Source organism: Amphiura filiformis, chromosome 7 (genome assembly GCF_039555335.1).
Source record: "Amphiura filiformis chromosome 7, Afil_fr2py, whole genome shotgun sequence".
Classification (NCBI taxonomy): domain Eukaryota; kingdom Metazoa; phylum Echinodermata; class Ophiuroidea; order Amphilepidida; family Amphiuridae; genus Amphiura; species Amphiura filiformis.
This window is the reverse complement of record NC_092634.1, coordinates 49,390,604-49,534,782: the sequence shown is the minus strand read 5'-3', so window position 1 is coordinate 49,534,782 and position 144,179 is coordinate 49,390,604. Positions and strand designations below refer to the sequence as shown.

Genomic DNA, 144,179 nt, shown 5'->3' with positions numbered 1-144,179 from the left:
TCATGTTTTTGAATTGTACTTGTGAAAGAACACGCTTCCGTATCTTTTCTGTAACGGAATGGCCTAAAAGCCATGTTTCGACAGCCTGAAAGACGGAAAGTTCATTGGCCACTACGATATCTGATCTTTTCAATATGGTCAGAATCTGCTCTAGCGATAATGAAAGCCAGCCAGTGAGATTGCATGCTTTGTCAAAATCAAAGCAAATCAGATCGTAACACTTTTGTTGCAGAGCATGCATTCTCATTTGCTCAGCGAATGTTACCCATCCCAAAGCTGCATCAACATCACGTTTGTTATGAAGCATTTCTACCATATACTTCGTACAGATATCCTTTAGACCTTGTACATTATACTTATCAGCTAAAGTTACTACAGGAACTACAGTCTCTATTGTTACAGATACGGAGCCACTGTAGAAATAACTCAAAAACGTCTCAAATGCTTCTTCACAGCTTGGTGTTTCTTCTAGCTTAACTTCGCTATTTTTGCCTTCCTTCCAAGTGCCACCATAGAACATGCGCTGGAAGTAGGGACTTGACGCGGCTAAGATGGTCTTATGGGTTGAGTAGCGTTTATCTCCAACTATCAAGGTAACATCAGAGAAGCTGCCACTCTCGAAGTGTTGTGATAGAGTTTCCAGGAAAGCCTTTTTGCCATCAAGTGATGACTTTTCGACAACCGGTGTGTTTTCAAGAATTTCACCGAATTCCATGAGTTCTGCTTCTTCAGCCATAATGTTGCCTGTAACAATGAGCAAATGACGGTAAAGAAAATGAGACTTCTAAAGTCCAGGCAATACTATATAACTCATACAAAGATTCTTGTCATTTGATTGGTCAATTACTATAATTGATTATTCTTGTTATTTATAGAAAAAAGACTATTGCACTTCGCGCCAGTGCAATAGTCCTTTTTCCATTGCACTCACGCGCAGCTACCATGGCAACGCTGACAAACGCGGCGTATATCGCGAACGGAGACTACCCCGACTCGCCAATTATAGGTATGGGTGTCGCTTCTAAAATAAATACAGTTTGTAATATTTTTTAATTAATTTTTTTTTCTGGTGATTTATAAAATTAAGTGGAAGAAATAGCATTTTTATATGAGTTATATAAAACAAATATTGAATGTTTTTATTCATACAATGGAAAGAATATTTTCATTCGGTGAAATATGAACTGTTCCATTCAACTCGGCAAAGCCTCGTTGAATGGAAAAGTCCATATTTCACCACATGGAAATATTCTTACCATTGAACTCAAGTATACTGCACGGTCGGAAATTGTATTTTTTAGTACTTTATTTCCTGAACCGAACAAGATTGTATAATAAAAGAGCTTTCATGCACTTTTTGAATTTCGAAAATTGACTGCTTCGTTCGTGAAATTTTAGACTTTTAAGATGACAATACATTTTGAGTCCTGTCCGCGGATTCATAGCAGTCAATGAGCTGTACCTGAGCATTTGAAAACTCGTGTCTTGCAGCAAAACACATAATGCAAGGCCAGTTTTGAGACACGTGTCTAGTTAGACACAAGGCCATGTCTCCATAAAAGACATGTTAAAATGACACGTCTCTATGAAAGACACTTCAGTTTCGTATTTTTGAAACCAGTTTTGAAATATTACTTGCTGGAAGGACATGTCTTTGCGTCTTAGATTGTGTTTTCATTGTTTCTCTTTTCTTTGATTTCTATTGTTGAAGATGGGGCTATTTCCAAGACATGTTTTAAATATGCTGCCAAGACACCAGTTTTAGCGGTATTTTGAGATGTGATTTTCCAATTGTTGTACAGGACAGAGGAGTCAATTTTAGCTGATGTGGAAGACGCTCTCGGAAGAATCAGTTGCTGCGTCTGTCACAACGGAAAATCACATGCAAGATGTCAGACTATAGTCTAGCCTTATGATAAAGGGGGATATGAAGAGTGACTAAACTGGTTATTTATCATGTTAATCCTCATACTCTCAATAATGTTAAGAACGATGGTTTCTCTATAATTCATGAAATGCAGAAAAAAGTCATAGTTATAATTAAAAGAAAATATATAAACGTCTAAGATCAATTATGATATTCTTGGATATTTTACTCATGCTTAAAACGATTTTTCCCTTCCAAATATTCGATTTGTTAAATATCCTGTGCATAGTTCGCCTCGTCCAAATTGCTTCAACTAGCCTGACCCTATGCAGCTGAAGTTGATGGTGTCAATCATATGGTTGATGTTGTTGTTGTTCGTGAGATGACACCAACAAAAAGAGGATTTTTATGACAACATTTGATTTAAGTTGTTTTGTTTTTGCAATAAATCCAACAGGTTGACCGTTTGGCCCAACTTGCTCTTTTTTGAAAGACGATTTTCGAATTGCATATGGGAAGGGAGTGTGTTATTCACCTGAACAAGTATGCCCATGTTGTGTTAAGACCGGCATCACATAACGTAAAATAATTAAACTTTTAATAAAATGATAATTCTATCAATACAACAACAAACTTACCGTTGAGAACGTTCCAAAAAATTAGTATTCCTTGTTTTAAAGTGCTCTAAAAATATTCAGCTCTCGGACTGGGATGTTTAATTTCGCTCAATTTTAGCTGAGATAGACCTTACGCAGAATTTGCCCAAACGATTTCTCTTGAAGAAGCTGAAATTAATACTTCTGTTTTGAGTTCAATGGTTTTACTGATAAAATTCTTATAGTTCAAAGGTTCAGCATGTGATATTGCTACGCTGTTTTATTGCGTGCAATCCGTCGTTAACGGGACTTTTAGTTAATTTCAGCAACATTTATATTGTATAATCATGCAAGATTCCAAAGTTCACCCTTCTGTACTTCATCATGCTATTGACATTATTAAAGGAGTATTTCGTGATCCTAGCATCCTCTTTTTATGACATTTTTCAGTAGATATCCACGAAAAAGCTTATTTCCAAAATTTCAGTTGATTCCGATTTTGCGTTTGCGAGTTATGCATGATTATGTGTATTACACTGCTCCATAGACAATGTGTTGTAATTTCGTTCTGGTGCACCAGAACGAAATTCAAATTTGGCGATATTTTTGCTAAACGAATTAATCTGCAAGAAATATTTGGTACATAAACATTATGTAGCCAGAGGTATCCAGTGGTGTAAAAATCTCAACTTTTTTTGGAAAAGTGGGGGGATGAGGCTGTGGATCACGAAATGCCCCTTTAAGCTTAAAAAGTACTGTCTGACACAAATACCGTTTTATATATCTCAATCACTTGTTGAACCTATTATAGTATTGATCCCAGAGTTGAACTTGAGATATTAGTTTATCTCAAGAACAAATAAGACTCATATACCTCGGTAATCATGCGATAATCATAATCGAAAGACTTTGATGGACGTTAAATATTTTAAATATCTAAGATAAAGCTGTCGTTTATAACATGTAAAATGTTTATATTGAACGGTACTTTCTCTCGTATATTTAACAATGGAAAAGTTACACTCGGCAAAAACTAAAAGCACAAACTCGTGGTTCCGGCTGTCGCAAAGTGACGGTATTTCCCGGTATCTCCAATGCATTCCCAGAATGGTAGAACCCCGGCATTTGCTGAAGCAACGCCTTATTTCGATGGACATAGGTGATGTCTGCTTCGCACTTGTTATTCGATAATAATTCGAAGGGTGTCGCGGTCCGCGATCTGTGTCAGTTCAACAATGGGTGTGGTGGGAAGTAGGACGTTGCTTCTTTCCATTAAGCTGAAAGATATTAAATTACTCAAAACACTTGTCTTGAGGCATCTTGTAGATGGATACAGACAAAGAAATGATTTTATCAGGAGCTCCCAATATTGGTCTTTACATACATACGAATTGTCCATAGGAAACGCATGATGTATTATGGAGATCGAGAAGTTAGTGCAAGAAGGCTCCATCTGCAATAGCTGCCAGGTGTCATTATATTTAGATATGTACATTATAGAATGCAGAAATTGCCAACTGTCTATAGGGCAGCTATTGCAGGTAGGACCATCTTGCACTAACCCCTGGACTGATTGAAGAAAACAGGTGAAGTCTAAACAGTGGTTGGAATGCCTTCGTAAGAGGTGCGCTACAATCGTGGCAACAAAACCGGCTCTATACATGCTACGGCAAGCCTGATAAAAACATCGGGAGAAACCTAACCATTCAAGTCAATATACCGACATTGCGCCGACATTGAGCGGATAACTACTCATACTGCAGTTACTGTCCGTTTTCCTATACATAATACACAGTGCTCTTTCCGATTGACGCGTGACCTCTACAAATAGCCTACGTTAAAAGTATGGGGATATGCCTAGTTAACGTCGCTGTGTGAAAAATAACCGGCCAATATTAAAAGTACTCTTCTAAAATTCTAGACAATATAGTTTTGTAACATGTCCTAAATTTTTAGCTAATTTAGATGTTTGGAAATATTCGCACTTTGGTGTTTTAGGAAGGATATGTAAACGACAGATAACACCAAAAATATGAAGAAATTATTTCCAAACCGTGTTAAGTCTGCAAACCACCATGTTTCTCATTTTCAATAAGCACGTATTGTCTCATTTCGTAAACAAAGACCACACACAATTGTTCTCTAGCGCTCGCTTTATAATCGTTCACCCAACTGAAACTATAATCCCAGCGCATTGCTCCATTGTACGTGTAAAAGCAGAAACATATGATGTGTGTATTTAACCAGAGAAGATATGATTTAATCAGTTGAGCTGTTTTCAATGAGTGTTATCTTGGTTTAATAGCTTTTAATGGGGTTTAAGTCCTGCAAAGGTCGAATTGAATTCTACTGTAGACATGACTGCATCATGTTTTGTCCATTATGGTGCAGTGGAAGAATAGCTATTCCATGTTCCTAATCAATAAGGCAGTAATTTTGTAACACAACGGACATATTAATCATTGGATTCACTTTTGACTGGGAATAGGTAGGCTATACGTTATCACATCTTATCGTAGGTGCATCTTCAGGCCGACTAATGATCTGGCGGCAAAGAACATGGTGCTGCCACAGGCAGTTGATTTTGAGTCTGTTTTTAAAAACGGAGTAACGTGGCACACTGGTTAAGGTATTTGCCTTTGGTGCTACAGATCCCGGGTTCAAATCTCCGCAGATGAAAACAAATCCGTGCGGATCTCCCCGCGGCTCATCTGGAAAAGGCGGGACAGAAAACCCACGATAAAATACCTTGGTTCCAGGGACAGACTTAGGTTTCAGTTTTCTACTGGTCCTTCGGGCCAGTGAAATGGCAAATCTAGTGGCCCTGCAATAAATTTACTGGCCCAGCTTTTTCAATATGTTCTACTGCAAAACAAAACACCAATCTTTTTGTCAGTGCTTTTGGGGAAATTTTTTTAATCATTTGTCATTATACAATGCATGTGTATCAATCATATCGCAAATATCAAAAAATCCAAATTATTTGATATTCCTCGTTTTCTGATGTGCTCTCACAAAAAATATGTGGAAACATCACTATCCTTAGAGTCAAGCAAACCTTAACATTTTAATTTGTTTTGTACTGAATGTAGGCTACTCAATGTAGAGAGTGCAGTCACTAACACAAGTTTAGTCAGTAGTCCTGCCTTTTTTAGTTCCAAAAGTTTCAAACTAGGCGGTATTTGCAGTATCGCTATCATCATCAGATATAATTATGTAGCGCATGGAAGAGCTAAGTAGTACATAGGCCTATTACCATCGTAAAAAGCGGCCGTATATTTCCAACTTGCTAGCAACTCAAGAATAAGAATATATTAAAATATTATACAAAAAAAATCATTGAATAAAAAAAAGATATAAATTTCAAGTGACAGGCAGAGCAGACAACTGTAAATATGACCATCACTGATATCTTGTCTCGTAAGTGTTATATCAGGCTCAAAAATCTAGTGGCCCGCCGGGCCAGCATTGTTGGAAGTTTACTGGCCCGATGCAAAATCCACTGGCCCCGGGCCACTGGGCCACTGCTTAAATCCGTCCCTGCTTGGTTCTGATTGGGGTAATAAGCACGAATGTTAGCAACACTTGCGTGTCCCGATCAATGCCCGGACCAGTTATCTACGAAGACCCACTTCGTCACGTCACTTGTGCCTGGATGATGTTTTGTCAATCTACTAGATTTCAGTTAGTAATGCCTGGATATGCTTGGATAAAAAAACACCCGGAATTGTAGGCCAAGACGTTGAGTGAGGGTTGTTCTTTCTTGATACATATCGCTTCCTTTACTCCCCGTTCGTACCACTTGCACTCTCTGTCCAAAATCACTTCTTTGTTGTTACAGGTATGATTTGTGATGTCCAAATGCGTAAACACGGATGAATCCACTGAAATACATTTCTAAGACGTTTGGCCCAAAATAAGCTACCTGTGGCAACACCAACATGTCACTGGTCAAAGACCAATTGCCACAAGATCATCAGTCAGCCTGAAGATGCATCTAGGATAAGGTGCGATACCGTTATTTGTAGCCATTGAGTCTAGTTCATTAGATTTATGATTCTAAATAATTTGTTATTATAGATGAGGTGACAGACCACATAAATCTCTTTAAAACTGAACTTTTAAAAACCTTTGAAGTTTTGTGTGATATTATGTATATAGCGTGATGCATTTATAAACAAAATTGATACCATTTTTAGTATTATTTGCTTTGAAACCAAAGTTAATGAATAAAAATCATCTTCTCCCATGTAAACTATAGTGTTTTTTGCCTGACAGTTTTGATCACAGACCAACAGAGGGCGTATCAAATGTAAACACATGTCACCTCATCTATACCTGGATGAATGACAACCTTCACAAACGCCAACTTACAAAGACATTGACTACTATAATACATGTATCAACACATTTATTTATTTTGAGGCAGAAAAGCTCAAGAATAATTGTATACAATATTCACAACCTAATAAAAATACATGTTCTCCTTGTCAATTTTGCATATGAAAATTTGTATTTAACACGTTCACCAAAAGCAATGAAAATGAACAATTTACGAATAAAAGAGAGTAATCATACGAAATAAAGTTTGATATACATAGCCTGGAAAAAACCTACATGTTGTATGTAAACTTCAACGCTATAAACAATTTGCCATAAAGCAACGGGTGAGAGAGAACAATAAACAGTAATAAAGTCTCTCTAGAAACAAACGATGCATAACAGCAACAACAACAACGAAACTACAACAACAACAACAAAACAGTGCTATTAAATAATTTTCTGTTGTAGGGCTTGTATTATCATTTCGGAGTATACAGGACATACATTAATGTTGTCACGGAGATTTGGATGAAGTGACATTGGTATCAATTGTAACGCTTACTGTATGCTACATCGAGTTCGAATTACAGTTAATATTGATATGATAATAGATATTGTTTTCAGTGCCACTATTAGGGGTAATGCATTATACAACCCAGTAAAGTGAATAATTATTCCATTATTTTCATAACAAAATTTAACTGTATCTGCTTTAAAACAATTATTATTGTCTTATGTATTACACATTGGTATGTTACTTTTATGCAATATACCGATATAATAGTTACAAAATCGCATGACATGATCAAACCTTCATGATTGGAAAGCCACTTTCCAGAGTGGACAAATGAATTGTGTATCTCCAGAGTGATCGGTACAAATGCCAACGAAGCACATCACGTCCAAGCATTCATTCCCAATGATTTTAAGCTTTCTCAATTGAGAATGAATACATAACGTCATGAGGCTTACACTCAGGGTTGTCTATGGAACTGGATGTACTGCTACATTCAGGGAATTCCACAAGAATTTTGCCCTCTTTTCTAGGTATTTGTGTTACAAAGGAGCTATTCATGGCTACAAGTGTACGACCAACTTTGTCACGAACGATCAAAAGTAGTTTCAGACATATGTCCCCAGGCAAAGCGTTATACAAACGACGTGTTTCATAGTAGTCATCGTAACTTACTCTTGGAAGCATGATTTGATACTTTGAGCTACCAAACTTTCCAAAGTGCCATGTATAATATTTTGTATCAGGTGTCAATGTACATTTAGGTGTTAAGTTTGCACATCGTTTGTGCCCAGCTCCATTGAATGTGACTGTCTTTAACGGCCCGTACAACTCACTTGCCTTGTAGCATCGGTAATATTCCGCTGGTTGTTTATCTCCAGTAGGATAGTGGTCAGTAACAGCTACATATTTAAAAGCGTCATAAAGATATGGTGTCAGCAAGTTATTTTCTGTGCATACATCGTGGGACGCTAACTGGGACATTTCAACCTGGCATAACTGTTCTACAGTCATGTTTTTGAATTGTACCTGTGCAAGAACGCCTTTCACTTCATTTTCTGTTATTGGGTGACCCAAAAGCCATGTTTGGGCAACCTGAAATATGTCATATTCGTTAGACGCAACAATATCTGACCTTTTCAGTATAGTCAGAATTTGTTCGAACGATAATGATAGCCAGCCAGACATGTTACACGCTTTGTCAAAATTATAGGAAATCAGATCGTAACACTTTTGTTGCAGAGCATGCATTCTCATTTGTTCAGCGAATGCTACCCATCCTAAGGCTGCCTCAACATCATATTTATTGTTAAGCATATCTGCGATAAATGAACTACAAATTTCTTTGAGACCTTGGCAATCATACTTATCAGCTAGCGTTACAACAGGAATCACAGTCTTTTTAGTTACAGTCACGGAACCGCTGTAGAAATATCTCAAGAACGTCTCAAATGCTTCTTCACAACTCGGTATCTCTTCTAGCATGACCTCACTACCACTGCCTTCTTTCCAGGATCCACCATAGAACATGCGCTGGAAGTATGGACTGGACGCGGCTAAGATGGCCTTATGAGCAGAGTAACGTTTATTCCCTACTATTAACGTCACATCAGAGAAATCGCCACTCCTGAAGTGTTGAGATAGATTGTGCAAGAAAGTTGTTTTGCCATCCAGGGTTGACTCTTCCAGACTGAATATGGTTTCATCAGGTTCGTACAGTTTGGTGACATTCGTGGATGCAGCCATAGTGTTTCTGTAATGACATAGATAGATAATAATTATTCTGACAGTATTTACATTGAACATGTTGAACGTTCTGAAGGGTTCGTATTGGGCACATTAGGAGAGGACACATTAAGGTCTGTGCCCTTTTTATTGTGACAAACAGTTATTCTGGAAGCGAAAGGCGTTCAATTCGCTCTGCTTCCTTCACGGATTTTACACCACCCAATTAAACCTACGCCACTGCACCCAAATGATTAGTTCTTGTCCATAGGATCAAAAGACAGCTTAGGAACCGACAATGCAATTGAACTAAGGGGTAGTGCAATAATTATGTGTACACTGGGTGGTGAATTATAGGGGGGGGGGCAAAGACTTTTTTGGCAGCCCAAAAGGGGAGGCAAGCATTTTTTTGCAGATCGTTAGGGGGGTCATGGTCGAAAGGGGGGGGCAAGCAATTTTTGATACAGATATTTTGGGCACCGTTTCTATATTATGCCCTTAAAGGTGTAGAAAAACGTTAGGAACACGTTCAAATATGCAAAATTTCCTGCTCGCGCATAATACAGTCATGGACAAAAGTTTGAAATATTTTGATTTTTTGCATAACCCTGTTTTTAAGTACAGATTTCTTACCATCAATGATCCGTAAGCCATGCAAAATGGATCACGGGTGTCTGCCAAGGTCTTAGGTACCATTCCATATCACACAATACGTAATGTAGGACAATGGCTTCTTATGCCTGACCAATGAACCATCGGCCATCCTTCTTGCAGTTATTTTAGCGATATGATTCATACGGTTACATTGGCTTTTGCATTACGGTGTGAAGAAACCAGCTTTATTTTGTTGCATCTGTCTGTTGTATACGATATTTCTGATCATGGGGTACTAGTTGAGCGCAGATTTATACACCCGCGTCATCGACTTACGTAATCGCGGCTACAAACAGAAGGATATATGTGCCGCTTTAGGAATTACATAAGGTGCAGTCTCTAAAATTTTGAAGATACGTCGGGAGACCGGAACTACTACACCTAGACCAAGGTCAGGTCATCCCCAAAAGAGCGATCTCTCCTAAGACTTTGCCGCAATGGCCGCATGAAGTCTGCATCTCGGCTACGAACAGAATGGCTGAGATCCATAAAAGCGTTTGTTACCACGAAACTTGTGAACAATAGACTGATTAGTGCAGGTTTTCGCGCAAGACGACCAATAAGAAAGCCGATAGCTCTGCAAAGACATCGGCATGCGCGCTTGCTTTGGTCACAGAATCATAGGGATTTGACAGTAGGCCACTGACGTAATGTGATCTTCAGTGAAGAGGCCCGGTTCCTCCACTACAGACAAGATTACTGATTCAAGGTCCGAAGACAGGTTGGTCAAGCTCTGTTTGAGGATTGTATCCTTCCTAGAGTCCAGAGATATGGTGGTGGAATCACAGTTGGGGAGCATTTCACAGTAGGTCGAAATCACAACTCTACATGCTAGAAGGACACAAGAACCAGGACGACCAATACCTGTATGTTCTTGATACAGTTATGCTTGTGTTTGCAAGAAGAGACTTCGGGAACAATTTCGTGATCCAAGATGACAACACCACGGCGCACAGAACCGTACGCGTGAGGGAATTCCTTGAAAATGAGAATGTAGAACACCTGGACTGATCGGCTTTAAGCCCGGATATGAACCCTATAGAAAACTTATGGGCAGAAGTATCCCGCAGGATAGGTAACATGGAAAACCAACCAAACACCCTGCAGGAACTTAGACACGCCCTCATTGCTTGCTGGTGAGATATTCCACAAGGGACATGGCAAACTTGGACGAGGGAATGTCACGTCGCCTAAATGACCTTGAGCTGACAAAGGGTGGACACACCAAATATTGATATGTGTTTTCTCAAGCAAGATACTTATCTGAACAAATCACAGTGAGAGTTTAAGTTTTTGTTTAAACATTTAAGTTTTCTAGTGTCTTTAATCTCATTTTGTGATGCAAAGAGACCGCCAAAAAGTGTTGCGATTGTGTGATACTTCCATTGTAATGCGCTTCCTCAGGTAATGCTTTGTTTAATTTACAAACTGTGTGATGTAAACATCAAAGGACATTTGTATCTTTCAATTAAATTCAACTAAGCATTACTCCAGAACAATAAATCTGTTTCTAATATGTTTTCACGACGTTCGCTGACGTTGGATTTAGGTTGTCATTTACGTTGTAAACACATAAATCTGTGAACTCGTATTCGTGTTGTGGCAACGTTATTTTCGACGTTGATTTTTGGACGTTGATATATATAGCGTCATTATGATGTTGGAATGACGTTGTTTCGACGTTGATTCTATGTTTGGCAACGTTTGAATAATACAATAAATACGTAAGTTTGGGTATTGACACCATGGAATATAAATTCTTCCAATTCAAGGAGATGGTTGTCCAGCCAAAATTTCTCCATCGTGTCGTCTGACGATCCCCTTTAGGCGTGAAGCTCAGAGTAACGACTTCTATTCCCGAAGTTCTAAACTTTGATATTTTTTTATACGCTCTCCCTTTTTGGGATTGAGCATCATTGTTGCCGAATGTTAATATAATGTCATAATCACGTTGTCTCGACGTATAAAGCACGTGGTTTCATATGGACGTCGTTAGTACGCAAATTTATGACGTTGTTTCGACGTATAAAGCACGTTATTACAACCCCGAATAAATGTCATGGTCTGACCCCGATACAACGTAATCTACGGACTTCGTAATTACGTTAATTTATAAACTCGTATTCATGTTGTGACAACGTTATTTTCGGACGTTGATGTAACGTCATAGTGACGTTGTTTAACGTCGTAGTGACCTTATTTCGACGTTCACAACTTGACGTCGAAACAACGTTATAATGATGTTACATTAACGTTCGGGAATAACGTTGTCACAACACGAGTACGAGTTCACAGATTTACGTACTTACAACGTCCATATATTACGTTTATACGACTCCCGGACACGACTATATAAAACTTTTATACGACGTTGTAACAACGAAAAATTGTTAGCTGGGGAGGGGGACAAGCGATTTTTGGCAGACCATTTTTAAGAATTCACCACCCCGAGGGTACACATAATTATTGCACCACTCCTAATTAACACAATCGAATTAGCTGCCTATTGTAGGATACTTACATTTGTCAGATTATGTCATGATGAAGTCATAACATTTTACGAGAAATCGCAACCAATGCCTGCTAATTAATCATTGGCGAAGGCGTTCATTCTAATTTTGTTTGTGCATATTACATTTATTAATAAATTTCATGTGCTTATACGAGTACGAGCGTATTCTTTACTAGCTGGTCGATCTAGAAAGTACAAACAAATAAAAAAATACTCAAATTCTCGAATATGTTATGACTTCCTAGTTTGTGGCACTTGTTGTCCTCGCTTTTGTTATTTTTCAGTTGATATCGATGTTCACACTGGGCCATCAACGGCAGGAAAGTGCCATTTATAGGAATGGTCATTATAAGCATAATATAATAGCTTTACAGTTACACTGTCGAGCTGTCTCGATCAAGTCAGGGGTGGTGCAACAATTATGTGTACCCCGGGGTGATGAATTATAGGGGGAGGGGGAGGCATTTCTATATTAGGCCTACGCCCTAAAAAAGGTGTAGGAAAACATTAGGAACACATTCAAAATATGCAACATTTTCTGCTCGCTGCGCTCGCATTATGATAAGACAATATAAGGTTATAAATTCGGGTTTCCCAAGGCCAAGCAATTTTTGGAAGACCACTTTGAGAATTCTCCACCCCGGGGTTACACATCGGGGTACACATAATTATTGCACAACCCCTCAGTAGATCATGAGATACATCATGACATTCAATCACATTGTACTACCCAAAGCAAAGTACCACTATATATACATATCGTCATATAGGCCTACACATATCGTCATAGATTCTGAAAGAATAAACTGAAATAATATTTTGAAGTTTCAGTAACAAAATGAACATATTAAACGGCCTCAAATTTCAATGTGTGAAAGTCTACTCCACTTTACGCCTACTTACCAGTGGCTATATCGCTCCTACCACGCACCTGAATACGACTAAAAAATAATGTTTATGGTAGCAGTGCAGTGCATGTGTCTACTAACCAATTGATAACCACCAAAATGAGTGGTTTTACCACTGAGTGAGTGAACTTCGGCCTACAGTTGACCTCGTCAGGCGAAGATAATACTCATATTAAACAAGAACTTCCTTTAACAAGACTTATTATGGAAACTTTTAAAACTCCCTGGTATAAAACTTCTTGTTGGTGGAACTTTGGAAAGTGGAGTTAGTATTGATTCTTAATGTCTTTACCATTTTATACTGTGTAACCACTTGGAAATTACCTCTTGTGCAAAAATAAGTTTGTCCACAATAGAAAGCCACGAAACGCAGCCGGAGCTATCGCTTTTGCACATCAACAGGCCTAAACCGAAGATTTGTGCAACAATATTTATTTTTATAATTTTAAAGTAAATTTACCAAAACGTTGACATGGTCTCTATAATATATGGCGCTATGTGTTTTGGGTTTTATATATTGCTACATTAGTGCAACCATGCCATAACCAATGTTTTTTGGTATTCTTACACCTTAAATAATAAACTAAATTAGAATTGGTTCCATTTTTCTGAATGTCCCCCATGCTTCCCTCATATTTTTTGTTCGCTAGGAATAAAAGAAAGTCAATTGTCATATTGAATGAATAAAGAGTTTAACTTCGACACTACACTACAGCGTTTTCACTCGTTCGGCTTGCGTCTTAGCAGATGGTGATGATATCTTGTCTACACTCATAGAAATGACTTGTTCGCCTTGTTGGCGCAATTCAAAAGGAGTAAGTTTGGACAACTCAAAAATAGTGTAAAAGTTGCCAAAACAAAATTCATTTTAGTTATCCGAACTTAAAAATGCTGAAAAAGCTCAAAAGTTCCGTCAACTAATCAACTTTGTTGGCATTACTTAAAAAGTTGATGTAAGTCGTTGCGTCAACTTTTTAAGTAATGCCAACTTCTGAATTCAAGTTCAGGGAACTTAGAAAATAAACAAGGTTCAAAGAACCAATTAGTTGAGTGATTGTAACTCAACATGTAAGTTGAATTAACTCGTTCATATTAAGTTACTGGTACTTATTGTTTTGAGTTATTCCAATTTGGTACTTTGGTACTTAATTCACGTAATTGGATCATTTTCTGCACTATTAGCAGTATTCAAATATATATTTTTGTAATCAGTGCAAAATTTTGTATACTATAGCACACCTCTAGGAAATTATGCTAACCTACAATCTACGAAAAAAGTCCTTGGAACGCTTGGTACACTCTGTCGAAATCCCGTGCAGAATTTCATGATCATGGAAATGACGTACGTATATTTTGCCTGGAAACAAGCATGACATCTACAACAATGATTTACCCTTCCCCTCTCCCCATCAATCAATGTTGGAACACACTGGGAAACCGCTGAAGACATTGGCATTTCTCAACATTGAACGGGGGAGAGGGGGTGAGAGTTTTCCGTTATTTACACGCAAGCGTTCCAAGACATATTTCGTTGATAGTAGTTTCATTTTCTGAGTTGTAACAACTCAATAAAGTAAGTGCAAATGAGTGCGACCAACATAATGATATCGAGAGCTATCGAGTCAGCGTTACTCAAAATTGTATACGCGTTGGCAATGGCATTACTCGGAAAGTTGACGCAACGACTTACATCAACTTACTGAGTAATGCCAACGAACATTTCTATGAGTGTATGATTGGGATATTCATCACTGTGAGCGAAAAACAGTGTCGATTCGAAGTTAAACTCTTTATTCATAGTTATATCTACTACTTATGAATATCCACTCACATCAGTAGCGTAGCCAGCCAGGGGGGGGCAGGGGGGGGGGCAGAGTGCCGCCCTGAAAAAAAATGAAAGAAAAAGTGCCCTCTGACAAAAAAAGAAAGAGAAACTCTGGAGGGCAAAGGAAAGAAAAACAGCTGGAAAAAGGGCAAGGAGCCCCTTTGCTAGCTAAATTCAGGGCCAAAATAGTGTAAAATACAAATTTTTTCCGCGCTACGCGCGCACATTGTAACAATAAAGCCCTTTTTAAGCCGGATAATGGGCGAAAATAGTGTAAAATACCATTTTTTTCGCGCTACGCGCGCACATCATCCCAATAAGCCCCTTTCCGGGAAGCTCGAAGACATACAGTCTCTATGTATTGTATGATGCAACTGCAATTTTTTTCCGTCTGTGCCCCAAAAATTTTATTTTGCCCCCCCTGACCAAGAAAGCTGGCTACGCCCCTGACTCACATAAATGTCATATTGGTCTGCGGTGCTTAGTTTATAGTAGTCTGTGTTACAGACTGGAAAACTGATTACTACCCACGAGCTACCAACATGTGTAGGAGTGCAGCATGGTAAAAATTGAGTGAAATTGTTCAATATAGACCAGCAAGACCAGCAAGATCATAGAGCTTTGTGTTCAGTATATAGCTGAACTACTAATATCAGTACACTTCCTCAGGTGGAAACGGAGTTAGCTTACTCTAAGCTTACAATGATACAGCATAGTTTACTGTCAATATAATCAGATGTCATTAAACATGCTAGTTATTGAAGAAATAGAAATTCTGAAGTCTACAATCACCGCGACTGCATTCAAGAAGCTTCAAGATGACCAAACACGCAAAACAAAAATAGCGGAGGATCTTCTAATGTGAAAATGGGAAATGCTGATTGCACATAGAAAACTTATGTAGGTCATATTACGTGAGTATTCACTTGTGACCCCCTTTTCGATTTTGTGAGTCAAATGACACACTTGAAGTGAGTCAACCAACTCATTTAGTGGGTCAAATGTGTCATTTGACCCACTCAAGTTGGGTCAAGCCGTGACACAATGATCCACTAAGTGTGTCACATGCACATGACTCACTGTCCACTATATGAGTTGGTTGACTCACTCTAAGTGTGTCATTTGACCCACTTGACCCACTAAATGAGTTGGTCGACACACTTCAAATGTGTCATTTGACTCACATAAATCGTAAAGGGGGTCACCTGGCGGACAAAATGAATACTCACGTAGGTGAGCCACATATAAGTTTTGTGTGCATATTTAGAATTTACCTCAGACAATCATGGACAATATATGATGGAATATTATGTTGTCACAATTTGACTGTCGTTTGGTGAATCTCTGCCCCCCCCCCGCTCCCCAATTCAATGTTGGACAAAGCAATGTTGCCCACCCCCCTTTCTGACGTGCATACAAACATTTGCCCCTCCCCCTTTTGACGTGACAAAAAGTATTTGTCCCTCCCTCCTTAAGATTTTTGGGAACCCGAATGTTTCTAACGTTTTCTTACACCTTTTTAGAGCGTATATAGAAATAGTGCCCAAAATATCTATGCCAAAAATTGCTTGTCGACCCCCCTTCAACCTGCCAAAATTGCTTGACCCCCCCCCCCTATCGACCTGCCTGCTCCTCCCCTTTTTTCTGCCAAAAATCTTTGCCATCTCGTATAATTCACCACCCCGGGGGTACACATAATTATTGTACCACCACCCCTAATGGTATGACATGCATTTTTTTGCTTTGTGCCAACTATTTATTTCGCTGATTGTCGATATGGAGCTGTGAACAAAGAACAAAACCTCTTGGTTTGTTGTATTACAATGACTTGATTAATGACTACCAGTGCTTTGTACGAGTACTTCCTAGAAACTGAAATTACTACCGGTATTCTACGTATTATTACATTTTGAGCATTTTGAGTCAAACTGCGGGTAACCATGCAAGTAGTAGTTTAATTCAAAACAAACATAAAACAATGGTAAATTTATCCATTATTCACGTATGACTCATATTTAAACTAACTTTCAGAAAGGGACATCTATCATGTTAATTGAAACTTTTATGTGGAGTGGGGCTAAAAGGTTAAAACATTATGTTCTGGTAACAGGTGTGTATATATATATATAGTATTTCAATTTTTTTGTTATGATTTTTTTTCTTCAAGTCATTTTACCAAGTCATGTAAAATATATATGACCCTTTCGGGGATTACCTCACTTGTTTACCATCCATAGTAATAACCAAATTTTCATGCCAAGGTGTATAAAATGAATGCATTCATACGCGTATTGAGGTGAATAGAAAGGAGTCTTTAGCTGTGTGCATACATGCACACGGAACCAAAGTCTCGAAATTACCATAGGCTAAAGCTTGAGGTTTATAACCAGCATTATAAAAACATAAAATCAAAAGAAGAAAAAGAGAAAAAAAAAAGTATATTAAGAGTATATATGTATTTATGATAAACCATTGGTCTCAAGACTTCGTCATTTTATTCCGAAAGTTCGTTTTTATTTCTCCAAAAGATAGTCCGAAAAGGGCCCATCATAATAGCACGTTTATTTTGAAAACGTTCGGTAGCCTACTTGTTCAAAAGCTGAAGGTTTGATAAAGAATAGGCCTACATTTTGCGATTAAACTTTTTTGGACTATCGAACAATAGATTATTAGAGTAGGCCTATCGGAACATTGACCATATTTAAGTTTTACTATCGAACCTTGTGTTTATTTCGTACGTCGCCTGAATCATTAACACGATTCATGACGGTAAAATGCATGTATTTCCTGCAGGTATCACATTGATGCCCCCACCCCAATATTAAAGATCTTCCGGAGCCCCTGGGCCTACAGGTCGATGTCCAAGGGCGGCGGAAAGATTTTGAAAGTGGGGGGGCCAGTCCGGGTGATGCAAAAAATCTAAATAATGGCCGCGAAGCGGCCATCCCGTTGCGCTTGCGCGACGCAGGGGGGTGTCTGAGGGGGGATGTGCCCCCCTCAGAAGTGAAAAACTTTTGCAAACTGAAGGCCCAATTGAAGCCATTTGGTGGACCATTCTGGCACTATCATTGTGTACAATTTTAGTTTGAAAAATCCAAAAATGGGTTAAATGAAGGCCCAAATTGAATGCCATTCGTGGATAAGTTTTCACTATAATTGTATAAATTATTGCTTTTAGTGTTGGGTGTCCTAATACAGGGGAGTTGGAAAATTTTGCTAAATGAAGGTCCAATTGAAGCCATTTCGTGCATCATTTTTACACTTTTTTAAGCATGTTAAGGGTCTAGAATAGAGATTTGATTTTTATGTTCACCAGGACATGTTACACACAGCACATTATGGGTTAAAAGGGGGGGGGGCAGACACCCCGCACAAAAAAGGTGATTGGCCACTTGCCCCCCCCGGTTCCGCCGCCCCCTTGTCGATGTCATTACTACATACCATCCACTATAAACTATGATATTATTCCAAGATAGCTCAAGATAGTAGAATCTTAAGATATTCAAATCTATGTGAACATGGCTTCTACCGAGATTTTTGCAAGCATGAGTGCATGTTGTTCACTTTGGGTATCAGACTGGACTGAGGTTTTATTCAACGAGTTTGCATTGGGGTCACATATTGTTGACTATTATGCAGGCCTATGCTCTTACTTGTTACAAACTTGTTTACTTGCTCAAATTGAACTGAAATTTTCCAAAATAGTGTGAACTTTTGGGAACAATTCCTGTTTGCGCGTTCCATATAATATAGTACGTGGCCTTACTCGTTTCGTAATCGTATGCTGATGATTCCGTAAGCTTCCGTATCCAATCTTGTTCCTCACCTGACGACCTTGCAGAGGGAGATTCACAATACACATGACAACTCAGGTGTGACAACTCATATTATTATGGCGCGGATTTTCCTCTCTTTTCGGAACCAGATTCAGTACTGTGTTTGCTTCAGTTCCTGCTTTCTTAACCTAATCCCAGTACTAATTGGAACATCGGTACATCTACAATTTGAAGAGAATCCAGTTCGTGAAGGTCAGAACGAAACTTTTATCAGATGTCAAGTTACGAATCCACCATCGTCATATCATGTTGTTTCTATACTTCAGGACTCTACATTTCTTGTGATGAATGGAGAATTACTACCACATACAAAACAAATGGAATTTATTGTTAAGTCTGATGTCTATTCATTGCATATTTTTAATGTAAGTCGAACACACGCTGCAACTTACGTATGCCGAGTGTCTGAATATATTTCTGGATATTCAGCATGGCGAAATATAGCAACTGATTCAGCAAGTCTAACTGTTTTATATTTACCCAATCCGAATAAACCTATTTGTGATACATCTCAAGTACCTTGGGTAAATTCTGACTCATATTATTTCCGAGCTGTTTGCAGCGTGTCAGAGGAAGGTAATCCCCCGGTGACAATACTATGGGGAAAGTTTATTAACGAGAAGAGCATATCAGATATCGAGGGAGTAACATCAACCACTGGATTTTCATCAGATAGAGCGCCATACGCTGAATTTGAAACGATATTATCACGGCATGACGATGGCATGTTTATATGTTTTGTGACAAGCTCAGCATTTCCAGATTTTCATGTAAATTGTACTATTAAACCGTCAATACCTTACAATATTGCAGCCACAACAGTAGATGGATCAGTAGAAGACAGTACAACTGGAGAAGACAGCTCATCTACTGAACTACCGAGACATTTCGTTTCTTTTCATGCCAATAATATCGCCTCTCAATTGTCCAACTGTGACGGTTATGTTTTAAGGAATACCGTTGTTGGAATTTGTGTTTTGTTCTGTACAATAATAATTGTACTGATTTTAGTGATTGTATATTTACTGTGGTTGTTACAAAGAATTACTACAAAGAATAATAAAAGCAGTGAGTCTGCAGTGGAACCTTACATGGAGCTTCAAAGTCCTGCGCCGAAACAGTCCTATACAGGATTAAGAACTCGCAAAAACGGTAACCATGGAAACCATGGTGACAATACTAGTGATGGAAACCATGGAGACGATAGTGGTAACCATAGTAACGGTGAAATAAATAGAGCATTTGAGGGCAGTCAAGGGTTGCCAGGTGACGAGTATGAAATAGTTGGTGATCCTACCTCAACAGCAATATCAGAAGCTTGAAAGAGAGAAAACTGATTTAGCTATCAGGACTGATGCGTGTTTCTGCATGGAATACGTATTCTAACAACTCAAAAGTTATATCTGCCTTTAGGCCTATAGGCCTATGGGACTAACTAAGCAAATATCAAATAGTGGACCTTTTGCTGCATATTTTATAAGCATTATAATGCAGGTACGTGAACAGCATTGAGACACATTGCCTACACCACAGGACCTACAAAAATTATGTGATATCTTCAACATATTCGCTTAAAGGGGGACCCAGTTGACCAGGCAAACTTTCAAGGACAACCCAATTAAGTAGGCTTAAAATATAATCAAGTCAATGTTCACCTCTATACCACCAAACTTTGTACAGCTCCCAATTTAATGTGTTTTCCAGATATTTATAGCGGCCTTTAAGATCAATGCAATTTTTTTGCCAACGTTCACTACCATCATGGCCATTCTCAAGATGCTGTGACCTACCAAATCGCAACAGTTTAAAATAGTTGCTAACCTTAACTTGATTGGTACCAACAACAATAGCAAAGAACAGTTATGCATTTCGCAAAATAATGGGTGATGGGCCTAAATGGCGAGATGTGTATGGGCGAGTTGTGCTTCAGGCAGTGCTTGGGTGAGTTGTGAAGCAAGTTGTAGGGTGGGTTGCCAGGGGTGGGTTGTCATGGTTGGAGGAGTAGTGGACAAGTTGTAGGGGGGGGTTGTAGCTACTGTATAGTGGAGTTGCTGTTGTAGTCACTTGTGAACAAAAGAGCATGATCATCCATTGCTTAAAAAATACATCGTAAAAGTTTTTAAAACTTGAACAGGAACATGATGTTATCATGGTTATCGGAGGTGTGAGGAGAGTTGTAGTTTATTAAATGAATCTGATCTGAAGTGCAGTCATTGCCTACCTGCAAGAAATAGATGCAGTGAAAATAAATAGCAGCTGTATGTTTTAGTGAGTGCCTAACAGCAGGGGGGTGTGTTATTTTGCAAATTTCAACTTTTTAATATGAATTGCAGTTCAAAATATGGTATCAACATTGGAAATCAAGACTATGAAAGAATTTTATTCAAAAATGATTTCTAACCCCCCTGTACATGCCCCTTGAAAATTTTGAAACAAGGTTTCCGAATTCGGCAGGCTTGTGTAGCAGACGACATTAATGGAAGTTGAAATGGCTGTAAACACTTGATTAAAGTGCTTTTCGCTAAAACTATGGGTTGTGTATGTGGTCTTCTTGATTAGCTAGTGTGAAATTAGTTCCATATGATGACATTTGAGCAATTTTGGACATTTAGGCCTATAGGTTGGTGTGGTGTAAAAAGTGAGTAGGCCTATCTTCGTGATCTTAGAAGCAGCAAGTGGAGCTAAAACACTTTAAAATGAAAAGATAGACTTTGTCATTACAGATCAAACAGCTCATAGTGAAGGTGTAGAAAGTCTTATTGATGAAAGGCTGGATTCTGGGTTTATGTCTGACCATCTTTTCTAGGTGTAGGCCCTAAGGTCCGTATGCACAAAAGTGGAATTGAGTTCCATCAGGAATGGTCTTTTACTCTTATTTACTTCATAGAGTAGCTAGCAAATTCTAAAGATTTACATGCAAAGTCCAAAAATAAGACAAAATAAATAGCTTAAGAAAATGTAAAGGAAAATGTCCCTTGTCCTGGGACCAGGTCTAACTTTAGACCCGGTCTAACTCATTTGTGCATACGGACCTAAGAGTCTTACCAAGCACGTAATTGGGAACAGAATAGGTAGACCCAAATAATACCCAAGAATAATTCTACTCAACTACTGCCTCATCGTCGAGCAGTTTGACTCAACAGGCACTTGGCTGCATACAAAGTTAATAAATCATGGAACAAGGAAAGTCCAGTGAATTGACATCCACATTTCCCAGTGAGCCTGAAGGACAAACGCTTTAATGACTTAACATATAGGATATAACTCTAGCTATCTAGAAGATCTTCAAAAGTAAGCCCGATATAAACACATACATGCATGCATTGTCAGTGCTTCTGGGATCTGGACTCCCTGAAACCATATAGTCTTACTATACAGGAGCTCTGATTAGTTTACATCATAATTATAGAGCCATATTTTTCACTAACTAAACTTCAACAGTTACAACCTACTCAAAACTGATAACAGCCTTTAATCAACTTATGATGACTAATTGCGCTATGATCCCAAGAACCTTCTTAACATCAACATTCTAGCATTCTCCTTTGTGTCAATGGACAGATTCCAGCAAATCAAGTACATGTATGATAATGACATTTGTGACAGGCCTACTCATTTAAAGTAGCAGAATCTTATATATGAAGCCACAAAGATAAAGATGATCGATCATGTCTTGTTCCGGGTTTCTGAAGCAGAAGGGAGACAGTTTTACCTTTGGGGAATGTGATCTTACAGCTGAGCATGCCATAGGCCTATCTTCCATGGATCCAGAGAAGCTTGACAAGCTGCGCCACCGATCCAAAACCTTGCAGCTGTATCTTAAAGATATGCAAGGGACACAAGTTTTTCACTTCTTAAATCAAGTGATGTTTGCAATTAAAAGATCATAGAAAACTGTGTGTGAAATATAATGCCGAAAACCTGAACCTCTATTTGAGGAATGTGATGTCTAAGGCAGACTGCGGCTGGATTAACGGACTTCAATGAAGCATTGCACTCTCTTCTAGACAAATAAAAAGTGATAATTATCCTCCAGCTGATAAAGCTGTTTATGGTATTGTCAACATATTGTATTAAACTCAGCATTTACAATACAAAATAATTATTAAACAGGCTCAAGAATCACAATTTCGTTCAGTTTCTATGATAATCTATTACATTAAGCATGTGCAAGGCTGCCGAATTCGGCAACCTTGTTACCAAATCTTCAGGGGCATGTACAGGGGGGTTAATCTACTTAAATTTATTTTTAATGATCATATTCTTGTTTAGTATAGTCGATACCATATTTTCAGCAGCAATTCATAAACTTTTTGAATTATCACACCCCCCTACTAACAGGCGTGCACCTAGACCTACATGCAGAATGTACGTGTGAATTGTGGGGAAAATGCTATTGCATTGGTCCAATTATATAGGCCTATAGTGTTTTTCTTGTTCAACATTAACTTTGGAGATGGATTTTTCAGGCAATACGATGTGTGGTGCAAGATGGTTACCCCGAACAGGCACAAGGTCCACAAACTGAGGTCCCTTATACACACAACAAAAGGCCACAATAAGAGTAAACGGCCGTGAGTATATATAGGCCTACAAGTAAATATATGTTGTAGATACTCATTTTATTTGGTAAGTTTTTTCGAATCTGTCTGTTTCCAAAGTAAAATGCAGGCCCGTACGCAGGATTTAATTGGGGGGTGGGGTGATTTTGAAAAAGTGGGGGGGCGATTTTGTGAAAAGTGGACTAAACATTTTTGTCCAAAATCCTGGGACTTTTTGTATATTTTTCCAAATTGGGGGGGGGGGCACCTTTGTTCCATAACCATTAGGGTATAGGACATTTTTGTTTTTGATATAGCCCCGAATGAAATGTATTTAATTATGTTTGTACTCACTCAGGTAGCATTGTGTGTGAATTTTACATCCGAACTAGAGGCTATTCTTTTTTTATGGGCATTTTAGTGTCTAAAATGGCCCAAAATGAGGGTTTTTCAACATTGCCGTTCATTTCTAATCGTCACCCCCATAGGCTTTACATGTAAAATAAAAAGGCACATAAAAATTTAATAGCCTCTAGTCCAGATGTAAAATTCACTCCAAATGCTTTTTGAGTGATTACAAAGATAATTAAATACTTTTCATTCGGGGGCTATGTGGAATTTTTTTTTATGTATTCCTTGTACAATGACATTTCACTATAAAATGTCCATGGGAAACAAAGGTGGGGGGGGCGTCACACACCTGCACCCCGGCCCCCCCTGCGTACGGGCCTGTTTCTATCATTAACCGTAATAGAGAGGCATAATAATGAATCTATATAAGTAGGCCTACTTGGTTGGCTCTCATCGTCTGCTGTAACTTTAACAGGTAACTGGCGCCCTCTATCTAATTGGCATAATTTTTTTAAACTAAGGTTCGTAAAAAGTAAAACAAGCAATGATGGTGGCAGTATAAGTCAAAGGTACCTGGACCCTCCACACTATAAGATATAAGGTTCTGAACAGGTTCTAAAGTTGTCCTCTCAGGAGAGCCCTTAGAGGGTTGTGTGCTGAGGCTTGTGGATCAACGTCTAGGGGCCGTGCCTGTGCGTAGCGCACTAGAAATCACTGCGCTTTTTTTTTTTCAAAAGACCCAAAATGGTTCCTAAACCGTAAATGGCCCACAAAATGTGAAACAGAACCGTTTTCGGTTCTTTAGAGAAAATAACCATTTTTAGAGGTTCAAGAGGGAGGGTTCTCCTGAGAAGATAAAAAGTTCTATCTAGAACCTTTATTTCTTAGAGTGCACATCATCCACTCCAGGTAAAGACTGAATTATTTTGTACAGGCATCAAATACTGCCCGCCGGCTGCTGCTGAGCGTTTGGATGAAAACCAAGCATTGGCTAAAAACCAATGCGATGTAATTAATTCAGCTATGAGTTGTCTTTCAAAATATTCAGACTAAATCCTATTGTTGAAGATCGAGTCTCTCAATGTCTGTAATAGAATAGTAAACTCAGTTGCATATTGAGATGAATTGATTTTATAATGAAAATAGACTGCATGTTGTTGTCTGATATGATAAGCTTCAATCTGCGTATTGAAAACCCAGCATGCGTATTGAAAACAAAGACTGACAAAAAGAAATTGAATTTTCTTGAGTTGCAAACGTTAAAGAGTAATGAGCATGCGCAGATTGTAAAAATGGGTCATTGCAGTCATTTTTTTTTATACATGTGATGTGCTTAGCCTATGTCGCTCGGCCTTTCTCGAACAAAATCGCCATACGTGGCAATACACTAAACCCACCTAAAATGACTGTACCAGTAGGCCTACATGCTCTCCATAGAAATGACTTGGTTCCTATTGAACACAAATGTAATTGATTTGAAGGTACTATTTGCTTTAAAAGTAAAAACAAAGGTAGGCCTAATTGTGTGTTTTTTGTAGGTACGGTAGAACTTTATGAAAATTATGATTGTATAGAGTGATTGTTATTTTTGTGATGTAAAACTATTTAAAAAATAAATAATATAAAAAAGTTCTCTCTTTTTTTTGTTTTGTTTTTGTTTTTTGTATAATACATTTTGTTTCAGTTACCGGTACTATAGGGCCTATATGCGTTGTCATTCATATCAAAAGGCTTGTATAGCCTAAGGAAGAAAACTATAAATAAAACTAAGCTTTTTAACGTACCTGTCCGGTGTATGGGCGTTTCATGCTTTTAGCCTATAAGTAAGCCTACGTTTATCATGCCAAGGTAAACCGAGCAGCATTTCTTTAAATTAAAGTTGGGGCTCTGCAAAAATAAAAGTTGTGGGATTTCCGAGACACAGTATGTATAACCGTGACTCGGTCGCTCTCCCTGTACATGGTGTCCATGAAAGAACTGTATCGTCGTGAATTGATTTTTTGTGTGTTTTGTGTTTTAACGTATAAACCAAACATAACTAAATAACCGATGTGGTTGAGGAATAATCAGCTATCACATACTTTTTGAAATTTGACAATTGACCGTTCCGTTTTTGCGAAAAAGAATTTCACGAAACTACCTCAATTTCAATCCGTCACGGAATCAACATCTATCAATGACAAATTAATGAATAGACGCCTCAAGATTATCAAAATCAAGGGTCTTTCGGACTTTGGTCAAATATAAGGGGTCTTTCGGAGCTGCGAAATCCAAACAGGGGGGTCTTTCCGGGGGAGCACGGTATGGTCATTTCTGGGGAATGTGCCGTGATTGGCACTCCGAATACAGATCATCGATTGATACGTGAATGCGTGGAAAGGAGGGAGTTTCGTAAAATTCTTATATTTTAAGAACGGTTTTAAGTTTCCGACGATACAGTTCTTTGAGACTTTTTTTTGCCAAAATATACAACCTTTTATTTATTATTTTCAAACTGCCAACTCATAAGAGTAGGCCTATCGTATCACAACCTTGTCATATACATCGTCATCATCATTTGATGAGTATGATTCATATAAATGTGGTTTGCTCACGAGCTCTTAACATGCTATAAGGGGTAGCGACCTTTTCAGACTAGCCCCTGTTGCAATAAAAAATTCTTATATTATGTACGCCTATTCCTTGGGTCATTATACGTATCATTATGTTATTTGCTTACGAAATTTTATATCTGGTAAGATTGTTGGGTCAATTGGTGGAAATCGGTAATGTACTGTGCATATGCACATTAAAAGGGCATTTCGTGAGCCACAGCCTCATCCCCCCACTTTTGAGATTTTTATATCACTGGAAACCTCTGGCTACATAATGTTTATGTACAAAATACGCTTTGTCTATGGAGCAGTGTAATACACATAATCATGCATAACTCACTAACGCAAAATCGGAATCAATTGAAATTTTGGGAATAGGTTTTTTTTTGGATATCTAATGAAAAATGACATAAATAGAGGATGCTAGGATTACGAAATACTTCTTTAAGAGAAATGTCACGAATTTGATTTGGTCCCCCATTTTCTATCGGTTTTTATAAGAATAATTTTGCACAATGACCTGGTCAGATGAAGAATAATTTTTTTCAAAAATAAACCCCATCATTTGTTGGTGACAGTATCTGTATAGGCCTATTCAATATGACATGTAGGCCTACTGGCCCATTGTATTTCGCACACAAAAAAGTGAAGATTCTCACGTAACATCGCATGATAGAAAAAATGTGTGATTGTGAATGGTATTAAATGTTATTCAACCATGTCAACGATGTTTATTACAAAATGAATTTATAGACGTTTTGTACGCTGGTACTTTACTTTACGTACAAAAACGTCTGGAATTCATTTTGTAATAAATAAACATCATTGAACAATTAACATTTAATACATTCACACATTTTTATTCATTTCGCTCACATGACAGTTGGTGTTACTTTTCAATAGGGGCTAACCTAAGAAGGTCCCTATGAAACCCCTTAACTTAGAAACAATGCCTATATACACGTAGGTATGTTTGATAGTCATGCGTGTTACTTAAAACTTTACTAATATATCCAAATATGATACAGTATATATTAGCTCATTTTGCGCAAAATGCGAAAAAGAAAAAAAAAATAGGTGAAGCCGGAGGTTCCTATCAGCAGACTAATCAAACAAGCTCTTCCTCAGACTCATTCTTCACATCCGCCAATTACAAACCACAGATAAAACATGCAAGTATCCACAAGCGTGAGTAAGAAACTGCAGATGTGGAATTGCCAGGCCGCTTTAAGAAAAATGCCATTCAAACACAAGCCATAATTTGCTGTTTCCTGCGCCAGGCATGACGGGATTACATCTGAATCAGTTTAACTCTCAATCTCCAACCCAAGTTCCATGTCGTGTGTATTACTAATTATTGTACATGACGTTAGCTCTTGATAGCCGAATGTAACACTATTCCCGCTGGTAACAAAAAACAGACTTTCACCTCAGCTTAAGGACAACTTTAGTAAAGTGTACTTCGCAAGTTGTTAAGACATGGTATATAGTGTATAGCACAAATTCGATTGACACGAAGTTACAAAGAATCTTTCGAAATGGCGAGCAGTGGGGTAACAGTGCTCCGTGAGATATCCCAAGCATTCTTAGAATGCGGAATATGCAGCGGCAACTTCAAAGAACCGCGAGATCTTGTCTGCCATCATACATTTTGTCTTCAATGTTTGACATTCCTATTCGAAGACCAACCACGAGATCGAGATTCTATATCTGTGACATGTCCATCTTGTAAGAAGCCTACACCGATTACAGAAGGAGGTATAAGGGCGTTGCCTCGGAATCCTATTCTTGAGTCACTTTTGGAGAAGATTACTTCGCATACGCAGAAATTATTACGTAATTCGTGCACTTCTCATGAAGGAAGAGATCTCGCTCTTTTCTGTCAAAAATGTGAGATCGCCATGTGTCACGAATGTGCATTTGAAAGCCATCCGAAACCTGAGCATGAATTTGTGCCACTCCCAACCGTGGTCAAAGAACATCGAGATTTCTGCAATGAACATTTAAGAGATATAGCTGATGAGATTGTACGAGATGAGAGGAATCTGAAGACTGCGAGAAGAAAGAGCGCCATTTTGCGCGAGAAGAAAGACCAAGTAGAAGCTGAGATTCATAAGGCAGCCGAGGATATGATGCAGTTGATAAAGATCAGAGAGCAAGAGTTGGGAGAAGAACTGGACTGTATACTCGAAACTCGTGAAGACGAACTCCACGTGTTTTGCAAGGCTTTAGAGAAGAAGCTTAGTGAAGATCGGAAGATCTTGGAAGAATTACACTATGTCCTAGAACGCGGTGAAGATACAGAGGTGGTTAAAAAGTATGGAGAGATTCGGAAGAAAGCGAAGAAAGGTCTTAAGATACCACTTGCTCCTGATGGTCTGCGCTTCGTCACTTTTAAGCGAGATGAAGATAAGATCACCAAGGACAATTTGGGATGTCTGAAAGAATCGATGATTCCATGGGTTGATAAGCATTCCGATGAGGTTACCAATGGTCATACACCTCCTTGCAGTCCGAAGGAAGGCAAAGGGAAGAAGGATAAATCTGAGAAAGAGGCAAATGAGAAGAAGTCAGGATCAACCAAACATGACAGGCACGAAGAACCGTCCAAGGGGAAAGATGGAAGAAAGGTGAGCGACAAATCAAATTCATAGTATCATAGTGACCGTAGCATACGTATCTTATGCATGATATAGGCAATGTTGTTTTTTGAGATACTTGTAATTAACGTAAGAATGTAAAAGAAAGTCAATTCGATCTTCTTGGGGCTGGCGGTGGCGAAACTACGTGTTCCGTTGCCGGAGTGCTCATATCAAAACCGGTGCATGGAGCAATTGTGATTATAATAAACTCAAAATATTAGTAAATAGATTGTTTAATGGTAGATCTCAATGTATATATATTTTTTAATCTGAAAAAATCTGACCACCACTACTATACCCAAAGCCGTATGTATAGCCAGGGTGCAGGTTGGGTGGGTGGGTGGGGGGGGGTCGACCCAACGCCAATCCGAATAAAAAGGTCCACTTTTTCTTTACAAAAACATTGAAAATTATCCCTTTTTTGAAGGAAAATTCACAAAATATGCACCCCAAAAATGAATCCTGCTGGCTACAGGTCTGCACCCACCCTTTAAATGCACGGACATCATTATTTATACTTAGATACGCATTGACGTGCTGACATGCAAGTTGATCGTTCAAACTATTTTAAGCATGAGTCGGAAGAAGGAAATGGACAAATTCTAGGGGCATGGCAGGAAAGTTGTCTTTCTGAATATACGAACCTGTTAAATATCAAATGCACAATTTGACATTGCAATGATGACTCATGAGCTTTTCCCTCGACAAGAGCAAATGCGGGTGGAATTGCAATTTGTAAGCATAGGACCTAGCCTATACCGTAAAAACTCGATAGTTAGCATACGGTATATCCTTAAACATGAAGAGCCCCATCCACAAAAGTGTTAAGGGTTTTGAGCAAATCATCGATACACATAATACGAACAAGTAAACCTGCAAATGTGTCTCAACCCCATTAGCATGATTAGCTCAGTTGTTAAAACGCTGGACTTTGGTACAAATTACAATTTCATGTTTTCAGAAGCGCTCGATAGTATAAACACATAACTATCGAGTTTTTACGGTACTGTTGTCAAAGTGTTCAAGAAAACATCATATTGCAAGCATTTGCAAGTATACCTCTACAAATTAATACAAGTAAAATCCCTGGCTATATGCAAGTTAACAAAAGGAATTTGGAACTGTTCTCTTTTTTTGAAATGTGTTTTTTGTTTTTGTTTTGTTTTTTGTTTTGTTTTTAGGAGGGAGGATCTTTATAACAATGAAACAGTTTCAATTGTAAGTTGGCCATTTTGGTGGTTAATTTATCTTCCAACATGTCTAAATTTGGGACCCAATTTCCGTATGGCATGCCAAATTTGTCTCACCCACCTCTTTGCATGGAAAAACTTCGCCCACTGATGAGTAAAAACGAAATCCCCACCCAAATCTCCATAGAGGTATACATTAAAATTGAAAATACAAACAATTCGCCACTTTGGAGGCAAAAAAAAACCACACAAAAAACAACCAACAAATAATGATCGCCCCACCTGCTGCTGGGGGGGGGGGGTCTTCAAAAAATTTGTACTGGGATGTACCACGCAGACTTTTAACTCAGACTTTCTCTGTAACTTATACGTTTTCCTGTTTTTGGCACCCATCAATATATCAATTTTTCACCAAAACACCCAAAAAGCACCCAAATTTGCTTTAATTGGGCGCTTTTGCTTTTGGGCGCATTGGTCTCCACTGAAAACCAAAATCGCTGAAATGGTACCCCAAAACCGTGGCACATCCCCGTATACCTTCACCTCTCCGGGGCTGCTGCAATGCTGCATCCAATATGGTCCAGATTAGTGCTGGGGTAGAAAATATACATATTTTGAGGTTTTCGCGCCATTCATGTTAATTATGCAAGTAATTTTTTTGCGTAATATTAGGTATGCTTGCCCTAAAATAGCGTGCCAAATAGTACTCTTTTCTGGTTGCTTATAATGTTCTCTCCGCCCACTTTTACCATGTTTACCTTCCTATCAGGGTTTTGCATCACACCAACTAGAGTTAGAAAAAGCTATGAAAACTTCATTAATGTAATGTATCACGCTTCGCTAAAACTATAAAAAAGTTACAGTAAATGACGAGTTTCCAACTGTCAAATAATGTGCCGAGGAAATGTCATCTTGACAGTTGCAAAATCACGAAGTTGACACTATCATGACAAAATATATGATTACTCATCATCAAGTCAGCGATAGTCATGCAAAGTTCTTTGCTTCTGAATAGATCATCATACAAAAGATTGAAACCAATTTTTTTGGGTATTTCTAAACCATCTGTATACTTTTTGCATGCCAGTGTTAAACGTGAATGAATTAAGCTTATAAAACAATGCGTACTTTAAAATGCACCATATTTTGTTCTTTCTGAAACTTTTTAAAGTTTCAGTTTCAGCTAAACTGAAACTGATCTAAACTGAAACTTTAATTCCCGTATGCTGTTCTCATAAAAAGAGGATGAATAAAAAGACGAATAAAAGTACTGTTTTCAATGTTATATACATCTGATCTCTAACAGCGAGGAGCTTCGTACGGGTGTCGACTGCTGACACAGACAAGTTCCAAATTTTCTTTAAAAATTTCAGAATTGTACATTTACATGATGAATTTTGGAATTAGCATGACAAATGCTTGAGTACAAACAAAGCTTATTGATTCAGTGGTTCCTTTTTATGTTGAATAACCTATTGGAGTGGACTCAAATGGTATACCTATGGTCTGTGTGGCTATATGAGACTTTTAGACACTTTAATGCGCCGCCTTTTTAAGTTAGAAGAGCCTGATAATGTAGGTCATGGATGTCGGAATAACATAATGTGATGATAAATGAACTTTAAGCCCACTCTCCTTGAACGTTATAACTTTCATATCCGGATGTCTAAGTCTACTTACCCCCTTAAAATAGCGACAGGAAATAGCCCTTGATATCCATGGTGACAGATACGACATTAACCCATTTTCTCTTCTTTTCATTTCATTTTTTGTGTTCATTGTGTAGCAACATCCAAGCGAATTGCCCCCGACGCCTCCACCAAGCCCCCGCACTTCAGGGGTGTTTTCAATGGGCCCCACCCCATTCATCAAAGTTCAACCAAACAGTCATCATGATGGCGTTGGTGGTAGTCATGGCAACAAGCAATCCAATAAGCAGACGCTATCGCCGAGTGCTGATATTTTCGGAGGGGGTCATCAACGTAACCATAAGGACTCTCATCGTGACAGCAGAAAGGGGATGAGAATCGTGGATCCGAATTCTAATCAAGATATTACTGAATTGATAATGGGGGATAAGAACAGAAATTCACAAAAATCGAAGAAAAGAGGACATCAAAGAGAACATGAACAGCAACAGCAACAACGGGATCATCAGCAGCAGCAACAGCAGCAGAAACAACAGCAGCAGCAGAAACAACAGAAGCAACTCTTGCCAACCGAAGGTTTATGAAATGATTTATACATAGACATTTAAAAGCATGGTTTTAAAGATGAGATCCGCCAACTGTGAGCTATAAAACGCTTAAAAGAAGAAATATCTTTAAAATGCGCTTAATTTGAACATTATTTTGACATAATTATAATAAGACTGACCATGCAAATTAAATGGCTATTGGCTAGCGGGAATCTGCCAAGGAGTTAATTGAATATAGTTCTGTAGGCCGTGCGGCTATAAAAATATTCAAAATACGTTGTTTTTTCTCTTTATATTTTGACACATATTATATTAGATTAAAGTGCATTATTTGATAAGTAAAAGAGCTTCATCATATACATATTATTCTCATCATTGTAAAATGTGAATTTTGAAGAACAAAGTTCCTGAACGTAACTTTCCAAAATTAATGCAAAGTTTCAGCATTATGTTTAGCCGTATCAACAATATTTATTTTCAATCCTGAAATGAAAGATGTCATGAGCGTGTTTTACCATATGCCATGACTGTTAACAAATTATTGCGTTATCATGTTTATGCTGCTTTTGATATACAATGTATATTTTTTATATACGTCGTACTAACTTTCTGCATGTCATTTTTCCGAGGCATATAATTTACAAAATGGAATATGTTCTAAATAAGTCTCCAAGGGACTCTATTTAGGGAACAAACCAAACGTTTAATGACGTCCTAAACGAAAATGCTTTCGTTAGGAGGCTGACCTACCTCCCTCCCCTCCCTCACATCCTTCCTCCCTCCCACCTCGTCCTCCCCTATCTCCCGCCCTCCCTGAAATGTAAATGTGAAATGTTAACAATAATAAGTTACAACCATACAAGATAACACTTATACCGATGTGTTCTATAGTTTGTTTTAGCAAACGTAATGGTACTTTTTGACCCCCCCTTGTGAAGGAACTTTCGTTTATCATGTTTATAGGACATCACCGAACGTTTGGTTTGGTACCTTAACAAAATATGGTTTAGCTCGGATAGCAACGTTGGACAGTATTTTTTGTGGACATGAGAGCACATCAGACATATCGAATTGCATTCTGAATACGAAGAATGTCCTTCTGATATCAAATAATTTTCATTTTTTGAAATTCGCGATATAACATTATAATACAAATTTTATGGCAAATTACAAAAAAATTGATTTGTAACAGTCTCGATATAAAATTTATAAATCTAATATGATATTTATTTAAAGTATATGTAGCTGGGAGGAAAAGCCGACAATCATTTGAAAATTTTGACTTTTCGTATTAAAGATATAGGCCTACATTTTACAATTTTAATAATTTGCCATAAAATGTCTTCTATATCTCCAATTTAAAAAAAATCAAAATTACTTGATATCAGAAGGACATTCTTCCTATTCAGAATGCAATTCGATATGTGCTCTATGTCTCACAAAAAATACGGTGCAAACGTTGCTATCCGATCCCTTAACCACTAAAGCTATCAGAGATCCTGCTAATATCTGTCCTAAAGTAAAGCAATACTATAATAGTATTATTCTGTCAAAAACTTGAACCTTTTTATTATTTAATAAAGGTAGACATATTCTGTCATCACCTCAAATTCAATGTTTCCGTCCGGAGTGTCATGAGTGTCAGATCAGACTTCCATTTCCACTGACTTTGACGTCATGCGTATCGAGAACTACTATACATTTTATACAAAAATATATATCCTTTTGCTCAGAATTTCCTTCTTCCGATTTGAAGTCTTTTGTCGATAATTTACTGAAAAGTCGTCTTATTTCTTACATTCTGTGTGCCGGCAATTTTCTTTTGTTTTCCGGAGTGCAGTCTTGTGATAACAATTAACAGAATTACAATGTGTATTCTTTCACTCATCTGGGAAAATGTTCAAATTGTATAAAATTGAATCTTGTCTTTAACCAGAAAACTCACTTAATATAAATTAACATAATTGTTTGTTGCTGATGCTTTTTGTACCAGATTTTTGATATTATCATCTTCGTTGATTAGTTGTTGTTGTTGTTGTTGATTTTGTTGCAATGGCAAAGAAACGTTTGTAATCAAGCTGTTTTTCCTCTCCCCCTCTGCTTTTCCCCGTATTTTTCTTTTATTTCAGACACTATTCGGCATGGCTGCTCGTCAAAATTATGCCAAGTAAAACTTGAAAGGACCGTACGCTTTAGGACCTATCTTGGGTAACGTTTGTGATTACAAATCATGAAAGTAGTGGTATTTTACGTTGCTTTTTTTTACAAGGGTCAAATGGTGGTTGGTAACGTTTGTGACATCATGTGTAATAGGGTCTTTGGGACCGATCACTTCTGCCTAAAGATTTTGTAAAACTTATTGGCTCCTGCTTATTTATGTTAGCTATTTATCAGCGAGCATACACTCTAAGATATGTGGTTGGTAACGTTTGTGACATCACGTGAAATAGGGTCTTTGGGAACGAACACTTCTGCCTAAAAATTTTTTAAACTTATTGGCTCGTGCTTATTTATGTTAGCTATTTATCAGCGAACAGTATGTAAGTGTTTGTCGGGTTATCACTTTCTCTTACTTACGTCTGGTAACGTTTGTGATATTTGATCGATAACTTTTGTGACATTTTGTGTATAGAAATCGTATGCTGACTTATGCATGGAAAGTTAAGATTGAACATTATGCATGTGAATTATTTCTTTCAGATTTACGAACATTTCTTTTAGTTTTACGACCATTTCGGTGAGCAATATCAAAATAATGTTTATATAGCCAAAAATAAAAATAAGAAAATGTTTTCTGGACAATAACCCTTTACCTTTAACTTTTCTGTTCAGAATAAAATAATGATGATATAATTGGTGAAGAAAATATCATTAAATTCATGTGGTATGAAAATAGTTATATTTAAATGTGAACGAACCAAAGTGACGTCACTGTACAGGATAACGTAATTTATGACAATGGATTTGTTGAAAGGCAAATGTGTTTAACTTGCTAATAATAAAATAATTTGTGCAAATCACAATCAGTCCTGTGTGATGTGATGTAAAACCAGACTATAATAGTTCTCTCATAAGGCTGAGTTCACATAGAAGTATACGGTATTCGCTATACGAAATACGGTCATTCGATCAGGCTGAGTTCATATAGGAGTATACTATGTGAACTCAGCCTGATCGAATGAGCGTATTTCGTATAGCGAATAGCGATTTTGTCAGGTTACCCATTTTCTTCGTCTTAACAAATGCTTGTAACTTTACTTCTTGAGGTCACATTGCATTCAATGAGGTGTCATAATGTGCAGAATTAGATATTTTAAAATTTGGACGGTATACGCTGCACTAAAATCGAACACGCGCGATTCCCACTATACTATACTATACGCAGGTATACGGCCTTTTCGAATAGCTCTTATGTGACCCGGTACTATGAAATTACCTTGCTCGATTTAATCTATACGCGTGCACCTGCAAAACGTGCATCGTAGGCCTATACCCGAATAGTATACTTCTATGCGATCGTAGCCTTATGTGACCCGGTACTATAAAATTGCCTTGCTCGATTGAACTATATACGCGTGCACCTGTAAAACGTGCACCGTATACCCGAATAGTATACTTCTATGTGAACGCAGCCTAATTATTGTGTGACCCGTTTTCACATGATGCCCGGTATATGCGCCGGCAACGGATGACACGTTGAGAAGAATTGGGTTTTGCAACTCAGAAAGTTAATAAGCCTGTCTACCTTCCCGAGCTCCTGACTTCGGCACTTTGCAAATAGTTAACAGATTTTAGTCACGTACCAGTCAAGAACTCGTGAACTCATGAAACTCCAAAACAATCAAGTGGTTTTAATTATAACGCGGTTGGGTTGTATCTAATTTACTGAAGAACCGCTTGAGTTTTTAGGAATTTTATATGAGTTCACGAGTTCCTTGTGACTAAAATCTGTTAACTATTTTCTTTATTTCTCAAGTGGACGTCAGGAACTCGGGAAGTTAGGTCTATAGGAACTCGGTTACTATAGTTCCTAACTTCCTGAGTTGCAAAGCCCAAGCGTTGACAGTTGAGATACCGGACGTGGACCATACATTAGATTATTGTGATAGTACTTGTGAAGGATGAATTTAAATTCAATAATTGCAGTCAGTGCTGTGCATTGTAAAATCCGAAAAATTGTTGTTTTTCAGTAATTTGCATTGATATGCACGTACCGGGGACATGCATTGGCCTGATTGACACCGTTGTCCCCATTTATTAATCTATGGTTGTCCCCTTGACAAATTATACCATGTACTATACATAGTGCACTCAGAACACTAGTCAACCGATGGCTATTGTTGTACAAGGCTCACTCAGTCATTTAATGAGGCAATACAAACGATCGAATTTGGTGTTGAAATGAGCAACATTTTCAGTTTCACCTTTTCACTGTAAAATTAATTTTCTCGTTTCATTTTTTCAGTAAATGTCGGGAAAAAACTATAATGTTTAGTACTGTATTTTTTTCAAACCCTCGATTTTCACAGGCTTCAATTTGTCCTGTGAGCTTTTTTTTTTGGGGGTCAACGTTTGTGCTTTTCAAAGTAACATAATTCGCTAATGAAAGATATTTCCCAACTGTCTAAATCACAAAGAAGTGGGAAATATCTTTCTTTAACGAACTATAATAGTTTGAAACGCTAACAAATGAATTCCGAAAAAAAGCTCGCGGGTGAAGTTAAGGCCTATAAAAACCAAAAATCTTACACTGAAAGAAACAATTTAACACCAGGATTTAAAAAAATGTGTATCCAAGCACTTTAACTGATATACTGAAGAAAAAAAATATTACTTTATATTTGTCAGAGAAAGTTAATTTCATAGCAAAAAGGCGTGTCTCTGTATTGTGCTGATTTTAACATCGACTTTTAGGACGACTATGCATAACAATAGAAGCTGTTGACTAGAGTTCTGAGTAAATGTCCCGTCTTTAAAAAATAAAAAATAAAAAGGGAAAAAATATAGCAGTACAGTGTCCCAGCTCACTCCGTGAAAAAAACAACAACAAAAAAACCAAAACAAAAAACCAACCAAAAAAAAACCAAAAACAAACAAACAAACAAACAAAAACAAAACTTCCAAGTACAGATTTCGACCCTGACCAAAATCAATACGAGCTAATACGGCTTAAGAGAATTTGACCAAGGAATTAATAAACAACAAGCCTCAAAATGACAATTGATGACAATGCCATAATGATATTGAGCTGGAATAATTCCCACTACATGTATAACATTGTTGCTCTAAGGTCACAAACCCATTCAGCAAAATAATAAGCATGCTTAGAGGTAGACCTAGTATAATGATAAGACAGCACATAAGTGTTTGTGATCGAATGCACTCAGTTTCCTGGTCAGCACCGTCCATTTTGGTATTTATGGTGATCACTGATGCAAAAGACAGATGATCCGATGATGATGAATTGCAATATGGCCGGACGTTTATTCTATCTTTTGCCACTTGTTCTAATAACTTTATATTTGCCAGCTTCATCTCTAGCCCAAAGTGTAACCGCTTCTTTCCAAACAAACCCTGTGGATGAAGATAGAACAACCATTCTAATATGCAATGTGAATAATCTCGGAACAAATAATGTCGTCATCGACAGAACAATTTACTCCAGAACAGAACCACTTGTATCAGGTACGCAAATTCTGCCATCCGTAGATGATAACTTCTTCCTTTCAATCAACGACAATGCAGATGGTTCTAAGACTTATTTCATGACAATTAGAGGCGTATACCACATAACAGATCCTGGTACGTACACGTGCAGGATTGAGTCGGCAGGAGGATCTATTATTACCAGCCAATCGGCCATTTTGTCAGTGAATTACAATCCAATATCGTCTGATCCAAGATGTTCCATTGCGGATTCAAATACGGACCTCACAAGGCTTTCTGGAGATGAAGTAGTTCTTGCTTGTACATCAGAAATTGGCTATCCACCTGTAGATATCAAATGGTCCCATTCAGGATGTAATAAAGACAGATATTTGCCTGGGCCTACAGTTACTTCTTTTGGATTTTATAACTCTGAATTAAAGATCGCCCTTTCAGATCAAGACAACGGTGGTATGTTTACTTGTACTTTGAGTCGCCCCGATGGTTCATACAGTAAAAGTTGTTCTGTAGGGCCTTTTGTGGTACTTGGAGGGGAGGTATGTAACATGGAGAGTACTGCCATGACAGCGCCATCACCGACTGATGTTGGCAAAGTGACTACTGACGGAATGGAGAGCAATGCCATGACAGCCCCATCCCTATCACCGACTGATGGTATAATGGCTACTGAAGGCAATGACTCTTGGACTCATGTCGCGAATAAACTACTGTGTATATGCGGTGTATTTTGCTATGTTTTGTGTTTTATGCTGTAACTTTTCCATATTGATTGATCTTGTGCATTTTGACTGACGGACGAATCAGTTTTTGATTGCAACTTTGCGTATACACATGGAGGATAAATAATAGTTAAGTAAGGAGCTGCAAGCATTTTGTCCTTTTTCGACAATTCCATAATTATGATGAGTTACGAAAACATGACTAAAGCCCTCTTTAAGGGATCTAAAGTGAGCGTTTATTGCGTTTCGGCAGTATTGTTTGTGGGATATGAGGGCACCGCAGACCTATCGAATTGCATTCTGAATAGGAAGCATGACTTTCTGATATCAAATAATTTTCATTTTTTGAAAATCACAATATAATACAAATTTTATGACAAATTATTTTTGATATATAGCAGTCCTCGAAGTAAATTATATAAATCTAATGATATATTCTTAAAGTGTATGTAGCAGGGAGGAAAAGCCGACGGTCAATTGAAAATTTTGACCTTTCATTTTGAAGATATGGATTTTTTCCCAAAAAGACCTTATTTTTGTTTGGTGTTTTGGGAAAAAATCCATATCTTCAATACGAAAGGTCAAAATTTTCAATTGATCGTCGGCTTTTTATCCCACCTACATACACTTTAAGTATAAATCATCAGATTTACAAAGTTTACTTCAAGTACTGTTAAATATCAAAAATATCAATTTTTAATGATTTGCCATAAAATGTGTATTAAATTGCGAATTTCAAAAATTTTCATTTTTTGAAAATCACAATATAATACAAATTTTATGACAAATTATTTTTGATATATAGCAGTCCTCGAAGTAAATTATATAAATCTAATGATATATTCTTAAAGTGTATGTAGCAGGGAGGAAAAGCCGACGGTCAATTGAAAATTTTGACCTTTCATTTTTGAAGATATGGATTTTTTCCCAAAAGACCTTATTTTTGTTTGGTGTTTTGGGAAAAAATCCATATCTTCAATACGAAAGGTCAAAATTTTCAATTGATCGTCGGCTTTTTATCCCACCTACATACACTTTAAGTATAAATCATCAGATTTACAAAGTTTACTTCAAGTACTGTTAAATATCAAAAATATCAATTTTTAATGATTTGCCATAAAATGTGTATTAAATTGCGAATTTCAAAAAATCAAAAATATTTGATATCAGAATGACATTCTTCGTATTCAGAATGCAATTCGATATGTCTGATGTGCTCTAATGTCCCAAAATAAATACTGTCCAAACGTTCATACCCCAGCCCTTAACATGATAAGACTGAAAGTTACCTAAGGGTCGATTCATACTCGATGTATTCGACGTCATCAAGTTTTCGTCATTCTACAAAAAGGTAAAACAATAAATGACACAGACAAACTTAAATAATTGGATAAAAACACCCCTCCAGCACGAGATAACAAGAACTGTCTTTAAAAAAGACAACGCCGCGGATGAAGATCAAGTTTCACAAACAATTTTCCCTGCTCTATCCTATTATAGTCAGGATTGTGCGTTTCCTCTTCAATTGATCATTTTGTTGAATGGAATGATAATGATAATAATGTTTGACATGATCAAATAATAAAATCAAATAAAGAAGTTAGAAAGTGGAATAATAACTTTTATTAGTATATGTGTTATGATTAATAAAATAATAGAGTAATAAAATAATTTATTCATTTGCCTATCCCTGCAGATCAAAATTAATATAGGGCCCCCAGGAGTAAATTTTAAGTGAAATTAAGATGTGCTTCCAGTTGCTACTGAAGATACATTTATATCTAATATCTACTATAAATACTCACACCCCGATTTTTACTTGTTGGGAGTTTTATTCACCCTTTGAAATCTACTTTAGAACGTTTCGTACTCACTCCCTGCTATCTACTCTACATATTTTTTATACTCATTCTTTGCTGTCTACTGTAGATATATTTACACGGACACCTTGCCATCTACTTAAGATTCTTTTATACGCACACCCTGCCATCTACTTTAGCTCGTTTTACACTCATACCCTGCTATCTTCTGAATATACTTTTATACTCACACTTTGCTATCTACTCTAGATAGTTTTATAATCACACCTACTATCTACTGAAGATACTTTTATTCCCACACACTGATATCTGCTATATATAGGCCTACTGTCATACTCATAACCTGATATCTACTGTTGATAGTTTTATTCATACTTTGCTATCTACTTTAGAAAGGTTTTTACTCACACACTATCTACTCTAGATAGTTTTATGTTCACACTTTGGACCAGCTATCTACTGTCGATAGTTTTATACTCAATAATTGCGAATAACATTGCGAATATTCGCAATAATTATTGCGAATATTCGCAATAATATTTCTAATTTTTTTTTTTTTTGGCACTAATATGCTTCCGTAACAGACAGAGGGCAATATTGAAAAAAAACACCTTTAATGATTTCATCGATAAGGATGTCACCTTAAATGTTGGGGCGGACCTGCAAAACAACCTTGTTTTACCTGTAGCCATGGTAGTGTGCATGGGCACAAAGAAAATTGCCTGACAGGTAAGACGAAAATCGGTGAGCCGTGCAAACTGTCAAATCATGATAAGTCGGGTATATTGAAAATCATTTGTCTTGCAAAAGGAAAAAAACAACATTTCATTGTAAATAGCTGCCATATTATTTTATTTTGGCAACTACTATACTATGTGATCTTAAATGAACATTGAGGGTAGAACTCAAGTACCAATTAAGTCATGCAATTGAAATTTTCCAATACACAAGACGAGTATTTTCAGGGCCTCTATCATATCATGTTGATTTTCACTGAAAATTTAGTTGAATTGCCCAATTTAATTTGTATTAAACTCAAAAATCACAGGAAAAATCCCACTTCAAATAACCTCCGTTTACAATCCGGGGGCTCAACCTTCATTTCGGGTGCGTGACTGCCAGCGCGAGCGAAATGGCGAAATTGGGTCTTGCGAACTTCATTGGGTCTTGGGAACTGAATTTCGCTCAAATTTGAAGTAGGTCTATGGTCAACAATTACAAAGAACTGAATAACGAAAGCTTTTAGGTTGGGATCTGCACTTTTTAGTGTTTCTTTTGAACTGGAAGTCTTAAGAAAACAGAAACATTATCAAACTTTGGGTCTGAGGAATTGCTGGAGAGGCATGAAATGTGGATATCTCATTTATACCGCCGCACATACGGTATACCATATATTGGCATGCGTCGTGTACATGTCAACAAACCTCATTTTCTACTGCAAATCTGCCACACAATACCCCCCCCCCCCATTTTTCAACACCCAGTGCCATTATAATGCATTGAAGCATTTAATTTTTCAATATTATGGCTGGATTCAGCATAGCCTCAACGCAAGAATCCCATTGTAGTCAACCAATCCGTTTTAAAAAGAATTTTTATTCAGTTTAGCTAACTTTGACTGGCCTCGTACGGGCTGACACACAAGGTCCCCCTATTTTTTGGGGAGAAACCTACACTGATATACCCCTATGGTCGTATACTTTGGTAGGCATAATGAGTGTACGTCTCTTTCATAATGAGTCGGGGGTGGGAGGGTTCAATTCCCGGCCGGAGTCGGTCACTCATACTGTCGTAGCAGTGCCGATAAATGACAAGTTCTCCTCATCAAGAAGGGATATCCTTTGGCTTTACTTAAGTGACCAGAATACATCCATCCATCTTCATTTCAACAATAAGCAAAATATTGCTTGCTCCATATTTGGATATCCAAAAGAGTCTTCTATAAGCATACACAATGCCTTTGAAGGGAAAAATGTTTCTAGAAACTTTACCAAAACTGTATTAAGACCGTTTTAACGTCACCACAAGGCAGCTTCGTAACTTCCCGGATATGCATGGTTCACTCCTCGATATGTTTATTGTTGTTATGCATATAAAATTTTAATAATGGTGGGGACATTTGACATGTCTTTTCTACAATTTATTTTAAATTTCCTTAAAATGTCAGCGCCAAAATTAGTTACAAGTTTGAAATAATTGCCATGCTACAAGGAAGCTTGTAAATAAAATAATCCGATAGTCATATCATGCATATTGCGGGAGCTATAGCAAGGCCAAACTTTATTTGAATAAAATATAATAGCAAACATAACGCACGTGCGAGTTTACCTTGAGTAGAATAAGGAAATACATAGGCATATCCCTGGATCAAATCTACTTAGTTGTTACAACTTGCTGGCTGTTCAGGAAGTATGTTGTGATTTTTCCAGATAGGAAAGAGAATATAACATAGGAATTGGCAACCAAGTCATGGTCACTACCAACATAAAATACCCAACCTAACAGCAGAATTCAGTGCATGGAAGCTTTTCACGTTGCTGTAATTAATCGCTGGGTCATCGCACCGAACTTCGTTTAAAATGTATTGTGTTCATGACTAATCAATCACAATATTATTCATATAATTACTAAATGATCATCAGGGAGGATGAACACGCATTGTTTTCAAGTGCAATTTATTTTTGTTTAGGCTCAGTGCAATTAAGTTAACTGATGTGAGTTGGGCATACCAGAACTAAATAGTGTACTATCAGAGGAGAGACAAAGTGAGCAATCAGTATGGCTTCCGTGGTTGGGTACTATTTTCAGCAAATTTTTCGGATCCTGATAGCAGCATTAGTCTCCTACCACTTAATCGGTATATCTGATGCGCAAACTGTCACTGCTAAGTTCCAAAACAACCCGATTGACGAAGACGGTACAGCGCGGCTCTTCTGCACTTTTTACAACTTAGGTGCAAATTATGTCGCGATAGAGAGGACTATTTTTACCAGAACAGAGACACTGGTTTTAGGTTCAGAAATAAGACCATCCGTCGATGATAATGTTTTTCTATCTGTTTCCAACAATGCTGATGGGTCAAAGATATACGTGCTTACTATCAGAGGAGTACACCATTCGTATGATGCTGGTTCATATAACTGCCAAATTCTAACAATTGCATCACAGACAGTTGTAACTATGCGATCCGTTAATTTGTATATTAACTATATTCCAGACGCTTTTAGTCCGATATGTTCGATAGTACAATCATCATCCGACCTAAGCAGAATCTCTGGAAGCGAAGTCCGACTCGGCTGTCATTCAGAGCTCGGCCATCCACCGGTTGACATCACATGGAGTTATTCCGGCTGCAACCAAGGCAGAGTCCTACCTCAACCTTCGGTAACCAACTCCGGGGGTTATTATTCTGAGCTGAGAGTAACTTTGTCTGGAGAAGACAATGGTGGTTTGTTTATTTGTACTATCAGTAAACAAGATGGTTCTTTCAGTAGAAGTTGCTCTATAGGGCCATTTGAAGTTATCGAAGGGAAGGAGTGTAGTGTAAACGTTTTTGATACGACACAAACACCGTCTATGATCTCGAACTTTGATGCGACGCAAAACGGTAATTTTACTGGCGATAGTTCTTCGAAAAGACAGATAATTGATCAATTATTATGTATTTTGTGCCTCGTGGTCAGTTTATGTTCTTCATTATTCATGACATTTTGAAAGTAGACTTTTATACTTGAGGATTTTAACCTTTCTTTATCCTGTGCAATTATCTGAGCAGCATTTTCGTTAATTTTACCAAAATGAAGAAAATATTTGATTTTGCTCATGCCCAAGCTATGAATCACATAATATTGCGATTTTCGTACTGATATTACTTATACGCAGACATATTATATTATATTATATGTCGTTAACTTTGATCACGTTCGCTGATTAACGATTTCTTATTTTATAACGAGCTTTCAAAAATTCAAATGAAGCAAGTGAATAACAATGCATTACACCTGCAATTTGGTCATATAAAAGGCCAAAAATTATTTGTGAATATGCACTGTGCATACTATAGTCTAACAAATTTCTACCATGCACATCTATCATGTTTACGTATAGCCGAGATGGGTTATAACAGACTGTTTTATCCATTAACGCGTGCACTTCCAATTTGATTCTCTTTTATATTTGAATAGCTTCCTCAGTATTTGCATTGAACTGATCAATTACTATTCAAACTTTGTATAATTTTCATTAAACTGATGTTTGGACAAACTTTGTGAAAATAAAATCATTAAAATTAACTTTCTATTGCAGTGTATATAGCTAAATAAGTAGTGTTATGAAATTATAATCACAACACAGATCCTGATCACAATTACATCATGTATATGCTGCCCCAGAATTAAGATGTAGGCCCCTTATTGCGTCCGACAATATATAAGCTGTGGCTCATCTTCCGAGAATTACGGTATAATTAGTGCATGCGTGTATTTTGCTCATCCAATATTTTGGTTGATGCGATCACATGACAACCACTACCATACTTATATTATTGTAGATACTTTTATAAAATTTGTATTTAATTAATCAATCAATTATTAATTAATTAATTATTAATTACCAATAATAACCACTACCATAATATATTATTGTAGATACTTTTGCATTTAATCATTAATAAATAAATAAATAAATAAATAAATAAATATTAAAATAAATAAATTTGTTCTTTGAATTTTTATACGCTCTCCCTTTTGGGATTGAGCACTTTATTCAAAAGATAGTCTAACTTGAGTAAAATGTTGTTAATACGCTCCTGCTTTGCGGTTGAGCACTTTCTGACTATCTCCGATAGACAGACTGACTCTGAATAGACTTTGGCTGTGTTGACACCATGGAATGTATATTCTTTCACATTCCTAAGAGATGGTAGTCCACCCAAAGCATTTCATCGTGTCGTCTGACGATTGCCTTTTTAGGCATGAAACTCAGAGTAACGACTACCTATTCTGGAAGGTCTGTTCTTTGAATTTTGAATTTTTAAATAAATAAATAAATAAATAAATAAATAAATAAATAATAATTAAATTAATTAATTATTTACTTAATAATTTATTATAATTAATTAATTAATGCAGTGGAAAACAACGCGTTGTTATTCAAAAGTAACGCGTTGCCATTTTTATCAAAAGCTCTCTGCTCATAACATTTATATATAAAGTTATGGTAGAAAATTAACTGCGTCGACATTTGATGAAGGAAGCAAAGAAGCGAAGAATAATTATAATGTCGTAATTGAATATTTTATTACACGAATTTTCGCCTGCGCTCGCGTTTTAATCATGTTTTAAATGTTTCTCTTGTGTAGGCCTCACAACACTATTTTTGTCACCTGACGAAGGGCGAGGCCCGAAAATTCGTGTAATAAAATATTCAATTACGACATTATAAATATTCTTCGCTTCTTTGCTTCCTATAAAGTTATGGTGATGTGCGCCCGTAGCCTGAAGCGGGTTTCTCAAAGGTTAAAGATCATGAAGTTGAAGAAAGCAAGATGGGATGGCCGTAATAATGAGAACATGGCAAGATTATGTATGACTTCGGAAATAAAGTGATTATTGTTCGAGTAAAAGACATTTTTCTCTTGTATTATTATTATAGGTCTGTGCCTTTTACTCATCATGGAGGGAAGTTCGTTTTATTTAAATGTGTTCAAAATGTTTTAAAGTCCGAATGGCATAAAACCTGTAGCAGTCACGAAGAAATTGAGCATCTTTTGGAGCGATCTTTCTTAAATGTGTATTAACAATTAAAGACGTTTTATAAGTTGGGACGGAATACGGGGAGGTAGGCCTAAATACGTATACCGAGTACCACCAGAAAGATAACCAAAAAGTCTCCATTCCCATTTTGAGCCCACTTTCATCCATTGGGCTATTCCAGTTGAAATCCATACACCCTAGTATGAAATGACCCTTACAATCTCACACGGGTGAAGAATTCAAACGGAGTCAATCATTCAGGTTACCCCGGTTGAAATTCAAACTTATGTGAAAGATTGGGGTCATGTTTTCCACAGGGGGTGTATCATGGATTTCAACTGGAATAGCCAATTATCCCATTCTTCCGATGAACGTGAAATACCGTAAAACCTCGTCTACAAGCATATATAGTGTTTTTGATGAAAGCTAAATTAATACGATACATGCGTAGATATGCCAATGCAATAGATCGGTCTTACAATAATACTTGTTTGTATATGCTTGGATCTGTAATTTATTTGGTCAATTCTATAATGGCGCCTGGATTAATTTAGCTGTCATCAGAAGCACTCTATATGCTTGTAGACGAGGTTTTACGGTAGGTCACTATTGTCCCTGATAAAATATGGATAGGCATTAATTTGGACGGGCCATGTTAGTTATTGCAAAAAATAGTGTAATTTGTGTATTTTGGCGGCCATTTTAGATTTCACACCCTACCCCATTTTTAAAAATGCACCCTATTTTTTTAAAACACATGACACCCTATAGAAGCAAATTCAAGTAGAATTTTGCTTTTAACTATGGGTGATATGTCCAACCTTAGTAATGTCACTGGAAGACCCCCTTTTTAGGACCTGTCGCCCAAACACCCTATCACTTAAAGACCCTAGCTCTTTTTAGGATCTGTCACCCAAAGACACTGTTCATGTAATCTGTCGCAAAAGACCCCTCCAAGCACCAGTATACCACTTTCATCATTCATGCCATGCATTTAGTGCAAAAAAGTGAGGATTTTGTTTTAAAAAGGGGTCTTTGAAGGGAAAATAGGGGGTCTTTGGGGAGCAGTTGATAAACCACTGGTGGTCTTATAGGGGAGTGTGGCGGATAAAAAATAAGGGGTTTAAGGACTGCACACATAATGCAATCCTCAATATTGAGTCCTCAACCTCATGGCAATTTAGCTGTGTTCTTAAATCAGGTTATGGATCACTGCTTTTTCTAGTTCACCATTTTCTATTGACAACGACCCCGGGGATGGATTCGGATCGGTGCAGCGCTTCCACACATATGTGAAGGTAATACAGAGAAAACAAAAGGTACAAAATGTTTATCATACCAAATATGGAAACAATATTATATATCGTCTACAATGACTCATGTCTTCAGGTGGCCATTAACAATTGTTTTCAATTTCTATATGGATGTTTGGTTTACAGGTTGATAGTCCGAAGGGGCAATGACAGAGTACTAGTCCGAAAACCAAATAAGGGTCGTTGTAAACCCCAATCCTAATCCTAACCCTATATACCCCTCACCCTAACCTAACCCCAAACCGGAGCCTAACCTAACTCTAGTCCTTAAACATAACCCCAATCCTTATAAACATAAAATGCCCTAAATTCTAACTTTAAACTTAGGACAAACGGGCTCATCCCGATTTTTACATAGGAGACTCTAACCCAGATACACTAAATGTTAACAAAAATAATTGTTGAATTTATTTAATTTAATTAAATTTTTGCCTCGTTTTATTAATTACAATAAAATCATTTTTTAAGTTCACACAACAAAGTTAAAGGATTATTCAAATTTTAGTTACCTAATTTAATTAGCAAAAAGTTAAAATTCTAAGTTAAACTTTCAGATTAAAGGTTCTTCACAGAACCACTAAAGGTTCTCCAAAGGGTCTTTAGAAACATTATTATTGTAAGCGAAGAAACAATACTAAAATGTATAAAGGATTCAGCAGCTCTGAATTATGATTCATCTCAATTTGAAATAAGTATACAATATTTTCCGGATAACGAGATACTGTAGTCCATCATAAATGGCTACGGTTGTACTGCGAAGGTATAGGGGGTTTTAATCTATGAACACTAAAACATGTAAAAATCTGAAGATGTTTATGTTTTTCATACAAGATAGTCTTAAACATGTTAAAAGTGTGCTTTTAAACACTATCTTGTGTTAATAGTAATTAGCAATAACAACCCTATACTGTAAAACATTAGCCATTAAAAGTGTTCAAGTGTTTATTAAGGGTTGCTCTGCTGTTTTTGCAGTATAATGCTTTATTCACAAGTTCGGAAACAATAGACATGACAAATTACTTTATTTTCCTGCATGGAGAAGATAAATTCGGAACAAGAAAGCTCTGTCTACAATAATTGCGCTATAGACATTTGGCAATTTCAGCATTCCATATTATCATGTGTGCACAACTAAAATAGGACACCTGGCAGCTATTACTTAAAATAGGACACCTGGCAGCTCAGTGGCGTACCTAGAGGGAGGGGGACAAGGGGGCAGAAGAGAAGTCTTGTCCCCTGTGAGAAGTCTTGCCCCCCAGGCCTTCTTGTGTAATTTTAGCCCATTTTTGTCAAAGTTCCCCCACCCCCGGAAATTTGCTTTGCCTGTTGTTAGTACTCGAGAATCCTTGCTATTACCATGCTATTACAGATGAGACACTTCTTACACTTATCTCTTGATATGATTATATCATTGCAAATTTTAACTAATCGAAAGTATTCTTTTGCATGTTATGTAAACTATTAAAATACGGCACAATAATGGCAGAACGTAAACAATACATGAGAGGTGACAATGGCATGATAAAAAGTATAGGCTTCTCCGCAAATGGCATACCTCACCTGTATTTCCCAAACGAACTTTTTTGTGACTCATAATAAAATGAAATGATTCATAGGTGCTATCTGTTGAGTCAGTGTACTGAACCTAAACCAATGACCCTGTGATTGTGTTTGTCTAGTATACAATGCATGACAAAGAAAACTTCAGGTAAGCAAAAAGTGGTTTTCACTGAAAGGGTGATCATATTCAAGTTAAAATAAAAACAATTGACACCAGAGACATTTCCAGTAAAATTCCCCATAACAATAGCAATAATTAAAGAGAAAATGATAAAATGCGCAACATGATGATTTATGCAAAACTTTAACACCATTAAGTAAAGGTTAACCTACGGTGTACTTGTTAATGTATGTAACTTTTACACCTGTTTGAAGTAATTTTTCAGGGTGTCTTTAATACTTTACGATAGAATAATGTGTAAAGATTTTTCCGTGTAGAAACTATCCGCTATAGTGTCTCTGTGCACGAAACAATCTTCACCTATACCCGCATCCCTCAGAAGTAATAAGTTATCTAAAAGTGCGGTCCTATTAATTTAAACTGTTCATTTTGATATGTTTTCACAAGCCACCCTAATAATAAATATTGCTAGAATATTTTTTATATTCCAATATTAAACGGGGTCTCGATATTTTGCCAAGTCATACGGACGACTAAATCATGAACAAAAGGAATTGCCTTGGAGTTGTACTGAATAATGCATGCCTATTGTACTTGAACTTTAACAAGCGACCACGGTACTGTGTATTTGTCTGATTCTGAATTCAAGTGAAATTAGTTTATGTGAATACGGATAAATTGGGGAAAATATAATGAGTCAAAACTGGAACTTAAAAAAAAATAATCTGAAAATATCATGTTAATCATTAGCGTCTATTATATTCACCATTGTTGCGATCAGTTTTAAACATAATACCAATTGTTTTGTTTTTATACTTTTACCATGAAAATCATATACTTTCACAGTTTCGTTCACTGTTTAAATCGAGGATGGGTCAAGATCATTCGATATGACTCAACTGTTGACTTGTGAAAGGATCAGGAACAAAAGTTCCCAAATCCTTAATACCTATTCATTCTAAAGGCATCTAACATTTTCTAATAATCATTAAAAGACATTAATCCTTTTTGTCACTATTTCGTGTTTAAACCTAACAATGATTAGGATACAAAGAAAACATAAGTAGGATAGGTCATTTCATCCGCCAAATTAATATAAAAAGCTGTGATGAATGTGAACTTGGGCATACAATTTTATCACACTTCAACTTAACAACGTCGTGTTTGGACGCGGGCCACACAGAGATCTACAGTTAGCAAAGAAAATAATCGTGGGAGAAATTGCAGAGGAAGATAATATAACACTAGCAACGATTAGCACAAAATAGATAAAATTGGTTACGTCTTGTGACTTCCTCTGGCCAATGACCATTAATGGTATAAGGCAAAATCACCAAGGGCTTTGGATGAAGATATGACCATGATTACCCACTTTATCATCTTTTTACATTGACGTGAGGGAAAGGTACACACAAATTACGTCACTGAACTATTGACAGTTATATGCATAAAAATCGAGTACCTGAACAAGACTCAACAATAACTTACCGGTGCATGAAAACACAATAGGCGATTATTTATCATCGACATCGATCAGTCAGTCGGTCGTTACTTAAATATCAACAGTGGTAGCAAGTAACCTACGGGGCATTTTTCAACTTTGTGTAAGCACACCAATAATATCGAACAACAATCGTGCTTAATATAACATGGAGCGATTTACTTATCGGCGAAAAACACAACTTTTGGGAGTAATTCTTTTCATCATAGTTGGTTTTTTGATACCAAATATAAACGGTGAAACGAGAGTACAAGTGTCGGTTATTAACAACCCGGTTGAGGAGGACAGGACTGCCATTATACAATGCCAGACGTGGGATATACCACTCGGAGAAATTGTTGTATTTGAATTTGAACGACGAGGTCGACAACCTGAACTGTTGTTGTGGAATGGTCAGTTTGATGATCGTGTTGGCGATAACTTTTTCACGAATATACAAGAACAAAATGACGGCTCAACCATTCATACATTAACTATCACTTACGTGTATAGGTTCGATGCCGGTATGTACAGGTGTAAGGTAGGACAGGGTACAAGTAATCAGCAATTTAGATCTACAACAAGTGGAACAGTGTACCTTGATGTCAATCATTTCCCATCAGATATCTATCCAACTTGTCATATCGTAGGGAATGACAAAAGCCTAACAAGAACACCAGGGAGTGAGGTTATTGTGGGATGTACCTCTGAGTACGGGAGTCCAAGAGTAAGCTTACAATGGACAAGAACAGGGAATGGCTACTTCCCACCTGCGGTAGACAACTCTAATGGTGCTGTGTATTCAGAGATCCGAATGGCTTTGTTGGAATCCGATAATGGTATTGTATTTACATGTAGCGCTACAAGTTCTGCTGATGATAGTTACAGAAGTACCTGTTTGATTGGACCATTTGAGGTGACTTCCAGTCCAAACGTGGTACCTACTTTCCCACCTGCACCACCACAAGTTACCACGGATTTACCACCTACCCCAACACCCAATACCCAGGCTGTAATCAGCGCTCCTGGAGCCCCATTTCTTGAACGCAGCACAGCTACAGTGACATGCCAAGTTTGGGAATTCCCAAGTAACTACATAATGTCCATTATCAGAACAACTACTGGAGGAGTCACTGAAACTTTGGTATATAATTCTCTGCTTCTCGGTACGCAAGCAGGTAAATTACAGTTTGAAAGATCTCCACCTCAAAGCGATAACTCTGTTATTTTTACTCTCACCTTTAACGAAGTCCAACCTTCAGACGCTGGTTCATACACGTGCACCATTTACAGACCCACAAGTGCAAATTCATACGCGATCAAAGTCACCGATACAACCATGTTTGAGGTGAACATTATACCTACAACAGAACCACCAGTGTTTGCCACAGTTGCTCTTAGCATTCCTAGTCCAGTGACAGAAGGTGATCGGGCATATATACAATGCGTTGCAAGTGGGATCACCGGGAGTGGACTTGTAATGTCCATAGAAAGCACTACTTCTGCTGGTCTAGGAACACTAGCTCACGACGGACAATTATCAATAGCAGCATCTAATGCAAATACCTTCTTCCTTATAGTTCAAGATGACACAATCATCGACGGGACCCTTAGCTATTTCATGACAATCACCAACGTGCAAAGCATCGATGCGGGATCATATGCATGTGTTCTCAAAAGAGCGTATGGTTCTGAATCGGTTGTGGCTAGTGAGCTTAAGAACTTGGAAGTTACTCCTCATACTATGCCAACAGATCCATCGCAAACTGTTCCACCAGATATGAATCCACCTACATTACCAACAGAAACAACGGTAGTTATGAAGGGACCTGAAGGATCCGTAGAAGATGACGGTGTAGCGGTTCTTACGTGTCAGATTTGGGGTCTTGATGGCCAACAGATTTACATAGATAGATCCACATCGAGATCCACCGAAGAGCTTGTAGTTGCTAGTCAATTGATTGATAGTGTAAGAGACTATATCTTCCTTTCGCCACAGGGTCAAAGTGATGGCTCGTTTATCTATTTCCTTACCCTACGCTTTGTTTCAGTACATGAAAGCGGTACTTATTCCTGTCACGTTAAGCAACCTATTGGTAGTAATTCATTCTTGACAATCGCCAGTGATTCGTATTACCTGAATGTTGTTGTACCAACTCCTCCACCTCCAACTCCGCCACCTGTCGCAACTGTTCCTACCACTGGAACCAGAGCTATTGTTACCATCTCAGACAATCTAGCGCACGAAAGTTCAACTGTCCTGTTTCAGTGTCATGTCCATGAACTTCGAAACTACCAACGAGTTGGCATCGAACGGAGCACTTCGCTTGGAAGTGAAAATCTTCTGTACGAAAACGAGATACCTATCTCAGTGGCTGACAACTTCTTTGTGTCCATTTTGCCGCAACCAGATGGCTCTATTATGCATTATTTGACAATTCGTGATGTGCATCGTTCTGATGCAGGGACATACACCTGCTTCATCTACAACATATACCAGAAGTCCATAGACACAATGAGTTCACTGGAACTTGACATTGCTTATCTTCCAGATGAAGGCATTCCAGTCTGCAACACAAATACTAGGCGCAGATTCAACGCTGGAGAAGAAATCTCGCTTGGTTGTACATCAGGTTTTGGCAAACCTCGCGTTGGTATTCATTGGAAAACAGATAACGACTTCCAAGATAGCTTCCGAGGATCTTACGAGGTCTTGGAAGAAAGTGTGTATTCAGAACTCAAAGTGGTAGCCAAAACAGAACATAACAATGCAACTTTTATATGTGCTGTGACGAATAGCGCTTTTACAGACACTGGATATTCATGTTCAATCGGACCATTTTTTGTTAGCAGTGCACCTAAAACAATGGGACAAATGGCATTGATTCTTATACTTTCCGTAATAGGAGTCAAACTATTACGGTAATTGACTGTTACATAAATCTTTAAATGAATTTTATTAATTTATCCATGCTCCATAAAATTGTAGATTTGTACATTAATTTATATTATTTAGTAGTCAATTATGAAATTTTTAGCAACTCATAACCATCAAAAACTGTTCAGATTTGCATATTTATTTTACTGTATTCTGCATTTTGCATAATTGACATAATTTATATTGTAATAATTATACCAAAATTGAATTAACTTGAAAAAATTAACATCCTGATCAGAATGGGTAGGCGTAGTTTGCATGATTGAAAATCAGCCTGCAACATGGAAGTTAGGGATGATTTAGGTAGGCCGATAATCTAATATTTGTGTTGCAATTTTATGGAATATGGATCTGACTTTATTTGATATGTTTGATGTGGTACTACACCCCTGATAAATTTTGTGACTAATTTTGCATTTTTCTCAAAAAATAACTACACACTGGTAACAAAAGGTATGTATATTATAGGGGCAAGGAATCCAATTACTTCACTGACATTTCAGTGATTCAAAAGTGGTTCATTATATATGTAAAGAAATGAGGTACATTCTAGCGGTACCTCTTTTCTTTATATAATGAACCACTTGTCTTCAATCACTGAAATGTCAGTGAAGTATTATACATAACTTTTGTTACCAGTGTGTTATTATTTTTGAGAAAAATGCAAGAATAGTCACACATTTAACAAGGGGTGTTACTGTAGTACCATTGCAAAACACAATGTGTTTTCCTTTTTGTCAAATTTCAAAATGCTTAATTATATTTATTATGTAATGTTTTATTAAGTGAGCAATAACATATTCGATGTATAACCAGCTAACAATGGTGATTGTACTTGTAAATAGTGAATGCGGTTGTTGTCATAATTATCAACGAATGGTATCATCATGATGGTAATCAAGACGATTTTTAACCCGATGTTATGGGCTCGGATAGCAACGTTTGTACAGTATTTTTGTGACACATAAGAGCACATCAGACATATCGAATTGCATTCTGAATTATCAAATAATTTTGATTAAAAAAACCCGCGATATAATAAAAATTGATTAAAAATGGATATTTTTGAGATTTAACTGTCCTCGAAGTAAAATTTACAAATCTAATGATATTTACTAAAAGTATATGTAGCTGAGAGGAAAAGCCGACGATCATTTGAAAATTTTAACCTTTCGTATTGAAGATATACACGATCATTTGAAAAAAGATATATTTTTTTTCAAAAAGACCTAAACATTTTTGGGAAAAAATGTATATCTTCAATACGAAAGGTCAAAATTTTCAAATGATCGTCGGCTTTTCCTTCCAGCTACATACAATTAAGTACATATATTATTAGATTTATAAATTTTACTTCGAGGACTGTTATGAAAAAAATATATGTAGGCCTAAATTTTTAATAATTTGCCATAAAATGTGTATTATATCGACAATTTCAAGAAGTCAAAATTATTTGATATCAGAATTTCATTCCTCGTATTCAATTCAATCATGTGCTCTCATGTCCACAAAAATACTGTGCAAATGTTGCTATTCGATCCCACCGATATCATCATGATATTAATATTTTGAACTGTTTAGCAATTTAATAAGCCAATAGCATTTTATGCTTGGTATTTCCCTGTCACGATGCTCGTCTAATTGACATATCTTTGGTCTTTCCATGATTATGTCGTGATTTGACTTGCATCCTAAACATGGTCAAAGTTTGATGCCTGGGGATTTACTTGATAGTTGTTATAGCTTGGCAATCACATTACAATACATGGCAAAATTAAAAATTATTATATCACTCATACATAAATTCTAGACAGTTCATTGGTTGATTACCATTGGCCATTTTTACTATCACCCTCTCCGTGTGATAGTCTTTATTATATCACTCATACATAAATTCTAGACAGTTCATTGGTTGATTACCATTTATCATTTTTACTATCACCCTCTCCGTGTGATAGCGTTTACCATCATGTGCTCTGCCGTAGTGCGCCTGCGCCAAGCCGTGCGCTGACTCGTGGACTCGCCGATTTAGTTATTGGGTGGACCCCAACATGTGAAGTATATCACGGCAAAACATGGTGTTATGTTGATGAAAAAATGTATTTCCTACCTTAAATGGTATTTTAGTAATATAATTTATGCATGAGTGATATAAAACAAATATTAACTGTCTTAAATTCGTGTATTCCGGCTCGTGGAATGGAACAATCCATCTTTCACCTCGTGATTATATTTCGACCATTACACTCATAGACAGTTAATATGTGTATACCATCACAGTGCCTGCCGTAGTGCCCCTGCGCCAAGCCGTGCGCGGACTCTTAGACTCGCCGATTTAGTTATGGGGTGGATCCCAAAATGTGAAGTATATTACGGCAAAACATGGTGTTATGTTGATGAAAAAATATTTCCTACCTTAAATAGTATTTTAGTAATAGAATTTATGTATGAGTGATATAAAACAAATATTAACTGTCTTAAATTCGTGTAATGGTCGAAATATAATCACTCGGTGAAAGATGTATTGTTCCATTCCACTCGCCGTTCCGGCTCGTGGAATGGAACAATCCATCTTTCACCTCGTGATTATATTTCGACCATCACACTCATAGACAGTTAATATTTGTATACTTTATAACGACCTGCTTTATTATAATAAATTAGGCCTATATCATAATAAATTATATCTTCTAACGCATATCATAACCTTCGCTTCGTGCAATAGTGGATGATCTTCAGGTGTGGGTTGATGCTAGGGGTGGGGTGGCTGGGGTGACTGGGGTGGGGTGCGTGTGTTGTTGTGAGTGGGGTAATTCGCCAGTGACGTGTGTTTACTTGTAAATTTTACGTTTGTTTCATATGGCGATAATTAGGATTTGTATCCGAAATATCACTAAAACAAAAATATATCGATATGAGGTTGAGAGTTCAGTTATATCAGAAATACAAACATTTTTTTATATAAAGTTGTACACGATTACGCAAAATGCTTTATAGTGATTCCGATAGTTTTCACAATTTGTAAAAAAAGGAAATGAAAAAATGCAAGGGACGCACCTTTTGATTTACAAAGGGGGTTAGCTGGAAGTTGGGGTTCGGGCACATTATTTTTGGACTATAGGTTGGCCTATTGTGACCAGGATTAATGTTTAAAATTGTTCATGTATTATTGTATACACAGTTGCGGTGAACGGTGTTTTTTTCAGTGATACTGGTGAAAGATATTTTTAGTGGTTTTTTTTTTTCTCATGTAGTGGTTTTTTTCCTTCAAAAAATTTCCCGCCCCCCCCCCCCCCGGCCCCCGGAAGTCAAATGGTGCGTTCCTAATATTACTTAGATTAGATGATATTATTAAATACAACAACTGAAAATATGTGGATTTTCATAAATTATATCAATTTATCAGGTAATATGATTACTTCCTTGATGTCGAATAAGTACATCAAAAGCATAAATAAATCCCTGTGAGAACAAAGCCTATTGTTACATACAAGGAAGTTTGTAGGTTTTTTTGTCTGAAATCGACCATTATACGAGAATATGAGAATAGGCATATTCAATAATTTTTCAATATTTTCTTTATTAAACATATATTAAGAGGATTATCGCGTGGATTCCAATGTTAGATTTTGTGGTTACGTCACTGGCTCAATGTTTAAAAGCCTAAACAGTTAATCTAGTAAGGCCCGGTTCATACTTTTCATCCGAGGTCGAATTTTGTCATTTTTTGTAATTTTTAGAACAAAGTACAGAATATGGCTCAAGCATGCATTTAAACATATTTATTCGTCAATCTTTGCACAAAAACAAATTAATGATATTAATACAAATTAATGAAAGGGAATAATCCGAAATAATTAGGGTGATTACGCAACTGATACATGCTTGAACCACATTTTGTTCTTTGTTCTCAAAATTACAAAATGACTTAGGCAATTAGCGTAGCAGGCTGACGATATGAGATGCAACAAGTATTGTTTTGTTACCCAATCTATTTCCATATTTGCAGTATTTTTTTTTTATGTATAATGTGCAGTTATTCTTAAAGACCCATTCAGTGATCCAAGCGCAAGTGTAAAAAAATTAAAATTGTTTATAAATTGCTTAAAAGTGAAGGACAAGTCATTCAAATTGTCATTTCGTATTTTTAAAATGACAAACTTGGCAAAAAATGAAGAAAATGGCAGTACTGACAAAGTTGAAGCCCTATTCAAATACATGTAGCTAATTTAGATAGGCCTACAGTAAGCCAAAAAATTAAGGTACCAGTTATGTTTACCCCATGTATATCCTAAACAAAGACAAATATGTCATAACTGGAACCAGAAGCCAACAGCTGAATCCTTTAGCTCGAATTTAAGACCTCATTTGTTAAAATTGTTCAAGAAATAAAAACACGACGATCCAAAAACCCAAGGAAGATTCCATTTTAAAAGTTGCAGTTTGTTGCATTGCATGCCATATTGATTTGTACACAACGCGTTCCCTAACATTAGAACTAGCGCCGTACTTCCATTGATTAGCACGTTAAAACTAGGGTCGTGCTTTCATTGATTAGAACACAAAAGTGCAACTTTTGATTTCGTTTCTTCATTAGGTTTTAGATCACCGTTTCTTTAATTCTCAACCAATTTCAACCGATAAGGTCTTAAACCAGAGCTAATGAGTACAGGTATCGGCTGTTTGCTTTAATTTTGACATATTTGTCTTTATTTAGGATATACAGGGGTAAACACAACTGGTACCTTAATTTTTTGGCTTACTGTATACTGTCAGTATCTAAATTACACATTCGTGTAAAATGTCTTATTTTGTCTTAAGGGGTATAGTCCATACAAGATCCCGTCCAACAATTTTGCTTAAACTTCGTACCAATTAACTTTCATCGATATACTTCGAATATCTAAAATAAAAAAGAGGGGTCACCGAGCCCGTTTTTGAGAAATAACCATTTTAAAAAGGCTGTTTTGGGGGAAAATTAGTACAGGCGTCTATGGAAAAATGAAAAATTTAGACATATTTTCGATTATAACAAAAAATCTACCCCAACAATTTTGCTGATTTTTTAATATAATATGCGCACTGATAGGATGTTTCATTTAAGCTAATAAAAAATGGGGGTCACCCAGTTACTTTTTTCACAATTTGAGCAGAAATGGCATATTTTTTGGTTCAAAATACCAGTGCGATATCATAGCGCGTCACTCGCAAAAAATTGTCGCAACTCATACGCGCTAAATTGTCCGCGTATGCAGATGATATCGCAAACACCTGCAACATGACAGTGGGGTGATTTTCTTCGGTTTTATTAACCCTCTTGAATCCAAAGTATCCAGTACGTTATGTTTCACTCAATATGAAGTTCTTCAAAAATCGAAAACCAAAAGTGGTTAAGCCAACAAACAAAATGAGATATTTTACATGAATCTGTAATTTCAAATTGAATTGAATTTGAACTTTGTCAATATTGCCGTTTTTTCTCGTTGTTTTGCATATATACTTGTAGGCCTACCTATGACAACTTTAATGACTTATCCTTCACTCCTATGCAATTTATAAACAATGTTAGTTTTTTGCAGGCTATCACTGAATAGGCCTTTAGTTATTAACTTAAATATTAGCGGATCCCGTTATTTATCATGTTTAGAATGATATTAATATTACTCAAATATCATCTCATTTTAGGCATGTACCCAGCAAGCACAAAACATTTTCGACATCATTCGCAAAGGTTAGAAAAGGTTGCAAACGTTTAAATGTCGGGTTATTTAAAGGGTTATAAAGGGTATAAAACGTTTTCAAAACACTCAAAAACGTTATACTGCAAACATTCTAACATGTTATTTCAGTGTTGACAAAATATTTGGCAAAAACTATTTGCAAAACATATTTTTACAATAACACTTTGAAAACACTTAAGAAATATTATTGTAGTGTGTTTTCATACAAAACGTATTAAAACGTTTTCATAACCTTTATATAATCCGACATTTTAATTTACTTAAATCAAAACCCAAATGTTTAAAACGTTTTTTTGTGTTTGCTGGGACAACTTGGTTCGATCTACTTATCATTCTCGTTTTATCATTTTAAAAAGTTATAAAGTCAGTTGCACACGAAGTCAGATGTGAAGATAGACATTAAACAAAATTGACTTCATCTTCATGTGATATATATTTCAAATTACAGAATTTTACCTTAAAATAATTTCATTATATTAATAATCAGTAAAATAACAACTACTTTATAATAAATAAGTTATATAATACTAGTTAATAAGACAAATAAAGAGGCCGTTTGATATCACCCCTTTTATATATTTTTTTCGTAGGCCTACTGTGCCTCTTTAAATGGACAGTATGCCTAAGAAACAAAATAAAAATATAGACATAGTTTTATTTATATAATATATAAACCTATAGCCTATATTAATTTTACGTATTATTGATTTCCTCTTGCCCAACCTTTACCAAAATTGAGTTAAATTGTGTTACATTACATTACGAAGTTACACTTTATAGGTAACCATGAGAGATGTGTAACGTTAATACCACTGAATTACATCATAATTTTCTTTTCCATGAAATAATACATTTTTTGGATTTCTGAAATGGGCTCGCCCTAGTCTAATTAGGCCTAGGTCTATATATTTTGTTATCTTGGTTATTATTTTATCCTTCTTTTCCCTCATTATTTAATTCTGTCTTCCTTCTTACCACCTTCTTCTGTCTTTGTTTTGTTTTCGTTTCCTTTCTTCTTTTTATTCTTTCTCACTTCTTTCTGTGATCTGTCGTTGTTATTTATTTGATTGATTACATTAATTTTTTTTCAGTTTCCTTTATTTTTAATTTTTTTTGTTATTTCACTCTGTCTTTCTTTGTTTATCTTCATTTTATTCCACTTTTCTTTCTTTCTTAGTTTTCTTTCTTTCTTTCTTTCTTTCTTTCACTCCTGACCTTTTTCTTTCTTCATTTATTTCTTTAGTTATTTCTTTCCTTCTTTTCTTCTTTGTTTATCTTTCTTTCTTTTACAAAAATCATTGGTAAATGGCGATGAAAACATGGTACTCTCGCGTAGCTGACCAGCGACTGGCGCACACTCCACGCAGTTTTTAGTTTGACGCGCGCGTGGTGGCAAGAACTGCGAGGACAAGATTTCACAGAAATTTCAGTTAGAAACGAGTGCGTACAAGACGCGTGGATTATACCCCTTAAATACACGGCTTTCGGCTGAACCACTCGCATGTATATATATTAGCACATCTATGACAATGACAAAGGTACCAAAATCTGAATTTTGATGATTTTTACGATCGTTCGGATGAGCAAATCACTGAATGGGCCTTTAATTATCTGTTGACGTAAATCGAAAATACATTTTCACCAACTACATGTATTAGACGTCAAATATAATTGATTTTTTTTACTTCAACAAACATTCATTAGAAGATAAAAATGAATTGAAACATCAGGTTGAATAACGAATACTTGTTGCATCGAATATTCGACGTCGAGTATGAATCGGCCCTAACCCCAAATCCTTGTTCAGACTCTATAATGTTACTGCATTATTGGGTTTTTTTAGTCTGTGTATAGGCTACACTTAGGCCTATTTCAATCAATTATTTTTGGAATTCAATTTGGAATTGACATTCAGAGATAATTGCTGATATACTAAATATCCTATATATTAATCGGTGTAATTAACGGTGCCATTAAATGACACCACATACTGTATCGTAATTTACTTTTTTAACACATTAATATTAACAGTTATCAGTTATTAACAGTTATCAACAACAATTAATGTTGATGATTGAACGTATTGAATGATTGTCTTGTAAATATACTGCTCATTTCGCGGGTCGGAATGTAAATAAAATGATCTTGAAATGTTTTGATATTCAAACTGTTATTTGTAAATTGTTTTGTGATAGCGTCCTATCGAGAAAACAGGTTTAATGATTTTGAACAATATTACATTTTGATGATAAACATTAATAATACAACAATTCAAAACTTTGAGAAAGGGCACATTCTGCTAATAACATTAATAATAACATTAATAATACAACAATTCAAAACTTTAAGAAAGGGCACATTCTGCTGATAACATAGAACTAGCCCCGTTCCACAACCCGCGACGCCTCTCGAATAGCGAGCGGAGCGAGCACCGAGCGTTGGAAAATCATACAGGTAGGCCTATATCAGAGTACAGCACAGAAGCCAGTGCAATACTAACATTAATAATACAATAATTCAAAACTTTAAGAAATGACACATTCTGCTGATAACATTAATACTAATATTAATAATACAACAATTCAAAAATTTTGAGAAAGGGCACATTCTGCTGATAACATTAACAATAACATTAATAATACAACAATTCAAAACGTTGAAAAAGGACACATTCTGCTGATAAAATTATAATAATAATACAATAATTCAAAACTTTAAGAAAGGGCACATTCTGCTGAAAACATTAATACTAACATTAATTAATAATACAACAATTCAAAACTTTGAGGAAGGGCGCATTCTGCTGATAACATTAATATATACTAACATTAATAATACAACAATTCAAAACTTTGAGAAAGGGCACATTCTGCTGATAACATTAATACTAACATTAATAATACAACAATTCAAAAACTTTGAGAAAGGGCACTTTCTGCTGATAACATTCATACTATAATATTAATAATACAACAATTCAAAACTTTAAGAAAGGGCACATTCTGCTGAAAACATTAATACTAACATTAATTAATAATACAACAATTCAAAACGTTGAGAAAGGGCACATTCTGCTGATAACATTAATACTATAATATTAATAATACAACAATTCAAAAATTTTGAGAAAGGGCACATTCTGCTGATAACATTAATACTAACATTAATTAATAATACAACAATTCAAAACTTTGAGAAAGGGCGCATTCTGCTGATAACATTAATACTAACATTAATAATACAATAATTCAAAACTTTAAGAAAGGGCACATTCTGCTGATAACATTAATACTAACATTAAGGGGGTACTACACCCCTCGATAAATTCGAGTCTATTTTTGCATTTTTCTCAAAAACCAATAATACAGTGGTAACAAAAGTTATGTATATTATAGGGGCAAGGAATCCAATTACTACACAGGAATTTCAGTGACCCAAGACAAGCGGTTTGTTATTTATGATAAGAAATAAGGTACCGCTAGTATGTACCTCATTTCCTATCATATATTCTGAACCGCTTGTCTTGAGTCACTGAAATTTCAGTGTAGTAATTGGATTCCTTGCCCCAATAATATACATAACTTTTTTTACCAGTGTGTTATTGTTTTTTGAGAAAAATGCAAAAATAGTCACAAATTTACCACAGGGGTGTAGTACACCCTTAATAATACAATAATTCAAAACTTTGAGAAAGGGCACATTCTGCTGATAACATTAATACTAACATTAATTAATAATACAACAATTCAAAACTTTGAGAAAGGGCACATTCTGCTGATAACATTAATACTATAATATTAATAATACAACAATTCAAAACTTTAAGAAAGGGCACATTCTGCTGAAAACATTAATACTAACATTAATTAATAATACAACAAATCAAAACTTTGAGAAAGGGCACATTCTGCTGATAACATTAATAATAACATTAATAATACAACAATTCAAAACGTTGAAAAAGGGCACATTCTGCTGATAACATTAATAATAACATTAATAATACAACAATTCAAAAAATTTGAGAAAGGGCACATTCTGCTGATAACATTAACAATAACATTAATAATACAACAATTCAAAACGTTGAAAAAGGGCACATTCTGCTGATAAAATTATAATAATAATACAATAATTCAAAACTTTAAGAAAGGGCACATTCTGCTGAAAACATTAATACTAACATTAATTAATAATACAACAATTCAAAAATTTTGAGAAAGGGCACATTCTGCTGATAACATTAATAATAACATTAATAATACAACAATTCAAAACGTTGAAAAAGGGCACATTCTGCTGATAAAATTATAATAATAATACAATAATTCAAAACTTTAAGAAAGGGCACATTCTGCTGAAAACATTAACACTAACATTAATTAATAATACAACAATTCAAAACTTTGAGAAAGGGCACATTCTGCTGATAACATTAATACTAACATTAATTAATAATACAACAATTCAAAACTTTGAGAAAGGGCACATTCTGCTGATAACATTAACAATAACATTAATAATACAACAATTCAAAACGTTGAAAAAGGGCACATTCTGCTGATAAAATTATAATAATAATACAATAATTCAAAACTTTAAGAAAGGGCACATTCTGCTGAAAACATTAATACTGTAATATTAATAATACAACAATTCAAAACTTTGAGAAAGGGGACATTCTGCTGATAACATTAATAATAACATTAATAATAACATTAATAATACAACAATTCAAAACTTTGAGAAAGGGCACATTCTGCTAATAAGATTAATACTAATATTAATAATACGACAATTCAAAACTTTGAGAAAGGGCACATTCTGCTATAATAACATTAATAATACAACAATTCAAAACTTGAATTCAGGCTTTTTCTAATTCCACATTTCCGCGCTTTTATGCGCTATTTCATGCCTTTTTCAAAAGTTCCATTCTTCTTTAGTGTTGGCCGACACTCCCTGAACAAGTAGGCGAGGGCAGGCTTCTCGGTGTTTAATAATGTTTATATGCTATTGGTTAAGAACAGGTGGCGCTGAAACTATATTTCCTTGATCAAAAATTTCAGACATAGGCCTATCAGGATTGTATTGAACGAATCTTGTTTCTGAAAACAGCTAAAATAGATTACCTTTTGGGTAGTTTTCTGTCTTCAGCCCCTAATAAACACACGGGGCGCAGTTAGATGTGCAATTGGATGAATTGGTTTGTAGTAATTTCTGAATATACCTAAACAACACTCCATGAGCAAGTTTCAGAAAATAAAAATGAAAATGTATCTATTAATGATAATAATTATTAACGTTGATGCATAACTCATCTACTGCTGATAACAGCATTGATGAAGAAGTCATCTACTGCTGATATCAGCTTTGATGAAAAATCATCTATTGCTGATATCAGCATTGATGAAGAACTCATCTACTGCTGATATCAGCATTGATGAAGAAGTCATCTACTGCTGATATCAGCATTGATGAAGAAGTCATCTATTGCTGATATCAACATTGATGAAGAAGTCATCTACTGCTGATATCAGCATTGGTGCAGAAGTCATCTACTGCTGATAACAGCCTAAATGAAGAAATAATCTACTGCTGATATCAGCATTGATGAAGAAGTCATCTACTGCTGATATCAGCATTGATGAAGAAGTCATCTACTGCTGATATCAGCATTGATGAAGAAGTCATCTACTGCTGATATCAGCATTGATGAAGGGTCATCTACTGCTGATATCAGCATTGATGAAGAAGTCATCTACTGCTGATAATAGCATGGATGAAGAAGTTATCTACTGCTGATAACAGCTTAAATGAAGAAGTTATCTACTGCTGATATCAGCATTGATGAAGAAGTCTTCTACTGCTGATATCAGCATTGATGAAGAAGTCATCTACTGCTGATATCAGCATTGATGAAGAAGTCATCTACTGCTGATATCAGCATTGATGAAGAAGTCATCTACTGCTGATATCAGCATTGATGAAGAAGTCATCTACTGCTGATATCAGCATTGGTGAAGAACTCATCTACTGCTGATATCAGCATTGATGAAGAACTCATCTACTTCTGATATCAGCATTGATGAAGAACTCATCTACTGCTGATATCAGCATTGATGAAGAAGTCATCTACTGCTGATATCAGCATTGATGAAGAAGTCATCTACTGCTGATAACAGCCTAAATGAAGAAGTAATCTACTGCTGATATCAGCATTGATGAAGAAGTCATCTGCTGCTGATATCAGCATTGATGAAAAAGTCATCTACTGCTGATATCACCATTAATAAAGAAGTCATCTACTGCTGATATCAGCATTGATGAAGAAGTCATCTACTGCTGATATCAGCATTGATGAAGAAGTCATCTACTGCTGATATCAGCATTGATGAAGAAGTCATCTACTGCTGATATCACCATTAATAAAGAAGTCATCTACTGCTGATATCAGCATTGATGAAGAAGTCATCTATTGCTGATATCAACATTGATGAAGAAGTCATCTACTGCTGATATCAGCATTGGTGCAGAAGTCATCTACTGCTGATAACAGCCTAAATGAAGAAATAATCTACTGCTGATATCAGCATTGATGAAGAAGTCATCTACTGCTGATATCAGCATTGATGAAGAAGTCATCTACTGCTGATATCAGCATTGATGAAGAAGTCATCTACTGCTGATATCAGCATTGATGAAGGGGTCATCTACTGCTGATATCAGCATTGATGAAGAAGTCATCTACTGCTGATAATAGCATGGATGAAGAAGTTATCTACTGCTGATAACAGCTTAAATGAAGAAGTTATCTACTGCTGATATCAGCATTGATGAAGAAGTCATCTACTGCTGATATCAGCATTGATGAAGAAGTCATCTACTGCTGATATCAGCATTGATGAAGAAGTCATCTACTGCTGATATCAGCATTGATGAAGAAGTCATCTACTGCTGATATCAGCATTGATGAAGAAGTCATCTACTGCTGATATCAGCATTGGTGAAGAACTCATCTACTGCTGATATCAGCATTGATGAAGAACTCATCTACTTCTGATATCAGTATTGATGAAGAACTCATCTACTGCTGATATCAGCATTGATGAAGAAGTCATCTACTGCTGATATCAGCATTGATGAAGAAGTCATCTACTGCTGATAACAGCCTAAATGAAGAAGTAATCTACTGCTGATATCAGCATTGATGAAGAAGTCATCTGCTGCTGATATCAGCATTGATGAAGAAGTCATCTACTGCTGATATCACCATTAATAAAGAAGTCATCTACTGCTGATATCAGCATTGATGAAGAAGTCATCTACTGCTGATATCAGCATTGATGAAGAAGTCATCTACTGCTGATATCAGCATTGATGAAGAAGTCATCTACTGCTGATATCAGCATTAATAAAGAAGTCATCTACTGCTGATATCAGCATTGATGAAGAAGTCATCTACTGCTGATATCAGTTTTCATGAAGAAGTCATCTACTGCTGATATCACCATTAATAAAGAAGTCATCTACTGCTGATATCAGTATTGATGAAGAACTCATCTACTGCTGATATCAGCATTGATGAAGAACTCATCTATTACTGATATCAACATTAATGAAAAGTCACCTACTGCTGATATCAGCATTGATGAAGAAGCCATTTACTGCTGATAACAGCCTAAATGAAGAAGTAATCTATTGCTGATATCAGCATTGATGAAGAAGTCATCTGCTGCTGATATCAGCATTGATGAAGAACTTATTTACTTCTGATATCAACATTGACGAAGAAGTCGTCTACTGTTGATATCAGCATTGATGAAGAAGTCATCTACTGCTGATAACAGCCTAAATGAAGAAGTAATCTACTGCTGATATCAGCATTGATGAAGAAATCATCTACTGCTGATATCAGCACTGATGAAGAACTTATTCACTTCTGATATCAGCATTGATGAAGATTTCATCTACTGCTGATATTAGCATTGATGAAGAAGTCATCTACTGCTGATATCAGCATTGATGAAGAATTCATCTATTACTGATATCAACATTGACGAAGAAGTTATCTACTGCTGATATTAGCATTAATGAAGAAGAAGTCATCTACTGCTGATAACAGCTTCGATGAAGAAGTTTTCTACTGCTGATATCAGCATTGATGAAGAAGCTATTTATTGTTGATATTAGCATTGATGAAGAAGTCTTCTACGCTAGATTAAAAGGAGTAAAACGAATACAAAAATCTAGGCAAATTTTTACTGTCGAGCACATGCTGTTGTGATGTTAAATAGATCGCTGAATCCCAGTCTAAAATAACATGAAATTGCCGGAATAGAAATGTGTTCAGAAATAATGTTGTTGCTAATATAGAAATTACGTAAAACGTGTAATTTTCCATGATATCGAAGCGTTTTTCAGTACTTTCATAAAATTGCTTATCAGTTTTCAATGAGACTGACACCTTATGCCTGCACGTAAGTTTAGCATTAACAACTTGAACATTCACTGATATGAGGGCAGGCTTCTCTGTGTTTTATAATCTTATTATGCTATTGATTAAGAGGAGGTGGCGCTGAAACTAGATTTCCCTGATCAAAAATTTCAGACATATCAGTACATGTATTGAACGAATTGTTTCTCAAAACAGCTAAAATAGATCACCCTTTGGGTAGCTTTCTGTCTGCAATTCGCTAGACTTTCTTCAGCCCCTAATAAACACACGGGGCGCTGTTGGATGTGATGTTGAATGAATTGGTTTATAACAATTTCTGAATTATACCTAAACAACACATGAGCAAGTTTCAGACAATCAAAATACAATGTATCTACTAATGATAATTATTAACGTTGATGAAGAACTCATCTACTGCTGATAACAGCATTGAAGACGAACTCACCTATATACTGCTGATATCAGTAGGCCTAAGAAGTCATCTACTACTGATAGCAGCATTGATAAAAAGTCATCTACTGCGGATATCACCATTAATAAAGAAGTCATCTGCTGCTGATATCAGTTTTGATGAAGAAGTCATCCACTGTTGATATCAGCATTGATGAAGGGGTCATCTACTGCTGATATCAGCGTTGATGAAGAAGTCATCTACTGCTGATATCAGCATTGATGAAGAAGTCATTTACTGCTGATATCAGCATTGATAAAGAAGTCATCTACTGCTGATAACAGTATTGATGAAGAAGTCCTGTACTGCTGATAACAGCTTTGACGAAGAAGTCATATACTGCTGATATCAGCATTGATGAAGAAGTCATCTGCTGATATCAACATTGATGAAGACGTCATCTACTGCTGACATCAACATTAATGAATAAGTTGTCTATATACTGCTGATGTCACAATTAATAAAGAAGTCATTTACTGCTGATATCAGTTTTGATGAAGAAGTCATCTACTGCTGATATCAGCATTGATTAAAGCCATGTACTGCTGATAACAGCTTTGACGAAGAAGTCATCTACTGCTGATATCAGCATTGATGAAGAAGTCATACTGCTGATATCAGCATTGACGAAGAACTCATCTACTGCTGATATCAGCATTGATGAAGAAGTCATCTACTACTGATATCAGCATTGATGAAGAAGTCATCTACTACTGAATGAAGAGGAAGTCTGTTATTTTGTACTATAATTTATTTCATAAAATCGAATCCCATCACATTCATTCAAAGCTACGCCTTTTGGTTACCTGCGACTTTACATTAATATTTGTACTATATTATATAGCATTGACGAAGAACTTTGAATGGAGAATTTGATGAAGAAGTCATCCACTGCTGAAAGCAGCGTTGATGAAAAATGATCTATTCCTGATAGCAGCACTATTGAAAACCCCATAAACTTATCTACTGCTGATAACAGATTTGACGAAGAAGCTACTGCTGTTAGGTCAAGGGTCATCCGAGCGCAAGTGAGTATAGATTGTCAGATTGTTATGAAACTTGCTGGATGTGTTCACATGTCAAGGTCATATGAGGTCAACTGAGCATAAATTTGGATTATCATGAAACTTGGTGGATGTAATCCAAATTAAGCACCAAATATGTTCAAGGTCATGTCATGTTTGACTTATACAACAGCAACAACTAATCACAACAGCAACATGTGCCCCGACCTGAGCTAACACCTGATGACGTCATAATACGGCGGCAGTAAACTGCAGCGACAACGGCAGCGATAAACACTTGAAGGCCGAAAATGGCATTTCCAATATGTAACGCACGACCCAAATCCTGTGAAAGTAATGTAAATGATTCTGAATCAGTTTTTTAATATTTTCCCAACATTTCAATAACTTTCTCAAGAGCCACTAAACCGATACTAGGTATGTTTAGACTAATTTTAATGCGAATGACATGCTGATTGCACATTATTGGAATGAAATGAAATGAAACATATCTTTTGTAGTCGACATCACAACGAGACAATATGGGTTATTGTGCTACTTTTGTTTGAATTGACGATGAGGCGGGCGCGGGGTTATCATAGTTGACACCAAAGTCACCGTACATAGTCATAAAATCATTTAGAAGGAATAGTTGTAACAAAGTCAAACAAAACATTCTTGGTGGCGGAAGAGAGCAGTTAGTAAATATGTGAAGAGATGAAGACGAAGGTGGTTTTAGCTCTGAGTATTTAGAAGCGGATTTCGGGAAAGAACTGAGCAGGAGGTCACATTACATAAGGTCAGTTTCTGGTATGTTTGCTCCATTACCCAGAGACGGAACCGCGACTGCGGGACAGTTTAATGGTATACAGTGGTCTGAGCAAATTCACCCCAATACCATGATGAATACATACCACTCCACCACAGTACTCCTCTTTCACAAATTGGGTAAAATTGACACTGCTCCAATAGCCTGATGATGGAAGCGGACGCCATATTACTGCACATTGTACTAACCCAGCACCAACACTCTCATAAAGCGATTGTCCAATTGCACAAACTGATGATATGATGGACAGCACTCTACATGCTCTTACCTAATGTGAAAAAAGAGTATAATATGATAATACAAAATAAAGGCTAATTTTTGAAATAAGCAGCGAAAAATTTGATGTTTTTGCTGACAATTTTGTATGTGATCCACATGCTTTCTCAAAGCTAGTGTTGCGTTCCAACGCCTGACTGACGGCAGTGGCGTGACCGTGGGAGGGCAAAGGGACAGTATCCTCTGTGAGAAATCTTGCCACCCCTTGCCCGTTCCCTTGGGGTGGTGGCCGCCCTGATATTTAAGATTTTTAGGTTTTTTTGTACTTTTTGCCCCATTGTCATGATTGTTGACCATTTTCGTAAATTTGTTCCTTTGAAAATTGCCTCCCTTCCCAATAGACGAATCCAATTTCACGCATTCTTACACCTCAATTGCTACCAAAGTTGGGTCCCCGTCGGCTCCATCTCACCTAAAATGTGAAATGATGCGGCCTTGGAGGGTATTTTAAACTGCATTCTATCACCTGTGTTACACGTAGACAAAAGAATAATGACAGTGTACAACACAAAAGAATCTAGCATCGAATTTTAAGCGGCTTTAATCCACCCAATTGGGCAGTCACTACACCAGTTTAGTGCATGCGGGGATCCGTCATGGCCGGCCAAATCCTGACCATGACTTGGCTCGTTAATGATTGATTAATGATTGATTGATTGATTGATTGATTGATTGATTGATTGATTGATTGATTGATTAGTAATGATGAATAGTGTTTGACTATCGTGACATTTTCCAATAAAAATCAATGAACAAATATAAACATAAATGTAAGCTTACACATACAGAGCTGCACAAAGGCCAGGCTACAATAGCAAAAGCATCATTGCGCTGACCAGTTTCCACGCAGACAGGGTCATCCCGATCAATAACGCAGAACTGCATAAGGAAAGCAGGTATGCTCAGCGACACACAGATAACCGCACATACCAGCTGAATTATACCAGTATAACCAAGTATTTTAAATTTTTGGTTGCTATCGTCCTCATCGGTGCTAGAGTACATGATCATGATGATAGGGAGCCGGGGATTGACGAAGACTTAAGTGCAATGGCGACACCGATGACCCTGAATTTGAAGTAGGAAGACAGTCATCCGCATTAGCTGCTGGATCTCCAGGCGTAATGGAGGCGTTCATGTAAACGTTGGGTCTGAAAAAGAAAATGGTTGTACAATTTTCTGCAGTCCGTATAAGTTCATATACTTTCTTAAAAGTGGTGTATTGTGGTTAGGGTACTTGCCTTTGATGCATGAGCCTGATGGATTGTGTACTTGCCTTTGGTTTGTTCAATCGGCGCGGCGAGAGAGATTGGCTGGGGTGGGTATTTTAATAAACAAATTCTGTACATTAAGCTCATATTTCCGCTTTTCACATGGCACTTTTAGAATTGGGTAAATGAACCATGAAAGTACTCCGTCCTCCAGAGGGGACGTTAAGCCGTCGCGACGGTCCTTTGTACAAAGAGCCGTATCTGTACATTTTTTTTATCGCAGTCAGTTTCGAAAAGAGTAGACACTCTAGCTGCCATTTTATTTTTTCACTCCAAAAAGGGATGTCCTTCATAGTGGTCTCCCATTCTAAAGGTATACGGATTATGTATCACATTTGAGGTGCATTTTCAGATTTTTTGTATCTAGTGGGGACAATAAATTATTTTGACGATGCGTGACGTTTTACTCATTTTCCAGCATTTTGGGTGAGATTTACTACCTAGGAGTGAGATTATACTACCTTGGCGTGATACCGTGCGCGTGAGAAAGTGACCCAATGCGTGAGACTCACGGCCAATGCGTGAGAGTTGACAGCCCTGATAACATGTATAATGAACCACTTGTCTTGAATCACTGAAATATCAGTGAAGTGATTGGATTCCTTGTCCTATGATAATTCATAACGTTACCAGTATGTAATTATTTTTTGAGAAAAATGCAAAATTAGTCACAAAATGTATCAGGGGGTGTAGTACCACCTTTAAGAGTGTTTTAGGTTTTGGCGTATATAAAATGCACCTGGCAACATGAAGAAGTGAATTTTGACAAAATTAATATATAGTCTTACCTTAAGGTGGTACGAAAGGCAAAATCAAGTTGCTCTGATTGAGATTAAAATAGACTTGTTGCAGAGAGATATGCAAAATAATCTTTATTCCAAAATTTGAGCCAAATCGGACAAACGGTTTTTGAGATATTGCTGTTGAAAGATTCTTTGTATTCTATTGTTTTTGCCAATATATTGATGAAGTTAATGAGGAAAATTGGCAAAATGTGCTCATTAATATTAATTTTTGCCAATTTTTTCCCAATATTTTATGAATAACCCCTCATACTACTTTTACCTTTAAGAATTTTGACCTGAAACTTTGCCAATGTGTCTCTATGAACTAAGCCTTTAACATGTGATTTTAACTTGCATAATTAATTAGCATTATACTTAAAGCTAATTAATTATGCAAATATGCAAATTAGATGGGCGGGAAAATCACATGTTAATGTTTTAGGCCATAGAAACACATTGGCAAAGTTTCATGTCAAAATCATATAAAATAAAAGTAGTATGAAGGTTTATTCATAAGATATTGGTATAATATTAGCAAACATGAATATTCATGAGCACATTATGCCAATTTTCCTCATTAACTTCATCAATATATTGGCAAAAACAATAGAATACAAAGAAACTAAAAACATGTATATCTTGACAACCGTATGTCCGATTTCCTTCAAACAAAAACTATTTTGCTCAGTGTATTTAGCTTAACTTATTCAATCTATTCAAATGGTTCTAAATTCAGTTTCTGTTTTCCAGAAACATCGTTTCGAACCCCCTTAACTTGACACGAGTAAAAGTGAAGAGTGTTTTTCCACGACTGAGGCTTATATCACTGTAGGCTTATATCGTGTATTTTCTTGTGTGATAAAGCGATTTATTGTAATTCAGATAAACCAATTATATAGTACCTATAGTAACAAGCTGTAGAACACAGCGTCAACTACCATGACTACAGTTACAAGTTTGCCAAACACTACAACACGGCTTAAGAAAAAATGCTAAATTGCAAACACATTGTCATCACTGTGGTGTATCAACATAATAATAATGGCACTGTGGTTTACATGTCAGGGCACACCACTCTTCGCCATACATATATTCTCCCAGCCACATTTCCCTAACACAATATGAAATTTAAAAAAAGGACATTTATTTCGGCAGAGGCGCCGGCGGGGCTTGAACCCACGCTGCACTGAGCCGCTATCATGTAGTCCTATATACTGAATCGACATATCACCAGCGTCTTAGACCGCTCGGCCACAAGGACTTGTTGGTGTCATCCAAAAAATTTAAACATGTGCTATCGTAACTTCATTACTTCAACATACCACGTGACAAGCAAAGACAGAAAACGTACCATATTTTGGAATTTCATTTGTTTAAAAACATTAATGTGTATTAATAGCGCTCAATAAATGAGCCTATACATACAGAATAGTTTTTTCATACCTTATATCGATTTTGACTCGCACGTGGCTACTCGCCGTATGTCGGTTAGTATGTGGCCTACCATTTATCTTGTAGCTCCTTGTATACACGTCGATGTTTTTATCATTTATACACGAAATCCACATTAGACCCCTAATTTTATTTCAGGAAATAAAAGATTAGATTACCATAAAAACGAAACAGTAATCTTTGGCGGGGTCTAATGTAATTTTTACATGGAATTTTCAACGTTTTTTCTATTGCCATTCTCGCTCAATTAAAAAAAAAAGCGTATATAAAATTGAAATAAAATTCTCTGCCTCATAAACGACGTCAAATGTGCCACAATTGGGTATCACGAATCGTTATATATGTTGTGCAGTTAATATTCATATTTTCTTTTATACTGAGGATGCTTCAGTTTTGACAGGAACAATATTTTATTGAAAACCCTCTCATTCGGTTATTTCAAAAAGGTAACCATGTTTCCCTAGAATGTGCAATAAATTAGCATTAAAAATGTTTCTTATTTTAACAGTATTCTAGAAACTCTTGGCGTTTGGCGAATAGAGGAGTAATGTCAGGGGAAGCTGCACGGAAAATATTATGGCAAAATCCGAGCGAAAGCTGAACCCGGAACATATTAGTGCTTGTAGTAAGTTGGAAGTTAAAATGACCTTAAAATAAAATAAGGCCTATTTACTAAAAAGAAACTTGCGTTCATTAATCAGTTAAAAGTGCATGTAAGTATGTAAGCTAATCTTTAGACGAATCCAACGAGCCAAGTCATGGTCAGGATTTGGTCGACCATTATTGGGTCCCCGCAGCACCAAACTTGTGTTGTGACTGCCCAATTGCGTGGATTAAAGCGGCTTAAAATTCGATGTTAGATTCTTTTGTGTTGTAAACTGTCATCATTCTTTTGTCTAAGTGTAACACGGGTGATATAATCCAGTTTAAAATACCCTCCAAGGCCGCGTCATTTCACATTTTAGGTGGATGGAGCCGACGGGGACCCAGCTATGGCTGCCATTGAGGTGTAGGAATGCGTGAAATTGGATTCGTCTATAAAAATAAAACCGATAGAATATCAATTTATCTCGTCATACAAAAACGACAACCAGCACGCATTTGAATTTGAGCTATCAGCAGTTGATAGCAAAAACTCAAGAACTCAACATATACAAGAAATAAAACAAAAGAGATAGAGAAATGAAATGGCTTTATTTCAAAGTTTGTTCCAGCGTCATACGGTACCGTATTCGATCCTTGAGATATTTCAATCTTAATATTCGTCATGTATATCAATGCAGGAGCTTAATAGACATCGGGTTCCAAAATCGAGCAAATTACGGCATGTCTCGCGACATTTTCTTTTCGTATGAAATATGATAAATTCGTGTTTTTACTATCTACAGAAGATGGCTTAAATTAGATTGATTCAATCATTCGCGGCATTCGATCTATCTTCAGTAGATAGCAAAACCAGCATGGGAAACAAAATAATACTGAAAACCTTTGTTGACAAACCACTTTTTTTTTAAATCAGAATATTATTAATAAGGTGTAAGCGGGTATTCTGTTTATTTCAATCAAAATATTTCTGCTCACGAAACGTGTTTGTAGTGAGTCTTTTCCGATTATATTGAATTCATGCGCATTTGCTATCTACCGAAGATAGCTCATATTTAATGCCATTTATGATTTTCATCTTTTGGCGAAATAGATTGACGTTTTTAGTATTGTTGTAAGATCAAGATTATAATTTCTAAGTGTTGCGACATGTTTTTTTGTAATCCGTATGTTTTTCCTATCTACTGACGATAAATCAAATTAAATGCATTTTCTCATTTTTTCTCCCTATTATTCTCCTTAAGGGGAAGCTGCACCAGGATTGTTGTGAAATAGGGGTATTTTTGTCATTTTATGTTTTTTCTAAATTAAAAATCTATAGAATTTGGGCCTTTATTTGCTTTCTATTTGATTCAAATCGGACATTTGGTTCAGAAGTTGCAAGTAATCAAAGGGAACAACGTAATGCGAAAAAGTCGCGAATTGAATTATGTCCTATACTAATACACGTAATGTATTTCTTATGTATTGTATTGTTTTCAAGGGGCGATATTTAAGGAATTTCCAGCTAAAAATTAATTTCTGAATAATGTAATATGTTTATTGCCTATAAAGAGTTCTAATAATTAGTATAAATGTTATTGTTGACAGAAACATGATTTTATAATATTTGATGTGCATAATTGCTGGCTAATTAACATATTTTAAAAATGTTTCTAGACTTACAATGCCATTTTCTGCCAGATGTCGTTTCGCGACATTCTTTACCTTGCGCGTCGCTTTTCTTGGTAATGGTGTATCTGTTTGAGCTTATTTTTGGCAAGTATGTTGGACATACCTGTATCTAAATATTTACAGAAGGAAATTTTGAAAAACATCTGGTAACCATGGAAACGACCCGTTTTCGTAAATTTTCTGCTAAAATGCGCAAATTTACTAATTTCAATGCACCGTAGCGTAACCGTACAACCTTTTTTTGAAAATTCCCTTTAAGCAATGTCTGAACCATCATTTCCGCTACATCAGTTGGCGTTACAATTTGCCGTGGCGGAGATGATTCTCTATAGGAATTCGTGTAGAAATATCATCTCCGTCACATCACCATCATCTCCATCACATCACCGGATCTTGAGATACAGCGAAGTCCAGTTTAGTTTATCAGAAAATGCTTACCAATTCTAAACCTTCTCATCTGTATGTATTTCATTTTTAAGTAGGGGAGAGCGGGGAGTGTTCGCCCTATTTTTTTCTGACCAGCCTAGCGATGTCAATTTTAAGGTTAAGGATGACCTAATTAGCCCATGTGAAAGCCCTATGTCTTAGCTATATATGACCACAATCTCAGAACTATAGGCCTTACAATAGCAACAGGATAGAGCAAACAAAAATGTTTAAACATTGCGTAACAATAACATATTCAATGCAAACATTTAGCAAGAGTATACAGGGCATTCATTCTCTTCTGGGGAATCACTAAATTTGTTGCAGGGGTCGGGTCAAGGCAAAATGTAGGGGTCCAAAGTGAGCTTAAACGTATAATGTTTACAACTTCGGGGGGATTATGGATTAGGACATAAACGGTGGTATGTGTAATACTGATACCACATAAAAAATATGCTTTTCAGTAGTTTTACCTTGTTTAATGGTATAATTATCAATATTTTGCATAATAGGCTGATGGGGCAGGTCCGCCCTCCAGTTTGGGGCAAGTCCGCCCGGGGAAGATATAGGGCGAACACGCCCCATCCTCAAAAGGGCGACGTGCCCCTTGTGCACATTTTTGTATTTTCTTCAGGGTATGCAAAAAACAAATCGAATATTGAGTTTATAACTACATTAAGGGGGTACTACACCCCTGTGGTTAATTTGTGACTATTTTTGAATTTTTCTCAAAAAATAATAACACACTGGTAACAAAAGATATGTATATTATTGGGGCAAGGAATCCAATTACTACACTGAAATTTCAGTGACTCAAGACAAGCGGTTCAGTATATATGATAGAAAACGAGGTACATCCTAGCGGTACCTTATTTCTTATCATAAATAACAAACCGCTTGTCTTGGGTCACTGAAATTCCAGAGTAGTAACTGGATTCCTTACCCCTATAATATACAAAACTTTTGTTACCACTGTGTTATTAGTTTTCGAGAAAAATGCAAAAATTGACACAAATTTATCGAGGGGTGTAGTACCCCCTTAAATCTTTAACAAATCCCATATGTTCCAAATACAGTTTCCGTTAAAACCATCTGTATTTATGTATCAATGATAAAACAACATTATTAATGCAAGAAAAAATTACGTTTTGGTGTAATTTTTTTGTTTTGGCTGCAGTTCGATGAACACGTCCCTATATGTCGCGTAGCTAATATGAGAAGTTTATCATGACCTATGTCACCTAATTTTGCCATCACCAAATTCCTCGATAGCCGTAGTGCTGAGAAACAAGGGGTGAGCGAACCTGCCCCTAGGGCGAACACTCCCCGCTCTCCCCTAGTGTGAAAACATTACTGGTAGGAATTTGTGTAGAAATATCATCTCCGTCACATCACTATCATCTCCGTCACATCACTATCATCTCCATCACATCATTGTCATCTCCATCACAATTGTTGTTGACCTTTATTTGACCTTTGACCCAGACAACATGGAATTTACTATTTGGAAATGTAATTGATATTGTATGTGTTTACTATGTCAATAGAAATTTATTTAGTTATTTCAAGCAAAATTATGAATATAATTAAGTTTGTATAAAAAAATACTAACAGACATGACATTTTCCGTACAGCCTGCCTCTCATTGTCCCAACTAAATGACGAAAGTACAAAATCATATTTTTTTTTAATGAAAAAAGCAAACATGAATCAAGCAACTAACAAGTTATCCATAAAACTCATAATTAAAGAGTTTTAACAATTTTTTTGTCATTTTTTCCTTTTTGGCCTAAATGTGACGGAGATGATGCTCACCTGGCACAACCTGCAGATTACGCCCTCTATAATATAGAGGGCGCCCTAAAGATTGCGCCAAATATTGTTTTCATGCACTAGAGACTTACATCCTTACAGATATGTAAAGGAAACATTTTTATTTTCAAATTCATATTTGCCTATCTTCCAATAGTACACCTTTTCAGAGAAATACCCAATCACTATGAGCGAAAATAATCGCATGCCCAATGGCACAGTTCAAAACCGCCATAAATTGAAGTCTGGCTTCAAGTTATAGAGCATGATATTTTGCACTCAACTTATTCAAAGAGTTCTCAAAGGTGCAAAAGTGTGTTGAGGTTTGAGGATTGTGCCCTTGTAGATTGGCATATGTATAGACCAACAGGGGTGCGTGAGCGTGACAAATTGTTGGGTTAACTTTGTTTACCTGTTGTATGATGTGTATTGACCCAGAAAATATGCCCAAAATGAACAGTAAGGTGGATAATTTACATAGTTTCCCACTGTGATGTCAACTTCACGACTAATGAAAATAATTTCACGTTTCCATTTCTGTCTGTCTGTAATATATTTAAATATAAAATTAGCCCTTGCATGATTAGCTTCGTTTTCATATACACTTCAAAAAGAGTGTATTGAAATAAAAACTATTTCCAGCCGATTTTGTAAACATGTTTTAGACCTAATATAAGTGTATTGAAATAAACACATTATTTGTAATAAATATTATTGATTTGTACTGAACGTGGTAAATCTGAATAAATTTGCAAATAATGTTTAAACCTAAACTCAGTTTATACATGTTAAAATCGACTATAAGAAATGTTTATACATATTAAAAAAACAGTTATTGTATTGTCCTATACTATACACTTTTTTCGTACGCCAGGTATTCTACAATCATTTCTGTAAGGGTGTTTCAATTTGCAGATGAAAATGTTAATAACAAAATTAGAATGTTACAGGTATACATAACACATAATGTTATTAACATGTAAGTCTGAACTGCTAGCATTCATACATTCCTAATGATATTATGTATGCTACCATGGTTCAAATGAACTCTTAATTTCAATGCACGATATATGAATGTATATGTATCTCAAACATAAAACCTATAATTATATTATTATTAGATCCATCCTTTGTTCATTTGTATCATGTTGAAATCAAAACTAGCGACTCCCATTAAATAAATCATGGCTTTGTAGTCCGCTGAATATTTTCTATTTCCTTGTCGTGCAATGTGTTATGTGTATGATCATGACCGTGAAATTTAACGTTCATTATTGTCACCATAGGCATGATAGGTTATCGACCAATTGGGTTATTTGAAATCTATACACAATGTGCACCCCTATACGAAAGTAGCGTTGCATGAGTCATCAATTGGGGAGGCGGTACCGGGTTTGGTTGGGGGCACAAGCCATTTTCCTATGGGATTTTCGATGGGGGGGGCGGGGTATATACCTGAATGGGTGACTTCATTTGACATGTTTGAAATCTACACCCCCTGTGTGTGAGATTAACTTGGTCATAAGAGGTGTATGGATTTCAATTGGAATAGCCAATTGGCCTCCCAAGTCAAAACGTGTTGGGGGGGCTGGCATTTTCTTCGGAAGGGGGGGGGTCCCAAATATAGGGGGGTCATAAAAGTTTTGAATATCAAAATGTAGGGAGTCACAAGATGACCACAAATAGTGTGTTTATTTTATTCAAAAAGACTGATTTCAATACAATTTTAGCCTGTTTAAGGGGTAAGGTGTATCGGTGACGGTGGGGGTGGTGGTGGTGGGGGTGGGGGTGGTGGGGGAGTGCGAAAAATAATTAAGGTACCAGTTGTGTTGACCACTGAATATCCTAAACAAAAACAAAATAATGTCAAAATTAAAACAACAGCCAATACCATGAATACCGGTACTCTTTAGCTTTGATTTATGACCAAACTGCAAATTTTGAATTTTCATCTTTCTTGAGTTTTTGGATCATCGTGTCTCATCGAATGATTAACCCCCTGAGCACTACCTGCCGATCTAACATTGCCTCTAATTGGTCAATTACATGATATCTTCACTTTAATCACCAGTCAGAATGGAGCTTTGCAAATAATTCACCCCAATTTTTTTTGTGGTGAAATTATTCTAACAATGTTGCTGATTGGTCCAATTGATAATGAAAACTTCTATTTGGCCAATCGGCAGGCAGTTCTCAACTTAAGAATGATTAAGACGATGCATTTGCAGGTCAAAAAATTGCGAAATGTGTTTTTTTCTGCCATTATTTGGACACATATTATGTCAGAACATTTTGAAACGAAACACATTGAAAGCGCATTAAGTCCGATTCTTATACTCCACATCGCAGCGCGAGTAAGCAAATGCATCGTCTTAATCATTCTTAAGTTGAGAACTGCCTGCCGATTGGCCAAATAGAAGTTTTCATTATCAATTGGACCAATCAGCAACATTGAAAGTCAATGTTATGTTTATGATTGGATCAGATCATGCCACATATTGTATAAACAACTATCTCTGAATGAGAGGCATACCAAAAGCCCATTTGAGTAGTTTGTCTTGTTGGAGGGGGACTTAACATAATCTTGTCAAAATGAAATGGATAATCTCGTCAAATAATGAGTTTGAGATCTTGTCAATATGAATAGTTACTGGAAAAAATAAAACGGAAACTATTCATTTTGATAAGATTGTCGGTTCAAAGTGATACCTAATCAAAATGAACAGTATCTCTTCAAAACGAATTGTTATGGGATTAAAAATAAATGAGTAGGGATTCTATTCAAAAAGTGAATAATACGAATCTAGAATGTTTCATGACTATAAATTCTGTGGTTTTGTTTACATGAGAACTCGACATGTTAAAATCCCTGGTTTTACTCATATAATTATATTTACATGACACAATGGTAAACGCTATTACTCTATTAGATGCGTAAACTTGATCCATCGAATAAAATACAAAAAACATTGACAGTAGAATTAATTTTTTAAATATATATTTTATTTGCAAGCTTGTTGTTTCATAATTGGCATTCAATATTTTTATGCAAGCAATATATTAATTTTAGAACTCCTGGCATTTTTCGGATTCATTAAATAACATAAAACTGGACGTAACTTGCCAACTACTATATATGTTTTATGTATAGGCGTAACGTTTTTACAGAGTACATGTAACATTAATTTAATACAAAATACTTCCGACTAAATACAATTGCTATACCATAAGAGAAATATTGAAACAATAAAATGATTGAAAAATTGGTTTGGAATTTGGAATTTCCATTTATTTTTTCAATGTTAATCGAGTCTAGATGGGAATTCCAATGTGGTTACACAATTATAAATTATTAAAGATGAGCATAATTTTTTTTCATAAAAACAATTTCATCTTCTTCAGGATGTCAATTATTTTGCCAAAATAACCATTATTGGGAAATGAAACTTAGTCGGCTAACCTTATACATTAAAGACGTACATTCAGATTTATTGTATATATAACATAAAAAAACTCATGTAAAATACACAGGGTTTGTACACGAAGAGAAAATTGCACATTTTTTGTAAAGTTATACAGCTGCTTAGCATGATTATTTTGATTAGTTCTGTACAGGGTGAGTGAGTCAAAAAAGTTGCCCTGTATTTCAACATATCCAATGATACCTTCCATACGTTTTTTATGTTGCACTGAAGTAACATATTCCAAATTAATCATAACCTAAAAAGTACTTCTTTTTTAATTCTGACCATTTGTGTTCATGAATATGTTTTGCAAAAATTTAAGTTGCTGAGTAAGAGCTTGCGGATATTCATTATTATTCTGCATTTTGGCATTTTGCATTTAAAATTGGTTACTTTTAATTAAGCTGCATTTTTACAGAGCTGCTTTTTCTTTCTGTTTAATATAAGGCGTGTATATTATTTCTCAGTTGATATACAAAATTTCTTTTTCACGATAAAATCATACTTTAACTGTCTTTCGTAAGTTCCACACACTGGCCAGAAGTATTGGATACGTATCTTAAAATAGAGGGGTTCTGTTAAAAATAAGATAACTCTCGGGTCCTATCGAATTCAAACCTAAATTACATAATAGATGCAAAGTTCTTCCCGTAAAACAGTTAAGATTAGCTTAGTCACATGCCGAAAAGGTGTTCAATGTGGTGGTAACATACCCAAGTTATTAGAGCTTAAAATGGCGGAGTACATACAATTGTCTAATAAGGCGAGGCTTTTGGTCCAGCTCAGTATCCAGACTGGTGATTTTAGTGGCTTTTGGTCCAGAGCATATTCAGATGGTTTCAGTGCCTTTTGGTCCAGAGTATATGGCTTCACTCTTAGAGCCGCAGGGTTTATCTGGTTTGTGTAAGGTTTGTGTAAATATGGTGACAGGGGAAACGTGGACTGAGGTGGTGATCGCCAAACCGACATGCATGAAAGAAGCCATTAATCAAAGATTTCAAGACGAGAAATCTTCAACTACAATGATACCATTACCACATAAGTTATTTTTATTCATATCATAAACATGTAAACATGCTGTTAATGTCCATGGCGTAGTTAAAGCCATTTTAGTATTCTTTGAGATAGTCACTTGACCTTTCTTGCAATTGACTATTTTCAGTATGTTTTAGTCTTGCAATCATTGAAATATTCTGAGTTTAAAGTTCCCTGTGATTTTCATCATTTTTGTGCAACTTTCTCCCGTCACCATTTTCTTGACATCTTACCCAAACAAAATAAACCATTCGGTTCCAATGGCGAAGGCTTCTGGATGTGCTCTGGTCATGCTCGTCCAAAATTATTCCCTGTCCGCGTTAGACGATTTTTTGGCACTTCACTATTTTAAGATCTAGAAACTTGGCTATATGTTACCACTTATATTGAACATCATTTCGTCCTATGACAAGCCTAATATTATCTGTTTCACGGGAAGAACTTTGGTATCTACTACCTAATTTAGAGTTGATAGGATCCGATTGAGTGCTACCTCATTTTTAACACAAGACCTGTATTTCTCGGGGTGGGATGTTGGGGGGGGGTTGGGGTGGTTGTGTTGCAACACTCTGCAATAGTTCTATCAAGGCTTTGTCATTTGATGATCTGCCCATGTACGCCCGCGTACAGTGGCCATGCAGCCTTTTGATTAATCATAATAATTCTAATCTAATAATTATAATTCTGGTCACCAAACCTGAGGAAGTAAAATTAGGTTTAATATAGAATTTACGAAACTGAGGAATACGTTGCAGAAGACGATGCTGGTCTTCCACGACCTGTCCCACTTGTAGATGGCTTAGATAACTCCACATCTGCGTAATGCACACCACTATCTTCAAATCGTTTAGTTCTTTCTTCCTGGTCCTTCTCAGTGGACGCATAAGCAACAAGAAAGGGTTCTTTCTTCTTAGTCTTACGACTCTTATCAACAGCCGCGTAAGTTGGTATTTGTTCATCATTTTCCGAGATCACAGAAACTGTATTCTTCCGTTTATCCTTTTTTACCGCAGCATAAACAGGGGTGATTTTGAATTACTTGCTGCAGATTTCTCGACCGGGATGACTTTCGCATTGTCTTTAAACTTTTCTGAATTATAGTTACTGTTGCTTTCTAAATTTTGACTATTTGCTGCGATATCTTTAGCATTCTTTTCCGCGATAAAATTGCGTATGTCTTGGTGTAATTCTACTTGATTCGACTCTGCAACATCATTTGCCTCTTCTTCGTTGTGGTAAAGAGTTGGATGTGCAAATTCTACGTGTTCAGAATTTTCGTAGCTGATTCTATTAGGTTTTTTAGATGTGATGGTTTCTGCGACAAAGTTACTCGCGTTCTCACTGTTGTGACGGAGAGCTGGATACTTAAAGCGCGTGTGTTCAGTGTTTTCATAAGTGACTGGAACAGCCGTATTCGGCATGTTCGGTGTAACTTCAGCTGTGAGAGCAGCATGAGTATTGTTGCTTACACTGGACAACATATCTTGACTGTCACGACGGTTGACAAGTTGAACATCATCAGTTTCTTTGCGACGTTTAGGTGTTTTAGAAGAACGCGTTATGCAGACACAAACGATGATGGTGACGGATATGAGTAGAAAATACCTGCACCACCACTTGCTCCTACGATTAAAGCAAGAGAGAGTTCTTTTGTGGCCGGTGTAGAAGAGTTATTAACTGTTGTTAGAGAATCAGTAGTATAACTAATAGTTGGTAGTTGGTAGTTTTGATCAGTAGAGTTTACAAAAATCGTCATCTGACAATGGTTAGACAAACCTGCATATGAAAACATACAATTAAATTCAATACTGTTTTCATTCAAAGACACGACAAATAACGCAGTAAGTTGATCATCATTCGTTGATTGTGGAACTTCGTAGCCATCGGATCTTGACCATTCAAGATTCCCGGACACACTACCTTCTCGTTCAACTACGCAAATTAACGATAACTGAGCCCCTTCTTTAACAGATATCTCACCTTTCGAAGGATTATATTTGACATTAGCATTTTGATGCGGGGCAAAGCAATTAGGCTGTGGAAAATGCTGAACGACGAGCATAATCTCTGAAGATGCATACGGGGTTGTTGTTCCATCTGAGTTTACATTGAAAATGACACATTGATAACTTCCCGCGTCACGCTCGTCAACTCTATTTATCGTTAATCCTATACCAATATGCGAACTATCCATCGTGTAGTAGGAGTTAGGCCGGGCGTTTGATAAATATAAAAGTCCACCATTTACCATCTGCATGAGCTGCTCTCCATTGAAGCGAATTTCAACTAAATCCTGAATAACGTCTAGAATGTCAGAAGAACACAGAAATGATACTCTTTGATCGACGTATACGTTATTATCCGGAGTACTGAATTCCACAGTCTGTGTTTCGATACAAGCAATATGGAACACAACAACACAATAAACAACGATTGTTGCAAAGCGATATTGTAATAATGGGAGTTTCATTCTGGTCGGTTAAAAAATATCCCACAAGAACAGAAGCAGCGCGCAGCGTTTCCTAAGTTTATCTCATAGCTGTGAAGAGTATGGAACAACAGGCGGTAGCTTCCAAGGTAACAATTATGTCAAGTTTTCCAATTTTTCGGCGATTTTCGATCAATTGATGAGCAACATGTTGAAGTTCAGTCTCATGATTCTATTGACCCGCAAAATATTGAAGTTCATTGAGCAACTAAAGCAAAGTATTGGTTTTGATCAGTGACCGTATCATGACGTCAGTCAGCGCCCTCGCTTAGGTAAATACAATAAAGAGCCTGTTGTTACTCATCAAAATAGTACAAATAACAAAAATAATGACATTTTGATGATTTTTTATTTTCATGACGCGTAGGACAGTCTAGTTTCTGAAATGTGAATATTAAAATGCTTAAAACTGTCACATAAAACGGAACATGTGATATTTGATATTTTAAAAACGTTTATATTTGACATTGGTCTATATAAAACAGTGAATTCTTTCATACAGATAAGAATACTATTATGCTGATAATTATTACATTGGTCGAGTTGTGATTCAAAGTACTGCAATACATGTCACGATAGAGGATCCCAACTTTTTGACACATGGCCATATAGATATCTTTTAGGTTTTTTGATATATCACTTGTGTCTTTAGTCCTCGATGTAAACTTCATAAATCTACGCTCGTACTTACGTAGCTGGGAAGAAAAGCCGACTGACAATCAATTGAAAATTCTGACCTTTCGTATTGAAGATATAGATTTCTCCCCCAAACACCAAACAATGTAGGTCTTTTAGGGGAAAATGTATATCTTCAATATAAAAGGTCAAAATTTTCAATTGATAGTCGGCTTTTCATCCCAGCTACATACACTTTATCATTAGATTTAGTAAGTTTACTTCGAAGATTGTTAAGTATCAAAGATATCAATTTTTAATCATTTGCCATAAAATGTGTATTATAATTTTCTCAAATTAAAAAATAAACCAAAATTTTTTAAATCAGAAGGACATTTCTCGTATTCAAAATGCTATTCGATATGTCTGATGTGCTCTCAGAGCCCCCCCCCCTTTTCCTTTCTTTTCTTCTTTTCTTTTTTTTTCTTTCTTTTTTTAGATGAGCTCGAATTCACTTTCAGTCCTCTCCAATGCAATCCGCGTAAGTCACAAAACATGTTTGTTTTAAGTATTTATATTTTCACATCAATCGATATCATTAGGAAATGAGTTTGGAGAAAACCTTCTGACAATAAAATACTATGCTGAGCCATCAGCCTGGGTGGCTCACGCTCCAGTAATTCCAGATGATCAAGCTCAGTAATACATCAAAGAATGTCTTCCAATTCATGAAAACAAATAGATAATCAGCTTATCGGATTAAAAGCTTAGAGGGAAGGTCTTGCTGCTCAGCGAGTGTTTGTAATTAGCAGAAGGTTTTCTCCAAATTCATTCTCTAACGTAAAGCGAGACTGAACAATGTGGTCATTAGGTTGCAAGTGTCTCAAAGACAACGTAATATTTCTTCGCTTTGTTCAACCAAATCACGTGGCATTCCCGATGTACATGATGTAGTAGTGAGACTGTCGACATTTGAACACCAAGTACCCCATGTGAAGGCCGCTACCTATAGGAATTGAACAACTACAACTTAAATAAGTTTATCTTTTGTAACTCAATGAACTATTTGGGTCATACTGCTCATGCTTATTTGCAGTAGAAGTAGTGATGTAACAGGATTAAATACTATACCGCTAGGTGAAAACAATTTAAGTAGGATGCACGCATCACCTGTCATATCTGCGTATGTGCAATCGTAGATTGGATACAATGCCGCTCTTTCCAAAGACACGAATCGTACCAGTACAGTACAGGTGTGAGGGATACATAATTATAGTGTCTCTGCATAATGTGGAATTTCCACCGAATTACGATTCAGGTCTTTTAATATCCCTATTCGTTGATGATCAATAGAGCGATGCAGAGCAATACATTCAAATCAGTGCAGAGCAATACATTCAAATATTGTTTTCACCTATCGTTATGGTAATTAATCCTGTTACATCAATGCTTCTACAGCGAATATATGAAAACTTGTTTATGTGGTCATGTAAGGGACAGATACCTTATATGGGGGAATTCAAGTTGTGAGGTGAAAATGGTAACTTTGTGAAGGCACAGGTAACGTAATGTTACCTTTATAATATTTAGATTTCGTAATTATGGAACTGATGAATACATTGCTGATGTTGGCCTTCCACGTCCTGCCCCGTTTGTAGATGGCGTAGATAGTTGCACATCCGCGTAATGCAACTCACTTTCTTGTAATCGCTTCCTTCTCGCTTCCTCGGCTTCCTCTGTGAAGGCATAAGCGACAAGAACAGGTACTCTACTTTTACGATTCTTATCGACCGCTGCGTATGACGGGATTTGTTCGTCACTTTCAGATATCACAGATGCTGTGCTCTTTCTTTTGTCCTTCCTTACATCTGCATAAACAGGAGCTAACTGTGATGTACTGACAACAGGTTTTACATCAGGAATGACCTTTGAACTGTCTTTATACTTTTCAGTGTGATAATCATTGTCACTTGCTAAATTCGGATTATTTGCTTCGTTATCTTTTGCGTCTTTTTCCGCGACAAAGTTACGTATATCTTGGTGGGTTTCTTCTGGATTCGACTCTGCAACATCATTTGCCTCTTCGTCTTTGTGGTGAACAGTTGGATGGACAAATCGCGTGTGTTCAGAGTTTTCGTAGCTGACTCGATTAGGCCTTTTCGGTCTTGAGGAATCGTTAGAAATAGCCGTGGCATAGCTTACAATGGACAATCTGGGTGTATCTTGTCTCTCATGTTGGTTGACAAGTTGAACATTATCGGTTTGTTTAGGTGGCTTACGTGGTTTAGAAGAACGAGTGATATACACACAAACGATGATGATAATGAATATTGAAAACAAAAGAGCTACGGCACCACTAGCACCAATAATCAAAGCGAGAGGAATCTCACTGCTACTTGTTGGAGTGGTCTCTGGTTCTTCAGTCGAGGATGGTTCTAAGAACGATTTTATTACATACACTATAATAGAACAGCTGCGAGTGATACCCATGTATGAAGAACTTGCTGCAGTGCAGGTATATGTAGAGTCCTTGTTTTGTATCGAAGCGTTAAACGATACAAACGCAAATCCGTTCACTTCATTTTGAGCAATATCAATGTGATTATCCCGTGTCCAGTTAATAGTAACAGGAACATCACTAGTACTGATGGAACACACTAAAGACAACGGAGCACCTGGCAAAGCAGAAATCTCACCATTTCCATAGCCATCCGGTGTATACGAATACATATCACTTGGACTCGGACCGAGACATGTGGGTTTCGGGAAATAAGCTTGAACCATCATTACAATCTTAGAAGAAGTTCTTGGTACTCCAGAGACCGTCATGACACACTGATATTGCCCAGCATCATTCTCATTTATTTCTTTTATGGATATGAGTAACATAGTACCCTCGGACTCAAAGACTTCGTAGTGAGATCCGGACTGGTTGATGTTATGATAAGTACTTACGCCATTTTCACGACGCATTAGTAAGTTACTCTGGAAATAAATTTCGGCTACATCCCTTGATTTGTCGAACATATCAGTTGAGCACTGAAGATGTACTGTTTGTCCAGCAATAGCCGTGGTAATGGGCTGAGACATAGCATTCGTTATACTAAAATCAACGGTCTGAGTTTGAGCACCAACAGGAAGTAAAAGCGTCAAAACGCACACTATGATTTGTAGCATTACCGCTGTTCTGTATTCCATTTTGGCAGAATATACTGACCATCTCAAGATCTGTAATTGTACACTGACAACGTCAAGATGGTCAACCAGCTAGAAAGTTCCAATAACTTCAAGTGCAGCAATTTCATGAGCGATGTCCAATATTGAGTGTCGTAAACGAGGAAACGATTGCATAGTCTATTCGCGTGCCGATTTTATGATGTCAGTATATTCTCTATCACGATTTGCCTGATTAAGCATAATGTTAGATCTGAATGGTAACGCGTGAACTTGTTTTATTGTTATCTTTTTGTTCTGTATGAGGACATGAAATGTCAAGTACGCCCTCTTTTATTTGATTCAAGTAGGTACTTTCCATATCGCTATAATTTGACAAAGTTATAATGACATGCCAAAAATAAGCATCCAACGACTGAAACGGGGAATTATATTAGTACATATATATTATTATATTATTATATTAAACGATCCACTCATTTTTGAATAGAAACTTGTCAAATTTGGCAAGGGGAACTATTCACATTTCTCTTCAAAATGTCTCGGATATTCTCATCAAAATGACAAGAAACTCATATTAATTTTTGATTAGCTTGTTTTGTCAGGTGGGACTTAACATAATTTTGCCAGAATGAAATGGATAATCTTGTCAAATAATGAGTTGGGGATCTTTTCAATATGAATAAAACGGAAACTATTCATTTTGATAAGGTTGTTGGTTCAAAGTGGTAATAAACCTAATCAAAATGAATATTAGCTTCATATCATCAAAACGAATAGTTATGGAATCAAAAATAAATGTGTAGGGATTCTATTAAAAAATGTACAGTATGAAATTAGGCGGTGTTTAAGGTTCCGACTCCAGTGGCGTACGTAGGTTTTTCAAAAATGGGGGTTGGGGTCGCTTTGCTCGCCATAATTGGCAACCCTTACTTTTATTCGTGACTGGGTGCATCTCCCCCAACTGACTGATAAAATGGGGGCACGTAACCCCTTGGCCTGTGTACCCCACTGGTTAACTCCTCGCACGGTCTCACCCTGATCTAAATTACCCATTATTTATGGTAATGGTCTATTTCTCACCCTTTATCTAATACTCTAATTTCATTTTGACATCTGCAGGGTCTTATAAAAAGAATGTCACTGGATTCTCACAAGCAGGGAATGGTCGTTTTAGGTTGTGCACTCCTCAGTATTAACATAATGTTAATGCCATTGTCACGCATCGCCGGATCGGTCCTATGTACAAGCAGAGAAGATGTAAGAATTCTCTGGTACAAGAAACTAAATGGGTGATATTTTAGCACATCCGTTGTTGTCAATGTTCTTTTGTGTCCTGCTATCATCCGCCAAATGCGCTTCGTGTAGGCGATGTTCGTTAAGTCCGTCGTGCACAAAACTTGTTTCATATTCTATTAAACAATTACCATGTTCATTTGACAGTTTCTTTCTAAAACGATCCGATATTCATAGCTATCACACAAGAAACAGTAATAAGTATATAATCAAACAAGAATCAAGAAAGTATTCACTGATCATTCGATCAGGACTACCGGCCCATTGTTATGGAATTCCTAAACGATAATCTAAGTATAATATAAGTAGCAAACTCAATAAAACATTTTCGAAACAAATATAAAACACAGCTAATCTCATTTTATAACTAGTTCTTGGAGCCCCGTTTTTGTTCTTGTGTGATAGGCTTAATATAGGCCTACTCTGTTTGTTTGTTGTTGTATTAATTTATTTCTGTAAGGGGATGGTCAATGCTGGCCTTATTGGCCTTTCGATCATCTCCTCCATAATTGTCTTGTCTTTTTTTTTTTTCGATGTTGAATTTCTTTGTATTTTGTTGTTTTTTATTATGGAAATAAAGATTCGTTCATTTAGGTAATTTAGTTGTTTGGATATATTCGTACTTTTGTGTTTTAGTAAGGAAGGGCACGGCATGGCCTGCAAAATTCCCTGCGTAAATCGAATGCAACTTTTAGTGACTAATACTGACTATCATTCATTTTGTGGACCGGGCATTAAAACTAAACCACTTGACGGATATTTTTTGTACTTGCTGTCAATCAAGAATAATGTATACGTTACATATAGGCTAAAAACTAAGTAGGTGGGGCATCTGCAAATGGTCGTACCTCCCTGATATGTAAATGACAGATAACAGCAAAAACAACTACCAAATCTGCCCATAACTTTGGTCAGTGGAGAGAGTCAGGGGATTTCAAGTGGGTAATTATTGATTGGCAAGTGACATATTTGGGCATAAGTGCAGCCCACCATTCAATGCGGAGGATGGAATAGACTTTATCGATTGATTTTGCTGTAGTAATTTCCTGTTAAGTACTGCAAAGACCGAATCATGTTTGCTGTGCAGCATAACTGCACTATGAAACCGAGTGTGCCGAATACACATGTTCGGTAGCTATCCGATGTGTGTTCGTATTGTCCTGTATATTTCCTTAGTTTGTTCATTATTCTTTCGTTTATATACTGCAGGTTTTCGGGAGGGTTCGCTGGTGCTGGAGACGTGTGCATTACTGGCGAACATGAGACGGATTCGCCGGTCATTTGCCGGACGTTGAACGAATACATATCAGACATATCAGACAGAAGATGTTTGCATCAGGATTAACCTAACCAACCAGCAATTTGGATTTCTTCCCAAATCCTCAACAGCAGATGCTCTCCTTACGGCCCTTAGTGATTGGTATGTGCATCTTGAAAATCGTGAGAGTGTGGCTGTTGCATTATTCGACCTTAGTAAGGCTTTTGACAAAGTCCCCACAATCCATTGTTGCTCAAACTCCATTCCGCTGGTATCACTGGCCCTCTTCTATGCTGGCTAAGGTCCTACCTTTCTGGCAGAACCCAGTCTGTTTCTGTCCATGGTGTTTCTTCTGATCCTACTCCTGTCCTGTCTGGTGTTCCCCAGGGCTCCGTCCTGGGGCCTCTACTCTTTCTTATTTATATTAATGATCTTTGTATGTCTTCATTTTCTCTAAACAGTTCTCTGGTATTATACGCCGATGACACCACCCTCTACAAACCTATCAGCAATGACAGTGACATCACCAGCTTTCAAGCTGACATTGACACCATCCACCACTGGTTCTCCAAAAACAATCTCACGGCTAATGCTTCAAAGACCAGGCTCATGGTCATTTCAACCAAGAAAGACCCCTTCCCAACATGAGTCTTTATATGAATAACCAGGTGATTGAAAGAGTTTCCTCAGTCAAGTTCCTTGGAATTCATATTTCTGACAACTTATCTTGGAATGAGCATGTCAATTTCATCTCTAAGAAAGCCAGAAAAACCATTGGCTACATTCACAGAGCATTTAATTGTGCCTCACCAACTATCCGGCGTTTGCTCTATTTAGCCCTTGTTCAACCCATTCTGGAATATGGCAGCATCACTTTCCATCCATTAAATGTCACATTAACCAACAGGCTCGAGTCCACTCAGAGATTTGCTTGCAGAGTCATTCTCCAATCCTGGAATCTCTCTCATGCAGATCTTCTCTGCAAATGCAATCTCCCAAGCCTGTCTAAGCGTCGTGACATTGCTGCCCTTAGCCATCTTTTTAAGATCCTCAACCACCTCTGCTCTTCTCCCAATCCATTCAAACCCCACCCCAGGACCACTCTCCGCAATCTCAACAGCCTCTCTCTTGATACACCTTTCCGAAGGCTCACACTCTGCCAAAGGTCTTTTTACCCATATGTTCCTACCTTGTGGAACTACCTGCCCGAGGATGTTGTCAAAAGCACCTCCCTACCAGCCTTTAAATCTGCTGTTTGTCTCCACCTCGTGTAGTCATTTCGTTTGGTCTCCTTTTATTTCTCCATTCCACCTGTCCTTGTCCTAATTATGTTTTTTTTATTTTGTTTTTGTTTTTGATGTAATGGGCATCCCTTTAATTTAGTGTTTTCACTATTGGGTTTGTCCTGGCTTTCTAGCCTATTGTTATAAATAAATAAATAAATAGAGAAAGGAACTGAAATCGAATGAAATTGCCAAAACTGATCAGTACAAAATACATGCAGGATAATACAGAATACATGCAGGATAAATGATAAATGGCGAACCGACACCGGACAGAAAGTGATCAACCACACCATATAAAAGCACAAGCCCTTGTAACACTGGTCATTTTAGAGAACTTGATGTTGAAAGAACTAGTGTTGCTGCTGCAGAACATAGTATTATTATTATTGAGTGTCAGGCCAAAGTGGCCCTGCAGTGTAGAGCAGCTTTACTGCAGGCACAAATGTGACGTGTCATGTCAAAAGGAGACACTTTTGGGCAGGATCGTAAATGGAGAAAAAGCCAAAAATCTGCCTGGGGTGATTTTTTTCACAATTTTAGTTTGTTGCGAATTTGTGATGTTAATAATGTTTAAATTATTGTCTGATAGTTTCAGACCGGAATATAACTGGCATCTTGTATTTTTTGAGACATTTTTCAAGGTAATTCCTACTCTCGACACTGTCAATAATATTTTTAAAGGCCGATATCTCAATTTCCCATTTTATAATACCCTAACTTACGAACTCAATATCTTCTCTTAGGAATGTCTGATTTCATTGGGGAAAACGGCATTATGGAGCAAAATATCTCTATATCTAAGATATGTAAAAACCTCAAAATTGATAACCTGCCCAAAAGTGTCTCCTTTTGACATGACACGTCACAAATGAACCTTGAGGATACTGAGGTAGACATGTATTGAGTGTTCGTCTCGCGCCAGGTGGAAAAACGTTGGATGTTCGTCGTGTCCGGTAAACATCTGGTATGCGTGCGCTTCGTCCTTTCAACGTTCGAAGATTCGGTGACACTTGGTTGATTTAACTGTACTGACCTGCTGCAGAGCGACAATGCCTGGTAAATAATTATATTGTACAGGCAGGTAAACTAAATCAATGCACGTGTATCTGCTCTGCACGATTTGATATTCAGACGATAAATCTTTGGATACTGGTGTAGAAAATGATGAATATCTCCCGCGGAATTTGTGCTTTCTAAAGAAGGCAATTGTAAATGACTCGACCATCGTTTCTTAAGTAGCCATCTTGAAATTTGAAGCTATATACATAACTTCAACATAACGGGTATAGAATTAATAATATTTATGACAAGCAAAGAAAGCGTACCATATTTTACCTGCTTGTACCCATATTCATGATTAACTAAAGCATTAACAAAACCTCACTAATACTTACGTACGAAACCGAAAACTTACATCTTCCTCGCCTGTGTACAAATACAACATCCACCTAGTCCATACAGGACCAACGCAATATTTAGTATTATATACTTCATTAATATATTCTTGTTCATTGATTGGTTAAAAGTGGATCACATGACCAAAAATAGTTCTACCATCAGTACTCCTATCCGTAAATAGTACCTCTAAGCCGTAAATAGTATTTTAAATGTCCCGGATGAGCCGTAAATAGTACCTCCAAGCCGTAAATAGTACTTTTGACCATGCCTTCCGCGTGCGCGCATTCGATGCGACGGAACAGTTCACGCGCGCGAAACTGCCATAGCGTGGTTTCGCGCTGCTGTAATTGGTTAGCCCTTTTAGCCTATTCGATTTTTTTGAAGGGCAAAATATAGGTTGTGCTTAAATTGGTCGTGCTGTTCACTCAGGATAGAAGCTGGAGAGTCAAAACGTCAAATAAATTTCTTTTAACCAATCAATGAACAAAGAACATATTAATGAAGTATATAAAACAAATATATACTGCCTTTATTCGAAGTTCTGGTTAAAACTATGGTCCCTCGTTGTGATCAAATAGTACTATTGATCTCACCTCGGGCCCATAGTTTTAACCAGAACCTCTCATGGCAGTATATATTTGTATACTATAATCAACGCCGTCAGGCGTTGGTCCTTATACAGTCTAAACGCAGGACAACCGATTGTTATTGTTCTGCAAGGCTCACTCAGTCATTTAATAAGGCAATACAAACGATCGAATTTGGTATTCAAATGAACACAATTTTGAGTTACACCTTATCGGTGTAAAAATTTTTTTCTCGGCCAAATGAAAAGCAATAATTTTCATTTTTTCAGTAAATGTCAGGAAAAACTGTAATGCTTGATACTGTATTTTTTTCAAATCTTAGTGTTAAACTTAGTCGTAAAATTCAGTCACTTAGTGTAAGATTTTCGATTTTGATAGGCTTCAACTCTGCCCGCGAGCCTTTTTTTGGATCAACCTTTTAGCTTTTCAAAGTAATATAGTTCGCTAAAGAAGGATTTTTCCCAACTTTCTAACGCACATCACCGTGAGCGATATATCATAGTTTTGTCAGAATTTCCGTTTTGATTCCATAATTTTTGACAACCAGCTGAAAAATTTTCAAATCCACGCGTGAAATACTAGCATTGTGGATCGATATCTCTGGGTGCCCGGCCTGGATACAGTGTTGCCAGAACTTCAATATAGCAAAGAAATTACCTAGTGTTTCAATTGTCATGAAGGTGACTGGGTATAGTGCCTTTTGGACACCGAAAGTCATTATGAAGCAGCCAAAACAATACAAGGTTAAACATGGAAGTTTATAACAACCTATTATAATGACCTAAAGGAAAAATCATTTATGGCAACAATGGGGGGGTCATTCAAAATTCACCTGGAGATAGGATGGACATAAAATTAAAATCCCCTCTAATAACACGCGAATTTTGCTAGGTTTGGATTTTCGCATGGACCTCATCCTAGGTAAATAAACAAACAAGCAAATAAACAAACAGACAAAATGGTTTTCATAATCATGGAATCCATAGCCCCTATAAATTGAAATTGCAGGCTATCACGGGAGCAAATTTCCAAAATTCACCTCATTTACCAGAATTGGGGATTTGGGCTACCAAATCGCTGGTCAGGCAATCCTGGTTTTCAATGGAAAAGGGACCTGGTTGACAACAATTGAAATATCGATTATTTCTGCTGGTTGCTCTCGAAATAGAGTACTGAGTTTTACATTTCGGAGCATGAAGGGAAAAAGGGTAAAATAAAAACGGAAATTCCGACAAAACTATAATATATAGACCCACACGATGTGCTTTACAGAGGTGGGAAATATCTTTCTTTAGCAAACTATATTAGTTTGAGACGCTAAAAAATGAATTCTGTAAAAAGCTCACGGGCGAAATAAAGGCCTATAAAAATCAAAAATATCACACTAAAAGACACAATTTGATGCTTAATTTTAACACCAGGATTTAAAAAAAAAATGTTCATCCAAGCACTATGTTTTTATTTGACATTACTGAAGAAAAAAAATTTTGCTTTATATTTGACCGAGAAAATAAATTTCATAGCAACTTGTTTTATTGTTATCTTTTTGTTCTGTATGAGGACGTGAAATGTCAAGTACGCCCTCTTTTATTTGATTCAAGTAGGTACTTTCCATATCACTATAATTTTATTATATAACGTTATAATGACATGCCAAAAATAAGTATCCAACGAATGATACGGGGAATTATATTAGTACATATCACGTTACCGTTTGGTGCGATGGTAGTTGCACTCTTTAAACGATCCACTCATTTTTGAATAGAAACTTGTCAAATTTGGCAAGGGAAACTAATCAGATTTCTCTTCAAAATGACTCGGATATTCTCATCAAAATGACAAGAAACTCATCATATTAATTTTTGATTAGTTTGTTTTGTCAGGTGGGACTTAACATAATTTTGCCAGAATGAAATGGATAATTTTGTCAAATAATAAGTTGGGGATCTTTTCAATATGAATAAAACGGAAACTATTCATTTTGATAAGGTTGTTGGTTCAAAGTGATAATAAACCTAATCAAAATGAATATTAGCTTTATATCATCAAAACGAATAGTTACGGAATCAAAAATAAATGTGTAGGGATTCTATTAAAAAAAAAAGTACAGTATGAAATTAGGCGGTGTTTTTAGTTCCGACTCCAGTGGCGTACGTAGGTTTTTCAAAAATGGGGGTTGGGGTCGCTTTGCTCGCCATAATTGGCAACCTTTACTTTTATTCGTGACTGGGTGCATTTCCCCCAACTGACTGATAAAATGGGGGCACATAACCCCTTGGCCTGTGTACCCCACTGGTTAACTCCTCGCACGGTCTCACCCTGATCTAAATTACCCATTATTTATGGTAATGGTCTATTTCTCACCCTTTATCTAATACTCTAATTTCATTTTGACATCTGCAGGGTCTTATAAAAAGAATGTCTCTGGATTCTCACAAGCAGGGAATGGTCGTTTTAGGTTGTGCACTCCTCAGTATTAACATAATGTTAATGCCATTGTCACGCATCGCCGGATCGGTCCTATGTACAAGCAGAGAAGATGTAAGAATTCTCTGGTACAAGAAACTAAATGGGTGATATTTTAGCACATCCGTTGTTGTCAATGTTCTTTTTGTGTCCTGCTATCATCCGCCAAATGCGCTTCGTGTAGGCGATGTTCGTTAAGTCCGTCGTGCACAAAACTTGTTTCATATTCTATTAAACAATTACCATGTTCATTTGACAGTTTCTTTCTAAAACGATCCGATATTCATAGCTATCACACAAGAAACAGTAATAAGTATAATCAAACAAGAAACAAGAGAGTATTCACTGATCATTCGATCAGGACTACCGGCCCACTGTTATGGAATTCCCTAAACGATAATCTTAAAGTAGCAAACTCAATAAAACATTTTCGAAACAAATATAAAACACAGCTAATCTCATTTTATAACTAGTTCTTGGAGCCCCGTTTTTGTTCTTGTGTGATAGGCTTAATATACTCTGTTTGTTTGTTGTTGTATTAATTTATTTCTGTAAGGGGATGGTCAATGCTGGCCTTATTGGCCTTTCCATCATCTCCTCCATAATTGTCTTGTCTTTTTTTTTTTCGATGTTGAATTTCTTTGTATTTTGTTGTTTTTTATTATGGAAATAAAGGTTCGTTCATTTAGGTAATTTAGTTGTTTGGATATATTCGCACTTTTGTGTTTTAGTAAGGAAGGGCACGGCATGGCCTGCAAAATTCCCTGCGTAAATCGAATGCAACTTTTAGTGACTAATACTGACTATCACTCATTTTGTGGACCGGGCATTAAAACTAAACCACTTGACGGATATTTTTTGTACTTGCTGTCAATCAAGAATAATGTATACGTTACATGTAGGCTAAAAACTAAGTAGGTGGGGCATCTGCAAATGGTCGTACCTCCCTGATATGTAAATGACAGATAACAGCAAAAACAACTACCAAATCTGCCCATAACTTTGGTCAGTGGAGAGAGTCAGGGGATTTCAAGTGGGTGATTATTGATTGGCAAGTGACATATTTGGTGCAGCCCACCATTCAATGCGGAGGATGGAATAGACTTTATCGATTGATTTTGCTGTAGTAATTTCCTGTTAAGTAGGCCTACTGCAAAGGTCGAATCATGTTTGCTGTGCAGCATAACTGCACTATGAAACCGAGTGTGCCGAATACACATGTTCGGTAGCTATCCGATGTGTGTTCGTATTGTCCTGTATATTTCCTTAGTTTGTTCATTATTCTTTCGTTTATATACTGCAGGTTTTCGGGAGGGTTCGCTGGTGCTGGAGACGTGTGCATTACTGGCGAACATGAGACGGATTCGCCGGTCATTTGCCGGACGTTGAACGAATACATATCAGACATATCAGACAGAAGATGTTTGCATCAGGATTATTACCGGCCACAACTCATAGAGAAAGGAACTGAAATCGAATGAAATTGCCAAAACTGATCAGTACAAAATACATGCAGGATAATACAGAATACATGCAGGATAAATGATAAATGGCGAACCGACACCGGACAGAAAGTGATCAACCACACCATATAAAAGCACAAGCCCTTGTAACACTGGTCATTTTAGAGAACTTGATGTTGAAAGAACTAGTGTTGCTGCTGCAGAACATAGTATTATTATTATTGAGTGGCAGGCCAAAGTGGCCCTGCAGTGTAGAGCAGCTTTACTGCAGGCACAAATGAACCTTGAGGATACTGAGGTAGACATGTATTGAGTGTTCGTCTCGCGCCAGGTGGAAAAACGTTGGATGTTCGTCGTGTCCGGTAAACATCTGGTATGCGTGCGCTTCGTCCTTTCAACGTTCGAAGATTCGGTGACACTTGGTTGATTTAACTGTACTGACCTGCTGCAGAGCGACAATGCCTGGTAAATAATTATATTGTACAGGCAGGTAAACTAAATCAATGCACGTGTATCTGCTATGCACGATTTGATATTCAGACGATAAATCTTTGGATACTGGGGTAGAAAATGATGAATATCTCCCGCGGAATTTGTGCTTTCTAAAGAAGGCAATTGTAAATGACTCGACCATCGTTTCTTAAGTAGCCATCTTGAAATTTGAAGCTATATACATAACTTCAACATAACGGGTATAGAATTAATAATATTTATGACAAGCAAAGAAAGCGTACCATATTTTACCTGCTTGTACCCATATTCATGATTAACTAAAGCATTAACAAAACCTCACTAATACTTACGTACGAAACACATAACACTCCGAAAACTTACATCTTCCTCGCCTGTGTGCAAATACAGCATCCACCTAGTCCATACAGGACCAACGCAATATTTAGTACTATAATCAACGCCGTCAGGCGTTGGTCCTTATACAGTCTAAACGCAGGACAACCGATTGTTATTGTTCTGCAAGGCTCACTCAGTCATTTAATAAGGCAATACAAACGATCGAATTTGGTATTCAAATGAACAAAATTTTGAGTTACACCTTTTCAGTGTAAAATTTTTTTTCTCGGCCAAATGAAAAGCAATAATTTTCATTTTTTCAGTAAATGTCAGGAAAAACTGCAATGCTTGATACTGTATTTTTTTCAAATCTTAGTGTTAAACTTAGTCGTGAAATTCAGTCATTTAGTGTAAGATTTTCGATTTTGATAGGCTTCAACTCTGCCCGCGAGCCTTTTTTGGATCAACCTTTTAGCTTTTCAAAGTAATATAGTTCGCTAAAGAAGGATTTTTCCCAACGCACATCACCGTGAGCGATATATAATAGTTTTGTCAGAATTTCCGTTTTGATTCCATAATTTTTGACAACCAGCTGAAAAATTTTCAAATCCACGCGTGAAATACTAGCATTGTGGATCGATATCTCTGGGTGCCCGGCCTGGATACAGTGTTGCCAGAACTTCAATATAGCAAAGAAATTACCTAGTGTTTCAATTGTCATGAAGGTGACTGGGTATAGTGCCTTTTGGACACCGAAAGTCATAATGAAGCAGCCAAAACAATACAAGGTTAAACATGGAAGTTTATAACAACCTATTATAATGACCTAATTTGGGGGAAAAATCATTTATGGCAACAATGAGCCTTGCATTGTAAGTCATGGTTCAAATGTGTTGAGTACCCACCCCACCCCCATAGGCCTACATAATATTACATACCGGTACCTTATAATATTTATATAGCACGGCTATAGCTATACATTTAGAAAGTAGGTCCTATAGCGCTAAATTATGACAAATAGGCCTACACAAACCCGAACGCAAGTCTGAAGGGTGTAATGAAAATGCCAACCCGCGGGGGGGGGTCATTCAAAATTCACCTGGAGATAGGAGGGACATAAAATTAAAATCCCCTCTAATAACACGCGAATTTTGCTAGGTTTGGATTTTCCCATGGACCTCATCCTAGGTAAATAAACAAACAAACAAATAATCAAACAGACAAAATGGTTTTCATAATCATGGAATCCATAGCCCCTATAAATTGAAATTGCAGGCTATCACGGGAGCAAATTTCCAAAATTCACCTCATTTACCAGAATTGGGGATTTGGGCTACCAAATCGCTGGTCAGGCAATCCTGGTTTTCAATGGAAAAGGGACCTGGTTGATAACAATTGAAATATCGATTATTTCTGCTGGTTGCTCTCGAAATAGAGTACTGAGTTTGACATTTCGGAGCATGAAGGAAAAAGGTAAAATAAAAACGGAAATTCTGACAAAACTATAATATATAGACCCACACGATGTGCTTTACAGAGGTGGGAAATATCTTTCTTTAGCAAACTATATTAGTATAAAAAAAAAAAAAATGAATTCTGTAAAAAGCTCACGGGCGAACTAAAGGCCTATAAAAATCAAAAATGTCACACTAAAAGACACAATTTGATGCTTAATTTTAACACCAGGATTTAAAAAAAAATGTTCATCCAAGCACTATGTTTTTATTTGACATTACTGAAGAAAAAAAAATTGCTTTATATTTGACCGAGAAAATAAATTTCATAGCAAAAAGGTGTATCTCGGAATAGAGGGTATGCAATACTACGTCACTCATGACAGAGTCATCCTCATTTAAATAAAGTTCTGTCCTCCGTAAGGTACCACAGGGCAATTCGCATGATAATAGGTATATGAATGGTTGTGGAATCGATCTAGAGACCTGTCCCTCTGTCATCTTAAGCTATCTTAGAACTGTCCTCCAACATGTCTGCCATTTCAATTGTTATACCGTTCCGGTTGGTTTATTGCATAGGGTCTATTGTGCTGATTTTAACATGTATCGATCGACTTTTAGCGCGACTAAGCAGAACAAAAGAACGGTTGTCCTGCGTTTAGACTGTATAGATCCGACATATCCTCCCTTGGAAAGTCAAGGGAAATGTCAAACTGACTAACCACGCCTACTGACAGCTACTGACGATATTTAGCCAATCAGATTATACTTGCCTTCCAACTGCCAACTACTAGCTTCCAGCTTTGGATCTAACACCACTATTGCGTAACAATATCGATAATCATGTCCATTCATTCATTCATTCAATTTATCTATGTCCTCTTCAATCGCGATCAATGTTCATCATCCACGTGAATGAGCATTGATCTGATTTTACTTCTTCACAGGGTTAAGCGGGCTTCAGACTCCGAGTATTGTACGTACAATATTGTATGTACAATATGTACGTTATTTAATCTATTGCCATTCTATTTCCAGTAATGTTTAAGTTCTAACGAATGAAAAAAAAAAAAAAATCGATAATATGTTACATACAATATCTAGCAGAAATATATTATCGATTTTACGTCATCAAACATTCGTTAGAACTTAAACATTACTGGAAATAGAATGGCAATAGATTGAATAACGTACATATTGGTCATACAATATTGTACGTACAATAAAAAGTCTGTATACTGCTTTACTAAACCCGCGAGGTGGTAGGCAATTGGGCAACTATTGAAGATTTTCCCCGGGGACTTTTGATAATAGAGGTTATCCACTTCACTCATATGTGACTTCTAACAAAAGGCACTGGTTCCTGTAGTATTCCTCATTCAAACTAATTCAATGCACGACCTCGGAGTTACCTGCATGACTTTGGCGGGCTATTTTGAAACAGTCATGGTTGCACATGCAGGTACTTTAAAAAAAAAAATTTAAACCCCCAGCTCAAAATATGGAGACAACCAATATGAACTAGAAAAAACCAATTTCAGTGAAATTCGAATATTGTAACCCCCCTGTACATGCCCTCTGAAAGTTTGACAATAAGGTTTTGTCATCATTGTCACTCTCAAGGTATCTTCATCTCATCGAGCCTTTTGTTTCTCTAACAACTGCATCCGATACTGGTCAAAGCTCATTCCTGCTTTCCATCAACTGTATGATATGATTTGCAATTCACAGATCCCAAATGCTTCCTAGATACCAATAATCCAGCATTCATGTTCATATCACGTGATCGATTTCTCATGATGCGATATGATGAAGATATATGCCATTCAGGAAGCAGTGGTGGCATATACGAGACCCAAGGGGGGTGACCATATGGGTACCGTATGTTCCCCCGGAAGGACCCCCTTTTTGGATTTCGCAGCTCCGAAAGACCCCCATATTTAACCAAAATAGAGCTCCGAAAGACCCTTGATTTTGATCATTTCACCTCTAAAAGGTTTAATCATGCGATTTTCAAACAGAAAGCCAAGAAAGACATTTGATTTGGACTGTTTGCAGCTCCAAAAGGCACCATTTTACTTGTTTGCAGCTCCAAAAGACCCCCTTTTACCGGTACGCCGTCAGCTTCAAAAGACCCACCACCTCAAAATTCCGGGGGAACATACCCACCAAAATATTTTGATGTGCCCCCCCCCCCTGGACTCAAGTTGACAAGGTTCTGAAAATTATGCTCCAACAGTTTATAGCTGCTGGCTTTCGACACCAGAAAGGTGGTATTTTTGGTTTCGCAGAAGAGAGTGAGCATTCTCTATCAAACATGAACAAGGAGAAACTTGATCAAGCACCAGTCAATAATATCCCAGCTGAGAGAAGTGGGGGGTTCATTAACTATGAATTAAGCCGTAGGGGTGCAAAGCAGCTCCAAAGCACTTCATCATCACAAGTTAAATGCAAATCGCCAGATTTGATTGAAGGAAGGCCTAGTGGGTCATTCCAATATTATACTAAAGTGGCACACAGCACTATAGGGCCTACCAGAGATAATGAGGGAATTGAACAAGATAAAGCAAGAAGCACTTGTGAAAGAAGGACTGCAGAAAAAAGAAATCGCTATTAAATGTCGCTGTTGATAAAAGAAGGAACAAGGATTTGGATACACTGAAAAAAATGGGAGGACCATTTACAAGTGCTGCAGAAAAGGAACGATACCTTAAGAGTGACAATGATGACATTGACATTAAAGTTGGAGGGGGTGGGGGGTTACCTTGAAATTCGCTATGTCTTTACCAAAAACCAGCAACATATTTAGACTTCTAAAAGACAACAAAAAATATCTGCATAAACATATTAATCTGACTGTATTTAAATATGTCACAGCAAAAGCAGATATGCCACTATCATGCAATTATTCACTTGAAGTAGATATACTTTAAAGGGTGAGTTACGTTTACCTAATATAAACCAAGACTATTTGAACCAATCTTGAAATTGGGAGCAAAAATTATGAAATCGGGAATAAAATCCCAAAATTTGGGTGAAAAAAGGAAAAACTCACAACCCTGACAAGTAGAGATAAGCCTCTTGAGTGAGTCCAAATCATCAAAATAATTTGTTTTCCACTGTATGTCATTGTGTTTGTAATTCTTGCTGATACTGTTATGTTTAATGACTGTATAATGCATTTTTCACATTGCAACCTTATTGTCAAACTTTCAGAGGGCATGTACAGGGGGGGTTACAATATTCCAATTTCACTAAAACTGATTTTTTCCAGTTTATATTGTTTCTCTCCATATTTTGGGCTGGGGGTTAAAATTGTACTTGCAACTTTGTGAAATAACACACCCCCTACCTAAACAAGGTATAGCAGTCGTTGATAGGACATGCAGCTTATATGGATAACCTCTATTCCTGTCCCATATAAATCAATGGTTAAGAAGATACTTGGCGATTATTTGACCCGTGATTCGGGCTGAAATGTTCTTTTTCAAGTTCTTCACTTTGTAGGTTGCGCACATTATAGGCCTACAGGGTTTTTTTTGGGGGGGGGGGTGGCCATCATTTCATTTTATCATTAGGCCTCAGTTATTATTATTTGTTTTACAATAATATAAAAATGGATGACGACAGACAGGGTCTAATTCTGCATAAAACCGGGCAACGTTATTTCTATAGATCTGCTGCGCATTCAAATTGCATTGTATTGCATCGTAATTTCATTTGTGTCTATGCTAATTATGTTTACACAACATGAACTCACGTGTTTTCAAGCAAATTTTCGCCGATAATAGGTGATCAAAAGCGATCGGAATGTTACAAAAGTACAGATCGCATTCAGCTTACTTCATATGAGATGATCTTTGGAAAAATACGGCATAATTTGTCTTGGTGTTTGCGGAATGCCATGCAGTAAAATATTAATTCGTTGCGGCAATTCATGATTGACAACTAACAATCAGCGTGTCCTTCGTATCCTCCACTGTCAATTTCTTATCCACTCACTAATCCTCACAAAAGCTTTGTGTTGATTACGTAATGTGTGTAGGCAAATTGCAATAAGTACAATGAAATAATGAGTAGGGCGGGCTCCGAGGCGGGTTTCTTCTTCATCTTACGTAACAGTATTGTTCTCCAAAAACCCGGAAGCTTGTCGTTTGGAGCTCTAGCTGAAATACAGCAAGATAATGTAAGATAGAAATGTAAACCTGTATTTTAGCTAGAGTATCTCGAGCTAGATGACGACGCTATTTTGCATGCTTCGAATAAGCTAGGAATTCAAGAAGTTACCCGCCAACAGACGAAGGGAGCTTTTTTTTTTTTTCAGTCAGCGCCAATTTGTGTTAATTTTCTTTAAAATGTCGACATCGTCATAAAATGTAGTCATTTACTTGATTTGTAGTTTAGTCCAATTCCTATTAAAGTGAAGTAGGCCTATTCACTTTCTTTACTAACATAATATTTCAAGAGTTTGTTTCCAAAAGGCATTAGTTCAATAGCTGCCTTGTGTAACATTTTGCTGGAATATTTTTACATTCTAAAGTTTAAATGACATTTAACGATTGGAATGGATATGTTTGTACATCTGGCTTATTCTCTTTCAACAATAGGTTTGTCCCCTAAAATGGTCAAATCCAAGGTTTTAAAATGGCTGCCATTGCACTTGATGCCTTTTTCTTCTTCGCACGTGAGAAGTTAAAGGGATTTGCAATTATTTGCCAAATTTTTTATAACTATATATTCTACTACGCCAATGTTATTAGAGTGGCAAGGTTACTGCTACTCAATATTTTCAAATAAAAAATCCCACAAAACAGTCTTTGGACTTAATGCCTTTTGGAACCAAACTCTTCATTTAATGATGTTCAAATTTTCTCTATTATTTAAGGACCCTGGAATAAGGCAAAAAAAAAAAAAAGACCATCGCTTAATTCAATACATTTAATTTATGGGTAAAAATGACATTTTTTGGTGATTTTTGTTCAGTTTTGACCAAAATAACAAATTTTATATGGGAAATTTTTTGAAAATTGACATAACATCTTGCAAAGTGCATCAGTTTACTAAGATGGATGTTTGGATCAAAAACGTCAATCATAACATTTTTCTGCGACCTATGGTTTTTGACCTATGACCCCTTGGAATTCATAAGTAGGCCTAAAACGGGTGTTTTTAGTGATTTTGGTGTGGGGGTACAAAATATTTTGGCGTATACAGAAAAAGGGATCCAAAAAGTTTTGAATCTATAAAAAAAGTGGTTCTAATAGTTTAACATATGTAGGGGGGTCAAAAAAGTTTTGACATACCGAAATCAAAATTTTCCAGCCCCAAGTATTTATGAACGTTCCCTTAGCTCTTTAAGTACTGTATCTCTACCAAATATGGCAAATTATGCCTATAAACATTTAGATTTTGCAGTGTTCCTCTTTTGGACCTCGCCTCATACAAACTCTGTTATTTTCAGTTAGGTGTTTAAGGCTTAATGTACGATTTCTTCCAATTTTAAATTTGTCATTATATTCAAAATGCTGAAATAATACCAGTAATAGGCCCTAATTATCGGGAATGGCTTCTGTCCATTTTGAACTGAATTAACGAGGTAAACACTGCTTGTTATTTTGGCCGTTTAACACGCAGTTCTATACGAGGACATAAAGTCATAACTTTGCTCTGTTTACCTACAAACACAACAAATTTGGCTGAATCCATTTGGATACAAGCTGTGACATGTGTATACATTACAAATATGCCATAAAATCAGGTTTGAAAAAAATTAACCAAATTCATATTAAGATAGTACATTATGACTTAAATAAATCAAAGTTCAGTTCCAAATAAACGGTGTGTAGAATTGATGTTCTTTTAGCTTTTTTAATGGTATCACGGTTAGGCCTATCGACAAATGTGACAATATTGAATAAAAAAAGAAAACAATCCTAGAATCATACAAATGACTTTTTGTTAACACTGATTAGGCCTACATTATCTCTGCACTAATATAGCAACAAAAAACTTTCATTTAATTCATACCAGCCAGATTTACACTGGTCATGGAAATAGTAGATATCTACTATTTCCATGCACTGGTAAGCGACCTCAAAAGTTTGTATTGCTTTGATTGCAATTTCAAAATCAATCGATTGGGATACCAAGTACTTGAGATGACTTGAGAGTCCCAGTTATGTTATAGATGCGGTTGAATGATGGCCCGAATGATGGGCGGGGCTATTTTCCATATTTGGATTCATGACGTAACTCATCGACTGGTTTGGTTTTGGTCACTGTTTATTATAATGAGGGTGCACTGCTGGGGGTAGCGAACGGATTTGTAAGGACTAACGCCTGACGGCGTTGATTAGGCTGCGTTTACATAGAAGTATACTATTCGGGTATACGGTGCACGTTTTGCAGGTGCACGCCAGACAGGGTCTAATTCTGCATAAAACCGGGCAACGTTATTTCTATAGATCTGCTGCGAATTCTAATTGCATTGTATTGCATCGTAATTTCATTTGTGTCTATGCTAATTATGTTTACACAACATGAACTCACGTGTTTTCAAGCAAATTCGCCGATGATAGGTGATCAAAAGCGAGTCGGAATGTTACAAAAGTACAGATCGCATTCAGCTTACTTCATATGAGATGATCTTTGGAAAAATACGGCATAATTTTTCTTGGTGTTTGCGGAATGCCATGCAGTAAAATATTAATACGTTGCGGCAATTCATGATTGACAACTAACAATCGGCGTGTCCTTCGTATCCTCCACTGTCAATTTCTTATCCACTCACTAATCCTCACAAAAGCTTTGTGTTGATTACGTAATGTGTGGAGGCAAATTGCAATAAGTACAATGAAATAATGAGTAGGGCGGGCTCCGAGGCGGGTTTCTTCTTCATCTTACGTAACAGTATTGTTCTCCAAAAAACCCGGAAGCTTGTCGTTTGGAGCTCTAGCTGAAATACAGCAAGATAATGTAAGATAGTAAATGTAAACCTGTATTTTAGCTAGAGTATCTCGAGCTAGTGCACGCGTATAGTTTAAATAATGCAAGGCAATTCCATAGTAGGCCTACCGGGTCACATAAGGCTACGATCACATAGACGTATGTATTCGGGTATACGGTGCACGTTTTGCAGGTGCACGCGTATAGATTAAATCGAGCAAGGTAATTTCATAGTACCGAGTCACATAAGGCACTATTCGAAAAGGCCGTATACCTGCGTATAGTATAGCCTAGTATAGTGGGAATCGTGCGTGCTCGATTTTAGTGCAGCGTATACCGTCCTAATTTTAAAACTAAACCATATGTGGGTAAATTAATGTTTTTGTAATAGATGCACTATCTAATTCTGCACATTATGACACCTCATTGAATGCAATGTGACCTCAAGAAGTAAAGTTACAAGCATTTGATTAGACGAAGAAAATTGGTAAATTGTATTCGCTATACGAAATACGCTCATTCGACCAGGCTGAGTTCACATAGTATACTCCTATATGAACTCAGCCTGATCGAATGAGCGTATTTCGTATAGCGAATACCGTATACCGTATACTTCTATATGTGAACTCAGCCTTATGGTGCTAAATATTGCGTTGGTCCTGTATGGACTACATCCACCCCACCCCACACATCCCATGCCGACATACATTGCACATCAAATATTTTAGAAATATAGTACATAATACGACTAGCCAGCAAGTAAACATTAAAGAAATCATTTTGAAAACCAATGCATTTCAAAGAAAGGGGACTTGGCATCAGAAACAGTAAACATTATGTAGTCAGAGCTTTCCTATGAAAAAATCTCAACTTTAAACCAAAATTCGAAATGCTATAGTAAAATATCATTTGGCAAACATTTTGTGTATTTAAGTCTATTGTGTTAGAATGTTTTGCAGCAAGTTTTGAACAAAATGTTTTTTTAATGTTAAAACCTTTTATACCCTTGACCCTCCCGACATTTAACGTTTTCTGTAATATATTTGTGTTGGCTAGGTAGTAATCGAACTAGGCATAATTAGATTTATATCTATTTTCATTTTGCTTTAAAAAGTAAACAGGGTAGGCCTACTATTTATATGATAATGGAGTTTGTTTCTTGTTATTCGAATAATATACACCATGGCGACTTCCTAGGCATCTAACACCAAACTCTGTTTAGATTATTTAGACAAATAGCATACACGTGTGAACATAGGCCTATACTCATTTTCCAATAGCCCGCAAAACTCAAATATCCCTAATCTGGACTGAATGCTTAGAGCAATACAGCCAGTCGTATTTGCATATCAATACCGCGGAAAGTGGGTTCGATGAAAAAAGATAATCTTCTCTGGTTCGATGCACCCAAGGTGAATCTATGGGTGCTTCCAATATCTTTCGATATATTTGTCTCAGCATAGCGCCACCATGAGCTTATTGCATTTTGTAGTTTTAGTTCAGACTCTATGCGGCTATCACGAACATACTAGGAACGACGAGCGTTAGGACCGACAAAAACTGGCTGTGTAGGAGGCTAGTTTGGATCTGAACGGCACTATGACGTTCTATCGCATAATGCCGTAATCCGTAACCCGTATGGCGTTTGCAGTGAACGCCGCTTCGCAATCTCTCTAATATCGTTCGATGGATACCTATGTCGTTTTAAGTTTGTTAAAATTTAGTAATATGTTAAGTACTTTTTATTTGAATCAAATAATATGTTTTAATAAAGTTGAATTGAATTCACAATATCAAAGAGGGCGTATTTAACATTTGCTTGCACTTTATATTATCATAGAGAACGAGATAAGTTCACTTGTTACCATTCAGATCTAACATTTATGTGTAATCAGCCAAAACATGATACTGAATTCCGGCATCATATATAAAATCGGCACACAAATAGACTATGTAATCGTTTCCTCGCTCACGACACTCAAATTTGGACATTGTTCACGAAATTGTTGACTTCATTGGAAGGTTCTAGCTGCATGACATTGCCACTATCAAAAGATATTGAGGAGATAGTTATGACGGTATATTCCAAAATGGAATACAGAACAGCGGTAATACTACAAATCACCATAGCGTGCGTTTCGACTCTTTTACTTCCTGCTTGTGTTCAAACTCAGACCGTTGATTTTAGTATTACGAATGCTATGTCTCAGCACATTACCACGGCTATTGCTGGACAAAGAGTACATCTTCAGTGCTCTACTGACATGTTCGACAAAATAAGGGATGTAGCCGAAATTTATTTCCAGAGTAACTTGATAATGCGTCGTGCAAATGGCGTAAGTACTTTTCATAACATCAACCAACCCGGATCTCACTACGACGTCTTTGAGTCAGGGTGGTCTATGTTGGCGTTAATCATAACACTAAATGAAGTAAATGAGAATGATGCTGGGCAATACCAGTGTGTCATGACGGTCTCTGGAGTACGGAGAACTTCTTCTAAGATTGTAATGATGGTACAAGCTTATTTCCCGAAGCCCACATGTCTCGGTCCAAGTCAAAGTGATATGTATACGTATGCACCTGATGGCTATGGAAATGGTGAGATCACAGCCCTCCCTGGCAGCCCGTTGTCTTTAGTTTGTTCTGTCGGTACTGGTAATATACCTGTTACTGTTAAGTGGTCAAAGGGTGATCAACTTATTATTGATCAAACAGAAGTGGAGGGATTTGCATTTGTATTGTTTAACGCTACCTTGCAAGATATAGACTCCACATATACCTGCAAATCAGCGAGTTCATCATACATGGGCATCACTCGCAGCTGTTCTGTTATAGTCCATGTAATTAACTCGTTCTTAGAGCCATCCTCGACGGGAGAACCAGAAATTAGCAGTGAGTTTATCCATACATTGCAACGCGAAAACAAAGGTGTAGCACCTCTTGGTTTAATTTTTGGAACTGGTGCATCAGTTGTGGTTTTGGTTGTAGTGGGAATCGTAATTACAATATGCGTCATCATATCAAAGAAAAGAAGATCAAGAACAGAATCAAATGAAACCCCATATAACGCGTCACGTATCACTAATAAGGAGAACCCCCAGACGCACGGACTGTCAGCCTACTCTACATATATAACCAGTGATGAAACAGTCGAATCTTCCTATTATTCGACACGAATAGCGCAGACTCCGCAGAATCCAAGTTCAGATGCAAAGAGAAGTCCTGACGTCAATGTACGTACCTCTGACAGACCACACACCTACAATGAAATTCAAGAAAACAACGCTAAACCTCACAATCAAGAGACAAAGCTACCTAGTGCGTCAAATCGCACATCTAACGATCTGAAGGAACGTCCAATCAATTACGCGGAATTGGACTTTTCAGACACTGTTCACTACTCCGCTATACAGACCTAAATAATTATTGCGACGTTGTTAAATGTATTGTGTTTGATGCATAAAGACCTTTGTTTTGTAGCACCTAAATTAGATTTGTATTATTATCTCCTACAGAACATAATAGCTTGTAACGAAATAAAAGGTTATTGCTCTCGCTGAAATTAGACACGCTATGTATGGCTGCAAACTTTGATCTTGGGAACTTAAGGTTGGTCTGAACCCTGGAATTATGGAAACTTTCGGGCCTCATAACTGCTAAATTGTTGGTCTAAAGTATATAAAAGTATACATATTTAGAATGGCAAAGACTTGATAAATTCATCTGTGAGGTCAAATTTGGCCCAAAATGGCACTTTTGGCCCAAAATCCTAAAAATAACGGTTTTTGGCCCACTTCTTTTTCGTGCATCGTAACAAAAAAATTCTTGGGCCAAAAATGTTTTTAAATTTATTTTTAAAAACTAGATCAAAATATCTAGGACCCCTTTTTTCATTTTTTTGAATTTCGACCAACTTTGAGAAATTTGCGCCAAAAATGGTCAAAAAATGCTGATTTTTCAAAAATTCATAAAAAAGCCCGATTTTGGCCCAAATTTCAAATATGTTTGGTGAAATTGGTCAAAATTCAAAAAAATCTTAATGAAAAATGAAAAGTTTAACATTACAAACCCTGTGCACAAAATAAGTCACATGGTCTCACACATCTCTTTGCTCCTATCGTAACTGCGCGCAAGCGTATCGTTCGACAAAATAGCGATAATTAAGGCCTCTCCCATATAGCCATCCGCCGGTAGATTCCATAGGAAGGTTGTGTTTAACAGGGACATCCACAGAAAAGTATGAATTAAAAGTGAGCGGGAAATAGGCTAAATAATCACAGAAGTTGAAGATATGATTTCCCCTCTTTATAAACTATTTTTAAAAAAAGTAAAATTTTATAATATTAAGAATAAGAATGGGGGTCGAAACCGTGACCCTTGGGTTATGAAACATTCATACCAAATGTCTCTACATTGCCTTGTTCAAGGCCATCTATGATTTCATCCCTCATGACAATATGACATGCATGATAAGCACCCGAATCCTATCTAAACACTTGGCTTAATCCATTATCGGGCTCGCCAAGTCAGTGAGGGCCAAAGATCACGGCTACTACTCGGCTGCCAGGCCGAGGACCGCCCCACAGAGTATACGCCAAAATCTAAGTGTTTCTTTTAAGAAACACTGATTTTAGAATAAGATTAATTTTTATGCTAATTTATTGCACACAATAATTATCAGTGTAGTAACTGTATTCCTTGCCTCTATAATGTACATAATTGTTGTTATTTTTTGAGAAAAATGCAAAAATAGTCACAAATTTATCAAAGGGTGCAGTATAACACATTAGCGGGTTAGTCTGGAAATCAATCTCGGCCGTTATTTTGTCGAACATGTCTGTTGAACATTGAAGATCTACAGTGGACTTCGGGTATATATATAAATGCGCATTTATAAATGCGTACGTGACATCTACAAGTCGCCATACCGTGTTCAACGATGTAAGGTACCCGGATGTGCACAAATTCCACACGCAAAAGTATAGGCTACAAGGAAAATTGTTTTTGCAAAATAGTGGCATTGATTGCAAAGGACAAAATAATTTGACCCGAAACATAAACTCTTTATTTGGATTTTCCATCAAGAAAAAAAAAAAATTAATGACGGAAAAGCTAGATATAGCTGATTTAAAAACTTATTATACAAATATATACTGCCATGAGAGGTTCTGGTTAAAACTATGGGACCGAGGTGAGATCAATAGTACTATTTTCCTGAGGGGCGCAGCCCCGAAGGAAAATAGTATTGATCTCAACAAGGGACTGATCTCACCTCAGGGACCATAGTTTTAACCAGAACTTCGAATAAAGGCAGTATATATTTGTTTTATATACTTCATTAATATGTTCTTTGTTCATTGATTGGTTAAAAGAACATTTTTTGACGTTTTGACTCTCCAGCTTCTAACCGCGAGTGAACAGTACGACCAATTTAAGCACAACCTATATTTTGCCCTTCAAAAAAATCGAATAGGCTAAAAGCGGGCTAACCAATTACAGCAGCGCGAAATCACGCTATGGCAGTTTCGCGTGCGCTAACTGTTCCGTCGCATCGAATGCGCGCACGCGGAAGGCATGGTCAAAAGTACTATTTACGGCTTGGAGGTACTATTTACGGCTCATCCGGGACATTGAAAATACTATTTACGGCTTAGAGGTACTATTTACGGATATGAGTACTGATGGTAAAACTATTTTTGGTCATGTGATCCACTTTTAACCAATCAATGAACAAGAATATATTAATGAAGTATATAAATTTCATTATTTCCGTGCTAAATGGGCGTGGCAATTGGCCATATTGATGACGAAATGTGATTCTTACTGGCATTAAGGTCAGAACTGAGTAGCTGCCGATGATGTTATTTGATAATTTTGGCACGTGATGATAGGGAACTTAGGGGCTGTCATTTTTCGGAAGGAATGGGTCATGGATTTATTTATTTGGGAGTCACGATAAATATCCCCCCCCCCGTAGTGCCGCCACTGAACAATAACCCTGACTCTAATTTTAACTCTAATTTTAACACAATTGACGAAACTATAACTTTAGCCCTTTTAGGAATAATGACCCTCTCCCCGCCCGACCTCCTCAACCCTAACTTACTCATTCGCTCGCTCACATCACAGATGCTCACATCAAATATTGACAAAAAACTAATTCAAAATGTGTTTTTAAGCACCTTTTTGTGTCCCCATGCTAAATCGGTGATCTGTACACCCTTTGACCATGTTGACGTACAATGTAGAGTATAAACACGTAGGTGACTGTACATGATCTAATCATCTCGGCTGGAAGATGTTGAGGAAGACTCGTATACTATACATCACGCTCATACGTTATATGACAATTTGACCTACAATCACGTATGTGATGCATGGTTTGAGGTCTATTCAGCTAGTAAGTTAGATCTCGTCATACACATTATTGTCATGGTATTATATTGTAATTGTATACGTGAATTTTGTTCAGTTTGATTCAACCGGCTTATAAAGTTTTACTTTATACGGAAGGGGAAAGTTAGGAAAAAACAATTAATGTGTGAGTGTAAAAGGGGTTTTAGGGTGGTTTTGGGGGAAGAGGGGGGGGGGCAAATAATATTTATAACATTATAAGTAAGGCGAGAAAAAAAGAAACCCTGTTCTACGGGCGGACGGACCTTTCAAGTAGGGTCGGTCGGTCGGTTGGTATTTTTTTTCAATTTTTTTAATAACCCACAAAATCACAAAAATCTGTAAATACATTTCAATTTGAGAAAATACCAAAAAAAAAAATTATCCTGAAATTTCCGAAATTTGGGGTCGGCATTCATTTATACAGGAAAAATTTGTTTCCCAATTTGTTCAAAATTGTTCGTTGTTCGTCGCCTAAGTACATAAATAAATAATTAAATTAATTAATTAATAATAAATAAATAAATAAATAAATAAATAAATAAATAAATAAATAAATAAATAAATAAATAAATAAATAAATAAATAAATAAATAAATAAATAAATAAATAAATAAAAATAAATAAACATTAGTTATGTTTGTACATTGGGGGGGGGGGGGGGGGCTGTGCAATCATCATGATCCTGCGATATCCATGATTCAGTTAGGACGCTGGACTACCGATTGTTATTGTTCTGCAAGGCTCACTCAGTCATTTAATAAGGCAATACAAACGATCGAATTTGGTATTCAAATGAACAAAATTTTGAGTTACACCTTTTCAGTGTAAATTTTTTTTCTCGGCCAAATGAAAAGCAATAATTTTCATTTTTTCAGTAAATTTCAGGAAAAACTGTAATGCTTGATACTGTATTTTTTTTTCAAATCTTAGTGTTAAACTTAGTCGTGAAATTCAGTCATTTAGAGTAAGATTTTCGATTTTGATAGGCTTCAACTCTGCCCGCGAGCCTTTTTTTGGATCAATCTTTTAGCTTTTCAAAGTAATATAGTTCGCTAAAGAACTTTCTAACGCACATCACCGTGAGCGATATATCATAGTTTTGTCAGAATTTCCGTTTTGATTCCATAATTTTTGACTACCAGCTGAAAAATTTTCAAATCCACGCGTGAAATCTTAGGCTAATACTAGCATTGTGGATCGATATCTCTGGGTGCCCGGCCTGGATACAGTGTTGCCAGAACTTCAATATAGCAAAGAAATTACCTAGTGTTTCAATTGTCATGAAGGTGACTGGGTATAGTGCATTTTGTTTGTGTTTGTTTGAAATTGCTTAAACCCACCGAAAGTCATAATGAAGCAGCCAAAACAATACAAGGTTAAACATGGAAGTTTATAACAACCTATTATAATGACCTAAAGGAAAAATCATTTATGGCAACAATGAGCCTTGCATTGTAAGTCATGGTTAAAATGTGTTGAGTACCCACCCCACCCCCATAGGCCTACATAATATTACATACCGGTACCTTATAATATTTATATAGCACGAATTTTTCTAGGTTTGGACAGTGGATTTTCCCAATTACCTCATCCTAGGTAAATAAACAAACAAACAAACAGACAAAATGGTTTTCATAATCATGGAATCCATAGCCCCTATAAATTGAAATTGCAGGCTATCACGGGAGCAAATTTCCAAAATTCACCTCATTTACCAGAATTGGGGATTTGGGCTACCAAATCGCTGGTCAGGCAATCCTGGTTTTCAATGGAAAAGGGACCTGGTTGACAACAATTGTAATATCGATTATTTCTGCTGGTTGTTCTCGAGATAAAGTACTGAGTTTGACATTTTCGGAGCACGAGGGGAAAAAGGGTAAAATAAAAACGGAAATTCTGACAAAACTATAATATATAGACCCACACGATGTGCTTTACAGAGGTGGGAAATATCTTTCTTTAGCAAACTATATTAGTTTGAGACGCTAAAAATGAATTCCGTAAAAAGCTCACGGGCGAACTAAAGGCCTATAAAAATCAAAAATATCATATCACACTAAAAGAATATGATGCTTGAATTTTAACACCAGGATTTAAAAAAATGTATATCCAAGCACTATGTCTTTAACTGGCATTACTGAAGAAAAAAAAATATTGCTTTATATTTGACCGAAAAAATGAATTTCATAACAAAAAGGTGTATCTCTGAATTGTGCTGATTTTAACATGTATCGATCGACTTTTAGCGCGACTATGCATTTCTAAAGAATTGGTAGTCCCGCGTCCTAACTGGATTTATCCTTGCAAATTTATAGCATCGAACCTCCAGCCAATGTTCCTTGCCAGTGCTAGTCACGAAACAAGGTCACAACTGTATCCACTCCTTCAATGGTCGTCATTTCAGTGATTGACAGTGATGTAATGCAAATATGGCGCTGGCCATCTGGTCACGTGCGCATTTATAAATGCGCATTTATATATACAACCGAAGTCTACTGATCTATAGTTTGCCCGACCACAGCGGTGTCAATCGGTTTAAACACAGTATTCGTAGCTATGAGTTGTATATTCTGTGCGAAGACATAAGAAGCAGGCAGTAAACCATTTTGTAAACAACAGGTTGACACAAATATTGCCCACAAAAACTTGTAAGAAACCACCAACTCCATCGATTTAACACAGATTTTCAGTTCACTGCAATTATAATTCAGCTAAGTACATTTTTGCACATATCAATGAGGAAACAACTTACATACTTAATTCTTGGCACACCCCCCTCTTTTCATGTCAACCAGGCATATATTATTTAAAGGGCACACATATTTACACGACACATGTTAATCTATACGTTTCTAGATTTTCCTCACACACGAATATCCATTACGAAATGGCACGTATCGCGGAACAATAAGCGTGCTAATACTAGTGAATGTTTTGAGTACATCGTGTACGATAGTCCTTGTATGTGTACCGAAACTCTTGCTGTTTGTAATGAGAAACAGTTGCCGCACAAATCATGTACCAATAAACATTACCGTACATCTGCAATGACTTCGAGGTCACAATTGCAAAGCACTTGGAATGTGTAAATATTTTGGCGCGAGTTTTAATATTACTGCCGATATTTTAAAAGTCCCATAATCCACATGGCCTATTTTCATTGAGACACCCTATACCCGCAGTAAAATCAACAAACAACATTGCCTTTTTTATTGAGGTGGTTTTCCTGAGGACGGTAAGCAGTGTACTTCGGTTATATTCATAAATGCGTTTTTATAAATACGCACGTGACCCATGCGCACAACATACCAAGACCAGCAAGCGTGACCAAATCCTCATGCATTGACCACTATACAGAAACGGATAGGAACTCTGTAGATATAAAATATCATCAAATTTAAGTATTACTTGAATAGCAAAATTATTAATTATGGGGATTCCAAATTTGTAATATAGGCCTACTATCAAAAACAACATCTTGAAAGTATTTGACGACGGAAAATAATATTAAACGACGGAAACGTTATAATCACAAAGTTCAACAAAATATATAGACAATTTTGTTGCACAGTAGTCTCATGTTGTTCCGCCTTTGCATTCAAATGTATAGGAAGACCACTCGCTATGTAGAAGGTCACTTCGCTTACTGTGACAAGCTGTTATTGGCAGCGCGGAAGTGGTCACGTGCGTATTTATAAAAACGCATTTATAAATATAACCGAAGTACACAAACGAGTTTCACTACACACACCCCCATGGACACCACCTTCAACAACTACACACACACCCCAATCACACGCCGCACCCACCCCTGTTCGTCTATAACTATCCCCACCCTATTCTGAAAGGTATTTCTCTGTATTTCGTTTTTGAATTTCTGCTGCCTCTTCGTTGATAATTTGCTTAAAGTAAGAAACTACGAGTATTTCTGTATGATATGGGGTTTCGTTTGATTCAGATATCGATGGACGTTTACACATTCATTCATATAGAGCAAGATTGTGTCATCTCTTGAATATTCTTGGCTTTCCATCTAATTTTGTATGGATGAATAGTGCACAGTGTCAGAAAAGTCCAGTTCTGCGTAACTTACTTGCTGCGTCACCAAGTTGTTACATACATCGTTTCTCAAACCTGATGCGTTGGTTTCCTCATGGAGACTCTGTTGCTTAGTTGTTTCTTGAATTTCTTTGCAGATTTCAGAACCTTCGCCGTTGTTGCATTTCGAATTAAGATCTGATCCAGTCTGATGTGTTGTTATTTGAGTGGAATTGTTTGATTGGTTGTTTGTCTCTTCTATAGTAATGTGATTTGTATAATATGGCGTTTCATTTATATCATTTGGATTTGTTCGGGTGGTGTGCAACGGTGACGCTGTTTCCGTCGATAGTTTTGTATTTCTTCTAAATCGCATAAACCAACATAATATGGCTAATATTATAAGCAGTAACACTACCAGACCAACTGAAACATATAATCCAAGAACGAGGGTAGAGTCATTTTCAAAGGTTGGTGTGGTTGTAGATGCTAACGTTGCAGTAGAATGGCTTGAAATAGACCTGACGGGGAACATAGATAGTGAAGGAGATGCAGGGAACGAGGTTGATGTCGTTATCATAAAATTAACATACAATGTTAATGAACAGTTATTGGCTAATCCTCTGTAAGAAAATGTGCATATAAAATCAACACCATTATCATTCAGAGACGCGTCAAAAAATGCAATATGGCTATTATTATTCGTTGGTAGTTGAGCCTCATGACCATCGGATCTCGACCATTCAAAAATTCCAGCCAATCTATCTTCTTGTTGTTGAACTGTGCAAAGCAACAGCAACCGAGTCCCTTCCGTAATAGATATCACACCTGTCAAAGAATTATGGCTTGATGGACCGAAGCAAGCAGGCTTTGGAAACTGCTGAGCAACGAGCATAATCTCTGAAGATGTATACCGAGTTGGAGTATCATCTGAGTTCACTTTGATGATGATACATTGATATCCTCCAGCATCACGCTCTTCAACTTTATTAATTGTCACCCCAATACCAATTGGTGAAATATCCACCGAATAGTAGGCGTCAGGTCTTGCGTCTGATGAATATGCAAGTCCACCATTTACTATTTGCATAATCTGCTCCCCATTCAAGCGAATTTCAATTAAGTCCCGAATAACGTCCAGAATTTGAGAAAAACACACAAATGTTACGTTTTGACCGACGAATACGATGTTATCTGGAGTACTGAATTCCACGACTTGGGCTTCGATACAAGCAATATGTATCATAACGACACAAACAATGATTATTCCAAAGCGATATTGCGAAAATGGGAGTTCCATTATGGACGGTGTAAAGATATCCAACAAATATTCCACGAGAACAGAAATGTCGTTTCCTAAGTTCGTCTCATAGGCATAAATATACAGTCGTCTATAAACGACGGGACGGTATACCTTCCAAAGTAAATTTTGTCAAGTTCACTACCCAAGTCTCATAAAATATTTTATTGACCTGCAAGTGAATTGAGCAGCTAAAGTCAGTAAGCGCCCTTGTTTGGGTAATACAATCAGGGATATCCCTGATACAATAAATAGTATAATTCTGATTCTGAAAGGGAATATTAAAACTTGGAAATAACATAACAGGAATGGCCTGTCACAGAAATGGCCTGTGTGATATTTAAAAAAAAAACCATTTAGATTTAAATTGGTTGGTAATATCATTATGAACATGGAAACACGAAAAGGGACACAGACCGAGAAAGGGGCTGATATTAGGTTTACCCAGAATGAACTACGACTACATCACTAATTGTAATATGAAGGATACCAAAGAAACCACTCAGAATGTTGTGGTCACAGGACCTTCAAAAACCGATGTTGGTTAAGAGTTATTTTGCACTCAATAAGTAGACTGAATCATGTGGTATTATGATGACCAAACGGGGCATGTTATTTTTAAAGCCCTTTCAAGCATATAATTAGTTAGACTTCTCCGTAGTCCACTTGCCAATTGTGCACTACTCTGGCTATTACATTTAAGCTTAAAACTCTGATTTAATTAATGAGTGCACAATTGATAGATTTTCACAACTGATCTTTTCAGTCACCGTACGCCCTCTGTTTGTTAGCTTCCCAAGTGCCGGATAATAAACTGGCAGATTCTAAAATTAGAATTGTTCAGTATTGAAGTGTCATTATAATTATGCCATTATGATATGTTGCATTCAATAATATAAGCCTACGTAGGGCCTATACTTTACTTTTACTGTCACAAATATAATTATATAGCCTAAACTTTTTCATAACCATTTTATACTAGTATTTTGATGTACTAAATATCAGTATAATTTCGAGTTCAACTGAATGCGTTCATCATGATTAATAACATTTTTATTTATCAAAAATCAACTATGGCATAGTCTAATAATTAGTATCAATAGTATAATGCTAGTAACTTACTCTTGTTACTTCCTTGATCTATTCTGTTCCCATATGCAGTTGGAATAGACGTCAGAGGGAAGGTGAAGTATGTTGTGTTAAACCCGGGCATTAAACATAAAAGGTGTAATCTGCTGAGACCATCACAAAACACAATTATGTGAAATGTATAGGTAGTCAAACTTTAGGTAGTCAAAAGTTAGTTTCGATCCAAATTTCCAGGTTTCCATTTAATTGCATTCTACCGTGGTTAATTGGTTTTATTGTGTTCGACGTACCTGGGATTGGAAAGAGCACATTGCAATATTATACATGAATACTCGGTATGATAATATCAACAACATTGCAGCCTATTTTTCCAAATTGATGTGGTCCTCACAGTCTCCTAAGGACGGAAAGAACGACTTGCAAACACATTCATTCAAAAAACACACCCCACTCACACCCGCACCATAATCCTACACCCCAGCACAAGCACCACTTTGCTCGGTCGCTGACTCTACAAATATGTACACGAATTAAAACCATAAAATGAAATTTCAGTACATGGTATATTTATTTCTTACATTTACAGATAAAATTGATATAAAAAGAAACATTTTACATAATTATTTTATATTTTCATTATTTAAATCAATATATTATTGAAAAATAACACTTTGATGTTTTGTAAAGGTTCATTCTACAAATCATATACTTTGAAAACGTGCTTGATTTATTGTTGTTAATGAGTTATGTACGTTTTACAAAAAGCTACAAAAGTGTTGTTGTTTCAGCCCTCTTTACAACATAACTCAAGAACCACAGGACCTATAAAAGTATATCTGTGATATTTGAATTCTTCTACACGCTCACTATGAAACGATCAATGCAATTTTTTTCCAAAACTCAATACTATTTGCAAGATGCTGTGAACTACCAAACCGCAACAGTTTAAAATAGTTGATAACCTTAAGAATTACATAATTGTCTGTATTCCCAACATTACAAAACTTCTTCTTAATCATACTATATAATTCTTGATATAATTCTTCTAGAATATGATACTTCTTTGTCTTCATATTATCGAGTTTATAATAAGATTGTACAAATCAAAGTATCGTTGCCTCAATGTTATTCATTGCTAATTTTTCTTCCATTCAGTCCACAAAGTATGTGGAGCCAAATTATTTACATCAAGGCGACCGATCAAATTTTGAGGCTAAAGGGGTTTGTATGCGATTCAAAACATGTCATGGAATAGTTCACATACAAGTCCTTGTCTTCACAAAATATATTTATATACTTCAATGCTTGAGAAACAGGTGGGAGAATCAGTTACCATGTTCACTCCAGCTTTCCAGAAATTGACTTTCTTTTCGGTTCATAAGTCCGAAAAGTTTTGCACAAAAGGGTCAATAATCCAACGGGTCATTTGTCCGAAATGGAACATTGGGTTTCGGAACATTGGGTCAATAATGAAAAGTATATATAGTCCGAAAAAGGCAAGGATTCAATAATCCGAAGGTTTCACGAGAGTCCACAATATAATGATCAAGTTTGATTATGTTACATGGTGTCAACATTTCTCCCTTTGTTTAAGTCTGTAATGATGAATAAAGTACAGTATCTGAAAACCCCAACTCTAAGAGCTTTGTCAAGTAGCTTCAATTGTCAAGTACATCTCTCGTACGCGTCGCAAATCGTGTTGAATTTACATAATCGGTCTTTTGTGATTGACTCGTTTCTTGAATGTGTTTCTCGTAGGCGTGAGACTGTGAACTTATTGCATCAAACGTAGCATCCGGTGCACTGGAATAACGAGGATTAGGCATTTCCTCCATTGGCGTTTCGTAAGAAGATATGGCTGGTACCTTAGCGTCATGAATAGGTGTCGAGTAATACGGTGATGTTTCATTTGCTTCTCCATTTGACATATTTGACTGTTTCTTGTAAACTACAATTGCAATAATAATTAGAACAACTAGAAACAAAAAACCGGTTGATGCACCTAATCCTATAACTAAAACAGATGGCATAGAAGATGTTGTTTCACTGATTCCTCCGTGTGTTATCATGGTTGTTATGACAGTTCCTTGCGGAGCGGTATTTAATGACGTAGGTTTATACTCCAATGTTGATGTCGATCTCGTTGGTAACATATCATCAGTTGACATCGCAGATTGGAAACATGTTTCGTCTTTCGATATTACAGTAACTGTTATTGAGCAGCTATGTGTGATACCGATATACGAGGAATTCACTGATGTGCAGGTAAAAATAATACCATTTTCCTGCAAGGTAGCAGGAAAAGATATGACATTAAATCCGACGAACATTTCATCCGAGGTATCCATACTGTCGCCTCTTGTCCATTCAAGAATGACAGGTACATGACTTAAATCTTCGTTTTCGTTACTGCATCCTAAAGTCACATTTGCTCCTTGCTTAGCGCATACGTCTCCATCATTGTAAATGATATCACCTGGTGGTCCGAGTATGTTTACTACACAAAGGGGCTTGGGGATCTTTTGAACGGACAACGTTATCCCATTAGAAGCTCTTTGCACGCCAGAAACAGTCAAGAAACAACGATATTGTCCATCGTCGTTTTCATTTACTTCATTTATCGTTAATCTAATGACAACTTTGGTGTTTCCGTCGTCTGCAGACTCCAAGACGTCCGTTTCGTAGTGAGATTCAGGCTGGTTAGTGTTATGATAAGTACTCATGCCATTTGTATAACGCATTAGAGGGTTAGTCTGGAAATCAATCTCGGCTATATCCGTTAATTTGTCGAACATACCTGTTGAACATAGGAGATGTATAGTTTGCCCGACCACAGCGGTGTCAATTGCGTTAAACGTGGCATTCGTTGCTTTGAATTGTACATTCTGTGCGACAACATAAGAAGCAGGAAGCAAACTTGTTGGTAAAGAACAGGTAAATATTACCCACAAAAATCTGCAAGAAACCACCAACTCCATCGATTCAATATAGATTTCAAGAATTTAAAGTCACTGCAATTATTATAAAAGTCCTTGTCGGTAAAGTTCGGCAAATGTATTCAGCTATCCCTTTATGGTTTACGAGAAAACATAAATCGGTAAGGAAACCTTCATGACAATACATGATTCCTTCTTTGTATGTGAACCCAGGCATATTATTATTAAAGTTATTTATACGAAACATTTTAATCCAGTCCTTTCTGGATTTCCGTTCTCAATTCCGTTATTCTGCCCTCCCCCTAGAGTCACAAATGTTTTCGATAAGACATCTTCCCACAATATACCAGAGAAATAACATAGAAACAAAAGGGCGGGGAGGGGGGTGGTGTCATAAAAAAGATGCATTACATCATGGCCAATTTTAGTAGGCCAGAAATCTGACAATCTCATCCATAGAAGCTCATAGACAGCCGTGTTAAGCATGTAAACCGCAATCCAAAGTCAGTAGTCCACTTGGGAAGCTAACAAACAGAGGGAGTACGGTGACTGAAAAGATGATCAGTTGTGAAAATCTATCAATTGTGCACAAATTAATTAAATCGGAGTTTTAAGCTTAAATACAATATCCAGAGTATGCACAATGGGCAAGTGGACTACGGAGTAGTCTAAGACAATTTCGGCGCGGGAATTTTGAATATATATATAAAACAATGTGATTCGTGCATGATAATTATTTTTCTAACATATAAAGCATAATGTTATGATTGCGGAGTCCCCCTTTAATGCCTTTGTTGAGTTATGCTCAGAGAGACGAGTTGTGTCTGCTGCTGACCTTGACGGGTTGGCATTTGAAGAGAAAGACATTGCGATTAGTAAACCGGTGTCATCCCATTGAAGCACCAACATACAGCCAGTGTAAACACGGCGTCGCATGGTCTCGTTTCAACCTTTGGCATAGAACTTAATAATAATAATGATAATAAATAATGGAGGGTTATTAGTAGGCGCACAATCTTCAAAAGAACTCAAGGCGCACAAACAATAAAGACAAACAAGTTACATATGTGAATAAGGAAAAGCACGAAGAAAAAGATAAGTTTTAAGTTGCTTTTTACTGAGTAAGCGAATGTAGTGTTTACGGAGGCTGTTTGGAAGCGAATTCCAAACAGCCGGAGCAGCGAAATGAAAGGAGCGTTCACCAGCTGATTTCAGATTAACACGGGGAGATTTCAATAATATTTCAGTAGAAGATCGAAGTGATCGAGCTGGTTTGTACGTGCAGAGCGTAGCAGACAGATAAGTTGGTAACGTATCTTCAAAATGGCGAAAAGCAAGAACAGCTAACCTATACTGAATTCGAAATTCTAAAGGCAGCCAGTGAAGCTCATTATGACGGGGGTGATATGCACATACTTCCTTTTCTTCATGATTAAACGGGCCGCGCAATTTTGTATTCTTTGAAGTCTGTTAAGTTGGTCAGTTGTGATACCAGTCAAGGACGAGTTACAGAAGTCAAGACGTGATGTTATAATTGAATTGACAAGACATGCTGTAGTTCTATCAGACAGATAAGGCCGAATACACCCAATACGTCTTAAAGATAAAAATGATGAACGGCAAACTTCACTGATGTGACTGGACATGGAAAACGTTTGATCCAATCTCACCCCAAGGTACTTCCCATATCAAAAAATGAGACCTCTCCGGATAACTTCCCGATAATCACCGGGTAGACACCGGCCAATTTCACATGCAAATTAGATAGGTAGCGGGTGACTACTATACCCGATAAATTTTTGGGAAACCATAGTGGATACCTTTCAGGTAATAGGTACCGGATGACTACCCGATGACTTTTTTGGGAAACTAGCGGGTAACTACCCGGTGACTTTTGGGGAACTAGCGGATAACTACCCGATAACTTTTCGGGGGCCTAGCGGATAACTTTTGGTGACAATATACCTGGTGACCTCTTTGAAGACTTCCTATTGACCTTTTGGGGAATACAGAAATACAAATTCATGAGTATGCACAAATTTATTAGACAGTTAGTAAGCTTATCGTATTTGAATTGTAGTTTTTGGAGAAATACAACTCTGTAGGCATGGCAGTTGAGCTTATAAAGTGCTATCTTGCAATAAGAAACTTGAAAGTGTACATTAATGTAATTGTAGTTATTGTACAAAAATATTCTTCTGATGTAATTTGGTTCACACCTTTATAAGGTGCATACCTTAATTAATGTACAACCAAATTGTTATGATATAGCATATGTATTACAGTACCTAAATGTGATGACACAACTATAATTTTTTATATCAAATATTATAATTTATTTACAACATAAAGCTTAACATAAAGCTTATATCAGTTAAGTGATACATTAGCTGATGGTATTAATTTAATTGACGTTAATTTAATGTCAAAATCATGTATGATTGACTCTCTCTCTCTAGGTGCCATATCCTAAGACGTTGGCGATCATGTCATGCCACAATTCTCTGTTATAAGCCATCTCCAGAAGCTCTGTCGCTTTATGTTCAGCTCCCCTTTCTTTTAGCCAGACTTTCAGATTTGATAACCACATCACTCTCTTCCTGCCTCTGCTCCTTGTTCCTTCTATTCTTCCTGTCAATACTAGGTTCTCGAAACCATCCTTTCTGAGGATATGACCAAGGAATTTGAGCTGCTTAACTCTGATTTCACGTAACAGCTTCCTGTTCACATTTGCTCTACTTAAGACATCGTCATTAGACACTTTATCAGTCCACGGGATCTTCATCATTCTTCTAAGGAACCACATCTCGCAGCTCTCCAATCTTCTTTTAATGTCTGTTGTTATTGACCATGCTTCACTTCCATACATTAATACAGGGATGACATAGCAGTTGAGTACCCGAATTCTGGTCTCTATACTGAGGGCACTGTTTTTTAGGATCTTGTCTAATTTTGAGAATGCAGACTTAGCCAGTGCAATCCTTCTCTTAACCTCCTTAATACATCTGGCATCTTCTGTGATTAGACTGCCAAGGTAGTTGAAGGAGGAAACTTGCTTAATTCTTTGATCTTTCACCTTCAATATGCATGTTGGGCTTTCAGTCTTTGATACCACCATACATTCTGTCTTCTTGCAATTTAACGATAAACCTTTCCTCTCACTTTCCTGAACCACCACATCAAGAAGCCTTTGCAGATCCTCCTCAGACTCAGCTAATAGGACAGTGTCATCTGCATATCTTATGTTCGTGATCTTATGTCCACCTATACCGAGACCATTTTCCTTTTCTAGCTCCCTTAGGATCAGCTCACTGTAATAATTAAAGAGATCTGGTGACATCACACATCCCTGTCTGACTCCTCTCTTAATGCTTGTATATTCACTACAATCTCCATCCACCCTTATGCACGCTGTTTGGTTCCAATAAAGGTTCTGCAACAGTCGTAGATCCTTTCCATGCAGGTCTAGCTTACCAAGATCTTCAAAAAGCTGATCATGTCTCACCTTGTCAAAGGCTTTTGAGTAGTCAATGAAACACATGAAAACATCCTTCTGCATCTCTACCGCTCTCTCTGTTATCATTCTCAAGACATAAATCGCATTCCTGGTACCAGCATCTTCTACAAAACCGAACTGCTCTTTACCAATCTCAGGTTTTATTCTACTTCTTGCACGGAGTAACAGGATTCTTAGAATTATCTTTGTAACATGGCTCATAAGGCTAATTGTACAGTGTTGTTCACAATCCACAGCGCCAGGTTTCTTGGGAAGAGCAATAAAGATTGATTTGCTCAGGTCTTCTGGAAATATCCCATCATCATACATTCTGTTGATGACTCCTGCCAGTTTCTCAATTCCATAATCCTCTAAAGCTTCAATCATTTCAACAACAATTCCATCTGGCCCAGCAGCCTTATTTCTGCTCATCATTTTTATAGCTGATCGAACCTCTGACTGCAATATCTTTGGACCCTCAATAGAATCTGGAAAGCTTGGCAAACCGTCCCTTACATCGTGAAATAACTCCCCAACATATTCCATCCACCTTTTCATTACATCATCTTTCCCTACCAGCATATTACCATTCTTTGCCTTGATGCACCCAGAGCTTGAACAGCCTGATTTCCTGCCTGAGATCTCATTTATCCTCTGGTACACATTCTGATTCCCTCCAAATTGACTCTCAATTTTGGCACATTCACTATTCAGCCAGGTCTCTTTGGCCTCCTTGCAACGTGTCTTTATTTGCCTGTCCAACTCTCTATATTCTTTCGAATCCCTGTCCATGATCTTTTGCCTGTCTCTCATCATTGATAGAATTTCTTCTGTCATCCACTTGCTTTTACTTTCTCTCTTCTTCTTTGGCAGGCATTCCTCTGCTGTTTCAACCAAGATATCCCTCATTGATTCCCATGTCATCTCTTCTCCTTCGTCTATAAGTTGCTCAAACCTGTTCCCCACTGTGATGGAATACTCAATTCGGATCTCTGGTTTCTTCAGCTGTTCAAAATCTACCTTCTTTGTGATCTTCACTCTCTTCAACTTTCTCAGCTTACAACGAAGTGTGCATACTACTGGAATATGATCACTTCCGCAGTCTGCCCCTGGATGTGTCTTCGCATGTTTCACTGCTCTTCTAAATCTTTCATTAATGGTTATGTAATCTATCTGGTTCCTTGTGCGATCCCCAGGGCTCTTCCATGTATATATTCTTCTGGGGTGCTCCTTAAACCAAGTGTTTGTGATTACCATGTTGTTTGCTTCACACCACTGCACCCATCTATCACCACGCTCATTTCTTTCTCCAAGTCCAAACTCGCCTACTGTTTTGCCATCTTGTCCTTGCCCCACCTTTGCATTCAAATCTCCCATGATCAGTTGTATTTCATCTGATTTGCACTAAGACTTTGCTTCCTCCAGTTTATCATAAAAAGCATCAATCTCCTCTTCTGTGCTCTCTGCTGTGGGAGCATATACTACAATAACAGAGATATTGAAAGGTTGTCCTTGTAGTTTGACCAGCAAAACTCTCTCACTTACAGTCCAATAGCCCAGCACACATTTAGCCATATCTGCATCTAGCATTAGCCCAACTCCTTTCTCATGCTTGTCACCACCTGCATAAATCGTCTTGAAGTCATCGATTTTGAAGTCTCCATTATTTGTCCACCTGGTTTCATTTATTCCTAGTATGTTGATTTTAAGTCGGGTCATCTCTTGCTTAACATTTTCCAGCTTCCCACTCTGGTTAAGAGTTCGCACATTCCAGGTTCCAACTCTGATGATCTTACTTTCGCAAGATGACCTTATTGTTTCGAACAGTAGCTAGCTGACGGTCTGGGCCCACCTGCTCTCCATGGGACACCCTACCGGGCGAGGAGCCGTCCACATTACGTTCCACAGCCCCTTCACGCCGTTAGTCTCTAACATCAAATTGTGACCTTCCATGATTATTCTTGGGAAACAATAAGTGAAGTGGTATCCGTTGCCTTCTTCACTGCAGCATTGACAGCCGTGTTTGGGGTTCCCAAAACGCCCATCACTAAATCGAGTACTGCCGATATCCTTGAATATATTAAGGAGCGCCAAGAACTCGTACTACATCGCTGCTGCTCGATGCAGGGCTAACCATGTATCAGGGTTGAGCCTGTTATTGATCCTGCCGATCCTGTTGGTGCCATCCAACATCAACTGGCACCTAAGATTTCATGGTCCTCTTTTAGTCGGCTTTTACGACACGCAGAGATTACGCAGGAGGAATTCTTCCACAGCCCCGTCCCCAGGCTGTGAGACATCAAATAGACGAAAAATATTTACCTAATTCAATGCCTAAAGGATATAAAGGAAAGGTTTCAGCATTTAGTCCAGTTGCCACCCATACTGAATCATATGGGGATACACCTGGTCGCCTGATGATTGACTAGAAAAGATATAAACTAAAACATTCAAATGTGTCATATATTAGGTACATGTATAAAGACTGCATCAATATACAAATCATTTCATACAAATTTTCCTACCTGCATTATCATAATCATATGAAATCAAGCATTCAATGCTTTATAATTCCTACAGCATGTTCCAGATTAATTAGTAAACATCTTGTAATGTCCTACATGTAAATACATATATTTGGACCACAAATAACTTGAATATTCTGCACAAATATATTCCAACTGCCAAGCTAGCTGCTCCATTTTGAATTCATTCAGTGACCTTTGACCATATACCCAGCAAACACAAAAAAGTTATATTTTGGCTTTTGGTTTACATAAAAACGTTTTAATAACATTAAAATGTCGGGTTATATAAAGGTCATGAAAACGTTTTAAAACGTTTTGTATGAAAACACACTACAACAATATTTTTAAAATGTTTTCAAAAATGTTATTGTAAACTATTTTTGCAAACATTTTTTGCCAAATATTTTGTCAACACTTAAATAACATTATGTTAAAATATTTGCACTCAGCAAACACAGAAATGTTCTTAAAATGTTTTTTCAAAACGTTTTAATAACATTTAAATGTCGGTTATATAAAGGTCATGAAAACGTTTTTAAAACGTTATTGCAAATATTTTGGGCAAACATTTTTCGCAAAATGTTTTTCAACCCCAAAATAACATTCTGTTTAGAATGTTTTGTATCAAGTTTTCAAAAATGTTTTTGGAATGTTATTAAAACGTTTTATACCCTTTATATAACCCGACATTTAAACATTTTCTCTAAAACATTTTTTGTTTGCTGAGCAGTAGATTATCAAAAAATGATTTCTAATGGTATGAACACGTTTTATACCTTTAATATACCCTTTATATAACCCGACATTTAAACGTTTTCTGACAACCTTTTATACCCTTTTGCGAATGATGTCGAAAACGTTTTGTGTTTGCTGGGTACCCACCCACAATGCATTCTTAAGATGCTTTATGCTATTTCAAGGTCAAATCAAAAGCGGATAACCACCGGGTAACTCCTGCAAAGAATCTATGTTTCTGGGAACCTTCTGGGTAACTCATTTGAAATATTTGAGTTTTTGGGAGACTTCCGGATGTCTACCCGAAAACTTTTGGATAACTTAATTAGGTATCCGCAAGGTATCCGCTAGCGGGCACTTTCGGATAACTCTGGAAAAGGTACCCGAAAGGTTTCTGATGACCACCGAATGGTCATCGGGTGGTCACCGGGAAACTTTTCTTTTTGCTATGGGTTAACAGACTCCTGTATTTTGACATCAGAATTCAAAATTGTGATGGAATTACTAGCAACCTGCTTAACACGGTAGTAGTGCCCACAATCATAACCTCGGTCTTATCTGTGTTTAGCATTAGCTTATTGCTATCCATCCAACATAAAATGTCACTGATACAGTCCTGAATTGCGATCTTAGTTACCTCAAACTTCTCAGGTGGACCACTTTGAAATACAACGGTATCAACTTTCGCGGCCCAGTTCTTGATTCTTTGTAATTTTTGGATGTCTGTTTTGGTTGATCCAAGAAGGAACCCATTACAATAATCCAGTCTGGAGAGTATAATGACACAGGTGATGAGATGACGCAGTTGTATGTCATCGGCATACATTATGATACAATACACCAAACTGTAAATTGTGAAAATTGAAGGTCATTGGATCCATGCGGGAAACCTAACTCAATGTCATGAGGAACAGATAACACCCCATTTATGCACAGCCTCGTTGCTTTAAGACAAATATATGTCTGGTCGATCCCATCTTAATACTCTACCTCGAACCCCAATTTCATCGGACATTTATAGTTAACCGTATCAAAGGCACTCCTGAGATCCAACAGAACCAGAAATACTCACTGATGCTGACACATAGCCTACATTTAATGATATCATAATCATATCTCTCACTTTGTACAAAGCTGTCGCTGTAATGTAAATTGGTTTATAGCCTAGGCTGACTGTAAACCTCACCAAGACCATTCTTTTCGATGTGCCTGGTGATGTTATTAATGATAAACTTTTCGAGACATGGGATGTAATTCATCAGCTTTTAGAGACTGTTTCTGGGTGAAATAATTGCTATTAAAACTGTTTAAACGGGAGTAGCGTGGGTGAATTCTCAAAATGGTCTGCTAAAAAATCACTCGCGTCCCCCTTTCGTCCAAAATCTCTATTCCTTTTACCCTACCATAAACTATTTGCCCCCCCCCTCCTTACACATGTTATATCTTTGGGGACCAAAACTAAACTAAACTAAACAAAGAAATGGTTTTTTAACGAGATCTCGAGAACACGCTGAAAATAATGAATTTCAAAATGGAAAAATAAGACGTATACTCAAATATCCAAACTTACTTGTTTTGTGTACTTTCAGTAAACTTTCAGTAGAGGCAGTAAACTGTTTTTATTTATTCTTTTAAGAATCAAACTATATGAAAATATCACCATTTACACATGAAGGAAATACATTCAAATTAATGTTTATCTTTATCTCTTTGTTGCTGTTTTGTTATTTTTCAACAAAATAATATAGCCAGATTGAACATTGAGCTACAATTAGCTTAAAAGCAACATTAATAAGAACACCAATTTGTATGAAAGTAACAAAAACACACAGACAAACAAACATGCACCACAAACAGACTTATCTAATCAACCACATACTCGTACACGAGTTCGAATACTCGTAAAGTAATCGACCACGTAAACAACAATGTACTCGTACTTGAGGTCAAGTAATCGTATGCGCTGGCGAAGTTACGTAATAATCGGATTAACTACCATAGGTGAAAACAATTGTTGAATATACCGCGCTGCACTGATACGTTCACGAGGTACCTCTGCATTGAACCATATCATGCTGATCACTTGAACCTGTAGGAGTAGTATCTTTGAAAAGACCAGTATGGTATTCAATATATGATTGCAGAAATACACAGGTGATGAGTGTAACCTGCTTGTAGTGCAGCACGATATGTTCAAAATTGTTTTCACCTATTGCTATGGTAATTAATCCGATTAATTACGTAACTTCGCCAGCGTATAGTAAGTACTCTGAGAGTACTCTCAGTTGAGTTCGGGCTCTCGTATTCATATACTAGTACGCATACCAAGATACTCGTACCCATGTACTATAGAGCTACTAGAGCCCATTATACTCTACTCAATAAAGATGTATAGTACTTATTTTTCAGTTTGGAGCGCACTAGATAGGGGTGTGTATGAATGTGATTGAGTCACGTAAGTATTCGTACTCGAGTTAGAGTACGAGTACAAAGTTGGACATTCATATGATCGTTCTTGGACTTAGGTGAACGTACTCTACTCGCTTTCATGTCTAAATCCTCACGCTTGTATAGGTGTACTCGTATATAGAAGATCACTCTGACTCTAGTGTTAGTCGTACTCATACTTCTATTACCACCGACTACAAGTACCAATTACCACATCTTTACTCGCGTACCACCCAACCATTAAAACAAGAACAACTAACCGCGAAATGTGGATATCCAACTATAGTTTGCCCCGCAAGGCTACAAAGTACCACTAACCGCGAAATATGGATATCAAACAAGCTTAAACTATAAATTAGTCCCCCGACAAAGGGCAGGGCCTAATGAGGGAAATTATGGGGTAAAAGTATGTTAAAAAGTGACGGGCTGTCGATAACGTTATGTTACGCATTGCTTTCTAGCTCTGCGTGGCCTTATATTGGAACTTCATTACTAAAGAACTCAACAATGGAAGTCGCCGGCCTTGATGTTTGGAACCCAATATCAACAAAAAACACCAAGGCCGCAGGGCCGACAGGCCAGTGGATGGCGACGACTCCCATAGTTGAGTCATTTACTAATAAAGTTCCAATATATTAAAGGCCTCGCAGGGCTTGAAAGCAATGCGTAACCTTAAGGGTGACATGCTGTCTCTATCAGAGTTGACATTTTTAAATTGACTTTAATGTTAAAACATCAGTAACCGTATATGATCAAATCCGCAAATAGATTCATCAGGGTTGTCCATTAAAATTATATGAAAATGTTCTTAAACAAATCCAAATAAAGGTGATTTTAACATACCTCAATGACGTTTCGTGCTGTACCACAGCACTTTCTCAAATTAAATGACCAGCTTTGACCTTTGACGTCGGCTGCTTCCTATTGGTAGCTGACGTAGATGGCGCTGTCAATAACTGATCATAGATGTGCGGAAGGAAGTAGTTCCCACAATCTCTGTTGAGAGTATTAGCCAATAGGAAGCAGCCGACGTCAATGATCAGCTGGTCATTCAATTTGAGAAAGTGCTGTGTTACAGCACGAAACGTCATTGAGGTATGTTAACATCACCTTTATTTGGATTTGTTTAAGAACATTTTCATATATATATATATATATATATATATATAACGTATATGATCAGTGTAAGATCATTTGTAGAACGACTATATACGGCAGTTTAGTTGGGAGACCAGGTTGATAATATATAGCATACCTAAGAAAATGCGAAATCAGTCATAGTAGTACGATTTTGAATTGATTTAATTGTACGTTTAGAAGATTGCGTAAGAAATTGTAATGTCTCAAATGGTGTAAGAAATATGTAATCCTCTTAAATACCATTCTTCTAATTGGCGCATTTCTGCCGTTGATGGGTTGAACATCGATATCAAATTGATATCACATTCTATAAAACAACGAAAGCGAGTTCAAGAATGTTATCATGTTGTTATAAAATAATGAAGTAAGTATGGGATACAATTCTTGGCTTTGCTTTCGTCTATCAACGGCGGGAAGGTGTCAGTTATAAGAATGGTCTATACTGGTTAATGGTGTCGTATTTTTCCATTATCTTTCATACTGAGAGTTTTTCATTTTAATAAGGAGACCAGGTTGCTATATCCATATTACATTTGCAGGTGTTCTAACCAAAACGTTTAATGACGTATTGCAATCTACCTGAGTTATCATGCTGTACAAAATTGGCTCGTTGGAGCGGAGAACACCTGCAAATGTAATATGGATATATTAACCTAATCTCCTTATTAAAGTGCTTACAATTATATGTAGCACCCTATATTAATAATACATGTCATACGGTCATATGAAACACTTTTACAACAGTAAGAGATCATATTCTAAAATATTTACATAGCCTTTCCCGTGATCATCATAGATATGTTCTGCTGTTGCCGTTGCATTTGCCAATCTTCTGTTTTAAGGGGGTACTACACCCCTTGATAAATTTGTGTCTATTTTTGCATTTTTCTCACAAACTAATAACACAATGGTAACAAAAGTTATGTATATTATAGGGGCAAGGAATCCAATTACTACAGTGGAATTTCAGTGACCCAAGACAAGCGGTTCGTTATTTACAGTATGATAAGAAATAAGGTACCGTTAGGATGTACCTCATTTACTATCATATACACTGAACCGCTTGTCTGGGTCACTGAAATGTCAGTATAGCAATTGGATTCCTTGCCCCAATAATATACATACATTTTGTTACCAGTGTGTTATTATTTTTTGAGAAAAATGCAAAAATAGTCACAAATTTACCACAGAGGTGTAGTACCCCCTTAAGCATGGAGATTGGTAGCACGTGAAGGAGAACATGAAGAGTCGGGCACATTATTTCTAGATTGCCTGATGATACAATGCATACGGGCTGTCTATAAGGGAATGGATATGCATATATTATACCGTTTAATATTTACATCGCACAATTTCCTGCATTATTCAAGCCCCCCCCCCCCCTCTTTACCATGTTTATGGGGATAGATTAGCCTTCTATGCAAAGGAAGTTTTAAAACTGATCGTAAAAGTAAGTGACCTTCGGGTGCCGATACCTCCACAGAACCCCACCTCAATATTAATAAGTTTTATATTCCGCGGTGTTGCATAGAATTCCATAGTGTTAAATTATTATACAAACGAATGCTTCACACTTTACCCAACCAAGTAGTGAAGCCTAAAATATAAGGTAAATACAGAAACTGAAAAGTATTGTTGTACAATGCAAAAAAATACAACAGTTGCAGTTAAAGAATGCCCACAGAGTCAGAGTGCATCATGCATGACGGAACATTAGTACCAATTGGATGCATCAGCGCATCTGGAAAAGGGTATCGACTTTAAGTTTGGTTATGGAAGCTTATAGAATGCTATATGGTTCTCAACTTTATCAGAGAAACATCATAGCGGGACAGAAGCATACAATGCCGTCGCATATTCCGATCCTCTCTGTGGTTCTAAAGAGGATTGGTCATTAAAATTCATGTATTCCATTCCTTCTGATCTGCGCCCACCCGGAGATCCCATTGGGATATTGTCACTTGGATGTTGTGGCCCTTTAACGTATCTGTTTTTATCAACAGCTGCGTACGTAGGGCTCCAAAAATTGTTAGAATTCGTTGAAGACGAAGCTCCGGAGGCTGTTCTATTCACAGGGATATGTTTATTGTCACTTGTAAATTTCTGAGAATGGTAGTCATTTTCCATCTCCAAGTTCGAATAGTTTGTCCTTCTGTCTTTTGCATTTTTCTCGGAGACAAAGCTACGTATTGAAATATCATCAGTTGTCTCTTCATAAAGTTGCGATTGTCTCTGTTGATCCTCCAGGTAACGGAGGTGGTCACCATTTTCGTAGACGACCCTATCGGTTTTACGTTTCTTAGATACCGATGGTTTTTTAGGTCTTGGTGGCGCAAGAGGAACCATTGACCCAACAGGTGTGCTTGTCGTTGTTGGAGGTGATGAATCCATTACTGAGGAAGCATCTGGTATCGATGATTGTACCATATTTGCATTGCCATTGTTGGTCATGGAGAATATGTTTACATCCAGATCCTCTTCGAAATCTAAGATATGGCCATTGTCAAACCGAGTTGCTGTAGAGCGTCGTTTTGGTGACCGAGCCACCCAAATGAATACGACGATAATGATAAGGCATGAGATAAAAACCGCCAATGCGGCACTCGCTCCAATAACTAAACCAAGGGGTAGTATGGGTCCTCTTCCAGGACTTTCGGTCTGTCTTTTAGGTATGTTAGTACTTGCGGTTAATCCAGTTAAACTGTAAAACTTTGTCGTCGTTAAGCTAAGAGAACTTGTTGTTGAGCTACGAGAGCTAATAGGTGTTTCAAACTTATTCACAAGTAGACGTATGGTGCAGCTTTTAGTTAAACCTCTATATGTGGAATTTCGTGATGTGCACATGAACGTAACACCGTGGTCCCTCTCGTACGACGTTGTTACAATCGCATTGGTTGCTCCAACTAAATCTTGTTCTGTAACTCCCCACAGATCTGATCGTGTCCAATCAAGAACAACAGGTACTCTGTTGACTTCAGAATTCACATCGCAAGTTAGAACCACCCCAGTGTTATCATCTATTATGAGCTCACCATTTGTACCCATCGGTGTATATGATATACCAGGGCCTTCGTTTGAAACCAGGCATGTTGGTTGAGGGATGTGTTGGACGATAAGGACGACAGTTGGAGAGTTTTGTAACTGCCCTGAAAGCCTCATGCTGCAATAGTAGTCACCGCTATCATCTTCATGGACTTCTTTAATGATAAGACCAATTCCAGCCGCAGTTGTTGGATCGAACTCATTTCGGAAGACAGACGTTTCGTAATAAGATTCAGACCGGCCGTCCCTGAAGTAGGCAAACGTTTCATCTACATACCGCATTAGCAAGCTGTTCTGGAAGTATATCTCAACTTGATCCCGTGTTGGGTCATAATTGTTAGCTGAACACAGAAATCCTAAATTGGTTTCTCCAACAATGGCAACGTTGGTCGGTTTACTCGTGCCAAACTGTACAGTTTGTGTTTGCACGTTAACAGGTAGCAAAAGTATAATGGCTAAACATGCCATATGCAAACAGCGTAAAGTTCCTGGTTCCATGCTTTGTATCGTTATAGAGACAATCGTGAAAATAATCTCTGAGAGACCAAAAATAACATGGTGTATTTTAATTTGTCCTCATTAGTCTGTGAAAGCGGTACTAATTTGACATTGGCATGCACTGTACAGGTACAGTTAAGCCTAGACTTTAACCGTGACCTTCCAGTCTCGATGCGCATGAGTTACTTCTTTTAAAAGTATTAAACCTTTACACGCGATGATGTCAAGCGCAAAGTGTGACCATTAGATTCAACAAATTAAAAAATACAAAAATCAATAGATTCTATTTTATTTCGACATCATGGGGTAATTTAAATGAGCATGAACAAACACAGTACATTTGAAACATATACATGTGCAAATATTTAAGAAATATCGTGTATTAGGATTGTTAAATTTATTGAAATTTCTAACCGTTGGCAAATATTATAGTTAACAGCACCCAAAGGTGTGCCCAATATACGGTTACACAAATATATCTATTAGTCAGATACACCTACATGTATTACAAGCCATGACCACTAGTTAACAATAATCACTGATATGGTTTAACACAGGAATAACAACGGGTAATAAAAGAAAAATGACATCAACAATATAACACAGAGGATAAATCAAACTAAAAGATAAGAATTAGGATAAACCAAACTAAAAGATGAGAATTAAACAAAGTAATATCTTCCTTGCTCCGAAATGATAAAGTTTAGTCTTGCAAGTTGCAAGTACATATGGAATTAAGACAACATTGACCGCTTTGATATATTTTTACATACGAGTGGCGGTCAGTAAGTATTGAAAGTTGTCTTGTTACTATGGATAATTTTCAAGGCATTTCTCTATGATCTCACAAACACTGTACCTTTGTCTTTCAAACAACACATGTAAAAATGATATCGCACACTTGATTGCGTCGCAGCATTAGCATAAAAACAATGGTCTACAGTCACTGGCTGAAAACAAGTCGATTTATTAAGGGAAATAAGATGCTAAAATGAGGTATTGTTGTATTTTTTACATTTTCTCAGGAATTAAAGAATAAAGAGTCCTGCTTTTTGGAATAGTAGTAACACAAACTTCCAGCTCATAAAACCACCTTTGTCGAGCTGTTAAGGTTTTAGTTTTATTATAATATGTATTATTTTTTGACAAACACAAGGCTTTTCTTTCTCTAAACATTTTGATATTACCAGCAATAGCAAAATTTTATTTTTTTGCCAGTTCTGTTTTCTAACCCTTAAAGATTACAACGGGAGTTTCCCTAGAAAAATACATTTTATTATTCTACTATTGTTACATTTACACAAAAAGTAGTGGTAAAAAGAGATAGGTCATTGTTTGAATGAGAAATTTTTATTTAAAAATTGTCTGATTATTTCAGGTTGAAATTAACCATAAAAAACCCACATGAATTATTCAATTTCTATTTACATAGCATTTTGTAATTTTCTGAGACCTATTTATATGAAATTTGACAATTTTCATACATTTCCAGCATGTTATATCGATCATCCCACCTACGCATGCGCAGATTGTTGTTTAATTTTCATCAGTTAACATAATCCTGAGTACCACCTCTCACACGAGACCAGTCGTTAGATTTCCCTCTGTTTCGTTTTGGAGATAATTAAAGTTATATGTAATAACTACTTTATCATTTTTGACATTTTTGCAGGATAATGTTAAACTTCCCATTTCCAACCAAGTGTACTGACAAGTCTCATATTTTACCAAAAGCAGACCCATGACCTAGTGTTTACTCCTGCCCGAAACATAGACATATGCACCATGTACTGTTGCTGTTCTCGAACGTTACAAACACGTGCCTTCGCTGTAATTTAAAAGGCCCGCCTTTTGGCGTGATTTGGCAGTGTACCTAGTCTATTGGTTTAAGGCTAATACTGTTACGTAATCAAGTATATGGTATAATTTATAAATATATGGTTTGAAAGACAAGGGTACATTCTTCATGTGATCATCAGGAATTTCGATCTAAATATTCAATATAAGGGGTCAAAGGTCAACCTTCATTATATACTGACCGACCCTCGTATTTCAGATTTCATTGAACAAGGTGTGATAAATAGAAATATAGTAAGAACCCTCGATTTTCTGTACAAATAATGACTGCTCCGATAGCAAACATAAATGGATCGATTTGATAATGCAGGTTATATTTATTACATGGTGTATAGAAACATGGAATAGAAAGAACTACAAATAATTCCTCTGGTGACCTCTGTTGAAGCGCTTGAATGGGTCAAATCAATTTACTAGGAATCTGTCAAAATATCAATTAACAAAAGCAACATTTCACACGTCTGAGCCGCCACGAGCCACAAATTTGTCTTTGCCAATTATCACGCAAAGTAACAAGAATAGTTGCAGTTGTTTACAAAAAGTTTAACGGTTCATAAACATCTTCCTGTTAATTAATTGGAATAATTTTGCATGCAATAAAGTTGTTTTTAAGCAGGTATTCAGTATCGAAGTTACGTAATGTTACTATGTCAACGGGATCACGCGCTAGAGTAATGAACCACGATCGAAATGATCACCACATAAAGTATATGGCACTCGAAGGCATACCAAAGTAGCGTGATCCGGTAACCAAGAGAATTACGTAACCACTTCGATGCTGAATTCTTTGCAAGGGCGTGTATTGTAAATGGAATACACTCTAAATTTTGCAACGGTTAATGTAGTTGTGAACAATGGCCATATGGGTGAACCCTTTGTTGCACTCTCTTGATGCTACATGTATGTACTTTAAATAAACTTATTATGATATAATTACCATTAAATGGCCATATGTGTCAAAATTAGTCTCTGGGTAAAGAACTCGTAATTGTTAGAAGATAATTTCTTTGCTCTTTATACTAACTACACCATGCATTTTTGAGTGTTTGTATTTTCGGAACAATTATGTGTTATTGCAATATAAATAGCCAAGAAATTACTTGTACCAATTACGAGCCCTTTTCCAAAAGACAATTGACAGTACCTGTATCAATGGCTGTTTTATTGGATTTATATTTTTATAATAGGCACTGTATGTACACAGGTTTATTCAAAGTACGTAGCATCAAGACAGTGCAACTAACGGTTCAACCATTTGTTCACAACTACATTATCTGTTGCCAAATTTAGAGTGTAGCACCGATGAAGATATACAATGTTTCATATTCCAGGCATCGAGCCCGGGACCTAGCGAGTGAAAAACAAAATCTACCTGCCTACGTAATTTTTTCATTTATTTTACTTAGCATTATTTTTTCTTTTGATTTAGCTATCCTACGTTGAGTGAGTGTGTGGATTAGGCATTGTTACTGCAGGTGTCTCCCGTAATGAAGAGCTGATTTTTACAAAAATCTTAAATTTGTAAGACATTGACTTACTAGTTATTATTTATTGTCGAGCTAAATAGCAGGTTGAGCGATTTCGGATCAATACCAGCTTTTGTATACGAGAAAAGAACAAAATAATTGTACAAAAACAAAACTATATGCCTAGCCACTGATACAGTTTTTAATGCCTCTACCCTCTACAATATAATATTTGTACAATTTATCAATTTACCCGTTGTATATTGTGATATCAGTCTAAATAGTAGGACTATATGACATTTCATGGGAAGCAGATAGCATATATTTTCCCATGTATAATGTAACAATTCTCGTAATTTTAGCACAATTTGATCATAATTATCCCTATTATTGTCACGGTAACCGGTTGAGGCATAAAAACCCCTCATGATAACAACTATTGTTCTAGGTACTTTAACTGTGTGGCCCAAAGACCTGACACCTTAAACCACTTTGTTTTATCTTAGAATACAAATGTATGCATAATATACATTATGCACATCAACAGGTTGTTAATCTGAACACCCTTACCAGGTCATTCTCATTCGGAATATTTTCCCTATCGGAATTATGAAGTGAGCTTAATGATAACAGATAACAACTTCCTCGTGAAAACTCTGTACTAAACTATGTGGTTTAGTACAGAGTTTTCACGAGGAAGTTGTTATCATTAAGCTCACTTCATAATTCCGATAGGGAAAATATTCCGAATGAGAATTACCTGGTAAGGATGTTCAGAATAACAACCTGTTGATGCATAATGTTGCAATATGGGATAATATGGATTCTTTCATAAATAACCAATTATTATTATCAGGAAAGGCAAATACACAATATGTTGTATATATTGTGTATTTACCTTAAGTAAGGCTATAACATCGTAATTTCAGTTGTCAGAAAATTTATTTCAACAATTGTTTAAATCACATAAAAATGTCTTTTACACACAAACCGTTATCGTAAGTGTGATTGATGATACAATATATCCATTTACAGATAGAGCATCAATAAAAAGAATAAAAAGAAACAATAGACAATAAATCGTTAATTTGATGTTTGGAATGTTACGCGGGATGATTCTCAGGCTATAACCAAGGGTAGACGAGTTAGTGTTGGTCGAAGCAGCCAAAAAACCAATTTTCATTATCAAAATCAATATATTATTGAAAAATAACACTTTCATGTTTTGCAAAAGTTCATTCTACAAATCATATACTTTGAATACTTGCTTGATTTATTGTTGTTAATGAGTTATGTACGTTTTACAAAGTGTTGTTGTTTCAGCCCTAATTACAACATAACTCAAGAACAACAGGACCTACAAAAGTACATCTGTGATATTTAAATTCTTCTACACACTCGCTATGAAATGATTAATTCAATTTTTGCCAATTCGCAAGATGCCGTGAACTACCAAATCACAACAGTTAAAAATAGTTGCTAACCTTAAGACTAGCTTGTACGAAAACCAATATGGTAACGAGAATTTGAAACTAATGGTTACGCTAACTGAAAACAATAATCAAATTAAGAATTACAATATAATATTCATCATTAAAATTATTAGAGCACATTTGAACTGTTTGTCGGAACTTATATACCGTATTAAATATTAAGTAGGTCGGGTTACAAGAATTCGTCATAATAATCATCAAAATAAGCCCACAAAACACATACCGCATTATTAATTGCAATCTTATCTTGTTGTTTTTGATGTGATGCATTAATGCTCGTCATGCCACTTTCGTTACGGTGTATTGCCTGATGTAATGACGGCAACCATGCAAAAGACATAAATGCTTTATACCTCTTCTTATGCTTTTCGCCTCTTCTTTTGTCAGTAAACTGCTTTCAAGTTATTTGAAATTATAGGTATTAATCTATGATTGTTTAAAATAACTTTTAAAATTATCTATGTATAATTGAACTTATAATAACGAATAATAATCGTTTAAAGTACAATAACTTGCATACAATAGTTAACAATTTACATCTTAAATAAAGTATATCGTAAATGAAGTAAATTGATATTTTTTTTTCGATTTACACTTATCTGAGTAATCACAATAAACGTATCAAATAATAACTGCACCAATCATACCAATTAGAAGTTAATATCAAGTTTAAGGTGTCGTTCATTTTGATAAAACAAATCTCAGTAAATGTATTGAAAATTCCCGTTGAAGAAAAAAGATTACTTAAGAGGTGGTACTACTCCCCCTGATTAATTTTGTGTCTAATTTTGCAATTTTCTCAAAAAAATAACAAAACACTGGTAACAAAGTTATGTATATTATAGGGGCAAGGAATCCAATTACTTCACTGAAATTTCAGTGATTCAAGACAAGTGGTTCATTATTATATGTTAAGAAATGAAGTACATTGTAGCGGTACCTCTTTTCTTATCATAAATAACGTACCGTTTGTCTTGAGTCACTGAAATTTCAGTGTAGTAACTGGATTCCTTGCCACTATAATATACACAACCTTTGTTACCAGTGTTTTATTATTTTTTGAGAAAAATACAAAAATAGTCACGAATTTATGAAGGAGTGTAGTACCACCTTAACATACTAATACGTTAAGGTACATTTCCTACTTTTTACGTAATTGACGAAGGCATGCAGAGACAATATGTGACGTGTCATGTCAAAAGGAGACACTTTTGGGCAGGATCGCAAATGGAGAAAAAGCCAAAAATCTGCCCGGGGTGATTTTTTTCACAATTTGGGTTTGTTGCGAATTTCTGATGTTATTAATGTTAAAAATATTATATGATAGTTTCAGACCGGAATATAAAATATAACTGGCAACTTGTCTTTTTTGAGACATTTTTCAAGGTAATTCCTTCTCTCAACATTATCAATAATATTTTTAAAGGCTGATATCTCAATTTCCAATTTTATAATATCATAACTTACAAACTCAATACCGTCGCTTAGGAATGTCCGATTTTATTGGGGAAAACAGCGTTGTGGAGCTAAACATCTCTATATTTAAGATATGTAAAAACCTCAGAATT

At 36.7% G+C, this 144,179-nt stretch overlaps 5 protein-coding genes across 5 annotated transcripts in view; 1 reads left to right on the top strand and 4 right to left on the bottom strand.

The window, feature by feature from the left end:
• Nucleotides 1–736, bottom strand: part of LOC140157913 (BTB/POZ domain-containing protein 17-like) — a 1,371-nt gene extending 635 nt beyond the window's left edge. Inside the window, exon 1 of the mRNA XM_072181161.1 lies at nt 1–736. This exon is cut by the window's left edge and continues 635 nt beyond it. Coding sequence (XP_072037262.1) covers nt 1–736 — 736 coding nt within the window.
• A 6,139-nt stretch (nt 737–6,875) lies between these two features.
• On the bottom strand, nt 6,876–13,203 carry LOC140157271 (BTB/POZ domain-containing protein 17-like). Its single transcript, XM_072180399.1, has 2 exons — nt 13,095–13,203; nt 6,876–9,053 (listed from the first exon to the last, which is right to left on the bottom strand). The coding sequence occupies exon 2, from the start codon at nt 9,044–9,046 to the stop codon at nt 7,712–7,714; it is 1,335 nt and encodes a 444-aa protein (XP_072036500.1). The 5' UTR covers nt 9,047–9,053; nt 13,095–13,203; the 3' UTR covers nt 6,876–7,711.
• A 14,446-nt stretch (nt 13,204–27,649) lies between these two features.
• LOC140157270 (uncharacterized) lies at nt 27,650–35,329 on the top strand. The gene is made up of 3 exons (XM_072180398.1): nt 27,650–28,876; nt 31,865–32,303; nt 34,405–35,329. The coding sequence occupies exons 1-3, from the start codon at nt 27,785–27,787 to the stop codon at nt 34,485–34,487; spliced, it is 1,614 nt and encodes a 537-aa protein (XP_072036499.1). The 5' UTR covers nt 27,650–27,784; the 3' UTR covers nt 34,488–35,329.
• A 4,310-nt stretch (nt 35,330–39,639) lies between these two features.
• On the bottom strand, nt 39,640–124,112 carry LOC140157272 (uncharacterized). The gene is made up of 2 exons (XM_072180400.1): nt 121,935–124,112; nt 39,640–39,924 (listed from the first exon to the last, which is right to left on the bottom strand). Exon 1 carries the CDS (start codon nt 123,948–123,950, stop codon nt 122,631–122,633), a length of 1,320 nt encoding a protein of 439 aa, XP_072036501.1. The 5' UTR covers nt 123,951–124,112; the 3' UTR covers nt 39,640–39,924; nt 121,935–122,630.
• Nucleotides 124,113–128,808: 4,696 nt separating this feature from the next.
• Nucleotides 128,809–129,123, bottom strand: LOC140157912 (craniofacial development protein 2-like). The gene has a single exon (XM_072181159.1). The coding sequence runs from the start codon at nt 129,121–129,123 to the stop codon at nt 128,809–128,811; it is 315 nt and encodes a 104-aa protein (XP_072037260.1).
• Nucleotides 129,124–144,179: the final 15,056 nt, after the last annotated feature.

Coding starts and splice junctions, on each gene's coding strand:
- LOC140157271 (XM_072180399.1), bottom strand. CDS start 9,046: ATGGCTGCATCCACGAATGTCACCAAACTGTACGAACCTGATGAAACC.
- LOC140157270 (XM_072180398.1), top strand. CDS start 27,785: ATGGCGAGCAGTGGGGTAACAGTGCTCCGTGAGATATCCCAAGCATTC. Junction 28,877..31,864: donor AGGGGAAAGATGGAAGAAAG/GTGAGCGACAAA, acceptor TTCATTGTGTAG/CAACATCCAAGCGAATTGCC. Junction 32,304..34,404: donor GCAACTCTTGCCAACCGAAG/GTTTATGAAATG, acceptor CTTTTATTTCAG/ACACTATTCGGCATGGCTGC.
- LOC140157272 (XM_072180400.1), bottom strand. CDS start 123,950: ATGGAGTTGGTGGTTTCTTGCAGATTTTTGTGGGTAATATTTACCTGT.
- LOC140157912 (XM_072181159.1), bottom strand. CDS start 129,123: ATGACCCGACTTAAAATCAACATACTAGGAATAAATGAAACCAGGTGG.